The sequence below is a fragment of the Antechinus flavipes genome, chromosome 4 (genome assembly GCF_016432865.1).
Source record: "Antechinus flavipes isolate AdamAnt ecotype Samford, QLD, Australia chromosome 4, AdamAnt_v2, whole genome shotgun sequence".
NCBI classification, from domain to species: Eukaryota; Metazoa; Chordata; class Mammalia; order Dasyuromorphia; family Dasyuridae; genus Antechinus; species Antechinus flavipes.
This window is the reverse complement of record NC_067401.1, coordinates 385,793,699-385,937,877: the sequence shown is the minus strand read 5'-3', so window position 1 is coordinate 385,937,877 and position 144,179 is coordinate 385,793,699. Positions and strand designations below refer to the sequence as shown.

Genomic DNA, 144,179 nt, shown 5'->3' with positions numbered 1-144,179 from the left:
TTATGGAGGAGGCAATAGGAACCTCACTTTTTAGGTCAGAGGGCAGAAATGTGGCTCACAACTATAGGAACTGGAAGCTTAAAACTGTAAGGATGGAGAATCATACACTTTGAGCTGGAAAGAATATCAGAGTCATCTATTCCAACCCTTATTATTATTATTATCATCATTATTTTTTAACAAATGAAGAACCTGAGCCACAAAGTTGATAAACTATTCCCCCCAAGTTCACACAGGAGTAAGCTCCCAATATAATCCATTCTTTATAATTCCATTGAATTCCAATGAATGGATTATAATCCATTCATTTATAATTCCAGGACCTGGAACCCCCTCCCTAGAGCTGAGTTCTGTACCAACAGTGAGAGGAAGAGCCTGGAGGAGGCCACCTTGGGTGGACAAGGTGAGCAGGCTGGTTCACATGTAGGATGAGGGAATGAGCAGTCAGAAAAATCCGAGTTCAAATTCTCCCTCACACAGATGCTCTCTGCCTGATTGTACAAGCCTCTTAATCTCTCTCAGCCTCAGCTTCCCCATCTATAAAATAAAGGGGTTAAAGGTTATGATCTCTGAGATCTCTCCCAGCTCTAAATGTGGGAGCCGTGATTATAGAGAATAATAAATTCTTTATAATAAAATATGATAGTTTGTGTTCCTCACTGGCCCATATGTTGCTGTGATCTTCCAGAGGGATTTAGAGATCCCCTAGTCTAGATTCCTTGACTCTCTCCCCTCACACCATTTTCCAGACCTCTGTCCTCTGCATCTTAATAGCATCAAGTTGTCACTCGGAAGGTTTCTGGCCTTCCAGTCTCCTCACCTCCCAACACATATGGCTTCCCTCTGACCAAAATGAGAGGTGGTGTATCATGGAAAGAAATCCAGATCAGGAATCAGGAGGCCTGGTTCTGAATTTTGTCCTTGCTATTTCTTATCTTTAAATCACTTTTCCTTTCAGGACTTCAGAATCAGCCCTGGTAACTGAGGAAATGGGAACAGACTCCTTCCCTTCCACTTTTAAGCCTATGCAATCTCCCTGCCCATCCCCAGCTTCCAGACTTTGCCTATTTCTCCCCTGCTGTCTTCCTGGTCCCTGAGCAGTCTCTTCTGCTGCTCTCCCTTGGGGGGAACCCCCTATCCCCCTTCTACCCCCCCTCCCTGGACGCAGCTTCTATTTCTGCCTCTTTGACAAGTTGTAACATATTTAAGAGCAGCTGCTGCCTGGATGAAGATGCCTTCGCCTCCCTCCCCCCTCCAAGTCCTCCTGGACCTCCCCCTCCTCACTCTCCACAACCACCCCCCTCCCTGGAATGTGCCCTGGGCCCCTCCCCAAGCTTTCCTCACCCAGGGCAGAGACCAGTTGTGTCTCCTGGGTCACCACCACACGGCTGGCAGCGTGCAGAATAGGATTTTCTATTTCTTTTTCTAATTCTTTTGCCACTAACTGGACTTGAGACAATATACTTGACAGCTTTGAGACTCGGTTTCCTTATCTGTAAATTGGATATGATTATGTTTCTTCCACTTGTTCTACAGAGTTCTTGTGAGCATCCAGTGAAATACTAGGTGGGGAAGCTGCTTGCTTTATAAAACATGAGATTTCATTAATTATTCTTAGTAGAATATTATTCCGATATTCTTATTAGAGGGACCAAGAGCATCTGGGCTGTGGAGTTGCAAGGAGTAGCCAGCAAACCCCAAACCTTCACTTTCTGTGTGAGCCCCTTTTCTCAAATATGTAAGGAAGGTCACACTAGGTAAGACCCCACTTTGGCATAAACCAGATAGGGTTTCTGTCAAGATAGTGCCCCTGGGGAGCTAGTTAAATCCTCCTTTCTAATAAGTTCTGTGCTCTCCCTGCAGGCTTTACTCACCCCACCCACTATCCCCAGCCCTGTCACAGTTAGCTGCCAGGTGTCTCTGGGGATACCATTATTAGGGACAGAGCATTTCTGAGTCTCAGGATCTTCATTTATAAAATGAATGCATTTATAAATCGAGCACATTTATAAAACGAGCATATTTGATTAGAGAATCCCTAAGGTTCTTTTCAACACTAAAAACTTAATATCTATGATCCCAGAGGTGATTTTTTTTCTTCCCCAAGTCTTTACTCAAGCATATTTAGCTCCATTCCTTCCCACCCCACTGCCAGCTGTCTTCTTGTGACCCTCTATTGCCTTTCATATCCAGTTTGATCCCCTAATCCAGGTCTTCCAAGTTCCTCCCCCAACTGTCCCCTTCCCCAAACTGTACTTGTGTCCCATGACTTTCTGGCACACTCACTACTATACCAGCAAATCTCTCTTCACCTCTCTGGGTCTCCCTGCCCTTTACATAACCTACTCCTTCTCTGCCCAGCCCTAACTTTCTTATCCTTGAAAAGTCTTCCTTCTCTGGGAAGTTCTCTGAAATCTATTTGCTTCTGTTCATTCCATTTCCTCCAGGTTAGGGCTTCTTGCTCGTCTACCCTTCTTGTTGTCTTTAAGACCATAATTTAGTGCCATGGTTCCTGTTTCTTCTTACCTTATACCTGTATGTTCATGTCCCCCAATTGGAAGGAGCAAGAATTCTGGAAAACTCTTAAGCAACCCCATTTCCTCCATCAATTCAATTCATTGTAATATCTATTAGTTGTGTCCCTATACTTGAAGTTGTGGAAAATATAAAGATGAATAAATCATATTCTTTGCCCTCAAGAAGATTATATTCTGGAAGGGAGGTAAATCATACTTATTCACAAATAAGTATAACACAAGGCACAGTGTGATGAGTTCCATAAGAGAAATATTAAGAATATGCTATAGTATTAGTAATCAAAAGAAGGAAAATTCATTGCTGGATTGAGGCTTGGTGAGAATTGAAGGAAATTTTACAGAAGAGTTGGCATTTAAGCTGGGCCTTAAAGGAGGATAAGATTTCAACTGGAAGAGCTGGGGAGAGGGGAGGAAGACATTCCCAGCAGAAGGAATGGAGTAAGCAAAGCTGTGGAGGCAAGATAGAATGAGATGTGTTCAGAAAACTGATTATTTATCTGGTTTGTCTGGAGTATAAGCTTAGGGAAGGGACAATATGGGGAAAAACTGGAATTTGATGGTAAAGAGTCTTGAATGTCAGACTAAGGAGTTCAGACTCCATTCCATAAACAATGGTGAGCTCTGAGAGGGCAGGGACTACGTGTCATCTGTCAGACATGGCCTGTCTCAGAGTCATAGAATCTGAGTTGGAAGGGAACTCTGGGACCATCTAGCTGAAAATCCTTCTAAATAAGGATCTCCTTTAAAATTCACCCAGCTTTTCCTCCACTAAGGGGGATCTCACCACTTCTCTTGAGGCAGGCTGTTTCTCTGTTGGATAGCTTTACTCTAGCCTAAATGTATTCTTTGTACTGGCTGCCTGCCATCCTGAGTATGTCCATCTGCTTGTCCCTCAATCTCAATACGAACGTTCCATCTTGGAATTTAAGATAGAGAAAAGTATAGCCAGAATGAATCTAATATTGTACATTTTAGGAAAGCTGTTTTCAAGGGTTCTCTAATGTAGAGGTAGGACCCCATTGATGAAAATTCTACAGGGGAAGTCAGCCAAGGGAGGAACGAGAAGATTTCATGAATGAATAAAATTCTTCTGATGAGAAAGAAAAGGAAGAGTTATCTGAAGCAATGATTCTCAAACTTTTGTTCTCATTGTCTGTATATGATTTAAAAATTATTGATGTCCTAAGAATTTTTGTTTATGTGAGTTATATTTGTAGATATTTACATATTATGAATAATAAAAACTAATTTTGAATTTGTAGGACCTCTGAAAGAATTTCAGAGATCTCCCAGATCTCTTTGAGATCTTTTTGAGATCTCTTTGAGAAATCCACTTTGAGAACCACTGCTCTAAAGAGACTAATATGAATCTGCAAGGATCAGTCAGCTTGAATTTTTAAAAGTCATATTCGCAATAAGGAAACAGGATCAGATAACAGACAGTTGTATGGTCCTGTGAAATATTGTTGGAAGGGCAAATGATCAGAATGAGCTAAAAGTGGTGAAGTAGACTGAGGACAGCAAAGAAAATCTGGGAGAAAAAGGAAGATCCAATAGTGGCTAAGTCTATTGTTCAAGGCAGATAGGATAATGATGACAGAGGACAGAAGAGAAGGTGGAACTGTTCAATTATTATTTTGTTTCTGTTTTACTTGACAAAGAGAATGTAAAGAACAGCACAAAAGATGCCCCAAATAAATGAGGATATTGTAGAACACCTAACTGCAGTTGAAAATGAACCAGAGTCATATGAACAGAAAAAGTTAGCAAAAGTGATGATTGAGGTCTAGTCAATCATCTTTGAAAAAATGGAAGAGATAATCCAGGGCTATAGAATGTTATCTATTTCCCCAATTTAAGGAAGAGGAAAAAACAGAATCTGCGAATCTGGTGAGTGAGTTTGACAGTTTCCAGCAAAACGCTACAAAGTAGGTTGGTTATCTATTACACCTCATTGCCTCTCAGATTCTGTTAGAGTACTAGATCTGGCTGTGTTTGAATGCTTTTTATCAGCATTAGCTGAATAATCATGGGCAAGTCTGAGTTTCCGTTTTCTTATCTGCAAAATGGAGAAAATAATACCTGAAATTCCTACCTCACAAGGATGTGGTGAGGGTCAAATGGGACAATGAATGCAAAATGCTTTGCAAACTATAAGTGTGCAAACTATATATAAATGCTATACAAGTGTCAGTTATTTTTTATTATCTAGAAAAGGAAGTGGTGATCACATAGATCCAACATGTTTTCATAAAGTATAAGTCATGTCAGACTAATCATGTTTTCTCTTTTAATGGGGTAATTATTTAGTACATCAGGGAAATTCTATTGTTTTCTTTACCTGGGATTTTTATTGTAGTTTAATTGTTTGTCATACTGACTCTTCATGACCCCATTTGAGGTTTTCTTGGCAGAGACACTGGAGTGGTATGCCATTTCCTTCTCCAGCCCATTTTACAGATGAGGAAACTGAGGTAAACAGGGTTAAGTGACTTGCCCAGGGTCATATAGCTAGAAAGTGTTTGAGGCTGAATTTGAACTCAGGAAGATTTCTGACTTTCAGGCCTGCCATTCTAACCCCTCTGAAACCTAGTTTCTTCAACTTCAACTTAGATTTTAGCATATATACATATATGTAATCTCCCATGTAATTTTTGTTGCTTTAAAAAGAGAGATACATGAGCTAGGCAACAATACAATTAGGCAAATTTGACACTGATTTAATAGATAATTCATAGTTATTAATGATTTGATGTTGGATGATGTTTAGTTACAGGCCCCAGGGATCTGTGCTTGGCACTTTGCTATTTAACATTTTTATTAATGACTTGGATAAGGTCATAGTTGGCATGCTATCAGATTTACAGATGACACAAAGTTGGGGGAGATTATAAACATGGAATAAGAGTCATTCAACCCAATAAGCTAATATATGAATCCATTTTTTCCTTATTCCTTTTCTAACCTTTCTCTCCCACTAAATATCAAAATGTATATATTATGTTTTCCAATTATATGTAAAGATAGTTTTCAACATTCACTTATTTTTATTTTATTTTATTTTAGCCATTATTATAGCTTTTTATTGACAAAACATATGCATAGGTAATTTTTCAATATTGACCCCTGCAAAAACTTCTTTTCTAACTTTTCCCTTCCTTTCCTCCACCCCCTCTTCTAGATGGCAGGTAGTCCCATACATGTTAAATATATTAAAATATATTCAACATTTATTTTTATAAAATTTTGATTTCTATTTTTCCCCTTCCTCCCCTTCCCCCTTCCCAAGATGGCAAGCAATCTGATATAGATTATACATGTACTATCACAATTTATATTTGTCATGTTGTGAAAGAAGAATCAGGAAAAAAAGGAAAAAATGATGATAAAGAAAAAAAAATATGAGAATGGTATGCTTCAATCTGCATTTAGATTCTACACTTCTTTCTCTGTATTGGATAGCTTCCATCATGAATCTTTTGGAATTATTTTAGATCATTGTATTGCTGAGAAGAGCTAAGTTTTTCAAAAATAATCATCACACAGTCTTTCTGTTACTGTGTACAGTGTTCTCCAGGTTTTGCTCATTTCACTCAGCATCAGTGACTTTAATTTTAGACTTGCATTAGGAGTTATAGTGTTACAACTATATAGATTTTAGTTTGTACGTACTCTGTCATGATCAGATCATAGCCAGTGTTCTGTCTTAACACCACTTTTTAGGAAAAGCATTGGTAATCTGGAGAGAATCTAGAGAGCAATCAGTATGGTAAGAGATCATCAATTTTATGCCTTAGTTTCTCTTAAAGAGACTAGGAAACTTACTGTGGAGAAAAGTAGACTCAGGGGAGATGTACTAATAATGATCAAGTAAAGACAGTTCTCACTTAATATAATCTATATATATTTATATAAATTTTATTGTATTTTTATCATAATATATAGTACACAAATTTATATAAAGAATTCTGTAATTCATATTCCCAAAAAAGCCCAAACCCAACTATGTTAATTTTACTGTACATTATCGTGCTGAGCTCTTCCTGCTCCTGCCCCTTGGCTTGTTTTCCATGGCCTCTCATCTCCCACAAACAAACCAACTAACCAAAAAACAAACCTCAAGCTACTCCTCTAAGTGAGAAGAACAAGGGCCAGAGAGATTGTCATTGCTACAGCCATATTGGGAGCTTGGTTTGAGACTTCCAGGGCAGAAGATGAGACCTTTGTTCAGCTGTGCTCACGTCTATCCTGGCGTGTTTGTCTTTTGCCCCTCTGAGCTTGAATATTGTCTATGTGCCTAACCCTCCGTATGTTTTTGAATTGTGGCATATTTACATTATGTATAAATTGCTTTACAAAGAATTTTTGCCATTTACATATGGCAAGAATTGTCTGTAATTGTTATACAAAAGAGGGATTACACTTGTTCTGCTTGGCTGCAATAGTACAACTTGGCACATGAGTGTAAATTGCAAAGAGGAAGATTTAGGTTTGACATAAGTTTGATGGAGTTTAATTAGGCATTGTAATCTCATGGTCTGGTCATACTATGTGATCTTGCTCAGCACCAAAGCATTTGAGCTTTGGGATAAGGTAGGAATTTTTTATGGAATGCGGAACTTGGAGTGACGAAGATCTAGATTCAAATTTGACCTCAGACCCTTAATAATTATATGACCTTGGGCAAGTCACTTCACCTGTGTCTGTCTCAGTTTCCTCATCTGTAAAACAGGAACAACAATAACGCTTACCTACCAGGGTTACAGGTATAAAATGAGATAATATTTGTAAAGCTCTTTGCAAAGCTTAAAACATATAAATAATAGTTGCTATTATTGTTTTGTTGTTTTTGTGGTTGTTATTAGCCCCCATGGACTTGATCTTTGGGATAATGAAGAAATACTTGTTGAACCATCAATCTCTGGTACTACGGGTGGGGAACTTTTATATCGTCTGAGTAACTCATGCAAAAGGGAATGGATGACCACATGTTGGGTATGTTGTAGAGAAGTACTACTGACTGGTCTAAATATCTTCTGATGTCCTTTTCAAACTCTAACTGTTGTTATTCTGTGAGATTATGTCTCTGTGTTGGCTCCCTGTTATTCAAAACAGGTGGAATTACCTTATTTCCTAAAGCTTCCTCTTTCTTTAACTTCTCTGTTTCTTTTAATGGTACCATCGTTTTCCCATTCAACCAGGTAGGAATGTTGAACATCATTTATAACTCTTCTTCATTCTATTTTTTCCTACCTTTATTTGCAAATATCCTTCCATTCTGTATCTGCAAAATTTCTCAATCTGTTTTCTCTTATTCATTCTGGCTTCAACATTCCTAATCAAAGAACTCATTGCTTATTTCCTGTACAGTTGGAATAAACTGAAACTTCTAGCTTCTGTCCAAAGTCTTACCTCTCCTGCCATTGGAAGATGCAATCTTCCAAACAATATTGATTAAGGAAGGTATTTTTGCACACAGAAATCTTCAATGGTTCCCCAGTGTTAATCAAATAAAATAGTCATTGGCTGGCTTCTACATACTTTTAAAGTCTTATTTCTTATTAAAACCCTTCCTAGATCTAGATTATAGTCATACTGGACCACTTACCATCTCCTATTCTGTCTTGTTTCTATGCCTCTGTTCAAAGTTTTCTCCCATCCTGGAATGGACCTCTCCCTTCTCTGGCTATTAGTTGTTCTTTCTGTCAACACTCAACTCAAATACTCAGATATTATTTTCTTCACCAAGCTTTCCTACTCCTCTCCATCAAATTTTCCATAGGACTTTTTCTTGAAGTCTCTTACACACATCACATTCCTTCTTGTAGTTGTTCAAGTACATGTCTCATTCACCAATCCTCTTCCTACCATCTTCCCACTAGATTGTAGGCTCCTTGAGGCAGGGATTCATTAACATATATTTGTTGAGTTGAGCCTAATTTCATTGTCTCATTCACTTTCAGTAGTGATCCTGTACCTGTCTTTACTAAAGCTTTCTTAATTCAAAAGGGTCCTTTGGGTTCGCTGGTATTCCTTGAAAGATCAATTCAATCTGGGTTTAAACTTACCTGACCTTCTTATAGAACAATGTCACTCTTTTGTATTTACCCACTGAGGGGCAGTGTGTTACATTGTGTCTGGAGGACCTCAGAGACAGGAAGATTCAATGTCACTGTTTTGTATTTACCCATTGAGAAGCAGTGTGTTACATTGTGTCTGGAGGACCTCAGAGACAGGAAGATTCAGTGTCACTGTTTTGTATTTACTCATTGAGAGGCAGTGTGTTACATTGTGTCTGGAGGACCTCAGAGACAGGAAGATTCAGTGTCACCTTTTTATATTTACCCACACATACTCATACTTGAGAAGCAGTGTGTTACATCGTGGCTGGAGGACCTCAGAGGTAGGGAAGATTGGTGTTTCATGTCCCCTACCTTTGAGAAATACTGGCTATATGATTCCAGGCAACTCACAATCTCTCAGTGTATTTAGACAACTCTGTAGAGAAATTAGGCGAATTGCCTAATAAAATATAGAAAAATATAGAATTAGAAGATGCTGACCTGAATTGGTAGAGGGTTTCCTTACACTAAAATTCCTTATGCTAATGAAATCATAAATCTACTTCCTACCAAAATCCTAACTTGTACTTATTCCCTTCTCCAATGCATGCCAAAATTTGGATTTGTGGAGGAGCACCCTGTGCAGCCACATCTCCCTTTTTAGATACTGGTCTCTTTCCCATCTTGTGAGAATCATTAGTGTTTGACTCATTGGAATTATGTTTTTTTTTTAAGTATGGAGTAAATTTCAGATTTCAGGCAATGGGAACTTCTTCTTTTTTTCTGAACTCTTTGATAGTTGTTCTCCCAAACTCTAGGGCACACCTCAGAACATGGGAATGTTCTGTTTCTCCTCTATGACAAATGCCTGAGATGGTTCTCATTTCAACTTGCTTCTCAGATTCATTTCCAGGAAAGTAGTTTTCTTCTGTCTTCCAAAAGTTGAAGCTTCTCAATGAGATGAGGCAAGGCAGGGCAGGGCAGGGCAAATTTTTATCAGCTGCCCAGCTTTTAGGCGTGGGAGCCCTAGCAGGTGTGTGGATAGTTGCAGGCCTTCATCACAGTTGTAGCTTGATTCTGTGCCAGTTCTATCTGTGAACATCATCCATTTCTCCCTTTTGGTCAGGCAGTTTGAAATATGTTCCTGCTACAATACCCCTTCTGTATTCTTTATTTTGATCCTTACCCTACTGTTCTCCACTATGTCTGCTTCCCCTTGTCGCCTTCCTTGACAGGTTAATAAACATTTATTTAGCCCTTACTGTGTGCCCACATCTTGATAAGCACATGGAGACAATGAAAGGTAAAAGTTCATGTATTCTCCATGCAACTGACTGTCTTCACTGCATACATTGCTCCTGTAATCTTAACTGTTTTTTTTGAAAAGATAGATTGTGCAGTGACCAAACCATGTTCTCTCCCCAGACATTGATCTCTAGAAATGAGAGGCACAATTGAGTTGGTTAGATGAGTCCAAAAGCACATGGAGTAGGGATGGGGAGGTAATACCAGACTAACAAAACAATCAACTATTCAATCAAAAAGTATTTATTCAATGCTTATGTGCCAGGCACCATTCTAGGTTGCTGGGGATACAAGCACAAAACCATAATAATTCCTGATCCCCTAAAGGGGTTTCCATTCTCCTAGGGGATACAGCCTGAAAAGTATTGTGGACTAAATGGCCTCTAAGGGTCCCTCCAGTTCAAAACTTTGATTCTGTGGACACACAAAAATAAATATGAAGCAATTTGGGGTAGTGATAATGATCATCTGGGAGAGATCCCTAGGAGGGACATTAAAGCCTACCAAGTACAGCCTCTTTATTTTTCAGCTGGAGAAAATGAGTTACACATATATTTAATTTATTTTTTGTTTTTTTATTTAGTATCTTTTCCCCTCAGTTATTTGTAAAAAAACATTTTCAATATTCTTTTTTAAAACTGAGTTCCAAATTCCCTTCCTCCCTCTCCAACTCTCTCTCTCTCTCTCTCTCTCTCACACACACACACACACACACACACACACACACACACAAATGATTTGCCCAGTGCCACACAATTAATACATATCTAAGACAGACTTTCAACACAGATCTTCCCAAATCCAATTCAAATCTCCTGTATGTAGTAGCAATTGATTTGAGTTTTGAATGAATCAAGGCAAATACCTGGGCAGATTCCCAAATGCACTATGACAGGAAAGGAGAGGCAAGGCAAACAATCACCTCAAATTCTCTACCTACAATCCCTCACTCCTCTCCTCCAAACAAGTGACTTTCTCAAAACCCAGAGTCTACAGTTAGGATTTGAACTCAGACCCCTGATTCCAAACTTAGTGCTTTCCATTTTTCCCCTTCTCTTTCTCCTCCTTCCCTCCTTTTTGTGTGTTCTCTTATTTGCTTAGAATGTAAACTCCATGAGGGCAGGAACTAACTTTCTTTTTCTTGTATTTGTATTCCTAGCACAATGCCTGACAATTACTAAGTGCTTAATAAACACTTATCAACTTACCTTACCTTTTTTTTTTTTTTTTTGCCCTACTCCTGACACATTACTTCTTTCCATTTCTGTATTTAGTAATAGCTAAAATGTCTGTCATACTTTTAGATTTGCAAAGAAGTTACATATTTTATTTGTTTATTCTCATGACAACCTTGGTAGGTAGGTGCTAGTCCCATTTCACAGATGAGGAAACTGAGGTAGAGGTCAAAATGACTGGTTCAGGCTCATACATCTATTAAAAATTTGAAATAGTATTTGAATTCAGATCTTTGTGATTCTTTCCATTGCTCTAACTACCAGGAGCTATCTTACCAAGTATCAGGAATAACTTGTTCATTTTGTTTATTAGCCATACTCTGAAAAGTTGTGTAGAGACTTCTGAGTACATAAGGTCTCTTCCTGGATTATGCGCTCATAGATGTAGAGCTGGAGCATACCCCAGAAGCAATATAGTTCAGTGCCTTCATTCCACATGTGAGGAAGATGAAAGGCCTTGCCTGGGACATTATAAGGAATAATTTATTATTATTGTTGTTGTTGAATTGTTCCAGCTGTGTGTGACTCTTTGTGACCCTGATTGAGTTTTCTTGGCAAAGATACTGAAGTGGTTTGCCATTTCTTTCTCCAGCTCATTATCGATGAGGAATAGGAGTATGGGAGGGAATGTGGTATAGTGGGTAGAGCACTGGATTTGATTCAGAGAGCCTTTGTTCAAATTTTGCCTTTACTAATTATTCTTTTTTATTATTCAAATTCTTAATTTGAATTTAAAATATTAGTTTATTATTATTATCTTTATTTATTATTCAAAGACACAGGCCTTCTGAATCAAATTCAGGGCTATATCTACTATACTACACTGTCACTCACACTGCCTCCTTTTTTTGTTGTTGTTGTAGTGCATTCTTTTTTTTTCCTTTCCAGAAAAAACATGTTTTACATTATCTGTAAACACAACAATATCACATTGTCTCCTTTGAAATACTAGACATCTCCACTTTTTTTTTTCCTACAAGCTACAAGGAATATAATTTTCTGCCATTAGAAATGTGTACCAAAAAAAAAAATCACATGAGAAAGTGTTAAGTGTGCCACTAGAATGTAATGCTCCAGGTGGCAGTCTATTTTGCTTTTCCCTAAGGGTTCTTGGCTGCAGAGAAATCTAAGGTTATACAGGGTCAGGGCATGAGGGTAGAGCAGACTGTATCATGGGAACATGCATGGGAAAGCAGGAAAGTAGACTCTTATTCAGGGTTTTAGGGGACCAGGAAGTACCAGGATCCCAGGACTTTTGATGTGCTGTAAGCATGCTTGAGATAATTAGCAAGGTCTCAGAAGGCATTGTCAAGGACACAGCTGTCACTGACCTTGTGACATAGATACTGTCTTTTCCTCCTTCCTCCTGGATACTCTTGCCTCCCATGGCATCTGTGACCCTGCTCTTTCTTGGTTCTCCTAGACTGCTCTTTCTCAATCTCTTTTGCTGGATCATCCTTCATCCCCTGCCCCCTAACCATGGGGCAGTCTCCCAGTGTTCTGGACCATCTTCTCACTCTATACCCTCTTCCTCATCAGAGAAAGATTTCTTGGTTTCATTTCTATGCAAGTTAACCACAAGTCTATGTAGGGGAGAGAGGAAATAAGGATTAAACGAATCGGGCACTAAGCTCAATGCTTCACAAATGTTTTGTTTGATCTTCACAACCACCTAGGAAACATTTGCTATTATTATCCTTATTTTACAGTTGGGTTGAATGACTTGTCTTAAAGAGGTTAAGTGACTTTTCCATGGAAATAGAGCTTGTAAGTATCTGAGGCCCATTTTGAACTTTGTTCTTTTTGATTGTTTTGTACTCTGTCATACTATTGAGTTGCCCTTAATGTACTAATCTTTCTACTGAAGTCCAGTCCTTTCAATAAATGCCCCCCATCTTAGGGACACACATATACAACATAAGGGAAATCAGCATGCAGGGGAAGTTCCCTGGATAGCCAGACTTCCCAGAGCTGGGTTATTCTGGCAGAAGGCAGCCTCACCAGGTATCACAGAATCATAGGCCAGCCCAACATTAACCCACTGATCCTCTCCCTACTTTTATTTATTGTCTATGGACAAACAGCTAAAATGATGTCAGTACTTTTGTTATTACTTATGAGCAAGACCTGATTCCCACCTTTCTTACTTTGTGAAATTTATTTGTGGATATGTTGCACTTTCCACAAGGTAGAATGTAATTTCCATAAGAACAAGGGCTATATAAACTTGTTCTTGGATCCCCAGCTTACTGTTTTGTGCATTAGGTGCTTGATAAATATTTGATGAATTATACTGGAGAATGGAAGGAAATTTCCTTCCAAGAGCTCAAGATTGAAAGGGGGGGGATCTCTTTAAGAGTAAGGATTGTTTTTTTTTTTTTATCCCCTATGCCTAGTTTAGTGTCTTGTGAATTAGTTGCTTCTTATATATTTATTGAATTGAAGAGTGCAGGGGAATTTCTCCCTAAGGGCTCAAGATGATGGAGGCAGGGAATCTAATTAAGATGACCTAATGTTAGTTGAATTTTGGGGTCCCACGTGATGAATCTTGAGAGGTAAATTATTTTATCTACTTAACTCTAGGAAAAATAGTACTGAATTCATTGCAGACAGATACCTGAGTCTTCCAAAGGGAAATGCCTTATTTTCCAGATTAATGTTCTATGCCTCTTTCTATGATTTTCCCCATGACAAAGGGCTCATGGTTAATGGGGAGGTCAAGGATCAGAAATTTAGCTCTCAAATTCCAATTTCATGGGCCCAGGATCTAGCAAGGATAGCAGGCAAGAGCAGAGCACAGAGAGCAACACATGGGAGGTACCATCTGCTCCTTAGTCTGGGCTGGGGAACAGCCATGTGGCAAGGGGATAGAGAAGGCCAGTCACGACTTTGAAAACACCATGTTGCCAGGACTGTGGGCACTGGTACCAGGTTGGCCCTCACCAGTCGGTGGATATAGATGATGGAGCATTCAGGAACTCAGAGTGGTGGGAGCTTACCCCATGCTCCCCGACTGAGAAGAAAAAGAGCTCCGTACACTTTGTTGCCAATCACACACCCTGAAAAAGAGGGATATAACTGTCCAATGAAATAACTGTTCAAAAGTCGACAGAGGGCTAGCCCCTCCTTTTATTATCCTAGTTTCTTCAATATGATCCTTTTGATTTTCTGAACAGACTAATTTGTGATTCAGAAATAGGAAGGGATTCTCTGGGAGACTCACAGAACCACAGATTCTCTGTAGGCTGGGAATTCAGGAGTCATCTCATTGCATCAATAACTGAACAAGAATACAAACATATTTGAGTAATGGTGACCCAACTTTTGCTTGAAGGTTCTGAGTGCTGGGCAACCCACCACCTCTCAATGTAGTCCATTCTGTTCTTATGAAATTAGTTATTCATAAGTCTTCCTTAACTATTAAAATGCTTTCTGGAGATAGGAATCTCTTCTGTACTGCTTTCCTCTGAATTCTTGAAGATTATTATCATATGCCTCTTATAGCATTTTTTCTCCTAACTAAACATTCATAGTTTCTTCAACCGTATGTGATGCTAAAGGAGAACCAGTCTCTCTGAGGGCTGCTGAGCCCTTTTCAGGACTGCTCATTTACCTTGTCCACCTTCAAACAACTCTTACCTATGGCTCCAAGAATTGTAGCCAGGTGCAGTATTCAATACCCTAGTTTAAACCCCCCCCCCAAAAAAAAAAACTCCATCTCTGCAGACCAAGTTGAAGGCAACTAAATGATTTTAAATCCAACAGGAAGTTAGGGGGTGTCTGCCCCAAGTACATGAAGACTTTCTCAGGCAGAATGGGTAGATAGGTGCTGTGGAATGCCTAAAGCTTGGTCAGACATTGAAAACTAAACTAAGACAGCACCACTAAAATTTTTCCTTACATTTAAATGAATTAATTTCAGCATATAAAAGTATCAGTGCTTTTTTTCTTTTCTTTTCTTTCTTTTTTTAAGTATGAAAGTTGTTTTATTGGATTAGTTACATGGCACAGTGGATAAAGTACCAGTCTTGAAGCCAGGAGGATTTGAGTACAACCTCAGACACAGTTACCTATCCCAATTGTCAATTGTCTCAGAAATTAAAAAAGAAGGTTGCTTTGTATACATTGTCTCTTCAGCGTTTCATTCTGTGAAGTAAGTATTGTAGCTCGTTTTATAAAGAGGAAACTTGTTTCAGAGAGGGGGAAATGAGTGATTTGCCCATGGTCACACATGTGGTACACATCATCAGAAGCAGGGTTTGAAATCAAGTCTCCCTGATTCCAAGTCAAGGAGTTCTAGTCTCAATACCATGCTATTTCCTATCAGAGCTGAGGTGTGAAAGCTGCAGAAGGCAGCCTGCCTCAGGGCCAGGGCCTATGGAGGAGGAAGGCACTTCCTCCCCTGAATGCTGCAATGAAAGTGCAATTCTTTTTTTCAATCGTTCCTTTAAAGATTGCATCAGGATTCTTTGTCCTTTCATTCTCATTAATTTATTCTCTAATATTATCATTACTTATTAGAATTCTATGCACTTGGTCTTCCTCCTCCTCCTTCTTTTTCTTCTTTCCATTATTTTGTAAAGGCCTTTCCAGGTTTCTTTCTATTTCTTATATTCGGCTGTCTTAATGGCTTCATATTCTATTCTTTTAGTGAATCCCAGTTTATTTTACATTGATTTTCTTTTCATTAAAACAAATTCTTTTGTCACTTTTTTTCTGGCTCCCCTACTCTGGTGGAGTTTTCCCTTATAACAAAGAGGTCATATCTGACCTTCATATCCCTATTTGGTGTTTTTCTTGACAGAGATGCTGGAGTAGTTTCCCATTTCCTTCTCCAGATCATTTTGCAGATGAGGAAACGGAGGCAAATAAGGTTAAATGACTTACTCAGGATTACACAGCTAGCAAGTGTCTGAGACAAGATTTGAACTCAGATCCTCCTGACTCTAAGACCAGAACTCTAACCACTGTACAAAAGCTAGCTATTCCAGAATCAGATTAAATGAAATGAAATTGGGAAATATTTACAAAACAAATAAAAAGTGCAATAGAATACGAATAATGTTCCTATGTCTTTTGTATGATTTATTTTTGTTTATTCCTATTTCTGTTTGAGTTTGACACCATCGATCTAGTATAATGCCTTTCATTTTCTAGACAAGGCAAAGTAGAACTGGAAGATCTGAGTTTAAATCCAGCCTCAAACACTTACTAGTTTATGTGACCTTGGGCAAATCACTTTATTTCCAGCCTGCCTCAGTTTCCTTATCTGTAAAATAGAAACAATAATAACACCTCTGCCAGGGGTAGTTATGAGGATTAAAGGAGATATTTATAAAGTTCTTTGAAAAACTTAAAATGCTATATAAATGTTAGTCACCCAAGATCACACAAACACAGATCCTGAAGCTGTCTAGTCCAACCTCATCATTTCACCCATAACGAAATGAGAGCCCAGGGAGGTTGCTAGTTATCCATGTGGTAAACATTAGAGACAAGACTAGAATCTTCTCCTCTGATTTCAGAGCTGATCATCACTTACCATTGGACTACTTCATCTGAATTATGGGATTTAGAATTAGAAGATACTTTATTTGTGTGTGTGTGTGTGTGTGTGTGTGTGTGTGTGTATGTGTGTGTGTGTGTAATAGAATTAGGGCTAAGTGACTTCTCCAGAGTTACATAGCTAAGAAATGTTAAATATCTGAGGTCACATTTGAACTCAGGTCCTCCTGAGTCCAGGGCCCGTGTTCTCTCCATTGTGTCATCTAGCTGTCCCTAGAAGGCACTTTAGATGTCAGGCAGTTTAACCCCCTTGTGTTCTAGGACGAGGGTGAAAGGTGATTAATAAGCAATGAAACTGGGTAGAGGTCAAGGGATTCAGGTGGTCAATCTTGGGCCAAAGGCTAAAGAGACTTAGGAGAGGAATTGAGGGATATGACCTCCCTCTCCCATGACAGGTGAATAGGCCCATGTAAGACTGGCTGTTTAGGAAGCATCCTGAAGGTCCTTGGAGTAGTCTAGGGCTTTAGAGAGGAGCCTTTTTTTCCCCTCCACCTCCTCTCCCCAAAGCTATCTGTTTTCAGAACAAGCCACAAGCTGCTATTGAGCTCTGCACATGTTGGGATCCAGTATTCTAGGAGGGGAATTCAGGCTAACAGAGATGGAAGAGAATTACAGGCAATAAGATACAGGAGCTGGAACATGCTGTTCCTCCCCCCTTTTCCCCCCCAGCCTGCTTGCTATGCCAGGAACGCAGCAGATGCGACTGCCTGGACCATAATGAAACATTTGGTTTAATGTCTCACACCAACTCATTGGAGAGGGACTTTCACCGGAAGCCCAGACACTGGTAAACAAAAGGGAGATTGGGGGGGGGGGAAGAGGAGGAGGAAGAAGCTGGGTATAAGGGAAGGGCCCAAGACTTTCTAAGAGACTTTAAGCAGGTGGTGATAGAGTGAGAGGCTATCAGGCCTGCCAAAAACCTTAGAGGTCACTGGGTCCATTGACCAAAGTTCTAAGGAAAGGAAACTGAAGTTCTAAGAGGAAGTGATGAAATAGGGGAAGAGTTGGGTTGGGGACTCGGGTCTCTTGAATCATTTAACCTTTGTTTGCCTTCATGCACTGGCGAATGAAGTGGCAAACCATTCCAGTACAAATCCCATGGAGTATTGAGGTCCATAAGATCAACGAAGGGTTGGATGTGACTGAATAACAATTTACTTCAAAGGTAGAGCAAAAACAAATATACAAGAGTTTCCCCTAATGTATCTGGGGCATACTCTCCTTTGACAGAGATACTGGAATAGTTGACCATTTCATTTTACAGATGAGGAAACTGAGGCAAATAGAATCATACAGCTAGTAAATATCCAAGATGAGATTTTAACTCAGATCCTCCTGACTCCAAGATCAGAACTCTAACCATTATATCATCAGAATCGGATTAAATCTACAGTAATTGGGAAATATTTACAAAACAAATAAAAATACAACAGAATGCAAATAATGTTCATATGTGATCTCTGAGTCTTGAGGAGTAGGTTGGAAACAGCTCAGTTCCTACATAGCTAATAGTCCCTTCCATCAACTTCTTGTCCAGATGTAGCATTACAACTGAATGAGTCTGTGTACTTCGGGGATAGAGTCCTGAAGTATTTCAGGATCTTTGGATTCCATTGGAGCCTTTGCTGAGATGGCTGCAAAACATGGATTGTGGAATTATGGGATGCAGAAGAAGGTCATCAGTGCTGCATCAATTACAAACTCAGACTGGAACAGCAAATAGGATGCTGAGGAACCCTCTTTACCTTTTTATATTACAAGGTTTTAGATTCTATTCCTTTGCTTGGACACTACGATACCTCCCCCCTCCTTCCCCTCCCCACCCCCCACGCCCAAGAACACTAGGTTAAAGAGATAGGTCTTTGTGAATGTCTCTACAATAAATATCTTTAAAAAAAACTGCTAATGTTAATTAATTTTAACATTTATTTCACAAAATTTTGAGTTTCAAATTCCCTTTCTTCAAATACCCCCCCTCCCCAACTGAGAAGGCAAGCAATATGATCTCAATTATACATGTGAAATCATGTAAAACATGGTTTCATATTAGCCATGCTACAAAGAAGGCAAGAAATAAAGAAAGTGAAAAATTATGCTTCAATTTGTATTCAGTGTTAATCAGTTCTCTCTCTCTGGAGGTGAATGTCATTTTTCATCATGGGTCCTTTGGAATTGTCTTGAGTCGTTGTATTGATTAGAGTAGCTAAATATTTCAGTTAACCATTGTTAAAATGTGGTTATTACTGGGTATGATGTACCACAATCACATCAAAGTCTCTACTATTTAACATGTGCTTAGCCAGATGGAACTGGCTACAGAATGTCTATAAATGCCCCACAGTCTCTCTGACGCACTTTGATTACACGTCCTCATAATTTTACTGGAAGTAGCTCCTTGTCATCCTTTGCATGGAAAGATACCATCTTCTTTTTAACTTCCTCCATGTAGAGATGTCATCTGAGTCACCCTGGACATGAACTGGACCTCGTTGCATGCTAAACTATGTATATATACAGGGGATATGAAAGTAAAATTAAAATCAGTTCCTGTTCTCAAGGTGTTGACATTTTACTAGAGATGAAACATTTACACAGATTAGTAGAGATGACATAATTTGATCAAGAATGGAGTAAGTCCCAATTGCTAAAATTTCAGAAAAGACTTCTGATATGAAGTGGCACCTGAGATGAGCTTTGAAGAAAAAACCCTAGGGATTCTAACTAATAGAAGTAAGGAGAGGATATATTTCAGGCATGTCAGACCTGGAGTCAAGAAGACTCATCTTCCTGAGTTCAAATTTGACTTCAGCTGTGTCACCCTGGGAGAGTCACTTAACTCTGTTTGCCTGAGTTTCCTCATTTGTAAAATGAGCTGGAGAAAAAGGTGGAACCACTTCAGTGTCAAGAAAACCCCAAATGGGGCCATGAAGAGTCAGAAATGACTGAAAACATCTGAATAGCTTTAGCATTCTGTGATTCAGATGAATATATGAAAGGATAAAGAGATGACTATGTAAGCATCTTTTTAATTTAAGGAAGTGATGGATTGGTCACTATTAGAAATATAACTCAGATTGGAGAGTAAGGAGAGTAAGGATGGTGAGAGGGCTGTAAACCATGACAAGGAATGGTGGCTAGAACTGGATAAGAAAACACTAAAGGGGACACAAGATGGCTATTTTCAGGTATTTGAAAAGTTGGCCACATGAGAAAGCGATTAGTTTTATTCTGATTAGATAGACCTAGAAGGCAATAAGAGGAGAAGATTTGGAACTCTTCAAGGGCAGAGACTAGCTTTTGTTTTTCTTTGGATCCCTGGTTCATAGTATAGTGCCCAGTGCATAGTAAACACTGCTTACTGTTTGACTAATAGTAGAAGGCAGTTGTAGTTGCAAATTTGATTTCATTGCTGACAAATTTGACTTCATTGCTCACAGAAGAGTTAAACAAGTTGTTAGCCTCACCCCTTTACATTCAGTCTTGCGGGGTGAAAATTCTGAGTGATTTTTATGGACTTGGGACATGATGGGACCTGAAAGACATTTCTCATTTTAACTCAAAGGATAGACTGAAACCAAACCATGGTAGCTTAGGCAATAAAAAAAAGCAATTTTAAAAAGTAGACTTAATCCTAAGGACTTTTTGGTCTTTAGAGTCATGGGTCTTAATCACAAAGAATAGAAATAGCCCTTGGAGCTATGAGCAGAAAGAGATGAAATACCTTCTCTAGAGAAAGTGGAACACATAACTGCAGTTCAGTGGAGAACTAGCAGGTGGATTTAGTGGGAACCAAGGGGAGAAAGACTTAGCAGTAATACTAAAATCTGGACTAGGAGGTTTGCAAGAAAGACTAACAGTCTGCAACAATAGCTAGGAGTCTGATGGTTAACACCATCAATAATTCTTCTGAGAAGCAAGCAGTGAGCATTAGAGCAAAAGAAAGGATTGAGTAAGAATGCAGTCTTACGAGCATGAATTGTCCTATGTTCATTGGCCACAGGTTCTGATACATGTTCATACACACACATGGATGCACATACAGATTCTTTCCTATGTATGTTGTCATGGGCATATATCTTACCCACATATGTATCCTTTCCATATGACCTTACATATATTTTGTGGCCATGAATGCTTTCTATTATGTTCCCTTTTCCACCAGATATATAGGAATCTATGGGAGAATATGCCTCTGTGATAGGAAGTTTTCCTTGTTTAGTTGCTATACTATTCATTAAATGACTTTTGCTTTCAAACAATGTGTCCCCTGATTGGTCTGGTAAAAAGAAACATCAATAAAGGCTTGTGAGCTGTGTTTTTATTGGAAGTTTACACAACATACATTGAACCGGAGGTAGCTGTCAGGGTGCCTAACAGGGAAATACTTGCTGTGCTGTTTAACTATGGAATGGACTTCCTCAAGAGGTGGAATTCTCTAACACTACCTGTTTTTAAGAGAAATGGGGATGAGCACTTGTCAAGAATTTTTTAGAGTGAAATTCTGTTCATGGATGGACTAAAATCTCTAAAGTCCCTTGTAACTCTGAGATTTTGTAATTTGGAGTTAAGGATAACTCAGATTAATCAATTGAGAAGGGTAAGCCAGGACATATTGTGACCACCCAGGTCACTGGTTGCCAGTCTTACCTTTTCCCAGGTCTTCAGACATCTCTGGCCACTGCCTCGTCGAGCAGTAGTTCATTATTCAACAGAGCGCCTGGACACAGGAGCTTGTGAGCACAAGTCTTTATTGTGCCCGATCACATCCTGCACTACTCTACTTCCTGGTCCCAACTGTTTATATAGGGTCTATGAGGTCACATGCACAGCCAATAAGAGAAGGAGACGTGTCCCATTAATGATGTGTCCTCAATGCAGTCAGAATGTCCACACTCTTGGCAGTTCCTGCTAGTTACAAAAATCACATCTGGGTGCCTCAGACACTAAGGCCTCTTTACTTCCTTGTTGTTCCTCTTTGGACCCTAACAACATATGATTAGAAAACTACTTTGTCTGGATAAGATATTGGACTTGATAACCTTTTTAAGATCTCTCCCAGCCTGGGCATTCTAGGAGTCCACATTAGGATTCTATTCTCTACTCTAGCCACAACCATTGTCAGCTTTTGGCATTAGGTTTCTTATATTTCATGAATCTCATATTTTTGCCTGTTGTGAGTTATAAATAATCCCCAAACCATCTGTTCTGTGAAACCCCAATAGAGAGACAATGAGCAAAGTGTCCCTGAGTTCCAGCCTTATCTCTAGCTATCATCTTCTTCAAATAACCCTTTCTACCCTGTCTCTTTTGGATCCTTTATTTTGGCTCTTATACTATCCTCTTCCATCACTAACCCACCCACAGAACCACCAAAATGGCATGTTTATTCAATCTCCCTACAAATAACAGTGGAACCTGAAGAAATATGTTAGCGTTATGGATCAGTGTCTTGGATTGTCTCAAAATAATTGGTAAGCTTAGATCTCTTCCAAATCAAGTGGACTGAACCATAAGGATTCAAATATCTGAACTCACAATTAACTAGGGGGAAGATGCTATTAAGGAGGAAGGTGTGGCAAGTGGGGAATTCCACTGTTGACTGGTGGGTTAACTCTAAAAAGGAGTTAGGGTCTTAACAGGCATTGGCTATTGCAATGTTTAGAAAGCAAACTAATACCAACAAGAAGATGGGGAAAGGGGGATTATGCCATTGACTGGTGGGCTAAGCCTAAAAGGGATTTAGCACCCTAAAAAAAGTTAGCAAGTGAATTACAGTATAGTGGGTTATTGTATCCAATCAGATGATATTAAACTGAGATTATATTTCTCCTACAAAAGATCTACTTCTTTTTAAAAGGTAGCCCTACTTAGGGCTAGCCATAGTTGTTTACAATCCTCCTCCCCATTAGAAGGTGAACTTTTTGAGGGCAGAAATTGTTCTGTCCTCCCCCCCCCACCCTGGCCCCCTGCCATGTTCAGGTCCATATCATGCCATTTCTTCCCCTCTGATTCCAGACCCTTGAAATCTCTATCTAGTCTGAGAAAGCTCTCCTTTTCATACTAGCTTTTCCAGGTATGACCAAGACTCTCTTGAAAAGACTTTGATTCAAGAAGATTTATAAGTCCTTTTCACACTCAGTTCTAGTTGATTTATTCAATTAAAAATATTGCCTAACAAAAAGATCTGAAATACATTCATTTAATTTCTTCTAAGTGGGAAAAGTCAGTGGAGCATCACCCTTTTATTGTTGTTCAGGCATATCTGACTTTTTATTGACCCCCTTTTGGGGATTTTCTTGGCAGAAATCCTGAAATGGTTTGCCATTTCCTTCTTCAGCCCATTTTACAGATGAAGAAACTGAGGCAAACAGCGTTAACGGATTTGCCCACAGTCACACTACTGGTAAGTGTATGAAGCCAGATATGAACTCATGAAGATTAAGTCTTCCTGTACCAAGTCTGGCCCTCTAACTACTTCCACCCTTACAGGAGTATTTATTTAGGAATAGCTAGGTGTCAATGTAGATAGAACTCACAGCTTGAAGTCAGGAATATCTGACTCATTTGTTGGCTCTGTGACCCTGGAAAGTCACCGTCAGATTCCTCATTTGTAAAATGTGAATAATAATAATAATAATACCTATCTTCCAGGGTTGTTGCTAGTTTCAAATGAGAAAAAATATTTGTAAAGTGCTTTGTAAATCTTAAAATACTATATAAATGTTACCTTTTTGTATCATCTCTGCCCACTTCCCCTGCCATAAACTCTCCTAGGGTAGGGCATGCATTTTGTTTTAGTTTTGTGCTCCTAGTGCCTTATAACACTGTAGCAGGAATTTAGTAAATACCATATTACAACAAATTGACTTTAAATAAGTTTCCTTCCCTGCTTTTTTTTTTTAGCTTCAGTTTCTCATCTGTACAGTGAGAGAGGGAGTTGAGCCAAATGAGTCTATTTGTTAGTTCCTAAAGAATTAATCATTTCATCTTCTTGCCTCTGTGTCTTTGCCAAAGCTGTGTTCCATTTCTGAAATTTTTCTGCCTTACCATTGTCTCTCGAATGCTTTAGCTTTCTTCAAGGCTCAGTACAGGTGCTTTCTTCTATATGATCCCCCAAGTTCTTTTCTATTTATTTTCATATATTTCATACTTATCAATGGATGCATTGTAGACTCCAAGTAGAAAGTAAGGTTCTAAAGGGCAGAGATTGTTTCATTTTTGCCTATGTATCTACAAATCCTAGCATACATTGAATGTAGTATTGTATAAAATTATTGCTTAATTAAATATAATTCATTGGGCTAGATCATTGCTAGAATCTCAGCTCTAATATTTTATATTCTTTTTTCCTTTTTTATTGAAGCTTTTTATTTTCAAAACATATGCAAGTATAATTTTTCACCACTGAACCTTGCAAAACTTTGTGTTCTAATTCTCCTTCTTCCCCCACTCTCTCTCCTAGATGGCAAGTAATCCAAAATATGTTAAACACAACTGTTAGGGACTTTCCTTCTGAGAACTGCCATGTATGCCAGCTGGTAGGTGGACCCAGGAGGTAAAAAAGGGGCTTGGCCTCTGAGGCAGGAGGTTGTGTCTTACAGGTGCTTCTTTGAGATGGTGAGGGATGTGTCCTCTTGCTAGATCTTTTCTTAGGATGCAGCACTAACTCCAGGTGTCTCCCTTTTGTGGACCCACCTATGCAGTGCTGAATGGGCTAGGCACGGAGTAATCCCAGAGGAAAGTAAATATAAATAACCAGCTTTGAGTCCACAGGCAGAAGAAGGATGCGGAGAGAAGTAGAGAGATTCACAGATGCAGAGAAATGCAGAGATGCAGAGAGACACAGAGATGTAGAGAGACACAGAGATATAGAGAGATTCAGAGATGCAAAGAGATTCAGGGATACAGAGAGACGCAGAGATATACACACACCTGCTCTTGCTTCCTGCTACCCCTTGTTGAGATTACCAATAAAGAAAGGCTGTTTGGCACCTTAACACTGGCTCGTCTTCATGTCTATCCGGGGAAGGTTGGTATGTATGGCCCTGGCAATCAGTATCCTCGGAAGTAGAAGGTTACACATAACATTTTATATTCTAAGACTCTTTCCAATTTTGATCTAGGCTGACATAGCTTTTATACCAGAGCTTTCAGCTTCAAATCCTGCTTTGCCATTTACCACCAATATGATTTGGGATAAGTCCTTTTAATTCTGTGAACTTCAGTTCTTTCAGCTATAAAAAGAGGATTTCAAATATTTTTTCCAGCTCCAGATCTATGATTCTTCTCTTTCTTGATTTTCTCCTTTTTTCCCCTTTGATTCCCTACTCTTTTCTTTTGCTGTTTTCCTTCTCCCTCCTGAACATCTCCCCCTCCCCCCATTATACTCCTGATTGCTCTCATTTACTCTGTAGGGTAGCTAGAGTGAAGGTCTGTAAAAGACCAGTCTTAACTCTTGAGCTTCTCCACGGATTCAACCCTAAACTCTCTGCAATGCCCTGGAGGCAGGTGAAGGTGGTAGTGGTGGTAGTGGTGGTGGTGGTAGGGGTTCAGAGAAGTTTCCTCCCTTGCACCTGGCCCTAGATAAAGGAAAGCAGATGGACCAGGCCCAGCCCTGATGCCTGGAGAGAGAGCTCAGATTGAGGGAAACAGGTGGAGACTCCGGACTAGGGTGTGAATGTGTTCAATTCATGAGCCTGTGGGCAGAGTGCCCAGCTTGGGGGGCAGCAACAGCTGGGTGGTATGGGGGAAAGGCACAGGAATGATGGGGAGTGGGCTAGACATGAAGGAAAGAGAGCAGAAGACAGGGAGATAGGGAAAGGAAAGGACTTGGGCTGTGTTCCCTTGAGATTCTCAACCTCTATATAACTTGTTGTGGCAGGAACAATTCAAAGCTTGATCTGTCTGGCCTGGGGCAAAAAATTGGCACAGTAAGAGAGGATTAGCCCAAGGTACCCCTTTTATGCCCCTTCTCTTCTTCATCCACCTGTCCCCTGCCTCTCCTAAATCCAAGATATTTGGGCCATGTCGACAGCTGTGCCAGCCCCTTGGCAGGGGTGGAGGTAGAGAGCAGCTGCCATCTCTCTCCCTAGCTCCCTCTGTAGTGAAGGGACAGGGACACAAGCAGACAGAGACCATAGGGAAAAGTGAAAACAAATGGATTATCAGTAGCCTGATTTGTGCATTAAAATATTCTCTCTGTCAAGGCTTCTTATACTTTTTCCACTCATGATTGATTTTTGCCTAAGAAATTTTTATGTGACCCTGGGTATATAAGTATATAAAATAGGTATACAAATCAAACATTTACTGATAATAAATCATGCTTTTGTGATCCCCACATTTAGTTACAAGACCCCATATGGTGTTAAGAAACTGTGTGATGTAGTTGTGGTAGAAACAGTGAGGTGAGCTTTGAATAGCAGTTTCCTTAAAGCAGAGAGTTCTATCTAAAAATAATCACTATAGACCCTTGCTGGGTTGAGTATCCTCTTGGCTAGAGACAGATGAGCAATTGAAACACCCTCAGTAAGTCTGTGGGCTATGAGAAATATTTCATTGAAATTTCAAAGAAATAACTCGGGACCAATTTCAGTCTTTAATTTTATTCTTGGTTTCATTCCTTTGCTTTGGGTAGAGATTTTTTTAGGGAGCTAACGGCCTACCCTCTTTTCTTGCCTTCCACGTCCTTTCCTTCACTCCTATGATCTAATTTGAGCCCCTCTTCCTCTCTCTGTGGGGAAAACCAGCCATTGGGTAGCTATGCTTTGGAATGGACTTCCCTTTCTCCCATCAAGCCACTAGAGGGACCCCAAACCCTAGGAACTCAGGTCCCTGACCAGGGCAGTCCAGCGATGCTTAGGAAGTCCAAAAGCCAGAGGGCACCATTTTCTTAGATCTGGAGCAGACGTTCACTGCAGCTTTTCAGGAATGGGGAATTGGGAGAAAGGGGGGAGGAGAGGATGGGAATGTGCTTTTGATCTCTGTAGTGCATGCATTATACAATGGAGATGCTGGGGCTAGAGGGAGAAAACTGAAGAGTCAATTACCTGCCTTCCATTCCATCCTACCTGGATTGCAGGGAGAGGGAGACTTCTTCTGAATCATCACCTTTTCCCCACACCATGGTCTGGCAGACTGTAGATACAGAAAGCACGTGGGAGTCAACCAGCCAATAAACATTTATTATTGTGAGTGGACCCAGTGAGGTCCCAGACACTAAGTTAAGTGCTAGGGATACAAAAAAGGCAGCCTCTGCCTTCAAGGAGCTTCCAGTCTAATGGGAGAGACAACATGCAGACAACTAGGTACAAACCAGGGCATAATAATATGGGACATTTTGGATAATAGGATAACATTGGGACAAATAACAGGATAAACTGGTCATGATCAACAAAATGAAGGAACTAGAATTAGGGGTAATCAGTAAAGATTTTCTGTAGAAGATGGAATTTTAGCTGGGATTTGAAGGAGGCCAAGAAGCAGAGATGAGAAGGATACAGTATTGCAGGCATGAGAGACAAGCAGTGAAATTGCCTGGTGTTGGGAGATGTAAAAATTGATGAGTGTGTGTGTGTTTGTGTGCGCATTAAAATGGAAGGAATGGAAAGATATAGGGCTGGAGAAGTTATGAAGAGTTTTGAAGATCAGAAATTCTATTTTTGATCTGTGATAGGAAGCCATTGGAATTTATTAAATAGGGGATATGGTTATACCTGAGATTTAGAAAAATTTCATGGACTTCTGAATGGGTAGGGAAGACCTGAGGCAGGCAGACCCACCAGCAGGCTGTTGAAATGGTCCAGACATAAGATGATAAGGACATGGATCAGGCTGTTTGGAGAGAAGAAAGCATATTCGAAGGCTGTTATGAAGGCAAAATGAATAGCAAATTACTCCACGGGCTCTCTTTTTCAACCTGAAGATCTAGCTTAAGGAAGGGAGAGCCTCACAGAATAGGTGGTAGCTGCTTTAGCCATAAGATGATCTGAAGAAATGGACATGCTGTGGAAGACATTGCCCCATGCTCAGCTGCTACTGTGGATGCTTGGACTGAGTAATCACGTTGTAAATAGGGTGTGTTGATAAATATTGAACAATCAGTTTCCTGAAAAGAAATATAACATATAACCCATATCAAATCACTTGCCTTCTCAGTGAGAGGAAGGAGAGAAGAAAGGAGAAAATTTTGAATTCAAATTTTTTAGGAATGAATATTAAAAATTGTTTTTATATGTAATTGGAAAAATAAAACATTTAAAATAAAAAACTTTTAAGTTTAATCTATGTTATTGATATTTTCTCTATTGCCTTTTTAAGACTAGCTGGTCAAGAAAGGAGACAATAAATCAAGCTCTGGTTTGTAGCTTTTTGAGGTATAAAATATTCAAATTGAAAAATGAACAATCTTTCCCTAGATTAGCTAGTTTGAGTTGGCTGTAATTGCCTTGGGGGACAAACTCCTTGTATGGAAAGGGAAGAAGCTGGGAATTTTCATAGTGGAGGGAAGGAGTAGATTGAGACTCTGTTGGGGTTAAGGGTAGGTGAGACTGTGTTCAAGACAAGTCCCAAGACTGACTAATCCAAGGGAGGGTGGGATGTGATCCATCTTCCTACCCTCTGATGACCAATGGGGGTCAGGCCATGATCAGATTCAGCATGTAGGGTCTCATGACCCCCACTTTGTAAACTACTAGGAAAGATAATAGATGTTTGTCCTTCCTTTTTGAAGGGACCAATGACATCACAATGTTGAGGTCAGGATACAGTGTGTTCAGCTGTGGCTGATCAGTCCAATACGAGTTAGGAAGGCTGTACCAGTGGTTGGGCATATGTAGTCTGTTAGATGGAGGTATAATTGGATTTGTGCCACTCAGGTTTCTTTCATGCTACTGTGATTCTGCTTTGCTCACAGAGCACTGGACCTTCTTTGATATGGACAAGCCATGCTGGCAGTCCTGTGCCATTGTCTCCCATGTCTCACAAGAGATACTAAAGTTCTAAGAGAGACCCTGAAAGTGTCCTTGTACAACTTCTGACTGTTATGTAAGTGCTTGCCTTGTTCAAATTCTCTATAAAATAATCTTCTAGGTAAGTATGCATTTGGCATTCAGGCTATATGGCCCGTCCATTGGACTTTCACTCTAAAATAGAGTTTGAAAACTTGGCAGTTCAGTTTAAGAGAGGACCTTAATATTCACTACCTTATCTTGCCAGATAATATTCAGAATTCTCCTAAGACAATCGAAATGGAAATGATTTCAGTTTCCTGGCATGTTGCTGATACTGTCCAGGTTTTATGGGCATGCATTTACAAGGTCAGCAAACAGCTCTGTAGACCTTCAGTTTGGTAGGCAGCCTAATATCTCTTCTCTCCCACACTTTCTTACAGAGCCTCTCAACTGCTGACCTAGCTCTGGCAATGAGCGCATTAACCTCATCATTTGTATGGATATCCCTGAAAAGTATATGGCAAAGTAAGTGAATTTATCCATAGCATTTATAATTTATCCATTTATTGTGACCATTGGTTCTACTTATGAATGGTACAGTGCTGGCTGATGAAGGATCTCTGTTTTCTTGATATTGATTGTCAGGCCAAAATTAGCACAAGTGGCAGAGAATTGATCCACAATCTGTTTACTCAGCCCCAGAGGCTGCATTGAGTGCACAATTATCTGTGAATAAAAATTTGTGTCCCAACTCTCCTACTTTGGTCTTGGCTTGTAGGCTGGCAAATGAAGGCTGGCTTGCTGAGGTCGGTGCTGGATGCACATTTTTCTAGAGTGACTGCTGTTGTGATAAGGAGTACTGCAAAGCTGACATAGGTTTTGCAGTCAGACCTAATCTGGTCAATAAAATTATATGTCTCTGAGAAGGAGTGAATGACAGGCTCATGGCAACATGACTGGGACTTGCAGGAAAGTGCCATACCATCACCAATACATATGCTCCCACTATGACAATCTCTGATAAAATTAAAAATTCTATGAAGACCTGGAGAGCCCCATCATCAATATGCAGAAAGAGGATAAGCTTGTAATTATAGATGACTTTAATGCCAGAGTAGGCGCACACTATCAGACATGAAAGAAGTCCTTGGGAGGAATGGGGTTGTACACAACAACAGCAAAGATTACTTACTACTGAAGTCTTTGTGTCTCATGATCTTCTCATCATCAACACTTCCAATTACCTAGGTGCAACACAACGTCAAGGATGTAATCTTGCAGCCAGCCCTGTCATTTAATAGATTAGATCACTGTAAGGAGAAGAAGCAGGCAGGATGTGAGAGTGAGAACAGTGTTTGGCGCAGAGTGGGGGACCCATCATAGACACATCTTTTTCAAGCTCAACATTTGCATTCAGCAAAAGTGGTGGCCCGAAGGCAAGACCATGATCAGGATACTCAGTGCCAACAGAATAGAGCACTTCTCTGTGCATGAACAGTTCATTGCTGACTTGGAGGGAACATTATGTCCAATTCTGGGCAACACTGTTTATGATGTGGCCAGGGTCACAGCTAGTGAGTGTCTGAAGCCACATTTGAGCTCAAGTATTCTTGACTTCAGTCCTGGCCTTCACTGTATCACCTAGCTGCCCAATCTTAACAAACAGAACTCTCTAAAAGTTGAATGGACTGTCACCAAGAGAGGGTACACCCTCACTATATGTTGTAGAGGGGGAATTCTTTTCTTAAAATGTGAATTATACTACATTATCCCTAAGGTTCATCTAATGTGTAAATTCTGTATTTGGTTTTATATAATTTTGTTAGGAATTAAAAAAAATCTCAATCCTTCTGCATAGTCTTATCCAACAGCTCCTATTCTGTCCCTTGTTTTTGTTATTGATATGGTTAATTATGTTTATAGTGTTTCTAACATTGAATAAGCCCTACTTTCTAGGTATACATCCATCCTGGTAATAGTGTAAATTCTTGTTTTGGGGACCAAAGAGAAAAAAAAAGACTAATTTTCCACATGACTATCTTTCTAACACTTATGGATAATGACTATATCTCTTCTTGACTCTTGTCCAAGATCACACTGAGACTGAATTTGAACTCAGGTCTTCTTGACTTGACTTTACTAGAGCAAATGACCAATCTATGCCTCAAAACCAAGCCTTTGACTCCAAGTTCTGGGTCTATATTTTGATATCTATCTAGCTATATCATTTGATGCAGAATGGTAACTGAAAGAGAAAGAATGGAACAAGCCATATGCCATTTGGAGCTTATAACACAGTAGACCATTTGAGGGCAAGAATCTTGTTTTATTAAAGATTTATACCTACACATATACCTACCTTATAATACAATGCTCCCTGGAAAAGATAGGTGCTTAATTATTATTTATTAAATAAAATTGGAGCTGTGGTTGAGATGAGGGATAATTTTCTTTTGCTTTGTTTTTCATCCTGTTGGAAACTGGGCTTAAAGCAAGGATTTGGTGCTGGGGTGAGAGGGGCTGGCTAGGATTGAAGCTGGGGTGAAGGTTCTATTTCTAGGGAAAGGAGCAGGGTAGGGCATGGTACGTATTTCAGATTCTTCCATGTGGTGTAGTGAAGAATGGATATTTCCAATGTTATGCTCTGGAACCTAGAAGGGAGTGGTTGGTGGTCAGAAAAAAATCACTGTGATGTTATGACCCTAATGCATTCTTAGAAAGTTTGCTTTACATTCCTGGGTATGAAGGGGTGGTGTGGGAACGTTCCTTAGGCAAGGAGGATTTGTTTCATCCCTTATAGCTACTTACATTTAACCCAAATAAAAACTCACATTTCCAGAAAATTTTCCCTAATTCTATCATTCTATTACTTGGTGTCTACAAAACTCTTAAATTTCCAGTGATTTTTTTTACATCAATGTTTCTTTCTCTAATGTATTTTCAATTTCTGTCCTCTATGCCCTCATAGCCTAAAGTTGCACCCCTTCTAATAAGCATAAGCTCCTAGTCTTGTCTTTCTTTTGTTGCCTCTCCAGAGCGGCAGGGTGACTAGGATTTTTTCCAATGATCCCAAATTATTGTTTAGTTCTTATTGACTAAGGAAGAAGCACAATTGTCCCTTATCCTCACAGTAAACCTTCTGAGAGTGGTGTTACATTCATGTTCTCATGGTGGTAGGTTGTTGTCCTTTGTATTAGAAGATCAAAGTAACATCACTATGTCGGGGTCTGTGTCTGACTGTGGCTGATCAGACCACTATGAGCTCAGAAGGCTTCATCACAGGTTGAGCTCATACTAATTATTTTTACCACTAGCTCTCTTCTAGGTGAAGCATCTTATAAATTAGGCTATTTGGGATGGAGTAATTAAGTGATCAATCTGGCTTAGTTTTTTTTACATGTACAATTATACTAAACATAGTTCCACATTAGTTGTGTTGTGAAAGAAGACTCAAAATGAAAGGAAAAAAAAACAAGAGGAAAAAAAAAACACAAAAAAGGTGAAAATACTCTGCTTAATGTACTTTCACATTCCATAGTTCTTTCTCTGGATGTGGTCAGCGTTTTCCATCATGAGTCCCTTGGAATTGTCTTCATTGCCTTCCCAAGAAACTCTTAAGTCTATCATTGTTGACCATCACAAAATGTTGCTTTTACTGTATATAGTGTTTGTCCTTGTTCTGTTTGCCTCATTCATTATCAGTTCATATAAGTCTTTTCAGGTTTTTCTGAAATCTGCCATAAGATTGGAAATGTGAGTTTTTATCTGAAATCTGAAATCATTTCTTATAGAACAGTAGTATTCCATTACATTAATTTATCACAATTTGTTCAGCTATCAATTGATGGACATCCTCACAATTTCCAATTCTTTGCCACCACAAAAAAGTGTTATAAATATTTTTGCACACATAGGTCATCATTTCTTTTTTATGATCTCATTGGAATACAGACCTAGTTGTGATATTGCTGAAAAATAGCAGTTTTATTAAAAACATGTCAGGACTTTACATTCAGAAAGTGTATAGTTGATAAGAAATGATAAATTCAACATGAAAAATATCTTTTATAAAAGCTATGTTGATATTAAGAGGAAGTTCAAAGAAGGGGTCAAACCACTGCTCCAGATGGATGGGACAATGATAATGAAATACAAAGAAGAAGCAATACTTCTTAAATTTAAGACTAAATTAACAAGACAAATCTTATTTTGTTTTCTGTTAAGGAAAATAGTTTTCATATTGGGAAGGAAGAACAAAAAAATTTTAAAGGCTTGAAACTCAAACTAAATTTAAAGAATGGTGAGATGATCTCATTGTCCTCAATGATTTCAAGTCACTGGGCATAAACTATATTCTGGGAAAGTGAAATATCTATCAGAAGTAATTAATGAGTCACTTTCATTGACCCATGAAAAACTGTGAATAGCTAGAAATAAGCAAATGTCCCAATTTTCAAAAGAAGAAAGTAGATAAATCCTGTAACTAGAGCTGATGAGATGGACTTCATTTTCTGGCAAAATTTTTGAAATAATTATTTAAAACTGCTAAGAACTGTCATAGACTCAACAAAATCACATTGATTACTGCTATTTTCTAAGCAAAGAGATAGAGGGACTATGGTTACAGAATATTATATATACTATCAAACATGATCTCTGTGTTGGTGGATTTTGCTTAACTATTTTCATTTATTTATTTGTTTGTTTGCTGAGGCACTTGGGGTTAAATAACTTGCCCAAAGTCACACAGATAGGAAGTATTAAGTGTCTGAGGCCACATTTGAACTCAGGTTCTCCTGGCTTCAGGGCTGGTGCTCTATCCACTGTGCCTCCTAAATGCCCCACTATTTTTATTTATTACAAAGGAGGGTTCAGATAGTGTATATTGGGAGATAACATTGGTATAAAAAAGGAATAAATAAAGCATTGAAGGAAAAAAAAGAGTAAGTTATGCCATAATAAACTCATTTCACTTTCAGATAGATTAAAGGAATACCATAGACAGAGTATATCTAAATTCTAGTCAGTCATTTGATGATCTTCCAAAACACAGTAATGAAAATATGGAGAACTATGGGCTAGGTAAGAATAGATCAATTCATAATTGGGTAGATGATCGAGACTAAAGAATGTTACTTGGTGGATTAATCAGCCTAATGGGTAATGAAGTACCTCTATCTTTTCCCCTATGCTATTCAAAATTTGAATCAATGACTTGGATGAAGGTGTGAATAGCATGATTTTCAAATTGGTACATGACATGAAATTTTCAGAAATAACCAGATCAAAAGATATCAGCATATTAAAAGGAGGAGAGAAGATAATGTACATATATATATATATCTCCTCCAAAAATCTAAGTTGACTGATAAATTCCTTATGTTTCCATATAAATCTCGTAAGACAAGGAGCTCTTTTTACAAAAATATTCTTTTAAAAATATTTGAGTAACTTCATTTCAGTATGATTGATTTCCTTTGTAGTTTTATGCATTTAAAAACATTAGAGATCCTTAGACCTCACCAGATTGCTCACAGGATCCATGACAAAAACCAGGGTAAGAATCCCCTCAGCAATCTTCCCTCCTCTTCGTCCCTGGATGTTTTATTCTTTATGAGTATCCCATCTCTCTTGGACCTATTTCTTCTGAAGAACTTTGGGATATGAGGGCTTAAATATCCCTTTTCTGAACTCTGGAATCCTTAAATCTTCAGTGGTATCCCCTCAAGCTGCTGTGCTTTTCCTTTCCTTGTCCTAACTTCCAACCTTCTAGGAAGAATTGTCTATACTTGCTAGTTCTGTTTTTTACTATTTACTCTCTCCTTCTTAGCTTCTTGCAATCCAACTTCTACCCCTACAAGTTTAGTGAAGGTACTCTTTCCAAGGTCACCAAGAACTTCCTAATCCCCAACTCCAATGATACTTTTGTAGTTCTGAGTTCTGTTTTCGATCTCTCTATAACAAAGGATCGCAACCATCTTTTCTTCAAACATTCTCTTCCTTTAATTTCCTTCTCTTGATACTGCATTATACTTTTTGATTTGGTTTGAGGTTTTCCTATGTCTCTGACAATGCCTTCTCAATCTCCTTTGATGATCCTTATGCCTCTTTTTGCCTCCTAAAAGTAGACATTCCCCAAAGAATGCTGTTCAAGGTTAGCTTCTTCAGGGAGCCTTCCTAAGTCTATGTGATTCTATTCTATTCTTCCATCCTACCCATCCCAAGATAATGCTCTTCCTCTTTCCCTTCTTACCTCCCTCAAGCTATTGGTGTTTGCCTTTTGGATCTATCTTTGTTCCTATGGGTTCTTTAGCCAGTAAAGGGAAAACTGTGTTTTTTAAACCATTCATCTAAAAAAAATTCTCTCCAAAGAGTACTATTTGTCCTCACCCATATTTCTTCATATTTTCTCTTCTTATTCATCAGCAATCATCCTTACCTTTTTCTGTTCTTTTCCTTCTTTCCTTCCAGAACAAAAGTGCAGGCCAAAACATTCAGATCCAGAATATTGAAGAAAATCAGACAAATGGGCACAAGAAAGTACAGGGGTAGATCTAGTCCCAGGCTGGTGGGCAAAGATCATGTGTTATTCATATAAATAACACATTTCCCCCATTCCTAGCATAGCTACTCCAACAATGTATGCAGAGAGAGTGAATGAATGGGTAAATGAAGTTTACTTATGACTTGCTTCCTTCAGGAAGCTTTCTCAGACTAACCTAATTCAACATTATAATTATCTTCCAACACTGATATACAGCAGTAATTAGTAAGCTGATAGGCAGTTTGTCACAGTGGATATCACAGTGGAACAGGTCTAGTAATCCAGAAGATCTGCGTTAGAGTCTTGATACATACTGGCTAGTTGATCCTGGAGAAGTCACTTAACTTTTAAGTACTCCAGGCAATGCTTTAATATTATTGAATAATGTGCAGTGAAGGTTTGAATCTTCATTAAAAGAGTGTTTCTTACTGAGAGTTTTCTAAAAGAATGAAAATCACAAAGGTAGTTTAAAAATACAGATATACACAAGTATTTATAGAATCACCTAAAATCCCACATAAATTGTGAGAGCTGGAAAGTATGTTGGAGAGGAGTGAATCCAAATTCTTCAATTTATAGAAGAAGAAATGGAGAAAAATGAGATGTGCAATATACATATATGTTTGTATAAGCTTTCCTTATTTCTTAAGGTACCCAGAATATACCCAGAATAGAGTGGTCTGCTTGAGTGCTTGACGGGAAGAGGTCCAGGATACTATCACAGCTCAGCTCAGCCCCCTTCTTGAGATCAGAATCATAACTAGCTAGTCCCCACTTCCTGACCCACCCCCACCCTCAACAGAATAGGGAACAAATCCATCAGACAGTCAATGGTCATGTCAAAGACTATGGTTAGCCACAAAGAAGAACTTCCTGGCTATCATGAGGGTAAACACAGTAGATTAAACAATAAAGAAATACCAGCTACAGGACCCTGGTAAGCTTTAGTCCATCCTAGAATGGGAAAAGACTAAGTCCATTCTGATCTGCCTCTCATTTTCTCATAGTGCTCCTTTCTCTAGAATCTCCCTGCCAATCCCATTGCTCAGAAATGGTGGTGGAAGGCAAAGAATATGGGTTATGGAATAAATGAACCTGATTGTATTCCTGGTTCTGACACTTAATGCCTATGTGATTTTTGGTTAGTTATTTAACTCTTCTGGGTCTCTGACAGAAGATAAGGAAACTGGACTAGATAAGAAAAGAACATTGACCGGAGGTAAAGGACCTGGGTTCAAATTTTGCTTCTGATTTATCTTATTTGTATGACCTGTCTCTATTTCCTTTAGTTGCACAATAAGGAGATTAGACTAATTGGCTTCTAAGTTGGTACAGTATAGTGTGCCATGCCTGAAATAAGGAAGACTCCTGTTCCTGAGGTCAAATCTGGATTAGGTGACCCTGTTCACCTCAGTTTTCTCATCTGTAAAATGAGCTGAAGGAGGAAATGGCAAACCACTCCAGTGGTTTTCTATTTCTTTGCCAAGAAAACCCTAAATAGGGTCACAAAGAGTAGAATTTGAATGAGCAAACAAACTTTAGATTTATAATCCCATTATCTGGTGATCTCCAAGGTTAATGGAGATTTTTAAAAATTCTTTTTTTTAATAAAGTTTTATTGGTGCCTTATTTTTACATCATAGTCATTTCTCGAAATATCTACTTTCTCCCTTGAAAATGAATTTTCATAGCAAAGAAAAACATTTAAGCCAAAGTACAAAATAAATTCTTTCCACTCCTGGAAAGAGTTTTTTCCTATGGGAGGAAAAGCGAATGGAAAATGGGCTGATAAGATCTAAGACCCAAAGACTTCATTAGCTTGAGGATTACAGGGAAAATTTTGAAAGAGACAAAGGGGAAACTGATGTAGCCAAAGGTGTGTGGAAGGGAGGCAGGGCAGGGGGTTTCTTAGGCCATTTTACTTGATTGTTAAATGCATCTTCTGGATTTATGAGAATAGTCAGCTTTCTTTACTTGCATGCCTGCTCATTCATTAAAAAATGTATTCCAATTTTTTTTTGTTTTTTCCTGTATGCAAAACATTGTGCTAGTTATCAAGAGTGACACAAAATTTAGATAAGACGTTTCTGTTTAAACTCTTGGAGCTTTTAGTATGGTAGGAGAAGACATAGAAGATAGTGCATCTATAGCGTGCTAAAAATGTTCCAAGGCCTCAAATAAGCTTCAATTGAGCCAAGAGACAGATGAGAAACCAAAAAAACCTCATAGGTTCTCTCTTTGCAAAGCTGCTGCTGGCTTCAAAGACTGTCAATAGCTTTTCTGCCTCTCTCTGTCCTTTCTCTGAATGATTTCCTTGAGAATCCTTAGTCTGGTCACCAGGCTGGAGTACAGGGAGAAAAATCATTTATTCCCTTGCCCCTCTAACTGAAGAAGCTCGGTCCTACTCTGAGAACCTACTGGGGATGGAGAATCCAGAGGAGCTTTCTTTCAGTAATCCCAGGCTTCAGACACACTGGACACAAAACAGGCAGCTAGGTAGCTCCACAGTGCATTGGCTTGGAGTGGGCAAGATTCATCTTTGTGAGTTCACATCTGGCTTCAGACTCTTAATAGCTGTGTGAGCAAGTCACTTAACCCTGTTTGCCTCAGTTTCCTCATATATAAAATGAGCTGGAGAAGGAAATGGCAACCCATCCATTATTTTGCCAAGAAAATACCAAATGGGGTCACAAAGAATCAAACATTACATACTCACCGTGTCCAGTGAAGTCCAGAAATATTACTGAATTCATAATAAATATTAATTAAGTGCCAACTGTTTGCTACATTGAGAATTCAAAGAGGCAAAAGACAGTATCTGTCTTCAAAGACAATCTAATGGGGGAGATAAAACAAAGCAGAGAAATGTGCTATGTTTAGATAAAAAAGAAATAAGAGGGAAGGCATTAGAAGAAGGGTTGATAAGTTTCCTGTAGAGAGGTTTTAGTTGGGATTTAAAAGAAGTTAGTGAGGAGAGAGATTGTCCCAGGCCTGGAAGACAACCACAGGAAATGCCCAGAGCAGAAGAGATGGAAGTCTTGTTTATAGTTCAATAAGGAGGCCAGTATCACTGAATCAAAGAGGATGTTTAGAGAGGAAGGTGTAAGAAGACCAAAAAGGTGTAGGAGGCTATGACGGGCTTTGAATACCAGAACATTTTGTATGTTTCTTGAGATGATAAGGAGCCACTGGAATTTGTCCTCTGTGTGTGTGTGTGTGTGTGTGTGTGTGTGTGTGTGTGTGTGTATAGGGGAAGATGATATGGTCAGACCCCTATTTTTAGCAAAATCACTTTTTAGTGGCTGAATAGAGAATGGATTGGAATGCAGGGAGACTTGAGGCAAGCTGACAGTATGAGATGGTGAGGGACTGGGATAGATTGGGGTCAGAAGACAGAAGACATGTTGCAAAGGTTCAACATGCCTTGGCAAGTTTGGCTATGGAGGGATGAGGAATAGTGATGAGTCCATGATGACTTCTAGGTTGCCAGAACTGTGAGTATTGCCCTCTATGGTAATAAGACAAAGAGGAGGAGGGTGGGGTTTAGGGGAAAAGATAATGAACTTGATTTTGGACAGGCTGAATTATGATGTTTGCTGCATCCAGTGGAAGGTGTTTGTGGGGAAACAAACAAACCCAGAATAGGACTTTTAGGAGGAAAAAAATAAAAGGAGAACAGGACCAAACTCTGAAAACATTTCATTTCATTTCATTATGGAATTAAACAGGAGACTGAAAGGGAGAGAAAAGGGGCAGGGGAAACGGAAGGAAGAATTGAATTGGAGAATGAAGAGGGCAAGTAAGGAAAAGGAGGATGGAGAGTGGATAGTGAAAAAGAGATGCATAGTAGAGAGAGAGCTCCATAGGCAGGGAACCCTGATGAAAGTGACTCAGTCCTTAGGAAGAGGGTAGGAAAGAAGTTGAGTTTGGATGGGAAACTGGGACAGCTACAAAGTTGTTACACCTACCCCTATCCACTCTCCTGCTGTGCTTTTCACTTACCCAGTTGAAACTCAGATTTTAGGATGTTCTCTTGCCTGAGAAGTGTCTCAGTTTCAAAGGTGTACAGAGAAATCCTTCTGTTGGAATGTTCACCAAATGGAATTTATCCAATTCTTTCTCAGCAGGGCCCGTCCATTCTGACATTGGGTGGCTGGTGATGGCGATGAAGGGGACAGGCAGGAGTTTTAGTCTATTTTAATTAAAAATGGACAACTTGAAAATCACCTGCATGTATCATACGAATTGAAATGGGTGGTTTTTCAGGCAGTGGGTTTGAGTGGAAAGAAAAAGGGAATCTGCTTACTAGAAGAAACTACAACTTATTGTTTCTGGGAAAGTTCTGTTTGCTTGAGTGGGACAAGGGAAATATAATAGAGAAATTATTCAAGAATTTCTATCCATATCCATGGTTTGGGGTTATTAGGGTGATTTGAGCACTCTAGAACCTCAGTAAGTTAGAAAGGGAATAATGGCTAAACCATCCTTTCCTCCCAGTTTGGTCTGGATCTTTGCATGTTATTTCACTAACAAACAAACAAACAAACAAAAAACCCAAATCCATAAACAAACAGACTTGAAGTCTTTGGGAATTGTTTACCCCATTTTTTGGCAGGTAAAAGTAGGTTACAGATTTATACCATATATTTACATTTGGATGGAATCATAGTAGTTTTCTAATTCAACTCCATTCATTTATAGATTAGGAAACTGAGTTCCTAGAGAAGTTTCTTGGAGTTGCTAAAAGTCACAAAGATACCGTGTTGGAAAGTTGGCATTTGAGCCCAAGATTTCTGACTCTAATTCTAGCATTATTTCTAATGCATCCAAGGACTTAAGAGTCACAGGAAGATGGAGAATTCAGAGAAAGATGGAAGGGTTCAAGATGGGACAAACCTTTTTTGGAGGTAGGAAGATAAACTAGATGGACTCTATATTTCTAGGTCACAATCTCCATTCCTTTTCTGAGTTTTTAGGATTCTGTGGCTCTCTTGCCACTGGGAAAAGTAATATCTTGAAATCTCAGAATTACAATGTTGGCAAGGTCCTCAGAGATCATCTAGCTCAAGGTAAACCTAAACAGAATTCCCCTCTACAAATATCTGGATATCCAGCTTCTGCTTGAAGACTTCAAGTGATAGGAAATCTCCTATCTTTCAAGGCAGCTCATTCTATTTTTGGATGGCTCTAATTGTTAGAAAGTTTAGCCTTATTTCAAACCCCAAACTCCCTGTCTAGGACTTCCCCTGAAATTCGTTCCTAATTCTGTTCCTTGGAATCCACAGAAAAAGTTTAAACTCTCTCCCAAAAGGAATTAAAATACTTGAGGACAAAGATCAAGCCTCCTAACTCTTGCCTGAGGTCACATAGCTACAAACTTGCCAAACTAGCACTTGAATCCACACATTTTGATTCTAATAAATGCAGTGTTCTTGCCACTGGAACAATGATGCAGAAAATTATTAGGTAGAGGTTGAACTGAAGAACCGTGTGGTGTTTGGAATTTATGGTAAAAAGCTCCATGAAGACAAGAGCCTTATCTTATTAAAGGTTGTATTTGCCTCAGTGTCTAGAACAATGTTTCTAGAACATACAATAGGCATGTATTATTAATTAATTGTTATTAAAAATAAATAGTTTTTGAATGAAACTGGAGCTGTCCTTCAGATAGGTTTGTTTGTTTTTCTGGTAAATGGTCTTGAAATAAGAATCTAGGACTAAGGGTAAGGAATGAATGGGAAATGATCCTTAAAATGTGCAGAGGGGAAGAGGAAAGTCACAAGATTATTTCCATTGTCTACCATTGGTAGTGTAAGATGTTCTCATCATCCTCTGATCATCTTCTGATCTTTCCCCTCCTTTCAAGGAATATGGTACAATGGAGGGTCACGGCTCAGGGATATCTTGGTATATCCTCAGCTAGCTCCCTGTGCCTTTTCTTGCATTCTCAACTCTACCCAATCCCAATGCCTAAAACAGAGATTTCTGTGATAGATGGAGGTGAGGGTGGTGTAGGGGTCCCCTGCATCCTGGCAATTAGCCTGAAGTTTGCATTGTCCCCAAGCCCAGTATAACTTGGCTCCCTGATTGCCTGAATTGAAATCTAGTAGGGACAAGCAGCCGAAAGACTAAAAGACTGAAAGACTGTAAGACTGTGTGCCTTTGTGCCTGGGAGTCGATTTGGTGGAGTAATGAAAAGGAAGTGTGGTCCTGTGTGTTTGGAGGGTGTCGAGGGAAAGCATTCTACTGAGTTCGTGGAGAACACTCTCAAAATGCCCAGGGCACCGGCATTTGAAAGATATTAGTGTGGTGCCTTATGCCAGATGGCAGAGACGGACATTGGATAGATGCTTATGTGACTGATCCGAATGGGCAGACGATGGGGGGTATGTGTGTGCTGGAATTCTGCAGGCTTCATGCTGTGATGGGGGAGGAGGATGGATCAGGAACCCCACAAGTCCCCTCAGGGCCGAAGGGATCTTTGAGGGCGAGGGGGGAAAGCGGGTATTGGGAAGGCGGAATGGGGTTTCCCATATTGAGTCCGGATGATTGCATTCAGATACCAGACCCTTCTAATAGTCCCCATTTTAAAGCTTTTCTCACCCATATTCATTTCCTTTGTTCAGAAAGCAGGAGGAGGGAGAGCGGGAAAGGACAGGGGAGGTGGAAAAAGCAGTGTGTGTATGTGGGGGGGGGGAGCGGGGAGGAGGAAGAGGGAAGAAAAGCAGAGCCAGGAGGGAGGGGCCCACCAATTTGCAGGTTGGAACTGTCACATTGTTCCCTCCTTCTGGCTGGGTTCCGAAGTGTATCGGAACTCTGGCAGAGACCCGAACCCGGGCACCCGCAGGGCCCTAGCAGGCGGGTACTGTGCCTTCCAGGAGTGCTATTCCCATGGGGAGTAGGGGGCACGAAGGATTCTGAGCTGGGAGGGGGGTACTGAGACCGAGCAGCTCAGGTGCCTGTGTTCGTGGTCCAGCTGATTCCTGCTTGGGTCAGCGTAGGTAAGTTTGTGTCTTGGTTTTCGCTTAGGCTCGTAAACCCTTGCCTTGGAGGTGAGTGTGGGAGTTAGGGACCAGCCCATCCTGGAGGAGTAGGAACCTGTCCCTGTAGAATGGTGCAGGCATGGGCAGGGGTCCTGGCTGTCTGGAGGCAGGGGACTGCCTGGCACCCAAGCGAGGCACTCAGACTGAGGGTGGATCATGCGGACGTGCTGGAGCAGGGGTAGCTCGGTTCTCGGTTCCTCTCTTAGCCATGGGGTCGTCACCCGTGACTCCCACCCCGTTCCAGGTGCAAAAACAGGGGCACTATCTCTTTAAAGCTTCCAGGGCTGCTACCGCACCATGTGATTGCTTGAAAGGCTGAGCGCTGGCGCTGCAGCAGAGGAGTTCGGAGGAGGATGAGCTGCGGCTCGCAGCCGCCCCGTGCCCGCAGCCCAGCCCAGCTTCGGGCTGCCCCTGAGCCCTGGCCGGGACCTGTAGTCCAGGCCCCCCGGGGAGCCACCTCTGGGACCACCTGCTGGCCAGCTGGCAGGATGGTGAGCCCTTTGCCTGCTGGGCACTGGGGGGACAGCAGCTGTGGGTGTTGGGTGGGATCCCTGAGCTGTGTTGCAGGGGGGGGGGCTGGGTGGGTCACACCTGATAAAGGGAGTGGAGGAGTGAAGGGAAATGAGAGAGCTATTTTTAAGTTGCTGAATGGAGTCTGTGGGAATGATAAGGGACAGAGACAGAGATTCGTCCAGGAGAGGGCTGGGATTGCCCTCCCCCCTCTGGGTATGAGGGCACATGGTGTACCAAGGGGCTCCAAGTGGGTCATGCCTCCAGGGGTGCCAAGACAGTTTTCTTGCCTAGGTTCCATTTTTACCTAGCAGGGGTCTTATCCCCTTGGCTCCCATGCCCGCAGGTGCCTGCTGTGTGCCCACCAGTACCTGCTGGCTGATGTTCCTGCTGTGTGCCCACCATGCCACCTTCCATATCGGCCTTCCAGGCCGCTTACATTGGCATCGAGGTGCTCATCGCCCTGGTGTCAGTGCCCGGGAACGTGCTGGTGATCTGGGCAGTGAAGGTGAACCAGGCTCTTCGTGATGCTACCTTCTCCTTCATTGTGTCGCTGGCTGTGGCCGACGTGGCCGTGGGTGCCCTGGTCATCCCTCTCGCCATCCTTATCAACATCGGCCCCCAGACCCACTTCTACACCTGCCTCATGGTGGCCTGCCCTGTGCTCATCCTCACCCAGAGCTCCATCCTGGCCTTGCTTGCTATTGCTGTGGATCGCTACCTCCGAGTCAAGATCCCGCTCAGGTCAGTATGGGACCACCGCAGGTAACTAACCCTCCCCTCACTGCCCTTGGATCCGGGCAGTCCTGGGTGACAGCGGTTGCCACAGGACGTGTGGGATGTTTTATGTCTCTGAGTGCCCCCCACCTTTCCTTCCCAACACATCTGAAGGAACAGAGGAACAAGCGGGATATTTCCCTCAAAAATGTGGAGGTTTCCAGGCTTATTTTGTCTAGGTATCATATCATCTGTCCTTCTGCTCCTCCGTGTCAGAGTGTTGTTGGGTTTGGTGGGTAGGAATTGGATAGGCAAGAAGGGAGGCTCAGACTCAGACTCAGCCCAGCACTGCCTGAAGAGGAAGACTGGTGGGCACAGGAGCATAGGGTCAGTCCTCTCACCAGGGGATGCCAGAGAGGCTGTGATCTCAGCATGGACCAAGAGGCCCAAGGCCAACTTCCATATCTGTTCTAGATGCTGGTCTGAGGAACCAGAGGTATGGGAGCAAAATGGCGAATGTTGAGCCCAGAGTCATGGGAACGATGGAGTCAGAATTGAAATAGGGACAAGAAAGAGTCAGAAGCTGTAGGGTTTTGGTGTTTGGTACCTTTTCCTCAAACTCCAAGGAGTCAGAGGAAGATGGGAGCAGGATTGCTGTGCCCAGGAAAATGGATCTGCCTTTAGGGTTACACTGTGATACTTAAGGGACCTGGGTCCCTCTGTCCCTCTGTCCCTCTGTCCCACGCTGTTTGTTGTGGGCATTAGGGAGGGAACTGTTTATGTTTGGCCTTAATGTTCCTTGTTCTGTTGAAAAAACATTCTCAGTCTTAGTCCATGGATCAGGGTAGGAAGCAGTATTCCCATTGGTGCCCAGCCTTATTCATGTCAGAGCTCAGTGCCCAGGGATGCCAGGACATGATGTAGCTACCCGGGCAATGTTGTGCCACATAGTGCCAGGGCGCAACTTGGACAGATGCCAGGTAGTGACCCATGCCAGGATGTTCTCTTCTCTCATTGTAACAGGTTTCCCTTTCTCTCTGGAAGCCCTACCTCCCACTCTGCCATTCTGGCACTTTGGGGTCCTCTCATTTCTGGGCAGGAGCAGGAAGTGGAGAAGAGTTTGCTGCTTTTTTGCTTCTTTAATTTCAGTCATTCAGCAAGTATTTTATAAGTGCCTCCGGGTGCAAGACACTGGCGTAGATTCAGAGATAACTAGGACATGAATCCGGCCCTCAGGGAACTTCCCATGATCCAGCCTGAAAAAATGCTTTCATGTATATTACCACATTCTGCCTTCACACTAATGCAATGAAGTAGGAAGGGTCTTATTCCTATGTTATAGATGAGAAAACCCAGACTTGGAGGGAATAAAGTGACTTACCCACAGCCACACAGCCAGTTCGTGGCAGAATTGGGGACAAAAACCAGGCTGACTCCTCATCCCCTGATGTCATCTGTCTTCCTTGGAGGTCTGTTACCTGAACACCGGGCAACTTCTGCTCTTTCCTCTGATGAGTTTCCTGAATCGAGAGGCTGTGCCCTTTGCTCTAAAAAGGCAAGGCTTTAAATCCCTTATAAGATAAGCCTTAGTGGGAACTTAAGGCACAGAGATGGTGACTGTGATTAGGAATGACTAGTAGCAGATATTTGTATCGCTCAAATGAATCTGATCTTAGCACATTGCACAGGGGAAGAGCCAAGGACTTGATTATAGGGGAAACACCTCTCAGTGGAGCTACTTTTCCTTTCCAGAAATTCTGACTTTTGAGTGGATTCCAACTGGAAGCACGTGAAAGCCTTGTTGTTGATATTAATAATATCATTAACAATTAGAATATGCTGTTGTCTCCCCAAGGATGGGAAAGAAAGTCTGGTCTCACAGCAAATGATGATCACACCCACTCTTCCAGTTCCTTAGCACTCAGACTCCCTTCTCCCACTAAGGATTTTCCTTCAAGGTGCAGCTGTGGCTTTAGTTGGGGAGAGTGCTGGGTGGAAGTCAGAGGATTTCGATTTGAGTCTCAGTTCAGCAACTAAGTGTGTGGCCTTAGACAAGCCAATGTTTCTTTCTCTATCATATAAAAGGGTTGAATTAGAAGACTTGAAGAGTCCTTTCCTGTTCCAGTTTTTTGATCTGACCCTACTATCTCCAAAACCTTCCTTTTTCTCACCTATTGGCCAATATCCAGCCAGATGTCATTTCCCCCTCCTCAAATTTTCCAAGAACTCTTTGTCTGGATCTTCTCTAGTCCTTTATTGTATTACACCTCATGTCTGCCATCCTTAGTAGTATATATGTGTATCTCCTTTCCTTCCTTTCCCATTCTGAATTCTTCCACCTCCAGCCCTAAACTTTGTAAGCTCCTTGAAGAACAAGGGTATTCCTTTTTTCATCCTTATATGTGTGCCCAGCACCTGTTCTTAGTAGATATTTAATAAATGCTTGCTTGAATGGAATTTGAATGTAATCCATTGTCTTGGCAGGACTGCCCTTATTCTATTCCAATCTTTTCCCACTCTGCTTCCTCCCTCCCTTCCTTTCTTCCTTCCTTCCCTCCTTCCCTCCTTCCTTCCCTCCCTCCTTCCTTCCCTCCTTCCCTCCTTCCTTCCCTCCTTCCCTCCTTCCTTCCTTCCTTCCTTCCTTCCTTCCTTCCCTCCTTCCTTCCCTCCCTCCTTCCCTCCCTCCTTCCCTCCCCTCCTTCCCCCTCCTTCCTTCCTTTCTTCCCTCCTTCCTTCCCTCCTTCCTTCCTTCCCTCCTTCCTTCCCTCCCTCCTTCCCTCCCTCCTTCCTTCCTTCCTTCCTTCCTTCCCTCCTTCCTTCCCTCCTTCCTTCCTTCCTTCCTTCCCTCCTTCCTTCCCTCCTTCCTTCCCTCCTTCCCTCCCTCCTTCCTTCCCTCCTTCCTTCCTTCCTTCCCTCCCTCCCTCCTTCCCTCCCTCCTTCCCTCCTTCCTCCCTCCCTCCCTCCTTCCCTCCCTCCTTCCCTCCCTCCTTCCCCCTCCTTCCTTCCTTCCCTCCTTCCTTCCTTCTTCCTTCCCTCCTTCCTTCTCTCCTTCCTTCCCTCCTTCCTTCCCTCCTTCCCTCCCCTCCTTCCCTCCTTCCTTCCCTCCTTCCTTCCCTCCTTCCTTCCCTCCCTCCTTCCCTCCCTCCTTCCTTCCTTTCTTCCCTCCTTCCTTCCCTCCTTCCTTCCTTCCCTCCTTCCTTCCCTCCCTCCTTCCCTCCCTCCTTCCCTCCTTCCCCCTCCTTCCTTCCCTCCTTCCTTCCCTCCTTCCTTCCTTCCTTCCCTCCTTCCTTCCTTCCTTCCTTCCTTCCCTCCTTCCTTCCCTCCTTCCTTCCATCCTTCCTTCCTTCTCTTCTTCCTTTCTTCCTTCCCTCCTTCCTTCCCTCCTTCCTTCTCTTCTTCCTTTCTTCCTTCCTTCCCTCCTTCCTTCCTTCCTTCTCTTTTCCCCTTTCTCTCTTTGTCTCTCTCTGTCCCTGTCTCTCCATTTCCAAAGAGAGGAGAGAGACAGATGAAACAGTCCCCTTTGGGTATGCATGTTATTTGTGCTGGGGCTGCTCTTATGACAACCTTCTTGATGTCCATTGTCTACCCCTCTTTGTTGCCAAGACTATTCTCAATCTTGTCTTTGTTCTAGCCTTAGTGACAGAAGAGATCAGTTGTTCATCTTAGTTCAAAAATAATCTTTTAGAAACTTGGTGGTGATGACAGAATTCTAGGTTCTGTTCCAGAACTTATCAAAGATTTATCAAAGGTCACACAAAAAGGACCAAAGCTAAGATTGAAATCTGGGTTCTCTGACTCCAAATCCTATTCTCTTTCTTCCATATCACACTTATACTCATGCAGGGAACTGGCAAGATTCTAGAGGGACTCTTAAGAGATTCACATTCTATCCAGCTGGATAGGAGACTGGACTGATAGGAATAAAATTACTTTGAGCAAATCACTCTGACTTCATTCCTTTGCCCTCAGTTTCCTCATCTTTTAAAATAGGAGGTTAGATAATTCCAGCAGTAAAACTTAGTGATTCTTTCCTTTAACAGCTAGCAATTGCCCCAAGGCTAACTGAGTCTATGTGTTGTTTTGGGTGATTGGACATTGGTGTAAGTCTGGAATGAACAAGAAACTAGAGGGTTTAGAATGGATTTTTCTAGGACTTGTATGGCTAGTGTTGATTTTGCATTTTTGTATCTTTGCCAGATGGTATGATTTGCCACCCAGTCTTGCAACTGCCTCTTATTCCTATCCCTCCAAGTCAGGGTCACCTCTACCCTAGTGGGCAGCAGTGTCTGTACCAATTCTGCTTCTGCTCATTGCTGGAAGCTTGCTTTACCCAATTTGTGAAGAAAAAGCTATGTGGGGAAGGGTCGAAACTTTGGTTAGATTAGATTCTGACAGAAAGAAATGTTAAAAACTGAATTCTGGGTAGATTAGGAATTACTTAGCTTTTTCACCACCTGCTGCCCTGGATTGACCTTGGCTTCATTTGACCAGGAAAGGGGTGAGAACAGTTATTTAATACTTCTGCCCCATACATCAGTGGGGGTGAACAGAGGAGAGTGTTTGGCTTTTTATATCCTGGAAATATTTGCAAATCTAAATCTAGAAATTTGCGGAAGAGGAGAAAGTGAATTGTTTCCGAACCTTCTCTACAAAGGCAGATGGCTTGGAAAGGGGAAACTAGTATAGTCACTTAAAATAAAAATCTTTTCTGAAACATGAGACAACCTTCAGGTTATTTTCCTCCTGTGTCTAGGCTGAGTCCTCATTACTTCTCTTAGTCTCTTGCAATTGACTTCTAATTGGCTTTTCCTTTCTGTTTCTCCTTTCTGTGTAATCTATTAATCTTCCTGTGGTTCTTTTCCTATGGAAACTTGTAGATGTACCTCTAACATTAGAGAGAAAACTCTGTGATACAGTGAATAGAATACAGGGTCAAGATTACAGGGGTCCTCAAACTATGGCCCGCGGGCCAGATGCAGCAGCTGAGGACGTTTATTCCCCTCACCCAGGGCCATGAAGTTTCTTTATTTAAAGGCCCAAAAAACAAAGTTTTTGTTTTTACTATAGTCCGGCCCTCCAGCAGTCTGAGGGACAGTGAACTGACCCCCTGTTTAAAAAGTTTGAGGACTCCTGGAAGAAGACCCGAGTTCAAATCCAGATGCAGATACTTACTGATTGTATTACCTTGGGCATGTCACATAAATTCTGTTTGCCTCAGTTTCTTCAATTTTTGACAATGCTTACCTCCCAGGACTGTTGTGAAGATCAAAGGAGATTACATTTGTAAAGCTCTTAGCATAGTGCCTGGTACTTAACAGATGCTTGTTTTCTTCCTTTCTTTGACACTACTCTTTTCTGGTTGTATTTCTGGTCAAAAATCTTCAATGATTCCTAATCGTCTATTTTAAAACGTCAAAATCCCTTAGCTTGGCATTTAAAGTCCTCTGGGAGCTGATCTCAATCTACCTGTCTAAATTTATCTCCCATTTCTTCCCCACATAAATTCTATGCTGCTACCAAAGTGGACGACTTCCCATTCTCAGATAAGCTTTTCCACTTAGGCATCTCTGCTCCTGATATTCCCCTGCCTGGGAGACCCATTAGTGCCATCTCCCCTCACTAAAATCCTCTTGGATCTTAAGGATTAGAGGACCTGGAGCTGAGAGGGGTTATAGAGTCTGTCTAATACAAAGCCCTTCTCCATTTGACAAATGAGGGAACTGTTGACCAGGAAGGGTAAGTTATTTGGCCAAGGAGATACAGGGAGGAAGTGTCAGGGGAGGTTTTTGAATCCATGTCCTTCTGTACTATGCTCCCAATTTGGGATGACGAGGTAGTGTAGTGGAAAGAATTTCTGTGACTTCAAATTTGGCCTCTGACACTTACTGTGTGACTTGGACAAGTTACTTCACCCTGTCTGCCTCAGTTTCTTCATCTGTAAAATGAACTGGAGAAGGAAATGGCAAACCATTCCAGCATCTTTAAGAAAACTCGCAGTGGAGTCACAAAGAGTCAGATAGGAGTGAAGTGACTGAACAACAAAATGTTCTCTACCATAAGGCTGATCTCCAAGGGCACTTACTTAAAGCCTCCTATCCTTTATGTATGTGATTTCTTTTTCTTAGGACTTTGTATCTTTCATACAGTATTTGCTAGATGTTACCTTGTATGATTTGTGAATGTGACTCTTCCCTCCTATTATTGTAGATTGCAAGTTCTTGATATTACCCATCTCTGTATTTCTCCCCCTTCACATTTGGCATAGTTCCTTGCACACAGTAGATACTTAATAAATGTTTGGATGATAGTGAGAGCAGAGTCAGTAGGTAACACTTTCAGCAAAAGAGATCTAAGCTAGATGCAAAGATGAACTCTTCCTGACAGCCATGCCTTAGGGAGAGGTAGAGATCTTTTAAGGATTGAATAAGGCATAGCCCTCATTGGGTGGCAAAGTATGGGTGATAGATGACTCCTGACTCCTGGAAGGAAGGTTTATTCAATCCCACAGCACCTTAGAGCAGGAAGGAATTTAGAGATCATCCAGTAATCCTAGTCTTTTTTTATTTAAGTAGATGAGGAAACTGAGACCCAGAGAGATTCCATGACCACAAAATATGAGAGAAGAGCCAGGATTGAAACCCCATGTCCTTTTATCATGTTGCTTTCTATTTATGACAGTTCTTGTGTCTGCTATGTCCCCATGCCCTTAATCACAGATACTAAATTGTGTATCTGGTATTTTCCAACCTATCTACCCCAGTTGGAAAAAGAAGGAGGAGAACAAGTGTCTATTCTTTAGGCATCTTCCTCATTTCTGGTGTAGAGAGATTCTGCTTATCTAGGGCTGAAGATCCAGAGGGCAAGGACCATAGGATGTGTTCCTTTGCGGGGGGAAGAGATGAAGTAGAGTAAGTAGCAGACATGAGTAATGAAGAGAATGGTTGGGAAATATACAACTCTCTTGTGGCTCATCATTACTCCCTGGTCACAGTCTCATTAAGTAAGACAAATGAGATGGAGGCAGCTGTTGCCAAGGAGCAAAAAACGAGGTGGTGGTGATGGTGGTGAGATAGTGTCTTCTCTGCTAGAGTGCCAGGAAGGGAGAGTAGGTAAGCAGAATCTGAACCTGGGCACAGAGCAGCAAAGGAAAGCTATGCTCATCTTCCATTGCATTGGAAGGGTAGTTTGACATGGAGGAGAAATTTGTAGAGGCGCCTCCAACACTAATGGACAGAATGAGGCTTGAACTACATGAAAAGTAGCTGGCAAGGGGATTCTGGCAATGGGGTAGAGGAATTCTTGCTCTGAATATCTCAAGCTTCTTTTAGATTAAGACTTGACTATAATACAGTCAACAGGCAGTTGACTGAAGGAGGAACCCACAATATAAAAAACATATTTTTCCTACTCAAACATCTGCTCTTCTGCCTACATAATGAATCGTTTCCCTGACTATCCTCCCATATCCATCCAACCAGTATAAAATTGGGTTAGGCAATCAGGGAAAATGGCGGGCTGGACTTCACCCTAGCCATGCTATGTTTTAGTCAAAATTCCACCTTGGCCCTACCCCCCACCTTGGACTAAGAATGGTGTCCTTATCCTTGACTGTGCAGGAGCAAAGGGGCAGGGCTAAAGACATCTGGACTGGTATGTGTAGGAGGCTTCTATCTGCCTTTGTTAGAGGTGATTGTGGAGGAGAGCTCAGCAGCCCCTTTCCCAGGCTTCAGTTTTCTTTCCTCGTGGATACCTCTGGCATAGCCACACACATGGGAGGAATAATTCACATACCAGGCCCTGGCTGGGAATTCAGGGTGAGTCTGGGAATGAGAGATAGGAATGAATTTCTAGAGGTCAAGGATGTGGCAAATAGACTACCCAAATCCATAAAATAGCACCCAAGGATTAGGGCAGCTGATTTTTCATTGGTTCAGAGCAGAGAGCTCCCTCAGAGATACACTTCTTGTTTTCTAGCATCTAAGTAACAAGGAGAAAATTGTCACTCGAAAGTTTGGGGGCATGGTACTTCCTCTTTCGATTCATGCTTCTCTAACATTTGAGGGATCAGAATTTAAGAATATCCTAAAGGACCATGGCACATTTATTTTTTTTAATCCATAAGACAAAGAAAATAGAGATAGTAGGATGAAAATGTTTATTGCAAAGTAAAATAATATTTCTGAACAGTTCTGGTTCATCTACAGGCAAAATCCTCGGGCTCATAGGCTGTTAGGATCTATTGGTGGTTATCTGAGCCACCCTCTTGCCTCCATGTAGCTGAGGCAGATCAGAGTCCTTCTCGCTTTGGTCAAGCTTTAGGAACCTTACCAGCAAACCCCAGCATCCAGAGGCTTTCCAGCTCCCTGCATTTTTTTCCTTTTGCTCCTCATCTTCCTTTCAGGAGGCTGTTCTCTCCATTTAGCTGCAGGCACCTTAGAGAGGTGTGATTTCTTAAGCCACCACTTTCCTTTCCCATCTGCCTTCAACATCTAGACCCATGTGCTAGAAAGAAATTACTTGTGGATTTGAACTAAAAGTCTCTACAGCCTCTTCTAGCTCTGAGGTTCCATGAGCCAAGAGATACTAACCTATTGTTGGAAGCCAGATGGGTTTCAGGCAAATTGATTGTGGGATTGTATCAATTTTTTTTCAGGAGGAAAGAAAAGCAGCAATTCAGCTGTTGATGTCACCTGTCTTTACCCAGGAATGACATTAAAGAAGACATAACTAATCCCTGTACACCCAGGGTGTCCTCTATTCCTGCTGGGTAGAGGATGCTTACCTTGCCAGGTAGAGTTTTTTTCCCCTCCATCCATCCTATCCTCCACCTCAAACAGAAAAAAGGAATATCATCTCGAATGGCTCCAGATTGCTGAGATGCCTATCACATTAAGGATGAAGGCTTTTTACCTAATGCAGCAGAAACTTTAAGCCACCAACAAGCATTTGCAGAGTGCCCACATTATGTCTGTTGCTGCTGGGCAAGATGGATAGGTCAGGAGATCTGAGTGGATGCTGTGTATGTAGCAATAAGAGTGTGTGTCGTGAAAGGCTAATTTGGAACTGTTGCCAACAGCCCTTGACACAGAATTAGCCTTCTTTGGCTAGACTTTTCTGCACTGGTCACTTCCTTGCAGAAGGTTCATGGGGTCACAGGATCATAGATTTAGAGCCTTGGAAACTGCTCAGTTCAACCTCCTCATTTTATGGATGAGGGAAGAGAGGTCCAGGGCTGTTAAGGGAATTTTCAAAACCACATGGGTGGTATAAAAGGCAGGTTTTGAATTCAGATCCATTTTTTTCAAAGCTAATGCTTTTTCCATTGTAGCCCCTGTACCACCCTCCTTGATGTAATGGAGAGAATCCAGAAATTTGAATAACAGTATTGGCTCTACTAAAAATAAGTTGTCATTTCACTTGCTAAGGCCTTTTGCTCTTTATCTATAAAACAAAGATGTTGGAAGAGAATGGACTAGAAAACTTTTATGGTTCCTAAAATTCTGTAATTGAGACAAGTCTTTTTTTTTATATTATAGCTTTTTATTTACAAAATATATGCATGGGTAATTTTTCAGCATTGACCCTTGCAAAATCTTCTGTTCCAACTTTTCCCCTCCTTCCCCCCACCCCCTCCCCTAGATGGCAGGTAGACCAATACATATTAAATATGTTAAAGTATATGTTAAATATAATATGTGTATACATATTTATACAGTTATCTTGTTGCAAAGGAAAAATCGGATCTAGAAAGAAAGAAAAAATAACTTGATAAGGAAAACAAAAATGCAAGCAGACAAAACCAGAAGGAGTGGAAATGCTATGTTGTGATTCACACTCATTTCTCATAGTTCTTTCACTGGTTGTAGCTGGTTCTCTTCATTATTGAACAAATGGAACTGATTTGTTTCATCTCATTGCTGAGGATGGCCAGGTCCATCAGAATTGATCATCATATAGTATTGTTGTTGAAGTATATAATGATCTCCTGGTTCTGAATTGAGCCAAGTCTTGAAGGAAATAAGAAATTTCTAAGAGGTGGAGAGAGGAAGGGAGCATATTCCATGTAAGAAGACAAAGTGGCTTTTCCACTCAGTAAAGTCCAGTGGCTTCCTTTGGCTTTTAGGACAAAGTAAAGTTTCTTTGACACTTTTCTAACCTAATCTGTGTCTAACCTAATTTTCATAATCTATCTCTAACTTTACAGACTTGTTATGCATTTCAGTGGTCCAACAAAAGTTTCCTTTTTTGCAGTTCAAAAAATAACCCTTCAGAAGAAAGACATAGAGAGAGGGGATTTGGGAGATGGAATGTTGTGTATGAGGAATAGATCTGGAATTGGACCAGAAGATCTGGACTCGAATTTCTGAACTGCTGCTTGTTAGTTGCATGATCTAGAGCTAGCTATTTAATTTATCTGAGCCTCAGTCTCCTCATTTGTAAAAAGGGGGGTTTAAGACTTTTTATGTCTCTAAATCCTATAATTTCCCTTCTCCATAGTGATGTGATTGGGAGAAAGAAAGTTAGACTTAAAAATATATTTTAGACCCATTGCCTGTAACCCTCAGAGTGGAGAAGCCTCTGGGAAATAGTTGAAAATTATTTTATTCTTAAATTAACTCCTCTGAAATAGGTGAGGCAAAATACATTGTCAGCTCTGCCCCACAGAGGAGGAAACAGGTTCAGTCCAAGATGGCTTATCTGGATGGTGCTAGAAATGGGGTCTTGAGTTTCAGTGGGAAATACTTCATAAATGTTTGTTGATAGGATGTAGGAAATTAGTAGAAGAAAAAGTAAAGGACCAGTGAATGGATGCTGGTCAAGTAGTCCCCTTGTTTTCCCCAGAGCATTGATCACCCCTCCCCTTTAGCGTGAGGAAGCTGAAGCTAATCACTCCCCCAGGAGGCTTACTATTGTGCCTCAGCTAAAAATCACCTCTCCAGGGAGAAAAGCTTTTCCAGTATTTTAGGAGTATGTTTATCTGGGCTCACCTGCAGTGCCCAATTACGGCATAACATAAATATAACCATATTACCCCTGTGAGGAAAGGATCATTTTATGGGCTCCCACGGGCTGTTCTTGAGAGCATGATTAGAAGCAGCAGATTACAAAGGCCTGGAGGGTAATGCAGACAAACACACAGGAAGATTTTGTGAAGTCCCAGGGGACCAATAAGGAGGGAGACTAGGGACTGGGTGGTGTTTAAACAAGGTCTGGAAGGACGGAAATTATATGCCTCAATCATAGATTTAGAACTGCAAGAGTCGTGAGCAGATTCAGCTTTCCATCATTTTACAGAGAAGGAAACTAAGACCTAAAGTGTTGAAATAGCTTGAATAAACCCCCAAAGTCCTTTGTGGCAGGGATCCAGACCTCCTATTCTAGGATTTGAGTCACAGAACTTCCCCAGTCACAGTGATTAAGGAGTTTGGGGTTAGTGTAAAGACTAAAGCTCTGGTCATTTAGATGAAAAAGAATCATATTCAAATCCTATTTCCTGAGTGACCTTGAATAAGTAACTTAATTTCTCATTTATAAAAGGAGAGGATTGGATTTGTTGATCTCCAAAGTCCCTTTTACTCTAAAAGTAATTCTTCCCTATCCCTTTCTCTACCACTTCAGCTCTACCTGGACCTTTGTCTCACATATTTCTCAGAATCCTTTTGAAGCCAGAAGGCATCTCAGATATCCCTAGCTGGTTTGACTTTCTCAATTTACAAAAGTGGTCCAGAGCAGGAATTTTGCAGTTGGTAAGTGGGGAGAGTGAGGAACTGAATTCTGGGTTTTTGGAGGACCTGGATTCAAGAGTCACCTCTGATGCCTGCTGTCATTCACCTCCCTGAGCCTCAGTTTTCTCATTTGTAAAGTAGGGGTGTCAGACTTAGATCTGTGATCCTGCAACTCTCAAATTCAATGTCCTTTCCATTGCTTCCTACTCTGGTCAAAAAGATCAAATTTGGAGTCTCTGGCTCATTCCTGTCTTGTGAAGGAGCAAGGTCTTCTCCCAACCTGGACTAAACTTCTCTCTCCCCCCCTCTTTCTTTATCGTGTGTTTTTTAACTTCTTGTCCAAAATCATATGATAAATGTGGAAATATGTTTAGGAGAATTACACATGTTTAACCTGTATTGGATTATTTGCTGTCTAGGGGAGGGGGGAGAGAGAGAAGAAGGGAGAAAAATATTTGGAACACAAGGTTTTGCAAGGGTGAATGTTGAAAACTATCTGCATGAATTTTGAAAAATAGAAAGCTATTATTATAAAAAAAAGAAAGCAAATGAAACAAACAAGTAAAAGAAAAGTTATCTCTTGAAAAAAAGATCACCTTCTTAGGCAGAGGTGCTAAGTGTTGTGCAGACAACTGTGTCCTGCTTTGCAGAGATTTTTGTTGTGGTTCAGTCATTTCAGTCATCTACTTTTTGTGACCGGGTTTTCTTGGCAATCACTGGAGTGATTTTGCCATTTTCTTCCCCAGTTCATTTTACAGACGAGGAAACTGAGATGAACAGGGTGAAGTGAATTGTCCAGTTGGTTGGTATTTGAGGCCAGATTAAAACTCAGGAAAATGACAGACATTTCTTGTCTTAACTTTCTCCTTGGCCTTTTCTTTCATAGAACCAATGTTCATATTGTGTAATACTCTTCCCTACTTGCTTGAATTCCTCTTTGTGTGCTTTCTGGGTTTTTGCCAGTCTGTGCTCTGCCCCTTTCACCAGGCTGTGAACTCACAGCTAAACAGGAATTTCTTTGGAAGCTCTCCACAAGGACAAGGGTAAAGATTTTGTATGAGATCAACTGATGGAGCTCATTGACTGACTGTCAGTGAATGAGAGATAAGGGAAGAAACTGTTGGGAAAGGAGGAGAAGAAGCAGGAAGGGGGAGGGTGACTCATAAGGGGCAAAGGTACTAAATTTGCTTCTGGAGCTTTTAAAAAAATATTTTTATTGATTTTTTTTGTTTTATATCACTTTGATTTCTCGGTATGTTGTTGTCTCCCAGGAAAGCCATCCCTTTCAAAAATGAAAAAAAGATTAATAAAACTAACTAAATTCGACATTTTATACAATGTTCCAAATCTGGTCCCTAAGGAAGGAAGACCCATTTTCATAGCTCTTTTGGGGGCCATGCTTGGTCACTATAATTTTCCACTATTTAGTTTCTCTTATTCTTTCTATTTACATTGTTGCAATAATCCTTTTGAATCAAAGTGGATAGAGTGCTAGGCATAAAGTCAGAAAGACTTAAATTCCTGAGTTCAAATCCAGCTTCAGACACTTACTGGCTGTGTAACCCTGGGCAATTTGCATCACCCTGTTTGCCTTAGTTTTCTCATCTACAAAATGAGCTGGAAAAGAAAATGACAAATCATATCAATATCAATGGAATGTTGTTTTGTTGGTCCTGATTATTTCACTTTGCATCTGTGTGTATAAGCCTTCTGTCCTTCTTTGTATTCCTTATCTTCATTGTTTTATATTCTGTTACATTCACACAGGACAATTTGTTTAGCCATTTTCCAATTTGAGGAAATCTACTTGGTTTCTAGATTTTTGCTATTATACAAACTACTACTACTTTTTTGAGGAATTTGTAGGATCTTTCTTTTTAATTATTGAACTCCTCAGAGTATATTCCAAGCATGGAATCCCATGCTTGGAATTTCTGAGTCAAAGGATATAAACATTTTAGTGACTTAGCCGACTTACATTTCTACTAGCAATAGATTAGTGTTACTGCCTTTCTGAAGCTGTCATTTTTTAAAAAGAAAAATAACATAAACCTGATAAGTATTAACACATCTGAACTTTTCTATATGCAAAGAACAGAATAAAATTGTGAATGAAACCAAGAATCTATATTAAAGGTTTTTAAAAGTCTATGTTAAATTTAACATGTAGCCAACATTGCCATTCATCCTCTTCTAAATTTTTATTTCATTTCTGCATATTTTAAAATCTTTCATTCATGCTTTTTGGGAGTTGGGTATTACATTTATTCTATTCTGTCTCTTAAACTTTACTCCCCCAAACATAAAAGCCCTGCCTTGTTATTAAAAATACATATAATCAAGACATGAACAAAGAACTTTTTTTAAAAGAGAGAAATCCTCATCCTTAAATAGTAAACTTAATGATTACAAAAATGCAGGTAAAATGCATGCCCTTACATAATCTTTGCTTTGACCCTTTGAAGTCTTGAAGAAGGATAGTATCTCATTTTAATGGAAAATTGAAGCTTGGTGGAATGATGTGATTCACCCCTAGATTACATAGCAATTAAGTAACAGTGGCAACTGAGGCAGGTCTGAGATAGGGCCCTGCTCACGGTACCGTGCATAGTAGAGTGGAGAGAGCTGTGGTTTGAAATCAGAAAGCCTAATTTCAAATTCTGACTTTGGTACTTGCTAGCAATATGACCTTGGGGCAAGTAAGTTACAGAATCAAAAGATCTCAGACATGGAAGGGACTTCAGGGACTCATAAATTTATTTTTTAGCCCAACCCATGCAGGAACAGCCAATCTTAGTCCCTCTTTCTCCAATGAGGAAACTGGCAAAACCCCAAGATCTTTTTTTAGAAGCTTTCCAGCCATGCTTGTCCCATATTGTACTTGAGAAGTTAATCTATAAGCCCACATGTAAGACTTAATAAGTATTAAAGTTTGTGTTATTAGATTCTAACTTAACTTTTGGGAATTCTAACCCACAGATATTTTTAAAGATTCTGTCATTCAGTCTATTGGCTATCCTTGCCAGCTTTGTGTGGTTTGTAAATGAGATGAGTGTGATAACTATACCTTTATCTAAGTCTCTAATAAAAATGGTAGACAGCATAGGACCAAGGACAGATCCCTGGGGAACTCAATTAGAAGGCTTCTGGCAAATTTAATTCAACCAACATTTGTAAAGTACCTGCTAGATATATGGATTTGTATTGGGCATAAAGAAAAAAAAATAATGAAACAGTTCCTGCCTTCGAGGAACTTACATTCTACAGCAGGGCCAGTATTTTTATATTCTCTCTCTCTCTCTCTCTCTCTCTTCTCTCTCTCTCTCTCTCTCTCTCTCTCTCTCTCTCTCTCTCTCTCTCTCTCTCTCTCTCACACACACACACACACACACACACACAATGTCTGAGATGAGAAAGATGATTAACACCTTGGGGGAATCAGGAGTGGTATCGGAGCTGAATGGGGGAGGAATGTAGAGTGTTTCAGAGATTGAAATAAGGAGAGAGGGAATACCAAGCATGGAAAAATCATTTATTTCAACCCACAGGAATAAGAGCTAGAGAGCCAAGCTTGTCTAATAGACCAGCCTGAGATCTCAAAATGCACCTGTATTGTTTCCTATCATCTCCTTCTTGTCAAATCCTTTCTTTTGTCCTTGACATCGTCCTCTCCATGAGCTTGTTCTTTGATTTGTCTCTTCTCCTCTTCTCTTTCCCTCTTCCCTCTTTCTTCCGATTTTAGTTATTTGTTGTTCCTTCTGTCACAAAATTGCTTAAGTCTTGCCTAAATAACCCTTGCTTAAAATAATCCTTTCATCTCCTAAAACCATTATACTATATCATTTTATATCTTTTCTACAACCAAATATTAATCATTTAATTAACTTAACATACAAAGACATATGAAACAGAACCTGTCTTCAAGGAACTTCTGTTCAGTGGTTGTATATGTAATACATAAAAATATGCACAAAATATGTACAAGGAAACATTTTAAGGAGTGGAGGACATTCTACCTACTGGAATGATTTGCAAAGGCCTCAAATAAGAGGTAGCATCTGAGCTAAGCTTTGAAGGAAGGTAATGATTCTATGAAATGAAAATGAAAAGGGAATGAATTCCAGGCATGGAGACCTGTGCAAAAGCACATAGTAGATGGAATGTGGTAAGTGAGGACCAAAAAAATTCAGTTTGGCTGGATTGCATGTAGTAGGTATGGGGAACCTTTTTTGCCGAGAGTTATTTGAATATTTATAGCATCATTTGCAGACCAGACAAAATTATTGGCTTATAGAACTCAAGTGGTGGGAGATTGTTGTATCTAGCTTTCAACTCATCATTGCCTGCAATTACCTCAGCAAATGATTTTGTGGGCCTTATGGACTGGACTTTCCCCATCATTGGCATATGGGTATGATGAAGGAGTGTAATATATAATAATCCTAGAAAGGTAAGTTGAATTCATATTGTTAAAGAAATCAGCTCCTCATCACACTAACCATTTTCTATGGAAATATTTTCTACCCTCATTCCCTTTCCACCCCCACAACATATGTATCAGTTTTAATTAAGAAATGTACAAATTGGGAAGGTTTTGGGGGGTGTTTTGGTATTTCATGTGTGAAGAACAGCAAAAAAAAATAAGTTTGGCTGAACTGTAGAGTATGTAAAGAGAAATGTTATATTAGTAAGTCTTAAAAATAAGTCTAGAAATGTAGGTTACAGTCATTTTGTAAATGCCAAATAAAAAGACTATTTTATTCTATAAATAATAGGGAGCTACTGGAATTTATTGAGTAGGTAGGTATCATGCTGGGAAGAAATATCACTTTGGTAGCTCTGTGAAAGATGAATTGGAGAAAGGAGAGATTTGAGGCAAGAGACCAATGAAAAGGCTATGGCAAGTCTTGTCAAAGGTGATGATAAAGGAAAATAATAGGAGTGAGAGATGGGAATGGATGCAAGAGATGGTAGGAAAGTAGAACTGACAAGATTTGGCAGGTGATTGGTCATGTCAGAAGTAGAGGATGATTCTGATGTTGTACACCTTTGGAACAGGAAGGATTATGGTGCCCTTGACACAAGTTTGGAAAAGTGGAGTTTTGGGGGAAAGATACTGAATTTTCCTTTGTACGTGTTGCATTTGAGATGCCTCCAGAATATCCAAATGGAAATGTCTGATATTTAGGACCAGATCTTAGGAGAGAGACTATACACAATCCTCTTTTATTACCTCCACTTTCTTACCTCCTTATCAATTCTCCAACCTTGCAGTCTTGCTTAAGACTTTACTATTCAACTTAAACTACTGTTTCCAAGGTTAGCAATGAGCTCTTAATTATTCAGCATGTTGCTCTTTCTCTAAGTGTTCATTCTGCTGGATGATCCTACAGCTTTTCAGTGTCAAACAACCCTTATTTATGTATCTTCTCTGTGACTTTCGTGATACTGTTCTCTCCTAGTTCTTCTGCATTGCTAACTGCTTTTTCCAGGAGGGTGTTTTCTCCAGTATCATCTCACAAAGTATGAGTATCTTGGCTCTGGTTCTGCCATTTTATTTTCTCTCTAGACTCCTTTTATCCACAACTTCTTCAGTTCCCATGGCTTCATTGATCTATGCAAACAACATATATATATATATATATATATATCAGCTTTAATTTTTCTTCTTTATTCTAGTTCAGTATTATCAGCTCTCTGCTGGACATCTCCATTGACATCCCCAAAAGGGAATTAACTCATCATCTTTCCTACCAAACTGATTTTCCTTTCAAATCTCTTTGTATATGCTAAGCTCACCACCATCCATGCTTGCCACCTTGTTAATTCCTTAAGAACAAGGATCATTTTGTTTATGTCTTTGTATTCTCAACACTTAGCACAGTGCTGGAACATGGGAAATATTTAACCAATGTTTGTCAATTGACTTTTCCCTCTTCTAATTTGTCCATATCTAAGCAATTGCCAAGTCTTATAGATTCTTCCATATGAACTTTTTTATTTATCCTCTTCTCTTTAAGCTCTCATCATCTCTCATATGAACTCCTGCAGTAGTCTCCTAGTTTTTTTCTTCTCTCCAATACATCACAGCTTCCAAATTAATATTGCTATGATATAATTCTGAACATGTCACTCTCCTGCTTAAAAATATCCAGTGGTTCCCTGTTGCCTTTAGAATAAAATATGAGCACTCTACTGAACTATTTTCAAAGCTACCTAATTGTACTAGTTTTGACTTTAGAAATTCTCCTAATCCCCCCATGTTAAAAATGTGGAAACTGATGCCCAGTAAGGCAAACTTCTCTCCATCTCTGTTTCTTCAAAATTTTGAGACAATAATGCTTATAAATTACAGCTTCAAGATTTACCAAGTACTATACACACACACACACACATACACACATCACACACATATATGTTACATCTATTTTGATATGTGTTCTATCTAATTTACTGGACTGTTGTGAACAAAGTACTTTATTAACCTTAAGCTGATGAAGATATGTGAGTTGTTACTCTTTGTTGAACATTTGGCACAATGGCTTGAACATAGTTGGAAGCTGAAGGTTGGGTAGCATCTTTGGTAACATTTCTTTTTACACTAAAAGGACAAATTCAGGCTTTAGGAAGAGGATGAGATGTAAAATTCAAGAAGAAAAGAGTTACAATAAAAGCAAGAATTTTTAAAAATTTTGATGGTGAGGAATATATTGCTTGTGAGGAGGGGACTTTATCCATTCTTTTTGATGACTCCTAGGGGCCAAGGCACATATGCAGAAGATGATAGTATCACAGGATTTTTAAATGAAAGGTACTTTGAAGAGCATGTTACCAATTTTATGGATGAAGAAACAAAGATGGAAAAAAAGAGAAATTACTAATTCAAGGTTACATAGGTATTAATAATAATTAATGTTCCTGGGTCACTTTTAAGTTTGCAAAGCCATTGCCTTACAACAACTCTGCAAGATGTTAGCTTAAATATTATTACCCCTTTGTAACAGATAAGAAAACTGAGGCTCTGAGAGGTTGTGACTTATCCTGTGGTTTGTATCTAATCATATAAGTAGTAAGGAGCACAATCAAAATTTGAACACAATTCCTATGATTCTAAATTAGCAGAGGCTGAAGATCAGACCATTCCTTCCTCCTCATTCCCTCACATTATCCAAATACAGGTTCAGCCTCTCTCTGGCTCTCACCAATAAAGGACATGGCTTTAAAGGAATTCGATTCTCTAACAAGAGTCTAAGTAAAAATGTGCAAGAGAAAAATCCATCCTAACAAGTAGGAGAGAGAGATTTGGAGGCATGGGGAAGAGGGCAAACCAAATCTAGTGGGCATAATGGAAATACATTAGATTGGGAGTCAGGAAAACTGGCACCTCATCCTACATCTGTTGTCTACTAGCTTGACGTGAAAAAAATCATTTGACTTCCTTGGACTTTGACTCCTCAATTGTCAGAGGAGGTAATATTACTTTTCCTGTTTTCTGTAAAGGTTTGTTGTGAGAACTGGATGAGGTAATGTATTCAAAAGCACTTTGTAAGGCATTGCAAGCTGTCAGTGATTATTAGCATCATTATTAAAACCCAGCTGGACCATCACATCATTTGGGCTTCCCACAGAGCTTGTAACTCCAGAGTGGGGACAGAGGAGTGTGTGTGTGTGTGTGTGTGTGTGTGTGTGTGTGTGTGTAAGGCACTTTGTCCAGGATTTCCGGAATAAGGTTCCTCTACCTTCTTTACTGGGGGACAAGAAGTAAAAATACTTGTGTGTCCTGCTATTGTGAGTTTGACTAGTCTCTCTCTCTCTCTCTCTCTCTCTCTCTCTCTCTCTCTCTCTCTCTCTCTCTCTCTCTCTCTCTCTCTCTCTCTCTCTCTCTCTCTCTCTCTTTTAACCAATATTTGACCAGGTGGCAAATGGATGCAGGTGCAGACAGAAGAGGGAGGATGTTTTATATGCATGGGATGGCTGAGTAGAGACTGTGGATAGACAGATGGTCTAGGTTTGACCCAGTAGATCCTGGGAAGGTCACAAATGTGTTAGTAATTTTTTTTAAAGTTGGAGTATATTTCCATTAGGGTAATAGATGGGAAAGTTTTTGAAGAATGAAATTGTTTGCAATTATAAGTGGTATATCATCATCATCAACATCACATCATCATCATCACCATTGCTCCATCATTAACAGTAATAATGGTGTTATTGTTAATATTCCATGGTCTTATTGTTTAGTCTTTTTTAGTTGTGTCTAATTCTTTGTGATCTCATTTGGGTTTTTTTGGGAGAAATACTGGAGTGGTCTCTAGTTCATTTTACATATGAGGAAACTGAGGCAACCAGAGTGAAGTGACTTATCCAGAATCACATAGGTAACAAGTGCCTGAGGCTGGATTTGAACTCAAGACTTCTTGACTTCAAGCCCAGCATTATTCTTCTGTTTCTAAAAATGTCATTTCCCTCCTCCTTCAGCACCTCCTCTGTGAGAGATGCTAACCTAGGGGAAGGAATGAGTGAGTCAAATTTTCAGAAGTCAAGAAATACTTCCTGACTTTAACAAGCTCATAATCTTATGGGAGAGAGATGAATGCTATTGTTGGGGAGCTCTGAATCTAATTTTATAAAAAGGTATATTTTGACACTGTACACCCTTGAACTAAAAGTCATTCCCCAATCCAAAATGTAATGGAGTGTTAAAGAAATGAATTGTAGTCATTTAAAACAAGAGTGATCGCCAGGGACCACCATGGATGGGCTAATGCCAGAATAAAGCAATAGAGGAATAAATAACCTGATTCATTTCTTTGGCATGGTTGCTTACTAGCCTGACAAATCAGGGAAATGATGGGTACATAGTCCCTCTGGATTCAAGGGAGACATTTGATGCCTCCTAATGATGTCTTTGTGGACAAGAAAGCACTGATATTTAGAACTGAGTAACTGGAGTGAGAGCAGTTAGGTGGTTCAGTTGATAGAGTGCCTGAGCTAGAATTAGGAAGGTTCATTTCCCTGAGTAGACATCCAGCCTGAGATGCTTACTAGATATCTGGATTAGTCACTTAATCCTGTGTGCCTCAGTTTCCTCTTCTATAAAATGAGCTGGAGAAGAATATAGCAAATCACTCCAGTATCTCTGCCAAGAAAATCCTGAATGAGGTCATGAAGAGTCAGACACAACTGAAAATGACTGAACAATAAACTGGAATTAGCATGGTGCCTGAGATTAGACCTAGAAAATCATCAGAAAACCTCAGAATTAGGTGAGACCTCAGAGGTCGTCTTATCTAACACGTACCTGAGTAGAAATCACCTCTGTAAAATCTTTGACCTGAGGAAACTCATCCTGCTTTTGGACGTGTCTATTGAGTTTAAATACCAGCTCTGTTGCATACTTCCTCTGTGACTATGGACAAATAATTTAACCTCTCTTAATCTCTCAAATGAAGAAATTGAACAGATGACCTTGGAGCCCATTCAGCTCTTGGGCTTTCAACTCTGAACCCAAACAGCTAGAAAGCTTTCCCTAACATTGAGCTCAGATTAGCCTCTCTGAAGCATATATCTCTTGTTTCCTGCCCTGCTCTCTGGGGTCAAGAAAAATAAAATTCTTTCCAAAGTGATGGCCTTTCAGACAATTTGTCTATCACGTGGTTTTAAGCTTTCTCTTCTCTAAAGGAAACATCCTTAGTTTCTTTAATCAATCTTCATATGGCATGAGTCCCATCATTTTCCTGATCATCCTCCTCTGGATGTGATCCAGGGTGTCAATATTCCTTTTGAAATATGTTTCCTAAAAATAAACATGTAGAGATATATGTATGTATATACAGACAGAGAAATAGCTATAGATGGGAGGGCAGGTAAATGGCACAGTGGATAGAGAGCCAGATCTTGAGTTAAAAATTCAGCTTCAGACACTAAATACCTATATGACCCTGGGCAAGTCAATTAACCATGTTTGCCTCCTTATCTGTAAAAAGAACTGGAAAAGGAAATGGTAAAATATTTCAGTATCTTTGCTAAGAAAACCCCAAATGAATATTTAGACATCACTGAAACAACTGAAAAGTAACAAATATATATGTGCATATATGCATACATATATTTGTATATATACACACACATTTGTGCATGTATAGTCTGAATACAGGAGAATGCAGTATAACCATCACCTTTAGTGTTGCAAACACTATACTTCTCAACACAACCTATAATTGAATAAGGTTTTCTGGGGGACTCCCATTTCATATTGTTGAGTTTGTAATTCATTAAGATCTTCAGTTCTTTTTTACATGGATTGTTCTTTAGCCACATTTCCCTTATCATGTATTTATAAAGCCATTTTTAAATGCAAACTTAAGCCTTTATATTTATGCCTATTAAATTTTATTTTGTTATATTCAGCACAATATTATATTCTGTGAGGATATACTGCTCATTGGCTGAGGTGATACCTGATGAGAGAGAGGAGGTTGCATAGCTCAACTCTTATTTTACTTCTGTTTCCTTTACCATGGAGGATGATCTTTGGAATAGAAAAGAGGGAACAAGTATGGGCTGGATGATTGACTTAGAGGACTTTAGAAGGAACCTTGCAGACCATCTGGTCCAACTGTCTCATTTCACAAAGAAGGAAACCGAGGTCAAGAGAGATGACCCAGTTATTTTCAGCCACATCTGATTCTTTGTGACCCCATTTGTTTTTTTTTTTTTTTTTTTTTTGTGAAGATATTGGAATGATTTGCCATTTCTTTCTCCAACCCAATTTACAGATAAGGAAACTGAGGCAATGTTGAAAAATTATCCATGTATATCCTTTTGAAAATAAAAAGCAATTAAAAAAAAGGAAAATAAAAAGCTTTAATTAAAAAAAGAGAGAAATGACCCATGTAGTGATGAAGGTGGGATTTGGGTTTAGGTCTCTGTGCTCTTCCCATTGGACCATTCTTACAAGTTAATAATGGAAACTTGGTACTCAAAATGCTCAAGGAGATAGTAGATCGTTCAAGAGCATGTAACTACCCTTTTTGAGTCCAAGTCATAAAACCAGATAAATAACATGCTAAAATAATGAAAGAAATGGAAAATGTTATTGCTGAACCAACATTAGTGACTTTTGAAAAATGATAAGAATGGAAGAGGTGATTTAGGATGGAAGAAGGGCAGATATCCCAATTTTCAAAAAAAAAGGTGGGGGAAGAGGGAAAAGAATGACTTGGATAAATGTGTTAGTCCTATGTTCATCAAATCTATCATTGATGAATAGTTGGAAATAGCTAACACATTAGATAACAAAGCCAGGATTTAAAAGCACTGGATGGGATAGAACTGTGTTTTTTTTTTTTTTTTTCAATTTTGACCTCAATTTATTTGAGAAATTCTCTTTCCATTTTGTCAAACTGCCTCATTGACTTCTCTTACTAGTCATTACTTTATTTTTTTTTTCATTTTTCATTTTTTTAAAATTATAGCTTTTTATTTACAAGATATATGCATAGGTAATTTTTCAGCATTGATAATTGCAAGACCTTTTGTTCCAACTTTTTCCCTATTTCCCCCCACCCTCTCCCCCAGATGGCAAGTTGACCAATACATGTTAAATATATTAAAGTACAAGTGAAATACAATATATGTATACATGTCCAAACAGTTTATTTGCTGTATAAAAAGAGTCAGACTTTGAAATAGTGTACAATTAGGCTGTGAAGGAAATAAAAAATGCAGATGGAAAAAAATAGAGGGATTGGGAATTCTATGTAGTGGTTCATAGTCATATCCCAGAGTTCTTTCCCTGGATGCAGCTGGTTTAGTTCATTGCTGCTCTATTGGAACTGATTTGGTTCATCTTCATTGTTGAAGAGGGCCACGTCCATCAGAATTGATCCTCATATAGTATTGTTGTTGAAGTATATAATGATCTCCTGGTTTTGCTCATTTCACTCAGCATCAGTTCATGTAAGTCTCTCCAGGCCTCTCTGTATTCATCCTGCTGGTCATTTCTTACCAAACAATAATATTCCATAATATTTATATGCCACAATTTATTCAGCCATTCTCCAATTGATGGGCATCCATTCATTTTCCAGTTTCTAGTTGCGCTGCCACATTTCGGCACATACAGGTCCCTTTCCCTTCTTTAGTATCTCTTTGGGGTATAAGCCCAGTATCTTTGATCTGCTGGATCAAAGGGTATGCAAAGTTTGATAACTTTTTGAGCATAGTTCCAGATTGCTCTCCAGAATGGCTGGATGCATTCACAATTCCACCAACAATGTATTAGTGTCCCTGTTTTCCCACATCCCCTCCAACATTCTGCATTATCTTTCCCTGTCATTCTAGCCAATCTGACAGGTGTGTAGTGGTATCTCAGGGTTGTCTTAATTTGTATTTCTCTGATTAATAATGACTTGGAGCATCTTTTCATATGGCTAGAAATAGTTATAATTTCTTCGTCTGAGAATTGTCTGTTCATATCCTTTGACCATTTATCAATTGGAGAATGGCATGATTTCTTATAAATTAGAGTCTTTATATATTTTGGAGATGAGGCCTTTATCAGAACCTTTGACTAGAACCATTGTTTTGATTGTATAAGAGGAAGCAAGATGTTTCTTAAGCTGAAATTTATTAGAGATAAATGTAAAGTTTTACACTTAGGTTCAAAAAAATTCCAACTTAGTAAATAAATAGGAATATTAAATAACCATTTCAATTAAAGAGATAATTGAAGTTTTATTGACCCGTAAATGCAATATGTCAACATCATGATATAGCAATGAAAACAAAAAATGAAAAAAAATTTTTTTTCAGTGAGGAAGGACAGATTTTTGACAGGGTAGTGATTTCCTGGAGTACAAACTTTCTCAACACAGATCAGCAATTCTTTTTTATCTGAAGTCTTAGAAAGAAGGGAGGGAAAGGAAAGAAATAAACATTTATGTAGCATGTATTATATGCTAAGCATTTAACAAATATCTCATTTGATTCTCATAACAATCCTGGGAGGTAGGTGCAATTATGCCCATCTTACAGTTGAGGAAAAAAAGGCAAGTAGAAGTGATATGACTTGCCTGGAGTCACACAGCTAATTAAGTGTCTGAAGTCAAATTTAGAAAGCCCCCATGCCAGGGACTATTTAGAAGCCTTGCCTATGGCCCCTAGGTTGGGGGGCAGAGAGGGTGGCTAGGAGGCTAGTGGATAGAATGCTGAACTTGAAGTCAGGAATACTCATTTTCTTGAGTTCAAATTTGACCTCAGACACTGACCTGAACAAGGCATTTAACCCTATTTGCCTCAGTTTCTTCATCTGTAAAATGGATTGCAGAAGGAAATGGCAAACTATTCAAAGTATCTCTGCTAAGAAAACCCAGAATGGGGACATGAAAAAATTTTACATGGCTGAAACAATTCAATACCCACAGCTTCACAGCTAGTTTGCTTCAGAGATAGAACTTCAGTCTAGGTTTCTCTGACTTCCTTTTGCCTGTTACTCTGAATTGCTTCTCAGTGTCTAATAGAGAAAAAGTTCATAGAACAAAGAAAAAATATATTTTTATTGTCTTCTGTGCTGGTTGGACGGCATCTGGTGATCCTGGGACTTTGAGACTTTTGTGATCTTGGAGATGGCCAACAACCCCTTAATCACCACCCTGAGTTCTGATATCACTATTTAGGACATTGAAAACCTGGAGTTTGGCTAGAGGAGAGTTACTGGGGGGATGATTCTGGGCCACGTAGAAGTCCAGCTGGGTCAGAATATAGAATGTGGAGTCAGAGCGAGCAGAGTTTAAATCCTCAAGTTGTGTGACCTTTATGGCTCAGTTTCCTTATCTCTGAAATGGGGATAATGGCATTTCATGGGTTATGAGGATCAAGTGAGTTTACATATGTAAAATGCTCTGCAAACTTTAAAGTATTACATAAGTGATCATTTTTGTTGTTGTTTGTATTATTGTTATTATTAAAAGAGTGACAGATACTTATCCTAGAGAAAACTCAGGAGATCTGATTACTTCTTTAAATATTAAAGGATTGTTAATAGAAGAGAGATTAGAATTGTTCTGCATGACCCCAAAGAGCAGAGAAATAGAATAGTGAGTAGAAGTCACTGGAAGGTAGATTTAGATGAAGAAAAATAATTTCTGGCAATTAGGACTTCTAAAAAAAAATAAAGTTGTGAATACCCTGCTGTTATTTTCAGTCACATCTGATTCTTTGTGATCCCATTTGGGTTTGTTTTTCTTTTTTGGCAAAGATATTGCAATGATTTGTCATTTCTTTCTCCAGCTCATTTTACAGATAAGGAAACTGAGGCAAAGAAGGATAAGAACCTTGTCCAGGGTCACACAACTAGTAAGTTTCTATGGCTGGATTTGAACTTGGGTCTTCCTGCTTCCAAACTCAGTGCTCTTGATGATTATATTACTAGAGATTTTAAAGTCTTGGAATGTCTGCTTCTGGGTGGGGGACATATTAAAAGCCTTCCTGAAAATAGCTAATTTTGAACTAGATGCCTCCCAAGGACCTACCTTTCTTTAGGTTTCTTCCATTTTGTGATGTGTAGGAAAAGTCCTTGCTTTGAGGAAATTCCTCTTCTAATGGATAAGACATGGCATGGTACTTAGTACATAGTAGGTGCTTAATAAATACTTGTTGACTGAGCAGAACGGTTACCATCCCCTGATAGAAAATAAGAACCTCGTGGGTAGGGACTGCTTTAGCACCTGAAGTAGTGGCTGGCACACAGTAGGTATTAATGTCTTGACTGATTAAGGGGTATTTTAGGAAGAGCGGGGCTTAGCTATCGTGGTCCAGCCCTTCCCTCCCCTTTCTCTCACCTGGTTTCCTGTAGGCATCAGAGCCCATGGCCAAGACTCATCTGCGTGACTGCCTCCATCACATGGGCCAAGGAAGCTAAATTGGGAGGTGTTGCCAGCACCATGACAACAGAAATAATACCAGTCAGGCCCATGAGGGTGAGAACAGTGGGCCGAGGAGACGAGGAGAGCCGGCTCAACCAGGGCTGAGGAGCCACCTGTGAAGCGGGGTGGAGTGGGATCTTGGGCTGCCTTCTGGGCTGGGGACCAAGGGCACGGGCAGGGCGTAAGAGGGAAGGCATCCTGACGGAGCCCGGCTATTTCGGGGACTCTGGGCCTGATTCCAAGAGTTAGGGTTCTGGGGTTCAGTTGGCGGTTGATCTTTGACCTTGCTCTACCATTTCCCTTTCTGTACCTCAGTTTCCTTCCTTTCCCAACAGGCTTGAAGATATATTTAATTTTGATTTCCTTTATGTCTCCTGGGTACCCAGTGCTGTTCTTGGTACAGGTAAACCTCAGCCAGAAGGAGGCATTGTCACTGAATCTAGGGGAGCGAGAAGGATAGGCACAAAGTCAGGAATATCAGAGTTCAAATCTTACCCCAGACACTTATTGGGTATGATTCTGAGCAAATCACTGAACTTTGGTTGCCTATGTTTCCTCAGCTGTAAAATAAGGATAATAATAACATCAACCTCTCAGCATTGTAAAAATCAAATGAGATTTTTTTAAAAATAACTTTTTATTGACAGAACCCATGCCAGGGTAATTTTTTACAGCATTATCCCTTGCACTCACTTCTGTTCCGACTTTTTCCTTTCCTCCCTCCACCCCCTCCCCCAGATGGCAAGCAGTCCTTTATACGTTAAATATGTCACAGTATATCCTAGACACAATATATGTGTGCAGAACCGAACAGTTTTCTTGTTGCACAGGGAAAATTAGATTCAGAAGGTAAAAATAACCCGGGAAGAAAAACAAAAATGCAAACAGTTCACACTCATTTCCCAGTGTTCTTTCTTTGGGTGTACCTGCTTCTTTACATCATTGATCAATTGGAACTGAGTTAGCTCTTCTCTTTGTCAAAGAAATCCACTTCCATCGGAATACATTCTCAAACAGTATCATTGTTGAAGTATATAATGATCTCCTGGTTCTGCTCATTTCACTTAGCATCAGTTCATGTCAGTCTGAGATAATATTTTTAAAAGCCTATAGCACTGTGCCTGATGTTACATATATCTATACACACACACAGACAGGTACACATAGTACATGCTACATAAAATCTAGCTATTATTATTATTATTATTATATTGTCCTCTAGAAACAATTCCCTGGCCATTTTAACTAGTACCATGAACATGGCTTAATTTGCAGTCACAGGGCCAAGATTAGAATTTTGGCTTTGCCATCAACTAGCTCCGTGACCATAAGCATTAAACTTCCTTTCCCTGAACCTCAAATTAATCATTGGTAAAACTAAGGGTTTGGGCTGGATAATCTCTTATGTTCCTCTTAGCTTTAAATCCCATGATCTTATGAATTGGGGACTAAGATGATTGTGTGTGCAATCAAGTGTGAAACTATGTGATACAAGCTGGGAAGCTGTAGAAAGTCAGAGGAGAGGCTCCTGCGAGCTGAGGTAGTCAGGGAAGGTTGTACAGAAAAGAAAAAGATGGGACTTGAATTGGGAGGTTTGGAGCTGGCCCCTTGTTTACTTATTGAGGGCCTGGAAAAGGGCTTGGCGGTGGGGGTGTATTCAATGGGATTCAATAGAAACACCAAAATTCTCTAAAAACAATATCTTCTGGGGCCATGTCCCACCGGATTGCTCGTTGCTCTTGGGAAATTTAGAGCTCTCACTGCCTAGGAGTGCAATTCCAGATCCTAACTGATCAGAGGATTGCAGACTCAAGTCCCTTATTGATTGGAATTCATTGTTTTGAGTCCTATTGGGGAGGGGCTGGGAATCCTAAGCTTTAGAACAGGAAGAGTTCTTTGAGACCTCTAATACCAACTCTTTCATTTTCTAGATGAGAAAAAAAGGGGATCCATGCAGGGTTAGTGACCTGTCTTAAGTTTACACAGTATTAAATGTTGGAGGTGGAATCCAAACAAGGTCTTCCCCTAAATGCAGCATTCTGTCCACACTGCCTCTTGTTCAGAGCCCCACTGATAGAGAGGCAGTTCTGAGTTGTTGCTGATACATGAGCTGACATCTCTGTCCATCAGCAGCACCACCAACATCCCAAAGTGCTCCATGGTCCCTAGACATTAGTGCGGCTCATTGTTTATTTTCATGCAAGGTGGCTCTGATGCACGCTTGGCTGATTTCTCAGCTGGCTCTATCCCCCTCCAGAGCCCTTAATGCTGGCTGGCTTCATTTCTTTTTTCCAGATCAGGGCTCTGTCCTTTGAAGTTTTCGTGAATGGTGGATGGAAAAAGGAGTTTTGATTAAATAAACTCTTCTACCCATTCCCTCCTCCCTCATGATCTTTTCCCAGGGTCAGGCCAGATGCTAGGGATTTAGACAGGCTTTGCCCAAGTAAGAGAAAGCAGTTGGAGTTGAGTTTATTGATCATCTCTGGGAGAAAATGCCTTCCCAGCTCTGGCACAGAGATCCTACCAGCTGTCATAAGCTATTCTGTTTTTCACAGCCCCGAAGAAAAGGGCCAGGGCCAGGGCCAGCTTCCCTACTGCAGGAGATGGGGACCAGCTGTTCACCATCTCCAAGGAGCTCCCGGCATGAGGAAATGGGCTAGCATCACAGCAAGAGGAATTGAGGATAGATATCTGAAATAATAGCCCACCCTGCTTATGAGACATTGGGGCTGGCTGATCTAAGAATCCATATCTGAAGGATTCTGTGACAGGTTCTTTAAGGAAGAGATCTTAGAGAGAGAAAAAGTTTGTCTTGCAATTCTTGAAATCAGCTGGGATTGTTTTAATAGAAAGAGCATTGGTATTAGACCTGAGTTCTAGTCCTGACTCTTATCCATAATCACTGTGTCCCCCTGTGCAAGTTAATCAAGACCCCTGAACTTCTGTAGTTTGACCTGAAAATTGGAGAGAATACTTTTCCCAAGACATTTGTGAGGGAAATTCTTTACTTAAATTTTGTTCCATAAATGTGAGATAGAATTGTTATTGTTCCATGAATATAATGGTTCTTTCTCACTCAGCTGCTGTGCTGGTTGCTTCCTCTCTCCTTCAACCTTTGCCCCTAGGTTTTACTTGGATGCCCTTTTTCTTCAACTAGTGTATCCCAGGCACAGGCAGAGGTTGGATTTTCCAGAAAAGACTTTTATTCTTCCCCAGCATTAAAGAGAAAGAGCCCAGAATTGTTGGGTTAGCCCATGAGAATCTTGTTCAATTCTACTATTATCACCACTATCATCCCTATTCCTATCCCCACATCCCCTCCCCTGCACTGCCACTTACCCTTTACTTCCTTCACTTTCTGTTCCCTCCCTCTCTCATCTCCATCATCATTACCACCTCCATCACTAATTCCTACTTCCATAGCACCAACTATAGCTCCTGTTGATTACTTAACCCCATTCCCATATCAGGACCTGGATTTATCACAGAATGATGTAGTATGTCCATCTGGAATCAAAAGTCTTGGGTTCCAATCCTGACCTCTGCTTTTTTACTAATGGGATATGGGACAAATTGCTTAATCTCTGTGGGTCTCACTTTACTCCTCTGTAAAGACTTGGGATTGCACCGAATGGTTTCTGAGGTCCCTTTCTATTCTGATGGGCTATGATCCTGTGAGTGGCTCCTACTGGAGAAATCCTACACATGTGTCGCAGCAGTTATGCCTATATGAGAGTTTCTTTCTGTTTTTCAGCTGGTACTTCTAAGAACTTCTGGGTTTGGTGCTTAAAGGCACTGTGAATTCAAATTAGCAAGGTTCAACCCACCAGCATTAAGAAAAGAATTGTTTGATTGTAGGGGAGTATCACATGTGTTGGCTGAGGGGAATTCTGCTGGAATGCAGGAAATGGACAAGATGACCTGAGTTTTTTAGGTTGCCTCTTTGTTTTTCCTTTGAAATGCCAGTCAAGAAAATAGAAGCCATCCTAGATGAAGTGTTGAGTTGAAAGTCCCATGAAGTAACTCTCTTTCTCTCTTTCTTCTTCTTCTTCTTCTTTTCTTCTTCTTCTTCTTCTTTTCTTCTTCTTCTTCTTTTTCTTCTTCTTCTTCTTCTTCTTCTTCTTCTTCTTCTTCTTCTTCTTCTTCTTCTTCTTCTTCTTCTTTTCTTCTTCTTTTTCTTCTTTTCTTCTTCTTCTTCTTCCAACAAAAAACATTGATTTTAGAATGAAAGAACCTGGGTTTCACACTCTGCCACCTCTGTGACTCTGGGCCTCAGTTCCTTTCTCTGTAAGATAACAAGTATAGACTATCCCTAGAGGAGAGGGCAAGGGATCTTTAAGATGCCTTCCAGTTTTGAAATGTCTTGTCCCACTTCTCAATTTCTCTCCAGAGCAGAGGATCACGGGGGTTTACAGGTTCTTCTTCGGCTGGCACACCATCTGGGGACTTCGTGCTGGGGCTGGCATGCTGAAGGAAATTGGCACCTGGATAGGGCTTGGCAGCTGCCTTATTCTAAATGCTGCATTTCAGCATGGGGCCGTGAGAAAATCGAATGAGTAACGACTGAGGTGCAGAATTGAAAAACAAGATCAACGTGGGACTGTGAGGAAGGACAGGGGAATTATAACGGTGATGGTATTGTTATTGATGACAGTAGGTATGTCCCAGATACAAGAAGGGAGCCTTCTGGAAGAGAGAGGAAAGAGAAAAAGGAAGGAAGCTAGTCTTGATTTCTTGTCGACTGCCCTGTTTTGACCTTTTCAGCCTCAGCTTCATCCTCATATCCCCAGAGGCTGGATTTGAACTCAGATCTTCCTGACTCCAGACCCACCACTCTATCCCCTGCATTACCTGCTGCCCATATATACATGAAAGTATGTGTAAAAAGACAGGAACTCAGAACATCAGAATTATAAGGATTCTCAGTGGAATTCTTTTTCTGAAAGATCTATGGTGTAGCAGAATCTACTCCCTTCTCAGGCAGGCAGCCCATTCCATTTAGGGCTGGTTCTCCTTATTATGGAAAATAACTTTTTTTTTTTTTTAACAGTTTCAACCTGCCTAGGGATCCTAGAATTTAGAATTGAAAAGAACCTGAGAGGTTAGGTAGAATGAGCCGTCCATATCACTGGCTAGTGAAAAAAAGGAGATGAAGTTAGACTAGCCAGCATACTCAATATAGAGATAGATAAAAGCAGGGAGTTAATGAATCTTATATGCCCATTGAATCATGGACCCCAAGACTATTAGATATTGGAGCTAGAAACAGCCATATTAGATGAACTAACCCCCTCATTTTATATGCATATACATACATATGTGTGTGTGTGTATAATATAGATCTGATCTACTTTTTTTTGAAGGAATTGAGAAAAATCTAAGGTCACAGAGGTAGTGAATAGACTAAAATCCAGGTTTCCTGACCTAAGCCCAATATTCTTTATCATTAATCCATCTGCCTTTCTAGTAAGTAGAATAAACAAAGGGTACCATGCTTCTCCCACTTGGTATTGCTTCCCTGAAATATAGACAAGTAAAAGGATGCTAGTAGGCTTAGCCTAATATATGGTTTTTTTTCATGGTTAATATTTACTACTCTTATTAGAGAAAGTTAGGTGACACAGTAATTAAAGCACTGTATCTGATGTTAGAAAGAGCTGAGGTCAAATTTGCCTTAGGTACTAGCTGTATGACCATGGCAAGCCCCTTAATTGATACCTGATTCAGTTTCTTCATCTATAAAATGAGGAGTATAATAGCACCTTTCTCTGAATGTTCTTGTGAGGATAAAATGAAATATTTATAAAGTGCTTTGCAATTCTTAAAATGTTAGTAGCTGTCACAATAATCACAGTAGTTTACATTTATTTAACATTTTCCAGTACAGTTAGTTTATGTACATTATCTCATAGCAATTCCGTGAGGATTTTTGGGTCAAGTATTATCCTGATTTTACTGAGAAGGAAACTGGGACTCAAAGAATTTGTATGATCGATCTTGAATATCACAGATAGTAAAATATGGTAGGACTTATCTCAGGTCTTCTTAATCTGAATCCAGTGATCTTTTTAAATCTGACTTTCTTTATCCTCAGTGTGTACCTGGTTTATTTATGTCCATTGTTATAGTGAATTCAGGGAATGAAAATCTGTATTGAGGTATTTACTATCTACATAAAATATATATGTACATGTGGGTTAGGTACATTTGGTTCACAGGAGGCTGAAGAGATATGATTTGATGTCGAAACTAATCCTTCCTAAGAAAGACTTTAATTGTCTTTAAGGGGAACAGGAGTAGGAACCAAGATTACAAAGTCATTGTAAGACAAGGTACAAAACATAGTGAGTATGTGTGTATATGAGAGAAGGAGGGAGGAAGGGAGGGAAGGAAAAAGGAAGAGGGAGGAGAGAGGAGGGGGAAGGAGAGGGGGGAGAAAGAAACAATTACTAACTAGAAGAGGGCAGAATTTCAAAGTTGGTAAAAGATGTAGACACCATCTAGTTCAAACTGCATATGAAGAATTCTTTCTACAACTTCCCCAGCAAGTGATCAACAGCTTTCATTTGAAAACTTTCAATGGTTCAGGAGAAAGGATGCTATTTGGAGTCAGAGTTTTGCTCATCATTTTGGTCATATCAAACTCTTTGTGATCCCCATTTGGGGGTTTTCTTGGCATAGATACTGGAGTATTTTGCAGTTTCCTTTTCCAGCTCATTTTACAGATGAGAAAACTGAGACAAACAGTATTAAATGACTTGCCAGGATCACACAGCTATAAAGTGTTTAAGGCCATTTGAACCCATCTTCCTGACATCAGACCTGGCATTCTATCCAACATTAAAGAACTCTCTTCTGGGTTGTTCTATACTGTTCTGGGTGACAGGATAAGGGGATTCACAGACTTTGCCATTCTCTGCATTGGAGGCAACTCAGGTCCCCCATTATTCTGATTTTCTTATGAACATGGCTTGTGAGAATACCCAATAAATTCCAGAGGCCCGTGGAGAGCTGAGCAATTCAAATAATTATCCCTTCCTTTGGGCCCCCGGACTTTTTGTAGAAGGATTGTTTTATTTCAAGGAATCTTCTTGCCTCTTTTCACTTATGTCTTAGTTGACACATCTGAGTTATGGGGACAGATACAGGTCATCAAATACCCTGGCCGAACAGACTGGGTTTTTTCCATCTAGTCCAGCTGAATCAGAAATAGCTACCAGAAACAGCAGGTGGGGGCCAACACTTCTGATTCAATTCTCTACTTCCTTCCTTCCCTGTTAAGGTAAGAGAAAATCCAATCCTCACATTTTACAAGGGTGAGTCTGAGTTGTGGCCTGGATTCCCTGATTCCTTTAGCTCTGTTTCTCAACACTTCTTATGATTTGTATCCCCAGTTTGAGTGATTGGGGAGCTCTGGGAGAGCATGAACATGTTGAGAGTCCCCCATACTCAGGCACTCATGGTGAATCCCTCATGAAATTGGAACTTTGGTCACTAATGGCAAGGAATATGTCACTCCCATCAATCATATCAAGCATTTTTTAAGTGCCTAATGTGTGCACTGTGGGAATATAGCCCTGCTTTCAAGTTCATTCTCTCCTGTGATAGGGAGTGGGAGGAGGTTGGCAAAGTGCTCACAGACAAATAAATACAGGAGGTATTTAAAATTGTTACAAAGTGATAGGAGAGGGAAGGTGGCCATTGAACAGCCTGCCTCCAGATAGCTAAGGGTCCAGTCTGTCCAAACATTTAATTGGTCTGGGAGCTCTCTGATGGAAGAGACTTTCTTCTTCAAAAACGTGGGAGCTCAGAACTGGGCTTCTTTCTAATCTCTCAAGGTTGTGTGCAAGGCTGTGAATCTAGAGTGTAAACTCAGGATTAGCTCTGACTAAAATAATCCAAGTCTACTAGCTGGGATCCTTGACAAGTAGTTGGTAACCATTTTCAAGGCCAGATGAACACAATTGTTTTTAATTGATCCAATCTTTTCTTCTGAAGAACACAAAAGTATCAGCTCCCCTTCCCTCCTACATTCCTTCTAATTCAGCCTAGTGAAGAGGAAAGAGGAGGATCCAGGATGATACTCCATCTTCAAGTTGGTGGAGACTGAGGCACAGAGAGGCTGTTGGACACTCTAAATAAAGCTCATACAGCAAGAAAGCAGGGGAAGCTGAATCCCCACTTTATGCTCTTTGCACTCAGCCCCTTAAGGCAATGTTCTGATTAAAGCCTTGTATGTGTACCCTGGAGCATTCGGCCTGGTTAAATTGTATCTGATTTCCTGTTCCCCTTAGGCCCACGGGAAGGAAGAGTTTCTGTGTAATAAGTGGCTTAATAATCTTATAATGATGTAAGCCTCACTTCCTTTGGTGGCAGATGGGATCATGTGGTCACTAAGGCAAGACTGGAGAGTTTGGAGTTTACAGTTAAAAAAAAAGTCCCAAAAGTGCATTATTACCATTATTACAGGTTTTCTGTAAATGGAAGATCTTTTCCTCCCTCCTAAAGCATTAAGAAGTATCTTCCTCTCCCCCTCCCCATGAATATATGCTTGCCAGATCCCTATTAAATCCCCCTTTTCCTTCAGAGAAGACATAGATGAATGCTACCAAAAGATTGATCATTTGCAAGTGGCAATGCATGAACTTCCCTCTTTTTCTGGTGTCTTTTAATCACCTTTATGTGCCATTATCAATCTTTGCTAAATTCCCTCCCTTGCCAAGAACAACAAGCTCACCACTTGTGCAGCCCAGGTAGCAGGCAGGATGGGGCATGAAGGGGCATGAATAGCAAGAACAACCCCCAGTGGAAGTGTAAAATAAGGGTCCAAGAGAATGAAGGAGGTATCTATATCCTTAATATCCTTAATAGTTTGAGTTTTTAGTACCAGAGAAACTGAGGCAAGCAAGAGATTGGTTTTTAATTTTTAATGTGGAGTTTAAGCTAGCTGACCAGATGGGACTCTTGTCCAAAGCATTTGGCTCAGATAAACGGAGGCAGGGAACTTGTATAGGGTTTTAACTAACTAGGGTTTGCAAACAGAATATATAACCTGAATATACAATCTTGTAGAGTAAACAAAGGCAGATAAGGGAAGCAAGGACACTGGGAAGATGGACAAGCCATAATTCCAGGAAAGGAACATAACTTAATCGTGACAGGATAGAGGTCAAGATAGCAAGGTCAAGAGCAGGAGACAGCCAGGTGAGGGGCTATACTCAAAAGGAGGGGGAATTATCCTGACAAGGTAATAATGTGTTTGGAGTTTATGACACAATGGTATGTAAAGGTGGTCATAGTGTCAAGGTTTTTCCTGGGCTCTTTTTTAAAAACTCAGTTTTCAGTTCTAATGGCAAGGAATGAGGAGTGGCTATGATTTTTTATTCAGGGCTCAACAAGTTTGGGTTAGATTTCTTGTTTGTTCTATTGAAACTGTGTTCCAATGCCATGGAAGGATTCCAGATTAATCCACTATACTCCTGCACAAATCAGTTAATCTTTATTTGTCTCAATTTCTTCATCTGTAAAATGAATTGTTTGGACTCAGGACCTTTTCTTACAAACATGTCTCCATAAATTGAAAAATCTGTGGAAAGATTTTTAGTGGAAAGAACAACAAAAAGTTCTAGATTTGAATCCCAGTTTTGATATTCATAAATTTTATGGTTTTTTAGCAAGTAACATCTTTCTGTGCCTCAGTTTTATCCTCTATAAAAAGAAGGGATTGAATTAGCTCAGGATGTTTTAAACTTTTTCAACTCATGACCCTTTTTCACCTGAGAAATTATTATGTGACCTCGGGTATTTAAGTATATAAAACAGGTATCGAGATGAAACATTTACTGATAATAAATCCTAAAGAGATTTATTTTAAAATGTTCATTGGTATACATACATATAATTTTATATTAAGTAATACTGAATGATGACTTATAATAAGTGATAAAATTATATCACTTATTAATGATGAAAGCAAATTTGCATACTAATGAGATAGATGTATTTGCTTATTTTTACATAAAGAATTAAATCTTGATGGAATACCTGAAATTGCAGGATATAGAACATTCAGAAAGCTTTTATTATTGTCAAATTTTCACAATCCCCACATTGAGTTAAGCAACCCATATTGGATTATGATCCACAGTTTAAGAAACTTTGGATTAGATCATCTAAAATCTCAGGTCTAAATTTATGATCATATAAATTTATGACTGTTATGTGTGATTGAGTAACCTCTGGAGCATGAAGGGGAAGGCAAGAAATGAGCTAGACCTAAGAAGGACTTTTCCTTTTCTGAAACTGGAGGGGAGTGCATGGGAATTTAGCAGATTTTTTACTCTTGGGTCCCTGAATTTGGTTTTTAATATTTTTACAACTATATTCTAATATAATTTTTATAATTCTATGTATTTTGTTTTATGCATTAAAAATGTTCTGAAAAGGACCCACAAGTTTCATAAATTTGCCTAAGGGATTGGTCCATGACACAATTAAGAACCTATATCATAGAAACTTAGAGGCATAGGATGTTATAAGTCTAAACACCACTTCTTTTGATAGATGAGAAAACTAAGTAGAAAGATGGAGTGATTTGCAAGTGAATGGCAGATCCAGGGAAATAAATCAGGGTTCCTGATTCTGAGGCGAGTTTTCTCTCTATTGCCTTGTGTTTCCTTCAAAATGACTCAAGAGTCAAAACTATGTGAAGGAATAAACTTCTATCTCCTCATTCTAGCAAAGCAGAGTGTCAGAAGAGTGTGGAGGGAATGTAGAAGGAGAAAACCAGAACCAAAGTCTCAAATAATCCTATCTTAGCCTCTGCAGAGTTGGGTCATTTTGTCCATTCTCCTACCTCTAAGTAGGACAGATCTTAATTGAACCTAGACTTGTGAGAGTGAGGGGCTCTTCTTTTCTAAGTTAAAAAAAATCTCCTTTATTCTCTTGGTCACCTATCTTGAACCTCCGGTAAGGAATTCTTGATGCATACATCTTGTCCTTCCTACTTCAATTGTAGTTTCTCATGGTTAGTATGATATTGCCCATATGAAGAACTGCTAGGCTTCCTTATCTCACTATGATCTAGTTCTACCAGACTAGAAATAATCCAATTGTTTTTCAGTTCAAAAATCTCCATTGTTCCCTAACAATCTCTTTTCCCAACTAAGGAGCCCTACTTCTTTCAGTCTCTTATTTTGTTCTTATTATCTGCACTGCTTGTTGGCATTATCTTTCAGAATGACTAAATTTTAGAATTAAGAAGGACCTCAGTGGCCATTGCGTCCAACCCCTTTCTGAAGAGAAACCCATTTTGGCTATGATTTCTGGGAATTTTGCTTCTGAAACTTCCACCCATTGATTTTATTTTTAAAAATTAAATTATTTATTTAATTCAAAAAATACACATAGCTTTATGAATCATGTTGGGAGAGAAAAATCAGAACAAAAGGGAAAACCATAAGAGAAAAAAACAAACAGAAAAAAGTGAACCTAGATGTGTTGATTTACATTCGATCTCCACAGTTCTTTTTCTGGATGCAGATGGCATTTTTCTAGCCAAAGTTTATTGGGATTGTCTTGGATCACTGAACCACTGAGAAGAAACAAGTTTTTCATAGTTAATCATCGCATATTCTTGATGTTACTGTGCACAATGTATTCCTGGTTCTGCTTGATTCACTCAGTATCAGTTTATGCAAATCTTTCCAGGCCTTTGTAAAATCAGCTTGTGAATCAATTTTTAAAAATAATATTCCATGATCTTCACATACCACAACTTGTTCAGCCATTCCCCAATTAATGGACATCTATTCATTTCCTACTTTGCTAACACAAAAAGAGCTGGGACAAACATTTTTGCGCATGTGGGTCCTTTTTCCTCCTTTATGATTTCCTTGGGATACAGACCCAGTAAAGGCACTTCTGGGTCAAAGTTACTCATTGATTTTAAGATGACCCTCTGAGGCCAAACAGATTGCCTCATCCTTGTTCCACATGATTTTGGGCCTTTCAAGTACAACACAAACACCAGGTCAGGAAGTATTGTCCTCTGGTTTAGAGCCAGCATCTATCTATACCTGAGGAATAACTATCTCCAGACAGCAGCAGCTGCACCATCTTATAATGTGATCTGGAGGCTGAAGGCCCTTCTCTTTATCACCAGAAAACAGCCAGCCTGCAATACAATCGATGAAAAATGAACTTGTTAACATTTGAGGAAAATCTATTGACGTGAAGGGATCCATGGAGCGTAGAGAAAAGGTCGATCAATTGGAAGCCGTGACTGGAGAATAATCCTTACCCTGCCATCCACTTGTGAGTTATGTGATTTTAGCCAAGTTCCTTCTCCTTTCTAGGTCTATGTTTTTCCCTCTCCCATTTAAAAGGGTGGACCTGGACTGCATTACAGTTGGGATCCTCTCCAGCTCTAATATCCCCTCAATCAAAGGATCATTATATTTTAGAGCTGGAGAGGAATCTCAGCCATCATCTGCACCAAAGCTATTTAAATTATGGATCCAAATGTGGGGGTTGTGAAATTATGATTTATTATCAGTAAATGTTTTATTTGTATACATGTTTTATATACCTATATACCAAGGGTTGCATAAAAAATTCTTTCTTTTTTCTTTTTTCTTGCTGAAGCAATTGGGATTAAGTGGCTTGTCCAGGGTCACACAGCTAGGAAGTATTAAGTGTCTGAGACCAGATTTGAACTGGGGTCCTTCTGACTTCAGGACTGGTATTCCATCTACTGCGCCACTTAGCTTCCCCATAAAAATTTCTTAGGTGTGAAGTGGGATCACAAGTGGAAAAAGTTTTAAAAGCCCTGATCTACATCTCCCACATTTTACAGGTTAGATTGTGAACTCCTTGAGATCAAGAATAGGCCTTACTGCCTGTGCTTGACATGATATCTGGCATACATAGTAGATGCTAAATTAATATTTGTTGACTTATTAACTACAATTGAAAAAAATGAAGACAAAAAGGATGCATAAAGTATTGGCGTGAAGTCAGGATTTGAACTCTTTTAGACTCCAAAGTCCATCATGATTTTCATTGGACCACCCTGTCTTGGAATTATTTTGAAGGAGTCAAACAGAAGGGTGAGTATTCTTTTGGAACCTAGAGAAGTGGATTGACATATCTGAATGATGTGCCTTCAGCACTGTCAAAGAGTTATTTAAATAAATTTAGTGGCTCCTCATTGCCTCCAAGTTCAGATGTAAAATCCTTTTTCGACTTTGTCAGTCTTACCCCGAACTCCTATCTATTCACTCTGTGATCCAGCAGTACCGGAATTGTTGCGGTTCCTTGAACATGACACTTGATCTCTTTCACTTCATGGCTTTCCATCGGCTGTGTTCGATGTCTGAAATGCTTTCCCTCCTCTCTTCTGCTTCCTGTTTTTCTTAGACTGAAATCTCATTTTCTCCAGAGGCCTTTTCTAGTTTCTCCTCTCATCACCCATCACTCCTGACTACTAGTGTCTTTGCTCTGAAATTATCTTCATTTTCACACACAAACATATCACCCACATTACTATATTATATATGAATGCATATGTGTATATTTTGGCCTTATTTCTTTTCCCAGTGTCTATGTTTTACATAGTGCCTGGCACATAGTAGGTTCTTAATAAATACTTGTGTGTGTATGGACACACACACACATCCATATACATCTATATACACATGTTATGTATATATAAAGAAATATGTGTATGCATATATGCATATTTTGCCTTTATTTCTTTTCCTGGTGTTTAACATAGTATCTGGCACATAGTAGGTACTTAATAAATACTTGTGTGTGTGTGTGTGTGTGTATACACATGTATGTGTGTGTATATATATATAATATGTTTATGTGTATATAAAGAAATATGTGATTACATATGTGTATTTATCTATCCTGTATGTACATGGTTTTGACATCAAAATGTGAGTTCACAAGGCTGGGGACCTCGGCTTACTTTTCTTCTGCACCCAAAACTTAGTGCAGTACCTGGCACATAATAAGCTCATTATCACGAGCTTAAATAGTTCACTGATTGATTGTTACCATTGTTACATTTTTTTTTTTTTTGTATTTTAGATAGCACACAATGTCCCAAAAATCTTAATGCAATTTCAATCCCTTAAAGCTTAAAGTTGCACTGAAACTTTTGGTACTTTGGGTACTTCCTGTACTAAACACTGAAATTGTTACCATAGATTGATAGATACATACTTAAAGAATATTTGATTCTTGTTACTCTAATTTTATGCTCACCCAGCAACTTGGTAATAATATATCTAGTGCTTTGGAGTAGCCCCACCCACGAGAAAAGAGTACCCAATAGTGACCATTGGTGAGTGTTACAGAACTATATGTTGCCAGAGCTGGAAGGAAACTCAGATTACTGAGACCAATTAAGTTATTCTACAGATGAGGAAACTGAGGCTCGGACAGGGGATGGGACTTGTCTGAGCTAACAAATGGTGGAGCAGAGATTCCGACCCAGTTCTCCTGGCTAAAGGGCTGCGCTTTTTCCGTTCTACCACACTGTATCTACTTGACAATGAGTGCATTTCCCCATCCCTATGCCCACTCCCTATCCCCCACCCCCGCCTGATCACTGAAGAAATCAAGTTTCTGAACCTTTAGAGTTTAGGAACCTCTGTAGTCCTTTCCCCTCCTCCCCACCGCCAAGGTACAGCTAACCCCAGGAGGCCCAGCCAGAAATAGCTGACTGGTCTTTTTCCACATTCTTTTGTTTAAGCCTCTGTTCAGTTTGGTGCCCAACTCCCCAAAAAGCCAAAAGGATTGGCAAAGTCCCAGAGATAAGAACCCTGAATGACTAGTGGTCTTTGACAGGCTCAAGGAGTGGAGAATGGAGTTGAGGAAGGAAGGAGGGACTCAATCCCAGCCTTCAAATCTCTAATGGGCTTGCATGATGAATGATTGCTCTTTTGGACTCTGTAGACAAGGCAGGGATAAGGGAATAATTTTTTAATCAAACGGGAAAGATTCATTTATGATAGAAAGAAAAACTTCCTGTGGTGAGATCTGTGATTTCACTAGGGAATGGAACTCATGAGGACATTCCCTCTATCATGTAGATGGACATCTGCTTTGAAATTGTCTCTGAGAAAATAGAGCAGTGGGAGATGGTGACTTATCCATTGCTTGCCAGAGTCTGGATTTGAATTCAGATCTTTCTGTCTCTGAGGTCAGCTCTCTATTCATTATACCACACTGTCCTTGTGAGACACATAATCATAATCTCATAATCATTGAGCTCAATATAATATAAAGAACTCAGCTCATGCCTATTGAAATCCTTCTCTTCCTTTTAAGATCCAGTGTCCAATACTATCTTCTCCATGAAGACTTTCTTGATTGCCTCAACTGGAAGTGATCTCTACCTCCTTAAATCTCTTAAGGAAAAAGGTTACATGACAAGCATGAATGCTTATGAATTGATTCAACGATGGGCTTGCAGAAAAGGCTGAGTTAGGAGTCTGAAGATGTGAATTCTCTAGCTGAGCTCTGGCACCGGCTTCCTCTTGGCCATGGAGGAATTGCCTATTTCAGCATCTTGATGCACAGCTCTGTAACCCCTGCCAATTCTTGTGGATGGTACAATCAAGCTGTGGGCAGACATTCATTAATCACCTACTGTGTTCCAGTCACTGTGCTAGGAGTATACAGAAAAAAAGTGAAAATTCTACTAAGGAACAGAGGACTGGATCCCTGCCCTAAGGAGCTTCTAGCATCTTCCTTACTGGGGAAGAAGGATACTTACTTGAGAAGTGGATAACAAACTAGCAGTCAGTGGATTCATAACTTGCTAGTTATGTAGCCAAGAGCAAATCAGTTTCTAAACAATATCCTTACTTGTGAAATAGGGATGACAAGATTATACTCTTTAACATCTCTCCCCCTAAAGTTCTTGTCCATCTTGTAAACTGTGACATGATATATAATTTTGGGACTTATCATTAACATGTGTGAAGTGAGTCAGGGAAGCCTTCTCAGAATTGAGTTATTCTTAAGTCTTATTTAAAGACCTGTTTATTCTTAGTCCCATAATGGCTACCTATAGAGCTCAAAGGAAGCTCTGATATCAAATCTAGATCTAATAAGTCTCTCAGATCATATTTGAACTCAGATCTTTCTGACTCCAGACCCAGAGTTCTATCCACTGAACCACTGAGCTGCCCACGAGTCCTACTACATATTACTAGCAAATGGCAGAATTAGTATTTAACCCTAGCCTTCTGACTATTAGGTCTACTATATTATATTTCTAGCAAGACAACATAACAATTAGTAAATATCCAGGGAACAGATTAAAACTGGTTATCACTATATGCAACCCAAAGCGGACTGCTGTTCTAAGAAAGGAGAACCACAGAGAATCATAAGCTGAAAGGGACTAGGAGTTGAGACACTTTCCTTAGTCCAGGAAGACTTCCTGGAGAAGGTGTCATTTTTAGTAGTCTTTCTACTAAATGCCCCTTCCCCACTTTATTTTTTTTTTCAATCCTCTCATCTCTGAGCCTTCTTTCCCATTGTAATTTATGTCTGGAATGCCTCACTCATCCAGCTTAATAAAATTCTTCTTTCTCTCTATCCATTCAGCTCTTCAGGGCCCATATTCCCTAGGAAGCCTTCCCAGATTGACTAGAGGGAACACTGAGTGTTTTTCTTGCTTTTCCCTCTATGGATAAAGACTCCTTCCCTTGCAGTCACCCTGGTGTATTATTAGGAAGTAAATACCTTCTTGCCCATGTGTGGCTCTTCCTAGGCCAAATTAGGGAGTAGATTAAGTTTGTCTTTGGTGTCCCACCTTTTCCCATTTAGGTACTTCCCAATCATCCTTCAGGCTCTAAATAAAGCATCTCATCAATTCATTTATTCTAAGGGCCTAGTGACTTTGTTAACAAGAGAAATTCCTATTCTTTAAGGGAATAGATGTTTAGTGGTGATATAACAAACATCAGTTGGGGAGATACAGTTGTGCTTTTCTCCTTGTGTTCATGTGGACGTGGCCTTTTCATCAAGTCTCGGGGGAGGAGGAAGTTTGGGGAAGGGGATGCTGAAGGGTGGAAAGAAAAGGTCTTTGTGGAGCTGTGGGGCCAGAATGCCCCACTCCTCCCTTCTGTTCAGAACAATTTCTAAGCTTGCTCCTATTTCCCACGAGTAGAGAGAGGTGTGTCTCCACCTCCTTCCCATGAGAACCTGTCCTACCCTGACCAGGGGTCTTGTGTCATTTGGGCCTTTTCCCACACAGGGAAAAAATAGCAAGAAAAACAGATCAGAGTTGATACTCTAATCACCTGAATCATGGGTCAGCTTGCCCAAGCTCCAGGCTCAGTCCCTGGAGAGAGAGCCTTCCCCTAAACAGGCCCTAGGCAGAGGCACTGGTGGGAGGAAGGTGAAGAGGCAGGGTAATGTTCCCATTTCTCTCTGCCCTCAGTCTTTGTGCTGATAGTAAAGGGCTGTCTTCCAGAAACTCTCCTTTGACAGTAAGCTAACATTTTTCAGGTCTAGGGTTCTGCATATAACAGAATCTCTAGATCTGTAAAGGTCTGGATTTTCTATTCCTTTCACCCACTTACGGAAGAGAATATTTGGAAAGGGTTTTGAGATCCTCAGAAAGAAGTACCAAGACACATTTTTCAGCTTCAGTTTCATCATTTAGTTGCATCTGATGAATGCTTTTAGGGTGTTTGGTAGTCAATGGGAGTTATAAGCAGAAGAAGACCAGGTTGAGGCTTATAAAATACTAAAATAAAAAAAAAACTGTATAGTTAATACCCTGAAAGAGTAATTTAATTTCTTTTGCAGTATATACTTAAATGGAAACAAGACACATAGCTAGTTATACTTTACCTTAAAGGAAGAGGATAGTGTGGATGATCTAAGAAGGCTTTTTCTAACCTTGGGTAACAAGGAGTCTATTCTAATAAATAAAATATGAGGAATTTATAGATTTTTCCTCAGTTTTCCCCATCTATAAAGTGGAGAGTTGGATGAAATGATTTCTTTAGTTCTCTTCTGTCTTCTACATTCTGTGTTACAAATGAAGACACTTGTTTTTTCTCTTATTCCTGCCCTACCAAGAAAGAAAGACTTCAAAAAGGAGAAATGTTATTCTGGAGAAAAAGGATGGAGTTTGGGAGAAACAGAGGCATATAGGATCATAAGACTTAGCACTGGAAGGAACCATAGGATTCATCCAGCTCTGCTCTATCATTTTATGTTGTTGCTTAGTCATTTTTGAGTCATGTCTGACTCTTTATAACCTGATTTGGAGTTGTCCTGGCAGAGTTACTAGAGTGATTTGCCATTTCCTTTTCTAGCTCATTTTAAAGATGGGGAAACTGAGACAAACAAGGGTGAGTGACTTGCCCAGTATCACACAGAAATAAGACTTAGAGGTGAGGTGACATGTTCAAGGCCAGGAGTAGCAGAGGAGGATTCAAATGTAGGTCTCCTGACATCTAAACTGTATCTCTTCCCACACTGCCTCTTTTTAGAGGTAATCTTGTTTATGTTTTTAAAGCAAGAAAGAAGATTGCAGAGAGGGCAGGATGAAATGGGCTTGCTCAGTTGGACTCCCATTTCTTCCATGCCTTCCATGCCTAGAGCTCTGTGGCTACAGTCCAGGGAGATCTCACCATCCATCTCTGGTGCTGCATTGGAAAAACACAACCAGGCAGAGTGCAAAGACAGCCTGCCTCAGCAGTCTCTCTGGAAGAGGTGGGGGGACATGTGGGAGGAATGCCCTGGCAATTGGCACTGTCCCTTGTTGTATATGTGGAGGACGGGCTGGTGCCCAAGTGGTCGATCTGAAAGGAGGCCGTGTGTGCATAAAACACTTCCCACACCAAGGTGTATGCCTTGGGACTTGAAATTCCATTATTGGTGATTCATTTTTCAGTAGGTTCATCTATTTCCACCCCCTTGTTTTATGAAGGAGAAAACAAGAGTTCTTCAGAGGGACTGTGCCTTGCCTGGAGCCAATTCTTAGATACTTCAACAAATTGATGTCTCCTAAATTAGCAAATGGGTGCTTCTTTCCGTGGCTCAGATTACAGTTTATCTATACTTCTGGGATTCTTGTCCATGTTCTCCTGCGATCTGTCAAATCTTTTTTCCCCCCTGTCATAACATATCCTTCATCACTGACATCCTTTATGTTCCTTTTCTATTACAATTCCACCTTTGTAATATATTGTAGTGTGTTCATGAATATCACATGCCTATATATTTGCCATTTAGATAATCCTCAACTTGAATGAGTATTTTTTCTTAATTAAGGAAACATTTAAGACTGGGTTTCCAATCACCCTGGCATGCGTTCTATCAATAAAAAATTATTAAAAAAAAAAGACTGGGTTTCCTGTCTTGCCCAGGCTAAAAGTGTAGGGGTTACTTATAGCCTAAATTCAGTAGTGCTAAGAGCTTTGATCTGTTTCACTTCCAACTTCTTTGGCAATCTCCATCATCTGCCACTCCTTTCCATCTCCCAGAGAAGTACCATATCGATGCCAAATTTAATGTGGACACCTGATTTACATAGCCCTCTGCAGCTCAGAACTCCCGAGCTCAAGAGATCCTCTTGTCTCAGTCCCCTTGTCTTTGGAATTCCAAGCACATGCCTTCATGCCCAACCTCAACTTCAATTCTTCAGGTTCTGTAGTATTCTAAGAATTGCAGCCATACAGCATCACTGGAAAAATGTCCATGTTAATAAAGACAGGCCTTTGATTTAGGGAGAATCTTGAGATAATTAAAATAACTATCTAGTTCTCTGAAGGCAATCCAATCCTGTCTCCTCCTCCTGTTCAGTTCTGAGCCCAACTTTTTGTCCAACTGAAATGTATCTGTACTGATGGATTAGATCTTTGAGTTGTCCCTCCAACTACCATATCATAGACCTTCTTGATCTGGTTGGTTTTTCCTATGTGCATAGTTGAACTGAACTCATATAATTATGGAATCCATTTAGGAGATTCTACAATATTTGGGGTCTCGATGCAATTTGCACAATTACATCACCAAACAGGAGCATTTGGAATTCTTCACCATCTATAAGGAATCCACCTTCAATATGGACTCATTAGACATCCTTTACGACAGTGGAAAAACAACTTTGGTGAGCATGGGTCTTGCTATTTTATACCTTGCTCGATATGACTAATCAAGGGATATTGCTGTTCTCGCTGTTGTTATGTCTTTCAGGGAATCTTGTGAGATGTTGACACATGTGTGGGATATAGCATGTTGGAGCATTTTAATCTACTACTAGCATAATTAATCTAATTAAATGCTTTTTTATAATCAACCAACAGTGAGCACAATGGGATCTTATGATCTCATAGTTTTTAGAAGTTGTGTGTCTATAAAGATATGGTCTTTATTGTTAATGAATATTTTTTCCTATCATCAAAGGTATTCTCAGTGTAAGAATACATAGTATAAGTATAGATTGTCCTTATAACAATTTTGTAGAAATAAACATATCAGCTGATTAATATTCTCTTCATTGATTTCTTTTGATAATAGTATATATCTTGAGAATGAAATCCTTAGTCCCTTTAAGATTGGATCACTTACAGCATTGACCTTCTGTAGTTTTTATTGTTGTTCACTCATTTCAGTCTTTTCTAACTCTTCATGAAAACATTTGGGATTTTCTTGGCAAAGATACAGTCATTTGTCATTTCCTTCTCCAGATCATGTTACAGATGAGGAAACTGAGACAAACTAGACTAAGTGATTTCATTATGGTCATACAACTAGTAAGTGTCTGAGGCCAGATTTGAACTTAGGAAGATAATTCTTTCTGACTCCACGCCTAGCACTCCATATACCGTGCCACCTAGCTGCCCCTTCTCTAGGTAAACTATGTCCAAATCAGCTGCTCTTCATGTTTTTGTCTTTGTAAGCACCATTTTTATTTTTTCACATAGTACAGATGAGACTGTATTGTTAAGAATCCAAATGTAGCTTTACTGTCTTGAATGATGGAAAGACTTTGTTATAAAAATCTATCCAGATCTTTTTCATTTTTCATCTATTCATTGTCCCTCTTTCAGTTTCATCTTTAAAACCTTGAGACATTACCAAGTTGTCTCTCTGGACAAGCTTTTTTGTAAACTTGTTTCTTCCTACACTGCCTTCTCACTTTTCTCTGTAAGACTTTTGGGAAATGCTTATATTCTAAACCACTTTCCTTGGCTGCTGAACTTCTCTGAATGGCTCAGAGATCTCAGATGTGTGCTAGCTCTTTTAGTCTCTTACTTATGGCAATTGACTTACATTGGTTAAACTTTCTCAGGAAATTGTTATAATCTGTATTGATGCCAATTTCTTCACCCTGTAATCATTTTTTTGTTATCCAGAGCTCATTTAAGTAGATTACATTGGAGTTACTTTAATTGTCTGCCATATAATTTTTTCCAATTTTTAATCTTTTAGAGTTGTTTTGATCTTTTCTCTGAGTCAGTATTCTGACTGTACATAGTCAGCTGATTCAGGAATGATTCCCACACCAGTAATGAATCAGGTAAAATATGACCAACTTAGTGTTTTTTGATGGGTGTTTGCTATCCAGCAAATCTGCAATCTTTTCTTAAAGAATGTATTCATGATAATTAGGCATGAATCTTCTGTGTAGCCTACAAGCCATCAGCCTTTCTTGTATTTTATTCCTAAACCACAATTTTTGGAGATCTTTCCCTTTGGTCACCTTTCCATTAGAGTCATCAATTGTATGGTGATTTAATTTAGAGAATTTTCTCCAGGTCTTATCATATTTCTATTTCCTCATTTTCTGCAACAGAAACTAGTCTTCATAATGACATTTTTGTAAATACTTTTATAAACATTTCAAGAAGAAATGACCAAAGTGTTGGGAAATGATGCTTCTTATCACCTCTTAGTGAATGATAAAAATCTGCTCTGTCAACTTTTTTATTCGTCAAAGGCGAGCCCATGAGCCATCTTTCTATCTAGTAGCAACTTCCTTTTATCTTCTGGTTTCATTTATATTGAGAATATGAAGATGAATATCATTCAGTTTCTTTAGCAGTATGACCATTTATCCATCATTGGTCAAGGATCTCACATTTAGAGTGGGTAAGTTCATGTTTAGAGATGGTCTAAAAGTTGCCCTCCCTCTAGCATAAACTGAAAGGGGTCTGAACAGGACTAACGGCCATCTTTTATTTTTCTTTGTTTCATGGGTGATTCCCTCCTTGCTTGGCTAGGCTGCCAAAAGTATACACAATATTTTTTGAAGTTTTTCTAATATGATAGGAACTTTCAAAATGTATGATCCATTGGGATGGCCTTTGAGAACCCAGGGCCACCTCTACACCATGATAGGTATTGGAGTAGGTCCTTTTAGAGTAGGTCCCAAAAACACCGATTACAAATGGCTCTCTGAATTCAAATTTAAGTCTTCCAAGAAGCAGATCTACATGACAAAAGGCAGGAACATTAAAGTTAAATGTTACCAGTAGCATCATTTTGAGGAAGGTCTGATCTCTTTGGTGGGAAGATTTCCTCAGGATACCAAGGCTAGGATAGAAAGGACCCACAGAAGAGCTTTGGGATTTGAGTCAGCTACTCAAGTTGAGGTTTGATTAATTGCTTAACTACCAACAACTTGCCAGGGATGGGAGGAATGGAAGAAAGCCCAATGTTTAACAGCTCCCCTTTAATCTAGAGGAGTGTTGGACTGGTCCTTAAGAGCTTTGAGATCCTTCCTGGAAGGAGATACTCCCCTAATTAATTTTCCATAGCTATAGTCTTTGCATGGAGCGAGGAACTGCTAAGAGGAATGGAGCATGGACAGGGAACTATTCTGGTCATTTTCTGATAAAATCTGCCCACAAGACTAAGAAGATTAAAAAAAAAAAAAACTGTATGTTGGTTCAATCAGTATAGACATGGCTCACTCAAACCCTAGTTTTTTGTTTTAAAATCTCAACCTAGTTTCTCAATTTCATATCAGCTCTAGAAACACAAAGAAGCTAATCTAGTTAGGGGTGAACTAGACAACTTTTTAGATTCGTTCCAACTTAAGATTTGTTGCCCGTGGTGTGAATGGGCTGAGGTCTGCTGAGAATGTGCAAATCAGCACACTTCATACTGCAAGGCAGGGAATGGAAGGGAGGGGGAGTTCTTTTTAGGTCCCTTGGAGAATTTCGGGGAAGCTGGGGCTGGGATTTGCCCTGGAGGGGAGGGGAACTTCACAATTCTGTCTTCCTTGCTCTCAGGTACAAGATGGTGGTGACCCCGAGGAGGGCGTCAGTGGCCATTGCAGGCTGCTGGCTGCTCTCCTTCCTTGTAGGTCTGACACCCATGTTTGGCTGGAATAACCTGGAAAAACTGAAAAAGGAGGCCAATGGTAGCCTGAATGATTTGGTGATTAAGTGTGAATTTGAGAAGGTCATCAGTATGGAATACATGGTATACTTCAACTTTTTTGTCTGGGTGCTCCCGCCTCTGCTGCTCATGGTCCTCATCTACTTGGAGGTCTTCTACCTGATCCGTAAGCAGCTCAACAAGAAGGTGTCGGGCTCTTCAGGAGACCCCCAGAAGTACTATGGGAAGGAGCTGAAGATTGCCAAGTCCCTGGCCCTCATCCTCTTCCTCTTTGCCCTCAGCTGGCTGCCTCTACACATACTCAACTGCATCACCCTTTTCTGTCCAGACTGCCAAAAACCCAGCATCCTTACCTACATTGCCATCTTCCTCACTCACGGTAACTCAGCCATGAACCCCATCGTCTACGCCTTCCGCATCCAGAAATTTCGGACCACCTTCCTGCAGATCTGGAACCAGCATTTCCGATGCCGGGCAATGCCCCCATCTGATGACGACGATCCCCCCGAGGAGAAGCTGGATAATTAGACCCTGAACCTTCTTGTACCTCAACTTTCCTACTCCCATCCGCACCCCTCTCCATTGGGGTACCACAGTGTGTCCTCTACTCCCCTCTGCAAATCCCAGTCCTTGTCTGCCCATAGTTTCCTTGGCAGTGCTGTGGGATATGAGTAGAGGGCCCTGAAGTGAAATCCAGAGCCTTAGACCATCTTCTTGTTATCTCCATATGATCTGGGTGGTCATGGGATGAATTTTCCTTCCTTTTTACATGTGCTTGGGGAGAAAAAAGGGGGATGCCTGTGGAAGTGAATGGGATTGGGTTTATTATGGAGAAGGAAGGAGGCAAGATGAGAGTCCCTTTTTCTTCCAGTCAATATCAGTGCCCCATGTATAATAAATTGAGGCAATATGAGAGCCCTCCCCCCCCCCCCAGATGGAAACACTAGAAGATCTGGATCAGGGAGATATAGAGCCCCTCAGACTTTAGTGTTGTGGCTTGGAGGAGGATAGAATAGAATTTCTGAGTAGATGTGGGATAGTTGACAAGAAGGAGAGAGACCTTTCCTTCCTTCCTTCCTCCCTTCCTAACCGTGAAGGATAAAAAGGTGGTTAGAGAGAGCAAAGGAGACCAATACCTCTCATCCGGGTATGTTTTACTCTATAGGCAGTGCTGAGTACCTACTCTAACTGCCCCAGCAGTATAATCCTACAGATGGAGATGATGTAGAAAGTACTAACTCCCAGGATACTGCCAAGAGCTCGGGGCCAGGTGGTTTCCAGAAGTAGTGTTTTGTGGACCATGGGGATGCAGGGCAGAGATGGTGCCCCTGAGTGGTGCTGGAACACTCCACCAGGAGGTAGCATTGGTTCCCCCATCTAGCCCCCAAATTCTCTAATCTTCCTACAAGAAACCAGAGACCCTAAAGAGGAGCTAAGATACACAGACACATTGGAGATGAGACCACTCCAGAATTCTGAGCTTTTCCGTTTATCTGAGGAGGCCAGCTGGAACTCCGTTACCCCAATTTAGGAAGAAATAATTTCTTTCAGAAAGACTGGAATTCTGAAGCTAGGGCTGGAGCCCATAGGAGGGGTGAACAGGGCACAGGTGCCAAGACATCCTTGGTACCATCCTGGGAGCTATATGAGGAGGAAGAGTTATACTAATAAATGGAGCTCATCTGCCAGCATGAGGTGGAAGTGAATGTAGGAAACACAGCCCCTGCTGTGAATGTGCCCAGTGCTCACCCACTTGGGAAGTTACCCTGCTCAGTCTCAAAAGCTGAGTGAGAAGTATTTAATACCATTTAAGTGGGAAGAGAAAGGCCTTTAAAAAAAGGTGAACTGATGAGCCTAGCTGTTCTATTTTGGTTTTGTACTATACCCCAAAGGCATCCTGGGATGAAAAAGTGACAAGGTAGGAGCTGATAGAGGGGAAGTCAGGCTGAGTTTGAATCCTGGGTTCTAGGTCAGATCCCCATCAGTTTGCCTCAGCTTTCCTCAGTGTGGAATGGGGGATTGGAAGGCATTGGCTCCCAGACTGGGGAAGAAGACTGACCAATAAAGGATCATGAAAACAACAAGATAGAATTATAGTCCTAGTTGACTCAGGGTGGTGGGAACAAGGGAGCTCAGGTTAAGAGAGCTGGAGGGATGTGGGATGGTGGTGGTGGAGGGTGCTTTGGAGGCATGACAGTGGCAAGAGTAGGTAGCTCCTTGTGCGTCAGATCAGCTGATGGAGTTTGGAATTAATAAGAGGTGGGTTACTGAATGATCTGCCCATACACTAAATGGGATCTAAAACTTACATGACATACTCAAGCGAACCGTCTTCCTGTAACATATTCAGAATAATCCCTGCCCCCATCATGGCATGATACACCTGGAGCATCCTCCAAGGCACCCCAAACTCCACAGTGACCAATCTACAAACCTTCAGTGCGTATGGTATGTGTGGTGGTGGTCATGGTAAGAGCTCCTGGTGATACATCTAAACAGACCTCTCAGAAAACCATAATCTAGAATAAAGTAACCCCTTTCACCAGCACAAACACCCTTTCAAAATAATCCCTCTGGAGTGACACCATACACGTGTCTTTATTCAAGGACCCTGCTTTTCAAAGCTGGTCTTTGAAGCTCTGGATAGCCAGCTCATTCTCCCTGGTGGTCCACTGAGACCAGCTCTCCTGCCTCCAGTTTTGAGAGGAGAAAGGAGCTGAGCTACCAGCCATTGGGTATGCAGATAAAGGGTCTTCTGGCCAAAGATCCTGACTTGCCCCAATGGAAGCTCCAGCAGCATCTAGAAGAGATAAAGACTCCTCAGTCCATGAGATGCGGAGCTCCTCCTCCAAAGGAAGGGAGAAAAGCCCATGGTATCTCCACTCCCTTCTTATATCAAGTTTTCCTCTCCCAAATTCCCGCTCCCAATCGTTAACTTATCTCTACCTCTCTTCCTGTCCCTCAAATCTAGGCAGCATTTCTTTCTCCATAGAATACCACATAAGGATTGCCATTTAAAAGACCTTTTAAAAGGCACGAAACCAAGGTCCAGAAAAAAAAAATGGTGACTTGTCAAATGTGAATTAAGAGGTAGGGCGGGGGAGTGGCAAAGAACAATTGAATGAGGACCTGAATTCACATATTGACTCACTTTTTTCTACATGGCTTTAAATAGGCTTACAAAAGTCCAGCTGAGTGATTCAGTGATGGGCCTGGAATCTGGAAGACTCATCTCCCTGAGTTCAAATATGGACTCAGACACTAACTGTGTGACCCTGGACAGGTCATTCAACTCTGTTGATCTCAGTTTCCTCATCTGTAAAACTGAGCTAGAGAAGGGAATGGCCAACCACTCCAGTATCTTTGCCAAGAAAACCCAAAATGATGTTATGAAGAGTCGTACATGACTGAAAAACAACTCCAAAGTAACAAAAAGTCTCTACTCAAAAATGGGAGGAAGGGAGAATGGATTAGAATGCTCCCCAAGTTCCTCCTTTGGGCAAAATAATATTGAAAGTTTGTGCTAGAGATGAAACTAGATTCCTTTAGCCACCAGTATCATAGTCTTTCCATTTAATCATACTACCTATTGGAATCACCACCCCCTGATCCCCAAGGCCACATTAGGTAGCATTTATATAGATTTTCAAGATTTGCAAAGCATTTTACCAATATTTGATCCTCCCAACAATTTGAAAGGTAGGCACTATTAAGATTCCTATTTTACAAATGGGCAAGTAAAGGGACTTGCCTAGGGACACACAGTGTGTCTGAAGCTAGATTTGAACTCAGGTTTCCCCCATGCCAAATCCAACACTCTCCCCAGTGCCTATAACTCTTCCTAGAGCAATTTCAGCCAGTCCTCCCCGCAGCCTCAGTCCAGCCCCACTTTCCTTCCCCTCAACCCTTTCCTGTTGATCTCGGGATTTCTCTGTCCCACAGGAAGTTCCCCGATCATCACCTTACTAAAAGCTCCTAGGTTTTAACTTACCTTTTTAGTGAGAAACTTCCGGTCTTCTTCAATGTGTGGCAGAAGCTGTAAGAGATTCCCCTAGTCAGAAACCTGTAGCATGTGGGTCTGGGGGGAAAGGGGAGAAGCCCCCTGGGGAGGTGTCAGTATCCCTGAGCTTCTGGAAGCCAGAAGAGGGCATTCCCTCCTCCCTCTGGGCTTGTCCAACTTCTCCAGGGTGGAAGGGGCCGCTACCTCTCACTGAACCTCACCCCCACATCTCATACTTCCTGCCGGGATACCAATTCCTTTCTAAGATCTGATTGGGTCCTCCTGCTGCCCTCCCTTCTTGACTTAGTTTTTGGATGTTCTTAGCTTGATTCGGCTCCAGGGTGATAGAGTAAGACTCCCCACCCCAAAATAGACCTGTCCCAGCTTTAACATCTGCGGGAGGGGGCTGCTCCCACTCCCCCACCCCCACCCCTGTTTTCCCACTGAATCCTTCACCTTTCACGTCCAGCCGACAATCCACGGATGCCTCGCCCAGGGCGTTGATGGCCTTGCAGGTGTACACACCTGCGTCAAACGGGCTGGGCTTGCGGATCTCCAGGGAGCAGATGCCTTGCTCGCTGAGAGCCCGGTATTTGGGGTTACCCTGTATGTCCATCTTGTTTTTCATCCAGATGATCTTGGGCTGGAAGAGTAGGAGTACATAGGGATATGGGGAGGGGGGAGAGAAACTGGGGAGCCCCCTGCTGGCAAGTCCCAGCTAGAATCTTGTGTCTTCCCCTCCTCACTACCCCGTTCCCTTCCCATCTGAGCACCTCACCTTGGGGGAGGCTCGAACGGAGCAGAACAGCTGCGTGCTGTAACCAGGAGTGGTCGTGTGGTCCGCCAGGGGGTGGGTAAACTTGGGGGCTTCCGAGAAGTCTCTCTCTTGGATGCCTTCTTTCTTGCTAACAGTATCTGATGAGGGGAGATAGGAATGGAATGAAAAAAAGGTTCAAAATCCCAGGAAGCTGGAGCTCTTGGACAGAGCCCTGGTTGCTCCTTCCACTCCCTTGGAATAGCAGCAATCCCAACACAGATTCTGTAATAAGGAAGGCACTTTCACATGTATGATCTCATTCCCTTACAGTGATATTGCTGACAATAAGTAAGATTTTTAAAAAAGGTAAATTTTAAATAGGTAAAGTAAGGATTATTATCCCTACACACACATGGATATATTATCCCTATATTGCAGATGGGGGAGTTGAGAGCTGGAGAATTTCAACTAAGTGATTTGTTTGGTGAGTTTTGATGTTAGGGGCTAGGCAGCCCCAGGTTAGAATTCTCCTGGAATTGGGGGCAAAAGGGAGGAGGAGCAAAGGAAAGGAAGGGGTCAGAGAGTCAGAAGTCATACATCCAACCTCTCTATCCCTTACTCTGTTTCCTTAGAGCTCTGAGACCAGACCCCCATCCTGGGATCTTTGAAAGGGAGGGTGTGAGCAATTTGCAGGAAGCTAGAGATAGGGAGAGAGGTAAAGGAAATCAGACACCAAAGATAAGAGAAATAAAATCAGATAGTGATCTATTTTGTATAGTACATGAGCTACTGTCATTCTGGATGATCTGAGAGAGCACAGATTTTTTTTGTTGTTCTAAAAATATAGTCAGTTTCAGAGTAGCTAGATGGTGTAGTAGATAGAGCACCAGCCCTGAAGTCAGGAGGACCTGAGTTCAGATTCAAATTCAGACACTTAATACTTCCTAGCTGTGTGACCCTGGATAAGTCACTTAACCCCAATTGCCTCAGGGGAAAAAAAAAGACAGTCACTTTCCTTATATTCTGTTCTGCTCAAGCTGCTGCTGCGGCTAGCTAACCTGCCTTCCTTGAGCTTCCACCTTCTGCCATATAGGGCAGAGGGCAGCCATTCTGGGATCAGGCAAATTAATGAAAACCAGAACTAAATGAATACAGCTGATGTTGTGGGCAGGAGAGCTTGGGCAGGTGTCTGTGTCTCCTAAGCCCTCAGTTTCCTTGTCAGTACTGATGCCTTTGCATTCAATGATTCCCAAGATTGCCTTTAGCTCTGGCTTTCTGTCATTCTGAGCAATCCCCTATACGACTTAGTTTTGTGACCTTGAGCCAGTTAATTCTCTGCCTTGAGCCTCATTCATCTGCAAAATTAGGAGTGTTGATAACATGATCCCTGACGTCCCCTCCAACTGCAAATCCTAAAATTCTGTGAAGGTGACACACTCCAATCAGGAGAACGCCTCCCCCATTAGAAACTGCTTTCAGAACCTCAGGTCTCAGCACACTTTGGACCCCAAGCCAACTGGGCTCTGAATGATGTTTAACAATCTTCAGAAATCTATCTTAAATGTTCAGTGACCTTAGTGGCCACCATTAAGGTCATTTTTAAAAATATTGCCACAGTCACTGCGGATCAATGAAGAGACCCCAATGTACTTAGAGCTGCACATCTCTGAAATGACTATTTGGCCTCCCAAGGGGACAATGCTTCTTTGGACAGAGAATTAAATTCAACAAACTTTTGTGAAGTACCCACAACATGCACATGCTGCACTATAAATGACATATACAAAGATATGACTTAGGTCTGACCCTCAAGGAACATAAAATCCAATGGATATGGAAAGACCAGTACGCAAATAACTGTTAAAAAAAATAGATTCCATCAGATAAGTGCAAAGGAGAGAGATGTCAGCAGAATGCTATTATAAACCTGAGTAGGACCAGATCACTTTCACTGGGGGGGGGGGGGGTAGGAAGGGAAGGGAAAGTTTCACTCAGGAGATGGCATCTGCATTTGACCTTGAAATGTGGGAAGAACTTCACTTGATAGAGATAGGGGTAGGGGTTGTGAGTAGGAGAGAAGGAATTCATTCTATACATATAGAATGATTTTAAACAAAGCCATGAAGACGAGAGTCGGCGGAATAAGAACACTAAATGAGAGCCAGGGACAGAGAAAGTGCAGTGGCTGGACTAGTAAACATGGAACATAAAATTATTGTAGACATGAAGCGGGGAGGCCAGGTGGTGCAGTGGAGAGAGTACTGAATTTGACTCCGAAAGATCCACATTCATATTCTGCCTCAGACACTCACTGGCTGTGTGATCCTGGGGAAGACATTTCACCTTGGTTTGTCTCAGCTAGTACCTACTTCCCAGGATTGTTAGGAGAATCAAAAGAGATGAGCAGGAAAGTTTTTTTTTTTTTTTTGGTAAGCCTCAAAGGGCTTTATAAATTCTAGCTATTATTAGGGGTAGTAACAGTATGAAATGAGGTTGGGCAGGTGGGTTGAGGTCAGATTGTGGAGAGCCAGTCAGGAATTTATCCTTTATTTTTAGGCAGCGGAAAGTTCTTAAATGTTATTAAGTAGGAGAACAACTGGTCTCAGTATTTTAAGTCAAAATGCTTGCATCCGTGCATGTGTGTGTGTATGTGATAGGAAAGGGCTGGGGGGAGAGAGGGAGACAGAGAGAGAGAGACAGACAGACAGACAGAGACAGAGACAGAGAGACAGAGACAGAGAGAGACATAGAGAGAGACAGAGAGAAAGACAGAGACAGAGACACAGAGAGACAGAGAGAGAGACAGAGACAGAGAGAGAAAGACAGAGAGAGAGAGAGACAAAGAGAGAAAGACAGAGAGAGAGAGAGAGACAGAGAGAGAGACAGAGAGAGAAAGAGACAGAGACAGAGAGAGAGAGACAGAGAGAGACAGAGACAGAGACAGAGAGGCAGAGAGAAGAAAGAGAGAGAGAAGAGAGAGAGAGAGAGAGAGAGAGAGAGAGAGAGAGAGAGAGAGAGAGAGAAAGAGTGAGGAGAGAGACAGGAAAGAGAGAGAGGAGAGAGAGGAAAGAGAAAGAGACAGAGAGGCAGAGAGAAGAAAGAGAGAGAGAGAGGAAAGGGGGAGAGAGAGAGAGAAGAGAGAGAGAGAGATAGAGAGAGAAAGAGGAGAGAGAGAGACAGAGAGACAGAGACAGAGAGACAGAGAGAGAGGAGAGAGAGACAGAGAGATAGAGAGAGAGGAAAGAGAGAGAGAGAGAGACAGACAGACAGACAAAGGAAGAAAGAAGAAATGGGGGAGAGAGAAGGAAAGGGAGAAAGAGACAGGGACAGAGAGAGAAGGCTAGATGGGTCCCCAGACACAGACTCACCTGCCTTCTGGATGTGGGCAAGCTCAGCAGTGACAGGGGCTGTGGCGCTCAGACCACACTGGTTTTCTGAGAAGACCCGGAAGGAGTAAGAATTGCCGATGATGAGGTCAGACACTGTACAGCTTGTCCGGTGGCAGCGCTCGAAGACCGTGAACCATTGCTGCAAGGACCCCAGGCCCTGTCACCCAGATCCCCTCTCCTCCCCTCCTCTGCTCACAGACCCCAGCCCATCCATCCCATAGTAGTCTTAGAGATGTTGCATAGGAGGGAGAGATCACAGAGAGTGGGAGGGAAATGGGCATCGGTAACAGAAGTCACAGACTTCTCCTCCCCGCCCTAGACTTCCATACTTGACCAGGTAGGGATGCCCTCAAATCAGTCCCTCCTCCCCCACTCCAGAGACTAGTCTAAGATAATAACCATTTGCATTTACATAGTGCCTTAAGGTTTCTAACCAGCTTCCTCATATTAACTCTAGAAATTGGATAGTGCCAGAAATAATATTCCCAATTTACAAACAAGGAAACTGAAACAGATGTCCATTGCCTTGCCCATGGTCATGTAACTAGTGAATAAAGGTATCACCTGGGATTCATCCCCAAGTCTTTCCACATTTTATGTCCAACTGTCTTCCCATTACGCCATGCTATCATCCTCCCCACTCTGGTCCTCTGAAGGGAGCCCCCAAGACCCCTCCCACCTGCTGTCAACCTCACTCACCCCTGTCTTCCGATCTGCTTTTTGCACCGTGTAGCCCAGTAACTCTGTGTTGCCAGTGTCCTCCGGGGGTGTCCACTCCAGAGCAGCATTGAAGCCCCACACGTCCAACAACTTGATGCTTTTGGGGGGCCCAGGTCTCTCTGAAAGGCCAGGTGGTGTTTGGGACCACACCCCTCCCCATGGCTGCTCATCCCTACCATGGCACCCATCTCCTTGGCTCCCAAACCCAGAGACACGAAGATCACATCTCCCTGCCTGCTGCTTCCCCCATGATCAGTCTGACTCCAGTCTGGACCGGGGATGCTGCAGTCCCCAACTAGTGACTTTTGTTTATCCATACCGATCACCAAGATGTCAATCTCTGCTTTGGCTTCCAGGTCATCAAGTCGAACGCTGAGCTCATAGTGTCCTGAATCGTTTCTCTGAGCTGAGCGGATGAAGAGGATGGAATCTTGCTCCCCATTCCGCACATTCACACGTTGGGTGTCCAGGGCATGGCCATTATGGGTCCAGGTGACCTGAGGCTTGGGTTTACCCTGGGTGGGGGTAGAGGAAAGGGAAAAGAAGCAGAAATGAGCACAATGATGATGATGGTAATTTCTATTCATATTTCTACTACTTAAGGTTGATAAAATACATTTTTCCTAGTGATCCCATGAAACACGTAACCTTTTTTGCTCCTCATTTTCCTGGTGGGGAAGCAATGTCTGTGATCATGCATACATTTAATGAGACCTGGAGGCTCCCTCTTGTGCTTTCAACAATCCTGAAGAGAGAGAGCTAGTCAGAGGGCAATAGGTTTGAATATCGAGTCTTCCTGGTTAGCAAATGAGCAAGAGTGGTAGGCTAGAAAGAAGACTGTGGCCTAGAATCTGGCTTTAGGAGATTCCGCTGAGGGAAAGGAGTCGTCCTCTCTGGGGACAAGGAACTGGATTATAGGATCATGGATCCAGAGCTGATGGGGAACTCAGAGACCATTTTACAGATGGGGAAACTGAGACTTAAGGTATAAAGGGACAGGATTCACCCCCACCCACCTATCTAGGGGAAAGACATACTCACTTGGAAAGGGATCTGGAGGTTAATGACTTCTCCAACCTTGCGGAGGTACGTCTGGCGCAAGTAGCGGGGTACCCGGATCTTGGGGGCCTCTGAGTCAGAAAGAGAACAATGGACCCAGTAATCATGAGTGAGCAGGTGGTGAAGGGGGAAACATTGGGCAAAGAATCCTATCTGACTTTCCCTGGTGTTCTCTCTCTCTCTCTCTCTCTCTCTCTCTCTCTCTCTCTCTCTCTCTCTCTCTCTCTCTCTCTCTCTCTCTTTCTCCCTCTGTCTCTGTCTCTCTATCTATGTCTGCTTGTTTATTTGCCTCTCTGTATTTCTTTGTTTCTGTGTCTGTGTATCTGCCTGCCTGTGTCTGTGTCTCTTTCTCCCTCTCTGTCTCTTTGTGTCTCTCTGTGTCTTTCCCTCTCTCTTTCTCTTTCTGTCTGTCTGTCTCAACTTCTGGGGTCTCATCTACCTTCTCGGGATCCTAGGATGGCCCATCTTTGAGTGGGCAATGTCTTTTATCCTAGGGTGTGCTTGGAGATCTCAGTGGAGAGCCTGGCCAGGGGAAGTTCCCAGGGGAGGCACAATGACTGACAGGACTTCAGGCTCTCCTGGGGGAACCCCTGCACATGCTGCTTGAGAATGTGAAGTGTTAAATAAACATCTATGGCACTCTCCTGGCAACTTCAGACTGGGATTTGCCCTGGGCTCCAATTCCTCCCCTGGCCTCGCCCTGGTGAAAAACAGGCACTGCACCTGTTCACTTGATGGCCCCAGATTTTCTGAGGAAGGGAGGAAATAAATCTTTCTACCTCCTCACTCCAGAACCCTCTTTCCCCTTTGGGAGGTTCATATGCCCCCATCGGAGATCATTTTGCTTTAGGCTAGACTGTCCCTAATGTAACTGACATTGATTGGGAGTCTATTCTCTCTTAAGGGTGGCCAGGGAGGAAGATGGCCATCCTCTTTCTGTCTATTAACTTCCTGGTCAGGGAATCATTTCTAAAATCTCACTTTAATCTCTCCAAATGGAGTCACAAACCTTTTGGCTCCCTTATGGATTCTTTGTGGGATGGGAGTCAGTCCCCCTTGGCAGGGGACACACTCTTGGGGGAATATACGTGGCTGGAGAAACCTCATGGCAAGACATGAAACCAACTTCCCCACTGGCATAGGAGTCAAGATTGGACACGAGGAAAAACTGTTTCCCCAGGTCCCTTAGGGTGTAAAAGTCTTATTTGAAGGCATCCAGAACATCGAGAGAGCTGCGATCACAACTACACCTGATTCCCCCAGTCATGGACACTGCTAGGCTCCTGGATCACTTTTCTTAGAGTCTATAAGCTTTTAGAACTGCCTGTATCACTGTTTCGGGGGCAATCTCTAAGGACATGGAAGTAGTAGCAATGAGAGGTCATCTCTGGAGGAGTCTTTAGACATCAACCAATATGACAATCGATTTCAAGCTGCAGGAAACCTTAAAGGCCATTTAGTCTACTTCCTCCCCGCTTTCCCCCTCTCCCCCCCCTCCCCTGTTATACAGATGAGCTGAGTCGCAGAGAAACCAAGTGAATTTCAAAGATCCCACAGATTTTAACTCAGTTCCTCAAACTCCTAAATCTGAAGTTCTTTCTATTATACCAAGCTTCTTCCAACCTCATTTTATAGATGAGAAAACAGATGGAGAAAGATGAAATGACTCATTTTTAGGCAGAAGTTATGGGCATTTAGGTGGCTCAGTGCTCCGAGTGCTGGGCTTGGATTCAAGAACTTTAAATTTTGCCTTAAATTTTTGCTGTGACCATGGGCAAGTAACAATCTTTCTTGACCTTGGTTTTCTTATCTGCAAAATAATAATAGCACTCACGTACCAAGCTGTTGTATATGTATGTACGTATACATACATATATATATATACATTATATATATATATTATGTGTATTATATATATATAGAGAGAGAGAGAGAGAAAGAGAGAGAGAGAGAATGAGAGAGAGAGAAAGAAAGAAAAAGAGTGTCAGATAGAGGAGAGAAAGAGGAGAGACAGAGAGAAGAGAAAGAGAAAAGAGAGAGAGAAAGAGAAAAGAGAGAGGAAGAGGCAGAGAGAAAGAGAGAGAGAGAGAGAGAGAGAGAGAGAAGGAGAGAGAGAGAGAGAGAGAGAGAGAGAGAGAGAGAAGGAGAGAGAGAGAGAGAGAGAGAGAGAGAGAGAGAGAGAGAAGGAGAGAGAGAGAGAGAGAGAAAGAGAGAGAGAGAGAGAGAGAGAGAAGGAGGGAGAGGAGGAGTTCACTCTAAAGGCGCAGTATAGTTGTGGTAGTAGTAATTGTGGCTGTGTAGTGGTGGTGGTGGTTGTAGTAGCAGTTTTGTGATAGTATTAGAAGCTGCAACAGCAGTAGTTGTGTGGCAGTAGTGGTGGTGGGGATGGCAGGAGGAGGAGGAGGAGGAACAGTATTGGACTCCAGGCTCTCTGACTCTAACCCCAGTGATCTTGCCTTGGAGAAGATCTTTGAGACTAGCTAATCAGAGGGTCATTGGGTGATAGATCCACACGCTCAGTGCCATCGGGGATGGGGCTGAGAGGAGGGGCCTGGTGGAAAGTGTCTGGGGACAGGAAGGAGGGGTAGGAACACTCTGTCTCTCCTGGGATTAGGCAGCAGGCATCTGCCTGTCCAGGATGCCATTCCTTTTTGGAGCGGAGGAATGATATTGGAGCAGCTGAAGGGGGGAGAGGTATGCTTGGCAGGCCCAGGTGGCAGTAGGGAAGGACAGCTGAGCAGTTAAGGTCCTTGGGCCCCTCCCTCTGCTCCTCTGGGAGGGACTTGGTTATTCATACTTTCTCCCTGCCCCCATCCTTCCCCTTTTCTCTCCAGGAAATTCCTTCCTCCTTTTACCCCGGAGGAATTTTAATGAAGTGAAGTGTAAGCGATGTCTGGCTTCTTTGATGGTGTTATGCATCCTCTTCCACAAAGGGCCGGGGCTCTCAGTAGGGGCTGCCTCAGCTTAGCACCTAGTCCAGGGAAGAGGGACTCCTGCCTGCCCTTGTCAGGTGATGGGGCACGGGGATAGAGCTCTGCTTTAGAGTCATGGGGCACTCTTGGGGTCCTAGACTAACAGAAACTTTGATATTTTCTTATTTTCTAAAATCCAGTTACATTGTACCCAGAGGGTCATATTCTCTCAAAAACTATCAACTCTCCCTGAATGGTGAGACTATTGGGTTCTCCAGGCTTGAAAAGCTGTGGAAATCATTTCCTCCATACTTTGCCTTTGGGAAGGGCCATATCTTTCCCCGGAACCTAAATGATGGGAATTTTCAGGGGTTTCAGAAAACCCAAGGAAAGAAAACTTGAAAGAAAGACTGAACAGGAGAGAGAGTCAAACCTTGCCTGTGTGACATGGGGCAAATCATTTAACCTTTTTGTCTGAGCTTCCACGCCCTCACTTGTCAATAAGGAGATTGAAGCAAACTGTCTCTAAGGTCTTTTATCAGGATAAGATTCTATTCTCCTGAGCAATTTAAACCACTTTTTCTGGACTCTCTGAAACCTAGTCCAGCCTATCCCGAAAAGATTTTGGTTTGGCTCCCAGCTTTGGATCCCACTTCTTTGTGAATGGGTCATGTCACTTCATCAAGCAGCATGGCACAGCGAGTCTTGGAGCCAGGAGGAAACGAGTTCAAATTTGGCCCTAGCTACATGTCTCTGGGCAAATCACTTAATTTTTCTGTGCCTCAGTTTCCTTATCTGTAAAATTCATCTGTTGAAGAGGATGGTCTCTTCCATTTCTATATCCTATCATCTTGAACCTCAGATTCTTAATCTATAGAAGGAGACTGGGCTGAATGGCTTTCCAACTTTAAATTCCAGTAGCCCAAGCTCCCCCCTTTTTTGCCATGGAGGCCCCTTTTTTTTCTTAGAGGGCTCATTTACACTCATGGCTTTGCCCTGGATTGTCTCAAAGACCTGAGGGAATCCCAACTTTCCTGCTCATTGTTATGGATCAGGAGAAGAGAAATGACCAGGATGGCAAGGGAAAGAAGGAAGAAGACACCTGCTTCTTCATGTCATTCTCCACCCTAGGGCTACAAATGATCCCCAGGGAGCATATCAGACCAAGTGACTCATTGCCATTAAGATACCGAAACATGATCAGCCCTTCCAAGGCAGTAACTAATAGGAATGAGGCTAATGCACCCTGCAAATAGAAATATTAGTAACAGGGGCAGGATAGTTGAGTTCCAGGTCCTCAGCCTGCCTCTTTCTTTCTCCAGATCTGTTTTCCCTAGAATCCTAGGATTTAAAAAGTAAAAGTTCACAGAGAAGTAAGCTTATTCAACGCCCTCATTTACAGATAAGGAAACTAAGGCCCAATTAGCTGGACTGATTTGGCCAAGCTCACACTAGTAAAAAGGAATATCCATCTAATTCTGAATCCAGCGCTCTTACCTATACTTCCCAATATCTTATCCCCATCTCTTTAATTCCTCTTCCCCATTATGGATCACATGGCCAGACTATACCCTGATTTGGAGACCCTCTTAGCACCTTCTCCAAATAGTTCTCCTCACTCCACTCCATCCTCCTCTTAGACACTAAAAAGATTTTCTAAAAGCACAGGTCTGACCATATCACCCTACCTCCTCAACAATCTCCAGGGGCTCTCTGCTACCTTCTCTGCTCTGTTTGGCACTCAAAACTCTTCTTAACCTGCCCCCTCCTGCCTGTCCAATCTTCTTATACTTTACTCCCTAACAGTTTTCCATCCAGTGCCAGTAGCCTCCAGGCTGCTCTGGGTATTTTATCTGATTGTGCCCCAAACCTACAATATCCTCCTTTCTCATCTTCACCTCAGGTTTCCCTTAAGTCCAACTAAAATCCCATCTCCCCTAGGAAGACTTTCCCAATCTCTCCTAATTCTGGTGCCTTCTCTCTATTAGTATTTCCCTTTTTATCTTGTCTGTAGCTTATTTATACTTATCTGCTCACTTATTGTCTCTGCCATTTGTGAGACTATCTTTTGCCTCTCTGTATCCCCTGCACTTAACAGAATGCCTGCCACAGAGTAAGTGCTTATCGACAGGTTGGCTGACTGAATTCCAGCCTTTTAGAAGAAAATGGAAGAGATCAGTGAGCCTTGGGAGGGCAAGAGGCCTGTTTCTATGGCAGTAACAGAGATTGAGATGAGACGTGCCATGGGTTTGTATTTTGAGGAGATCCTGAGGCTAGCATTTAGGAAGTAGATGATATCCTAGAAAGAATCATAAATCTGAAATCAGAGACTATAGGTTCACACTTCAGTTCTGCTGCTTACTCCCTGTATGACCTCAGGAAAATAATTTAATATATTTGACCACAGTTCCCTCCTGTGTAAAATAAAGTCTTTTGATAAAATGACCTCTAAGGTTGTTTCTGGTTCTAATTCTAATGATCTCTATTTTCCTTCCCTAAAAGACATTTTTTTGGCATCCTGTCCTCCAGAGAGGGCAAGGGTCCAGATTGAGAAGGTCCATGCTGCTGAAAGGGTCCTGGCTGGCCAGGGCTTCATCCCAAGTCTCTCTTCCCCTCTGGAGGCCTTATGGTCCCTGTGCCTCATGGATAGCTCTAGGAGGAGTGGCTGGAAGATGAAGGTGAGAGAATGACACTTTACCAATTAACTCCTTGATGTGGACAGGTTGGTCTAAGACAGCAGCAGGGCCAGCACCGGCTGGGCTCACAGCAGATACTCGAACAAAGAGCTTGTTTCCTATAGCCAGATTTCGCAGGGTATGCTGGGTGACCATCATGGGCTGTGCATTATTCACAGGTACCCATTCTGAGGCTGAGGAACAATGGGAAATGTCAAATGAGAATTTTGAGTCCCCGCAGATGATCACTTTGCTGTGTGATTAGGGGGGAAGTCCTTCCTTCCTGAGCCTCAATTACTCCTTCCCATTGCCCAAGATACCCTGTATCTCAAGTCCTTTCTAGTCCCGTCCCCCCCCCCCCCCCACTTCTTTCTGGGATCTTAATCAGAGACAAGGCTGCTGGAAACCAGAGGGGGCATGCAATCTGTGCAAAGTTACCCTGCAGGAAAAACCTCATAAATTCTATGGGAAAGAAGGGAGGGATGTCAAAAAGCACAGCTAGAATCATTCCCTTTATTTTTCATTTTAGATTCTTAAGAGAATCTTGGAGGGGTTGGGGAGATGGGAAACCTTTTCCATAGTCATCTCATTGATTTCTCTGCCTTTAATCTAATTCATCAGACTTTTTATTCAGCTTTTAATATATGTCAGGTGCTCTGATAAGTACTAAAAATTACTAGATGACAAATAGCACAGGCCCTGCATCAAGGAGCTTATAAATCTATTCTGGGTACTGAGCACTACCGCTTCTCAGACAAATACGTGGAATGGGGAGAGGTAATAGGGGACATCTGAAGAAGGTCCTCTCCTATTCTGGAAGTCCTTCAGAAACAGAGATATTCTTGATTTCCCTTGGCTTTCCCTGCTGGAACCAAGCCAGATATAACCTAAAATCCTTTGCTAGCTGAAGAGTTTGATAATCTTGTGCTTTAGTCATCCTCCTCTGTCTCCCGGTTCTTGGCTACTCACCTCCCTCTAGATGATATTCCAGCACGTAACCCTTTATCCCCAGCCGTCCCAGGCTTTCTGGAGGTTCCCAACTCACAGTCACTGAGCTGTCACTCACATCCTCCACAGTCAGCAGCAATGGGCAGCTGGGGAGATCTGTAGGGAGAAGTCCTACAATTAGTGGGGTCAGTGCCCAATTGCCCCTCCCTTCCTTTACCGTAATAATGATGATGGTGATGATAATTTTGGGTTTTGCACAAGACTTGTGATTTTATCAGGGGAGAATCTTCCCCTATTAATGCAGATGGACACTGGCTCTGTAACTTAGAGACTAAAAAATAATGATAATAATATCATTTATATAGTACTTTGAGGTTTGCAATAACCCTGGGAAGCAGATCCTATTATGATCCCCATTTTACAGATGAGGAAACTGAAGCAGACGACCATTAAATGACTTGTCCAGGATCATATAGCAACATTTAAACTCAAGGGTTAGTGGTTTTTAAGTCCAGCACTCTATCTTCCTAACTGCTTAGGGAGTTGCTTGGATGACTTAAATGTTATGTGATTTGTCCAGGGTCACAAAACCAGGATATCTCATGCTGATTACAGTGGAAGAGGACATTACATATACTACTCCGCAACAAATACACAACAAAACTGTGAGGTACAGATTATAGAAATGATTGTGCCCAGTTTATAAGGGAGAAAAATGAAGCTCAGGGTAATTAAAGTTTTGTCACACACATTGAAGGAAGGATTTAACCCTAGTTTTCTCAGTCCAAATCCAGTAAGGTTTTTTGCTACTGCATCTCAATGACCATAATAACTCACATTTGGATAATATTAACAAAGTGTTTTTCCCTCTTAGAATTTCTGCCTCCCACCTCCACCAGTCACTTTTCTCATTCCCTTCTCACTTCACCTTCACTTGCAGGTGGGGGCTTGGAGACTGCAGGGGGTACTGGGCTAGGCTTTTCTGAAGCTGGTTCTCTGAGTTCTGTGGCTTTCTCTTCTGCGGGTTTTGGAACTGCTTCTGCCCCACTGGGTTCTGGGGTGGGCTCCTTGGCGGGTTCTGAAGCCTGTTTCTCTGGAACTGCTTCTGCCCCACTGGGTTCTGGGGTGGGCTCCTTGGCGGGTTCTGACACCTGTTCCTCCGGCTTGCAGGCTGGGATCTCAGCCTCTGCTTCTCCAGGCATCCTTGGGTGGGTAGTGGGCTCTGAGCTGGGGCTGAGCTACGCAGGTAGGTGGTGGAGGTCTTGAGAGCTCCTGGGTGACACGATGCCGAAGTGAGGGCTTATATAGTCAGTAGCCACCCCGCCTCCCAACCAAACTATTCCCAGCTGTGGGGTCAGGTCAAGCTCGGGGAATGAAGGGGGGGGAGAAAGTAGGGAGAAGGCCAAGGCAGTTGTAGCCAGGAATAGCTCCAGGGGGAGGGGCCTTGATAGCCCCCTGAGGAGTTAGCTCCTCTGTCTCCCCTGGGAAGCTCGGAAGATCTTTTAGCACCCTCGTGCTCCAGCTCGGGGGATACCCAGAAGGTAAGGAGGGCACCTGTTGAGACAGAGGGGGTCAAGGGACAGGAAGGGAGGGAGAATCTTTCACCTGGAAAATGATTAGATCAGATTTCAATTGGTCATGTTCCATATGCTCCCTGGGGACTGCGCTAACTGATCAGTCAGGTGCCCAAATGTTCTGATAATGTACGACTAACTTTCCTCCACGGAATATTTCCCTTCAGCATCCCATGCCAAAGCCTCACTTCTTGGCTACTGTCTTCCTGGCTTTCTCATTTTGCATTTATGACCCCTGATTTTCCTTCCCTCTCACCCCTGAGAAAATCTTTGTTAGTGTTTGGCCAAGTGGAGCTAGAGCGTGAGGGCTATGGCGAGGCAGGGAGGGACTAGCAGACACCTAAGGTAGGAGAGAGATCATCTGACAGAAAGCCGTTAATCAATCAGACCAAATGGCAATTGATCCTCAAAGGGTCTAGGATTCCATGTTTTTGTTGAACTGAAGTGGCAAGATTTTTGGTTTCTCCGGATTCACTTTTTGTGCCTCAGTTTCCCCATATTCAGCAGAAGAAGTATTTGGTCATGAAGTCATCAACAACTGCTTGTTCCATGGGACAGGGAATGGGCTAAGGATGGGAGGAGGAACTTTGAGACATTCTGAATGAGGATTACCACCTCTTGAATCTCTAAATCACCTTGGGTTTCAAGTATCACTCTTATTGGGATAGGAGATGTAGCCAAATTCCCTTTTTATCCTATGCCTCTCTTTTTTTCTTTCTCCAAAGGGTGAGTTCTGGAGGACATTTGGTCTGGGAGAATGGTCTCTCATATGTCTACCTTGCAGTGTGTGTGTGTGTGTGTGTGTGTGTGTGTGTGTGTGTGTAAGAGTGGAGGGGAAGGTGGAAAAAGAGAGGAAATTGTGTCTGAGACTGACATAATATTTTGGACAGTGGTGGGGAATATTGGGTAGTGCTAGGGTACCTGGGACTCTTCCTTCCCCATTAATGCTTGCTTTCTCTGCCAGGTGACTCACTATCCTGCAGGACAGGGGGTGGACCTTGGAGACCCAATCCTTGACCTTGGATTCTGACTCTGTGGCTATAAGTGACTGTGAGTAAGCCCACAGCACCCTGAGTCAGCCCCTGGAGAGCATAGTATCAAGCTGGGCATGGGGGGTGGGGAAGGAGGAGAAAACAATCTATGATTCCCAGTAATCCTGGGAATAAAGGGGAAAGTCCCAAAAGTCACCTCAATGAAAAATCAAAGCTTTTTTCTAGTTACCTTAGATTCACAGACAAGTTTTTATATGCTTTGCCCTTAGGCAAGAATTCTGCCCTTGAGATCAGATATTCCAACTGGCTTCAGATTTCTGAACAGTTAATGGGTATCTCCTTCCCTGCACCTGGAACTAGCTTTGCAAATAATTAAGTCAACTTGATCATTTGTCCCCATGGAGAGAAGTTATCCTAAAACAGCAGATGATTCCAGAATCATTTCCCTTTGGTTTTAGGCACTCTTTACACTTATATTTGAAGATAATTGTGTGAGAGATATCCCTTTCATCAGAAGAAATGGGTCAGCCTCCTCATCCTGTATCCTGGGACTATATTCACTAATTCTGAGAAAAGATAGTATTACCTCTTAGACTAGGCTGAGCATATTTAGATCAGAGCTGCCTTCAAATATATAAAAGACTATTATATGAAAGAAGGATTAGATATGGGATATTATACATATAACATGTATAAAAATAACAGCTAATACTTATGTAGTGTTTACTACGTGCCAGATACTGTGCTAAGGGCTTTACAGTTATTTTCTTATTTCATCCTCACAGCAACATTGAAAGGGGCTATTATTATTATACCTCTTTTGCAGATGAGGAAACTGAGGCAGACAGAATAAGTAATTTGTTCAGCGTCACACAGCTCCCCTGAGACTACATTTGAACTCAGTTCTTCCTGATTCCAGATACAACCTCTGTCCACTGTGCTTCCTAGCTCTACTAACATTTGTGTGGGATCAGGAAAGGAAGAATAGCAAGGAAGCCTGTTTGTCTAGAACACAGGTTGGCAAGGGGAAGCAAATGTGAATTACATCTGGAAAGAGCTTGGAGACTAATTATGGAAAATTTGAAATGCCAAAGGAGTTTCTATTTTATTCTTAAGTATCTTGAGTAGCAGCAATACAAGCCAAAATGATTCCCATAGACTTGGAATGGAAAATGCCTTCCACATCTAGAGAAAGAACTGTGGAGTCTGAATACAGATCGAAGTATATATTTTCATCTTTTTGTTTGTTTTTTCTTTCTCATGGTTTTCCCCTTTTGTTCTGATTTTTCTTTCACAACATGACTAATATGGAAATATGTTTAAATGATTGTACATGCATGACACACATCAGATTGCTTTCTGTTTTAGAGAGAGAGAAGAGAAGGAAGGGAGAAAAAAATTGGAATCCAAAATCTTACTAAAATGAATGCTGAAAACTATCTTTACATGTAATTGGAAAAATAAAATACTATTAAGGAATAATAGGTGACACATTCAGCTCCTAGCTTGAGGAGTATCTATTTGTCAGCAGCTTGGAGGATGCATTAAAAGAAGAGGCACGTACTCTGACACGTAAACAATATTTTAGGTGAGAGGCAATGAGGACGAGATTTTGGGTGCTACGTGAGTGAAAATGTGGTGCTGAAGTGAAAGAAGAAATAGATAAGATTTTTCAGATTGTTAGATATGAGAGTTAAGGATGACATTGTGACTGGAAGGATGATGATATCTTTAATAGAAATAGGGGAATTTGGAGTAAGAGAAACTTGAGAATGGGGATTCATGAACTTGGTGAGAAAAAATTGCATTTTATTTTTTATTAATTTCTACATGAAAATTAACATTTTCTTCATTATGAATTTTAAAAATCCAAACTATTCTGAGAAGGGGTCCATAGACTTCATCAGACTTTCAAGGATGTTCATTATATACCAAAAAATGTTAAGAACCTATGGTTTAGCAGGAAAGATGATATGTTCTGTTTTAACCATGTTGACTTTGAAATGCTTTAGGGCCATCAACTAGCAAGCATTTACTATTAGTGATAGTTATTATTTATATAACACCTTAATTTTATAAAGTGCTTTACAAATATTATCTCATTTAAAGGCCTCATTTCTCACATATAGAAAGAGCTGAATAAAACTTGTAAGAAAACAAGTCATCCCCTAATTGATAGTCAAAGGATATGAATTTTCAGATGAAGAAATTAAAGCCATCTATAATTACAAGAAAAAATGCTCTAAATCACTACTGATTAGAAAAATTCAAATTAAAACAACTCTGAGGTACTGCCTCACAACTCTCATATTGACTAAGGCATCAGGAAAAGACAATGATAAATGTTGAAGGGAATGTAGAAAAACTGAGACACTAATACATTGTTGGTGAAGTTGTGAAACGATCTAATCTTTCTGGGGAACAATTTCAAACTATGCCCAAAGGGCTATAAAATTGTACATACCCTCTGACCTGGCAGTTTCATTACTGTGTCTGTGTCCCAGAGAAATCATAAAAGAAGGAAAAGGATCTACATGTGCAAAAATGTTTGTAGCAACTCTTTTTGTGGTAGCAAAGAATTGGAAAATGAGTAGATGAAGAAATTGAGATAGACAAAGGTTAAACTACTTGCTTGGGGTCATATAGCTAGTATAAGTCTGAGGCTAGATTTGAATTCAGGTCTTCTGAACTCCAGATTTTTATCCACTTGGACTCTGAAATTGGGCCACATGTCAAGTGATACAAAGATAAAATATTCAATGCCCTCAAAAAGTTTACATTTTCTTGAGGAAACCATGTAACTACTTTCCAAATATATACATAAACAGGTATTGGATAAGGGGAGATCCTAACAGTTAGCTGGGTCTTCGTTGACCATTGACTCAGAGCTGAAAGAAATTTTAGAGAAGGCTGGAATAGAAGATTAGATTCTAGGGAGCTAATTCTGTCACTGATAGCAGAAGGAACCAAGGATTTGGGGGAACAATGAGATTTGATATAGTGGAGAACAGGCCTAAATTCAAATTTGGTTATTCTCTATGTGAATCTGGTTAAGTTACTTAATCCCTGTTATAAATGGCAACAGATTATTGAAATAAGATTTGTAATGTATCATTGAAATAATCAATGATAATAGATAAGATGAGATCATATTCACTTGACAGTGCCTGGTATACAATAGGCACTGTATAAATGCTTGTTCCTTTCCCTTCCCTCTGTCTGCCTCAATTTCTTCAACTAATGATAGCATCTAATTCCCCAGAACTATAGTGAGACTCGAATGAGATAATATTTTTAAAGTACCAAATATAATGCCTGGCATACAGTCAACACTCAATTAATGCTTGTATCCTTTCCATCTTCCTACTTTAGAGATGAGTAAACTGACATATAGAGATTTATTTACTTGGCCAAGATGATTCAAGTAGACAGTGACAAAAGTAAGGATTGAACTCAGGTCTTCTGCCTACCACAACACAAAAGAAAAGGTCTCAAAAAGAAAATAGCACGTGTACCAACCTTTGAAGGAATCTAGAGAGTCTAAGAAGTGGAGGTGAGGAGAGAGTACATTCCAGGCACAGGGGACAGCCTGACTAAAGGCATGGAAGTGGGAAATGGGATGTTTCCATCCAGAAAACAGGAAGCAGGCCAGGTTGGTTGGGATGTACTGTGTGAAGGGGAATAATGTTTAATAAATCTGGAATGATAGGAGGAGCTAGGCTCTGAAGGGGTTTGAATGCCAAACAGAAGACTATGTATTTTATCCTAAGGACAACAGGGAACCACTGAAACTTCTTACTTCATTCTTTGACATTTTATCTTCAGTGCCAGCACAGTGTACTTAAAATACTTTTGATTAATTGACTGAGCAAGGAAGTGACAAAGTCAGCTTGGTGTTTTATAATATCACACTAGCAGTGGATATATATCACACTATGTGGAATACAGGTTAGGGAAGGGACAAACTAAAGGTTTTTGTCCAGTTGTTGTTCAGTTGTGTCTTTCTCTTCATGACCCCCTTTGTGTTTTTTGGGGCAGTTGTGTCTTTCTCTTCATGACCCTATTTGTGTTTTTGTCATTTTCTTCCTCAGTTCATTTGACAAATGAGGAAACTGAGGCAAACAGGATGAAGTGACTTGGTCAAGGTCACACATCTAGCAAGTGTCTGAAGCCAGATTTGCACTCAGGAAAATGAGTCTTTCGGGCTCCAGGCCTACTGTGCCATCCACTGTGCCATCTAACACATAAAGATAGGAAGCCCAATTAGGAGACTTTTGCAATATTCCTCCTCCTCTTCTTCTTCTCCTTCCTCTCCTCCTCCTCTTCCTCCTACTTCTTTTTCTTCTATCTCTTTCTCTGTCTCTGTCTGTCTGTCTGTCTCTCTCTTTTTCCCTTCCTTTTTTCCTTCTATACTAATGGAGAATAGGGTGCACATAACCAAACAAGGCTACACTCCTTCCTCCCATGTCCCTACCTCTTTATTCTAATCCAGGGATTGGTCCAGAACTCCTACAAGGGATACCAAAGACTAGATCTGGTCTGACCCTAGTTAGGCTATAAAACGACCCATAAAAGATCCAAAAAGAGCTACATTCCCCACAATATTTCCTTAGCTTGTAATTTCAAATATCATTTGTTGTGGGCTGTGGCTGATGGTTTTATTTCTTTAGTTTAAGGTTTTAACCTCTTTCTAATCTTTAATAACAGAGAGACAAGTAAAAAAAAAAAACAGGGATTGTAAATGATACAGCCTGTGAGAGAGAGTTAACTAGAAAGGAGAGATCTTGTGGCTATTGGTTTTGTGGGGGCAGGACAGGAGAGATCAGGAAGGATTTCTCAGGAAGAAAAAAAAAGACAGAAAGTGGGTAAAGTGTATATGTGTGGGGGATGCAAGGGGAGGTATAGAAGATAAAATTTGTCCCTTCACAATTTTGCCCCCCAAAAAGTCTTTTGAGACTCTAGGGCACTTCAAGGAGAGCTGGAGAATGGACATGAATACTCTACAACCTGGAGTAATCCTTACAACTATGGAAACTCCAGAGCCAGGTTTGGGCATGAGGGAAATGGGGCCCTGAAGAATGGAGGGGAACAGAGACTACAGGGATAGGATGTAAAAAGGATTATGAGACTGGAACCTAGGAAAATCAGAGGAATGTGGTTTCCTCTGTACTCCATGTTGGAGCCCTGGAATAATTGGAATCATAGGATCTGAGTTCAAATCTTAACTCCTACTAGTTGTTCATCTTGGGCAAGTCACCTAAGTGCTGGAACTTGGATTCCTCATATAAAATGAGGAAACTGGCTTAGGAAGGGGATCTATGATGGCGCAGAATCATAGGACCTGAGAGTTGGAAGGGATCTCTTTCCTCAGTAGTTATCTACTAGAACCACATGTGAAAGGACTGACCACTATGATATACCTAACAGTGCTTTACTTAGGGAAATGTCCCAGAAGGAGAAACCCACCCATCACTTTCAGGGTAGCCCATTCCAATTCTCAGTAGCTCTGAACTCCAGCTTTAACATTCTATGATGCTATGAAGCCCAGTACCCAGCCTCTATGGTTCTATCCAGCAGTTGATATTATTTCTCTTTGGACCAAAAACTGAAATGTGAGTGGAGGAGAGAGGGAGGGAGGAGGGCTTTGGAGAGGATGTGCAAAGTGGCAGGCACCACTAAGGGGACAGAGATGGACTCAGGACCAAGCAGACTTTTGAATTGTTCCCTTTATTATTCAAATAAACAGTAAAGAAAATAGAAAGGAAAATCCTTCAGGGTTAAAGCCAAACCTCTTCTCTAAGGAAAACAAGCAAGACTATGCGGCGGCCCATCCTAGTGCAGGGCCCTGGAATGAGAAGAAGGATTGCCATTCTAGGTTATGGAGTGAGTATCCATCGATGATGGGGGTTTGAAGGTTAGGGGGCTTAGGTATCAGCCCATGGACAGTTCCAGGACCTGGAAGCCCATTCAAGCCACCATCAAGTTTTCAATGAGGGTCAACTGTGTGGCCAGACTTGGTCCTGGTCTTCAGTCCTCACTGCCTGTCTCTCCCTATTCTCCCAACCTCCCAAAGTGGCCCCTGAAGCAGAGAATAAAAGTGAGGAATACATTTGATCTTTAACAGACATTCTTATGACCAGGGCAGTTTCTTACCATAGGACACATTTCCCATACTCAGCTCTTACTCCTAGCCCCCCAGATGGGGTTAAAGCTCTGGCCCCAGAGCAGAAGCAGAAAGAATGGGAAGCAAGACAGATGGTATGCTGTGATCTAAGTAGAGGAGAGGGCAAGCTTGATGGCCCCTGTCAGGGGGAAAGGCTTCTGATTGCAGAAGGTACCCTGGAAGTCATCCAAGTCAAGGGCCCACACCATGGCTCCTGCCAGTTGCCTAGTCTTCAAGTATTGGACCTATCAGAGTAGATGAAGCAATGAACAAGATTAGATTTCCCAGAAGACAATAGAGCACACACACACACCCCCTCACAAATACACAAGTTGAATCTTTGGAGACTCAGCCCCATGTTCTCCCACCCTGGCATGTTTTTCCTTCCTTCCCCTCCATCCTGAGACTACCAAAGGAGCTCATACCTTGGCTGTGACACTTTCCTGATCCTCATATCCTACCCACTGGTTGCCTTTTGTGGCATAGGGCACCTGTTGTTCCAAAATCCTCTTAACAGTGGCCCCAGGGAGGAATCCACAGACCTAAAAGGGGGAAAAAGGAAAGAAGAGGCCCTGGTTGAGATTTTTCCCAATTAGAGAGGCCCCATATCGATAATCCCTCACTTTTCTGGTCCCCACTTCTGCACGAAGCAGAAACACCCAAACTTGGTTGACATGAAGAGATTCAAATTGACTTTTATGCAAAATGAAATGTCTGAGGGGAGAGTTCTGAGCTGGCTCTTCTCTGCTTGGAAAAGGGAAAGGGAGGAAACAGGTGATACTTGTCAATCAATCAACAAGCATGTTTTAAGCAACTACTATGTGCCAGGAACTGTGTGAGGTAAGGGAGATATAAAGACAAAAATAAAAATCTCTTCCTACAAGGAGCTTATATGAAGACCACATGGCCACATAATTAGGGGTTCAGTATAATAAGAAAGGTAGATTGGGGCCAGGTGAGGAAAGGCTTTATCCCTCCCTTCATCACCAACTCTCATCTATGAGATTTTCTACTCTCATTCCCATCTCCTATAAGATATACCAGGTCTAGTGAAAAAGGTAAAAATTGGGAAAGGTTAGCAGGAAGTGGTAGGGAAGGAGACTTCTTCCTCCTGATATCACTACTCCTTCCTTTTCATTACCTCATAATAGGCCAGGATCCCTTGCTCCCCTGTGTAGAGTCCTGCAGTCCCAGGTCCCAGGATCGGTGCTCCAACTTCAGATTCTGCGGAGGCTAAGGTGAATGTATTCGCAAAGGTTGCGATACCCATGACCACTTTGCTGGCTGGGGCTCCCTTCATCAGCATATAGTTCACAGCATATCTCTGGGGAGGAAAGGAAAGAAAAGGATATCATTAACATTTTTTATGCAAAAGCATCCTCAGGGGCTTTCACCCAGGGCTTGTGATTCCAACTGCACTGCTTTCTCTACTATACAATGTTGCCCATCCTGTGGACTAGCCCCTTGGTTCTCAAAGTGTAGTCTAGAAAATTCTGATCTCTGAAACCCTTTCAGAAAGCTCACAGATTCAAAATTTTATTTATGACATGGTCAATATCTGTAAATATAACCCACATAAACAAAAATTCCTTGCAAAGATACTCAATAATTTTTAAAAATATAAAGATACTGAGAACAAAAGTTTGAGAACCAGTGGACTAGTCTATTGACCAACAGGGGGATTCTTCAGTACTTCAAATTCGGCCTTACATACTGCAAATATAGTTTAACAAAAACATTAGATTGTGAGTCTAAATTTAGGAGTTTAAATCTCCTTGTATGCCTGAGAAGGTTACGAGAACTGCCAACTCTTGAACCCATGCTTAAAACCCATGGCTTCCTTACTTTTAAAGGACTTACTTCCACGTTTTCAATGATCCTCTTTTTTCCAACCTTCAAGGATACTTACAACATTGCTGTAACTATCATCCTTCCTTCCTCTGTATAGGGGGCTGTGGTGTCCTACGGTCTTTTGCCAGGGTCCATGGAAGTTGTAACTCATGAGATTGATAAAATCTAAATATCTGTAGCAAGAATGACAGTGGATTGGATTGGGTTGGAGGAGAGGGAACCAAATATAACCAAAAATTTCAGTGCCATCATCATCACTGGGCCTTAAAAAACCCCAAACTCTACTATGTGAGGTAAGATGGGACAAAAATGTGACCCAGACAAGTCCCTGACCCTTGGAACCATGGATCAAGGCAGACAACCACATCACCATATATTCAGATAAGAATAATCCTTCATTCCCTCAGGATCTCATGGATACTCCTATAATGCAGGTCAAAATTTTTCTATAACTTGGAAGTGAATTTTTGGGAATCCTTATGGTCAACAAATTCATCATCCTATAGTCAACCTTATGATGAGCTTCTCTGATTTTTTATTCAATTCAAAAACATTGATTAAGTTCCTACTATATGCTAGGTGCAGAAGATCAACTAATCAGTCAATAAACACATAAGATTCTACTATATGTTAGATGCTGAAGATCAATCAGTTAATCAACAAATAATCATTAAATGCTAATTATATGCTAAGTGCTTGAATTTTAAAGAAAAGGCAATAAAATAGTTCCTGTATTCAAGTGGATTTTGTTTTTATTGGGGTAAAATTGTACATACTCAGTTAAGCAAATACGAAATATATAGTATCCAGCTGTAGCTAGTATTTCCATGGTAAATTAAGGTTTGTAAAGCCTAGACATAGGTTATATCATTAGGGGAAGAGGCCACCATTACTGCCTAGGGGGATCAGAAAAGGTCTCACATTGCAGCAGTTGGACCTGACTAGTTTTTGACTGCAGATATATAACCATTTTCCATGCCTTTATCCCTGAAGCTTTACAAGGATGGTGGTTGTTATTATTTGTCCTTCTCGAAAAGGACCATGATATTAGGGGTGCCATGACACACAATTGAGCTGGATTTAAGTGAGGGAGGGCTGTGCAAAGTCACCAGCCTTTCTCCTCTGGAGCTATCTGGGTACAGGGACAAGATAGAGGTCAGGATGACTGGACAAGGATGGTTGAATCTGCCAGATTTTAAATTCTTTTTGGCTTAGAGTTGGGGAAACCCAACATCACCACTAACTCAAGGTGCATTGTTTGTGTAGGATGTTAGTGGAGATTCAGAGAGGGGAAGAGAACGCCTGCTTAACTAATGCAACCCATTTCCAGTTACCCGTTTGTGCTTCGCCTGATGTATGGATTTCTGGTCCACTTCTTCAACCCTTTGGTGAGTGGATGCTTAAGGAATGGCAAATTTGTTTTAGTATATGAGCCTGAGGGTTGCAAGCTTCTTCTGTAGGAATAGGGATCCCAGCATTGAAGCTATAGGGCTGTGCTCTCTTCCAAGAGCATGGATAAAAAAGGGTTAACTTGCATGAATGGTCACTCACAAGGTGGCAGGGAAAAAGGTGAAAAGAAGTGATTAAATTTTCATATGTATAATCATTGATACTCATATAGCACATTAAAGTCCTCAAAGCACTTTACATAGATTTTCTAATTTAATTTGCTATGATAAAGTCCCTACACCTAAGACATAAAATTAATTGAATCCAACAACCATTTAACTGCCTATAAACTCTATCCATTCTTTTGATTCAGTTTGGAGTTCAAAGCCCTTCATAAACTCTCACCTTTCCAGTCTTACATCTGACCCCTGTTCCATATTCTGATCCAATGACACTTGTCTCCTGGTAGTTTTTGGTACAAGAAACTCCTACTCCTGACTAGGAATTTCCTTGGGATATTTCTCCATGTCTTGGATTTCCTTCATCTGTATCTCAACTTCCTGGCTTTCCTGGCTTCGCGTCCTAGCTAAAATCCCATTTTACAAGAAGTCTTTGCCAATTCTCCTTAACGCTAATGTCTTCCCTCTATGATTATGTCCAATTTAGTTTGTAGAAATCTCATTTGTATATAATTGTTTACATGTTGTTTTCTCCATTAGATTGTGAACTGTCTCAGAGCAGGGATTATCTCTTGCCTTTCTTTGTCTCTCCAGCTCTTATACAACAGCGCTGAATAAATATTTATTTATTATAACTGACGCACTAACATTTGCAAGGGGTAATGGTGTCAATAGACTGAACATTGAATGCTTCAATGTGAAAAGATAAATGTACTGTTGAGGTCTGCTTATCACTTCTTGGCACTTCTTCCCTGAATTATTATCTATAATATTTCATCTATATGATTATACATCTTTTAAAAGATTTTAATTGATATTTTAGCTTTCAGTCTCTTTTGTCTCCTATCCAATCTCCATTCAGTGCTGTCAAAATAATCCTCCTAAGAAAAGTTCTGACCAAATCATTTCCTTGCTCAAAAGCCTTGGATAGTTCCTGATTGCCTCTAGGTTAAAACACAAACATCTCAGCCTGACATTTAAGGTCTTACACAATCTGACTCCAGTCTTTTTTTTCCAACCTTATCTCAAATTACCTCCCTTCATGGACTCAGTATTATAGCCAAACTGGACCTAGAGCTTTACCCCAAATTCAACTTTCCTTCTTCCATCTTCCATTTTTGCATAATCACACAAGTCTCTCTCCATGATAGAAAGATTTTCCCTCTTCAACTTTACCACCCAATATTAAAGGCAGCCCCTTTGAGAATCCTCCCAGTGATGAAGAATGGCAGAGGCAATGGCTTCAAGGCAGAGAAGGAGATGCACATTTAGGGGCACCTATAGAGAGATTTTACTTTTGCTTTTGTTTTATAATGCATGTTTGTTACAAAGATTTCATGTTATTTATTTATTTTTCAGTGGGACAGAGGAGCTGGGAGGAAAAATTAATGCTTGATAATTTAAAAAAGTAGAATTTAATTTTAAAAATCCCAATCACAATTCACCTAAAAAAAGAGGAGTAAATTCTTTAATGATTACATCAATATAAACAGAAAGAAAAAACACCACAGAACAACTGAAGATGATTGTTGGGAAATTATGAAGAACAAAGAAGAGATGAGAAACCATACCTCAGCCCACTCTGCTTTGTAGAGATGTGGGGGTGGGGGGAGGAGAATGGCAAAGAAACATACACACACACACACACACACATATAATCAGATTATTTTTTCTGTGTATTTATTGTCTTGGCTGATTCTTCACTCCCCTTCCTCTTTGTCTTTCTTTAAAAAATATTCTTTATAATGAAAGATGACTCCTAAGAAGGGAGACAGGGAGAGATACAGGGGGGAAATTTGGACCATGTAAAAATAAGATACTAATAAAATGATTTTTAAGAGAATATGCTGAAAGCAGGGACCATGTTTTTGCCTTTCTTTGTATTCTCAGTTCTTTGCATAGTGCTTGGCACATAGTAAGCATTTAATAAAATCTTGTTAATTGACTGACTAATCTCTCCAGTAGTTAATGCTTTCATTCTCTCTCCTCAAATTACCTTGTTTTATTTTCTGTGTTCATGTTGTATCTATCCACTCTGAAGAACTAAGCTCTTTAAGACAGAGTTTTTCATCTGTGTATGCCCAACACCTAGTGTGTGCAGTGCCTTGCACACAGTAGGCACTTAATAAGTGTCCACTTAACTGATTGATAAAAATGGGGAAAACATTCATGTCCTTGAAGACCAGTTTTCTTTCTCTTATCTCAATCTCCCCTGAAGAGAAGAAATATATGAAAGGCCTCAATGAACTATGAAGCTGACACAAAGGTAAGATATTGTCATTATTCTTCAGCTATAGCACCATGCTACTCCCATCATTGTTGGGGTTATCATTATTTTTGTAGAATTTGATTCTTTGTCTCATCTGATCCCCACAATAGTCCTATCAGTAATTGTCTAATTTTTCATCTTCTTCCTCTCAAGAGTTAGCACAAACTATTCCCCATGGCTATAATCTAACCTGTGAGCAAGGGACAGCTTAGTTGGGGATACATGATCATAGTTGGGATTACAAAGGTAGCAAGGAGATAAGGTCATATGCAACTAGTAGCAGATCTGATTCTAAAAGCCCATTCTCCTGCTTCCTGGTTCTCTGCTCTGTCCATTCAGTAGCCACATTGGTCAGTGTCAGGCAGGGAAAGCAGAGGAACAAAGATTTGAGAAGGGTGGTTGGGGAAAATGAAATGAGGGATCGAAGAGGGAAGACTCACTCAGAGATCTTGCGGATGTCATAGCCTGCATCAAGTGTGACCCTCCCAGCAGGCAATGCTGCACTGAGCAGAAGTCTCTCCTTTCCAGTCCTCTTAGCTTCTTTGGAGAATTCATCTGCCATTTCCTAAAAAGAGATACACTCCATACTCATATCCTGCTGGGAGTTTCCAATCCAATTTGCCTTCCTCACTCTTCCCATGACCAATGCTAGTCAACCCTGATGGAGCTAGTCAAGCCTGATGAAGAGTTTCCTCCTTTCATCCTACCCACTCTTTTTAATTTATGAGGCTATTTACATCCATTCATGCATGCCAGATCTGAATTATCTACTCAGCTAGAATTAAACAGTGACATGGAAAAACCAGGACAAGGAAAATAATCTTAAACTCCATCCTATGTAATGATCAAAAATCTAGAGCTCCATGAGACCTCAGAAGCTTTCTAGTCCAAACCCTCATTTTACCAAAAGAACTTGAAGCCCCAGGATGATTTGTTTAAGATGATCATCAGAGAAAATTTTGAACCCAAGTTCTCTGACTCTAAGGCCAGGGCTCTTTACACTGCATTTACTCCCGTTTTTATGTTTTCTTGGGAAGCAGCTCTTCCCACCTGGTTCTGCTTTGCTCAAACTAATAAAATGAGACTTTGCTTCCCTAGCACACACATAGCATAAAATGAAGAGAAATTAGAATGAATTCTGTGTTCAGGTTTTTTTTTCTTAAAGGAATTTCCCCTGGATCCTAGTTGTAAATGGAGACATTTAGGTTGTCCCTAAACCAGAGCTGGTCCTCACTGACTCAGATGTTTGCAAGGTAGTAGGCAGCTTGGGATAAAATACATGTCAAGAAAGGAAGGGAGGAAGGAAGGAAGGGAGGGAGGAAGAGATGAAAGGAAGAAGGGAAGGAGGGAGGGAGGAAGGAAGGAAAAAAGAGAGGGAAGGAGGAAGGAAGGAATGGAGGGAGGGAAGGAAGAAGAGAAAAAAAGGAAGGAAGAAAAGAAGGAAGGAAAGAAAGAAAGGCAAGAGGGAAGGAAGAAAGGAAAGCATTTATTAAGCACCTACTATCTGCCAGGCCCTGTCCTAAGCACATTAAAATATTATCTCATTTGTTCCTCATACAATAGCTCTAGACGTTATGTACTAAACTTGGGAATTAGGTGAGTTAAATTCAATAACTGAGAGATAGCAGGATGTCTGATCATCTCCTGTCATCTCAAAGCAGGGAGAGAAAGAGCACCCTAGGTAGTGGGCCATAGATAGTGGGGGAACTCTGGGTAAGGTATAGGACCCTTCAGTCCAGAGGGAACTTGCTGACAATGTCTGATTTGGCTCCCCACCTCCCTTTGGTGTTCTCACCTTTTCCTGAGAAGTCAAGGAAGGCGTGACCACCTATGTTCTACATGAAGCAAGAGATACTTACAGGATGCTTATAGTTACACCTACTCAGTGTGATTGATGATCTAATGGTTTTCTGATTCACAAATGCTCAGTGTGCTGTAGTGAAGTAATTGAACTAGGGTATTTAAGGTCTGAGAGGACTGGAGGGAGGAGAGAGAGTGAGACAGAGGAGAGTGCAGAGGAGAGTAAGAGAGTATGAGTGTGAGAGTGTGAGACTGTAAAAGTGAGAGTATGAGAGTGAGTGAGTGAGTTCGATCTCAGACTCACAGACTCCAGACTCCAGAATAAAGACTTGAGACTCCAGAATAAAGACTCCATACTCTATCCCTGACCATCCTCATGGTGACTCTCCTGCTAAAATCAAGGCCCATCCAGAGACCCTCGAGAAAGCTAGCCTGGACATCACAGTACCCCACAGTCTTTTCATGATATCTATAGACTCGGAACAGGTATTTCCCTAGCCTCTAGGTACCTCATGGCCGACAAACAGATCTGTTCTATAATATCCATAAAACAAGAATCTCTATTTGTGTCTTCCCTCCATTAGTGCCCCTCTTCTCTCTGTTAATTATTTCTTATTTATCCTATATATAGCTTGTTTGTAATTATTTGTTTGCACATGTTTGTCACTTCCATTAGATTATAAGCTTCTTAAGGGCAGGGATGGTTCTTACTCTGTACCTCCAGAACCTCCCACAATGCCTGGAATGAAGCAGATGATTAATAAATGCCTATTAAGTGACCAACAACCTTTTGTTCCTATTCTAGAGCCACTCAGCCTATGAAGTCAGGAAGACATTCTCAGTGTTCACCTCGATACCATCTGCTACAGTTGAAGCTTGTTTCCTTTGTTCTGTCCTCAGCAGGAGAGAATGGCTGCAGACAGTTACAAGACACATGCCCTGACCTCTGCCCAACTCCTCCTAACCTTCTTCTTCACCCCTTCTTTCCACCTCCCACCCCGGGTTTCCATACCTGAAGCAATAAGGTATAATTTTCTTTCTCTCTCCGTCCTGGATAGAGCCAGGCTAGGTCCAATCCGTTAAAGTTGTACGTCCTCAGGAATGTCGTGACCGAATTGATGAAGGTCCTTCGGCTCTCAGTTTGGGACGCCAGGTCAGAGAACCTAGAACCCGACCCCCCCGATTTGTAAGTTCATGCTGAAAGACTCAGGAATTCCAGGATGGCAAATGAGAAAAAAGTTCTGAACTGGGATTTAAGACACTCGGTTCTAGACCTGGCTCACGCTATGACTCACTCATTATGTAACTATTTACCAGTCAATTCCCGCTATCAGCCTCCATATCCTGTGCTATAAAAAGAAGGGGCAGTCTCTCAAATTTCTTCCAGTTCTAGGTTCTTAGCGCTAAGGCTGAGATTGATCTTGGACTATGTCTAGCTCAATCCCCTCATTTCCTGAGGCCTGGAGAATTTAAATAATGTATCTAAGAGATTTTAAGAAATATACCTAAATTCACAAGGTAATAACAAAGGGGTTTTAATAACAAATATTATGTATATAACAAAATAACAAATAAAACAAACAAAGTAACACTTAATATCAAAAAAATTTAATAATAAAGGATTTAAACCCAGGCCCTCTAGCTCTAATCTCAGACTATGTTTCACCATACCATACTGCCTCCCCTTCTTTTTCAGGACTATTTTAGTCTAAGTATTGATATTCTGATGGGAGGCAGCAGTAGAGGCGATGTACTTAGCACTGAAAAGTCTGTCCAATATTGTGATTCAGGGCTGCTCCAACCAAAAGCCCCTGTAATTTCTCATAGCTTGTATCTATTTTGTCCCTTCATGATCGGAGAATATTTCTTGCTATCTTGCTAGTCACACCTTTGGATCTTCCACAAATCATACCCACTTCCCGGAATTCCATCAAACCTTTCCTCTTCCAGATCTTGTCCTTCTTCCAATCTCTACTCCCACCTCCTCCTCCAGAAAACCTTCCCTCACTAGCCATACTTGGCTCAGTTCATGCTGGTTGTGCCCCACAGAACTGATGACAGTGAATGTGTAACTATATAGTTTATAACCACTCCCTTGACCCTACATCCTAGGTCTGTGTTTTTCACACATAATACTCCATCTTCCAGCTTCAAGCATTTACTTCCCCATTCTTTACCCTGGTCTCCTGACTTCCTTGGCTTCCTTCAATTCTCAGCTAAGATCCCTGAGTTTCTGAAAGAAAACCTATCTCCAACCTCTTTAATCTTTCTCATTGATGCTCTTCTGTTAATTATCTTAAATCAAGCTGTAAATAGCATGTTTATATATGTAATTATTTGCCATTGTAGATGCCGTTAAATTGTGACCAGAGAGTATGGGCCATATTTTTTGCCTTTCTTTGTAACTTCTGCTCTTAGCACAATACATGGGATACAGTAAGTATTTACTAAATGCTTGCTGATGGACTGAGTATCTATTCTGCACTACCTAGAGAAAGAGCAGTAATGAGTGCCCTGTGGCTGGGAAGTCTTTGTGCAGACAGTAGATGACCAATTGTCTTAGTTCATATGAATGATATTCCTTCTGAGATATCAATTAGGCCAGATGACTTTTGAAGACCATCCCAATTCTGACACATTGTGATCCTGTCCTATAAGAACCTCTTCTACTCTCATCCAGACAAGTGTTCAGCCATCAAACTTCTAGTTGAAGTCCTCCAGTGATGGGGAACTAACCACTTCTTGAATCAACCTATTGTCTTTTGGACAGCACCAATAATTAAGAATGTTTCCTTCCAAGTCTAAATCTCTCAATTCTGTCCAATGGATCTGAGCAGAATAGTTTTAATTCTTGTTCATCAGTCAGGAATTCAAATATCTTAAGATAGCAATCATCCACCCTATAATTTTTCTTCTTGAGACAAAAAATTCCCAATTCTTCCCAATCACTCTTTGAATAGCATGGTTTCCAGTGCCCTCTTCATTTAGATCACCCTCTTCCAGTTAGTCAACGTCTTGGAATTGACACACTACTCCAGATGTGATCTTACCAAGATGTTCTAGAGCAGGACTATCTGAAACCTTAACTTCCCGCCTTCCTTCCTGTTTCACTCATGGAACGAGAGGTTAGTGGGCAAATGAGTTTGTCTAGGAAGGGTAAAATCTTACCTCTTGGTACCCATTCTCCATCCACCCACAGACAAGAGTGTCTTCAGTTTGGGGTTCCTGTGAGGCAAGAAAGAAGAAGAGGATAGCCGAAGCTTTCAGACAGATGCTGGATAGCCATCTCCCAAGGATGCTCTAGCAGGAATTCTTGGTCTTTGGGAGATTGGATTAGAAGACACCTACTTTCCTTCCAAATTAAAGATCCTGTTCTTCTAGAGGATCCTTTTATCCCTTCTCACTGTTAACAGGTTCATCAAAAATTATTAGGTTATTTTATTTAACATACAGGAAAATAATGTGTAGAAATAATATATAGAAATATATAGAATTTAATATAGATCTAATATATAGAATTAATATATTAATATACAATAGATAAAAGGCATTAGAAAGTGCCTTATCTAAATCTTTTTTATAGATGAAAAGTCTTAAGTTCTTAGAGAAGCAAAGTAATAAGAAGGCTCATAGAATTATAGATCTAAAACTGGAGGGACCTCAGAGGCTATCTAATCCAACCTTGTCATTTTACAGAAGAAAAAAGATGAAGAAATGAAGAATAAATGAATTGACCAAGTCACACAAGTTGTCATTTATCAGAGGTAGAATTTGAACCCAGGTCCTCTGGCTGCAGAGCTGGTGCTCTTCTCACCATGTCATACTGCTTCCTAAAATGGCTTAGACTTAATAATATATGCCAAGGGAAAGGAACAACTGAAGCTCACTGGGGTTTATAGGAGTTAGAGCTGACAGGAACTTGGATGTCATTATTCATTTGACAAAGAAAAAAGCTCTTAAATGGCTTGTCTAACTTCATACACTTAGTAAGTAGCAGAATCTGGGTTTAACTGTATGTATTCTGATTCTTTTTTAAGGCAGCTTCACCTATTGCTTTCTGTTGTATCCTAGCAGGGAAACTTTAAGATGGATGCAGTGGAATCATGGCACCTGGAACCATAGACCATCCAATCAGTCCTCTGCCTTCATGAACATCTGTTATTGGCTGATGGCTATTGATTTTACAAAACTGGGAATTTGCATACACCCCGGGGAGGAACATCTAGTTAGGAAAGAATGCTTTTAAGATGTTTAAGGCCTGGTGAGCCAAAACTCCAGCTTCATCCCACTTTGACTGTGAATTCGGTGTGGCAGAAAGAGCATTAGGTTTCCAGGCATAAGACCTTTGCTTGAATTCTAGCTCTACTATCTACCAAATATGAAACCAAGCTATCTGTCTTTAGGTCTTGATTTGCTGAATTATAAAATGGTGAATTTAGAAAGTTGATTGTTAAAGTTTCCTTGAATTCTAAATTCTCTACTCTTGTGACTCCCAGGACAGTGTGGCAAGCTTCTCAAACTGTCCCAGATGATCTCTCTGCCTCCAGAGGACTCCTGAGTCCAAGCTTAGAGCCCTTGAAATATCGGTCATGAAAATCTACTTCAGGTATCCAGGATTATGTGCATTTCTTTGTCCAGTTGGCAAAACATTGTCCCACCCTGGTTACTCTCTTTTGTTCCTGCCCTTTGTCTGTTCTCAGACAGGAGGAAGAAAGGGAGAGGGGCCCGGGTGGCTCACCTTTGTTTGAGCTCATTCAGAGTTTCATAGAGCGTCACATCATTCCATTCCCAGGTGTCAATCTGATTATTGCTTATGTTGGCAAAGCTGTAGATGACGTGGGTGCACAGGTTGGCATCAATATTATCCGGAAGGCATGCGGCATCTCCATGCCGGTACTGGGACCAGTTGGTATAGTAGCAGACCAGCTTGTAAGCATAGCCTAAGAGGGGCAGAGAACAGGTGCTTGGGCAGGGCCCCATGAGTCACTATTTTTAAGGGGAGGGTAGATGGATACATAGCTAGAGAGAGAGGGATTTGGTCCCTGGGCTTGGGAAGCTCCTAGACTGGTAGGGAAATTATAATTCCCATCCTCAGGGAGATGCCAACTTAATAAGGGAGGTGTAATTGAATTCTTACTCTCAAGAACTACAATGATATTAACTGCCCAAATAAAATTGACTGTTAATGATATTGTTGTTATTGTTGTTCAGTCATTCAATCTTGTCCATGAGATTTTCTTGGTGAAAATACTGGAGTAGTTTTTGTCATTTATTTTCCATTATGTTCCCATTTTACAGATGTGAAACTGAGGTAAATAGGAATTAAGTAACTTGCCCAGAGTCCTACAGCTAACAAATGTCTGAGATTGGATTTGAACTCATCTTCCTGACTGTACCACCTGTTAATGATATTATTATCTCCCAAAAAGGCTATGGAGAAGACAATCAGTTACTGATCAATACCAGTTTAATTTTCACAATCACATATCTGAGTGAATAGCACAAAGAATATAGGATCCTAAATTACTCATTTGTTTGTTGCTTACCGTAAAGCATTTGACTCGGTAAAGCAAAACTCAGCATACAATCCTTCCCTCAGTAAAGTATCTCACATGCCAAAAGCATTCAAAAGTTTTTGACAGATATAATAATGATGGCTTTGTTCATCTCTGATTGTAAGGAGTTAAATAGGAAGAAAATCATATTACTATAGTTCAAGGTACCAAGGAACTATGGACCAAGTATGGAACACAGAGGGTTTGGGCATCTATGAGTTCACTTAAGGAAGACTTCTGGGAGGTAGTAAGTTTTGAATTGAGTTTTGAAAGAGAGGACACATATTGATTGAGAAAGGGATTTGACAAAATAGGAATGCCGGAAGACAGCATCCATTCAGCAAGCATTTATTAAATGCTTGTTTCCTATCAGGAGCTATGCTAAATGCTGGGGACATGAAGCTAAAATAAAAATAATCCCTGTTCCCAAGAAGCTCATATTTAATTGGTCAGAAACAACCTGTTCCCCAGATTAGGAACTGCAAAATATCAAAATGGGAGGGAAACATTAGCATCTGGAAATAATAAGAAAGGTTTTGTTTGGTAGAGGGCATCTGAGCTGAGCCAGAAAGGAAGCTGGGGAGGGCAAGAGATGGGGTTCCAGGCATCATGGCTCCACCATATGCAAAGGCAGGGAAATCATATAAAACATACTGTATAAGGGGTCAATATGCAGGCAGTTTGATTGGAATGTAGCATGCATGAAGGAAAGTAGTGTTCCATAAGCTTGGAAAGAGACAAATTGAGAAAGACTTTAAAAGCCAAAGGAAGCAGTTAGAATTTTAATGAATCAACAAATCATGAATACCTACTATGTGCCAGGTATTATACTCAGATGATAAAAAACTTCTGCCATTTCTTGAGTGGGGATGCTGTGGTTGGAGCTATGCCTTAGGAATGAAACATCAATTTAACAGCTGTGTAGAGGATGAATTGTAGGAGCAAGAGACTTAAGGTGAATTAGGAGGATATTGAAATCACTCAAATGAAAGGCTTTGAACCTAGGGGGATGGCCACATGAGTGGAAATAAGGGGTGCATAACTGAGCCGTCATGAAGACAGAATCAACCAAACTTGGCAACTAATTAGCCCTAAGGAGTGAGGGAGCTGAGAAAAATTAAGCATGCCTCTGACCTTGCAAACCTCAGTGATTAGAAGGATGGTAGTGTTCTCAACAAAAATAAACAAAAAAATTCAGGAAGAGGGGAGGATTTGAGAGGAAAAATAAGTCTTGTCTTGAGCATGTTGAATTTGAGGTAGTTTTGAGGTAGTCTGATGAGTAAAAGTGCTGGTCTTGGAATCAGGAATCCTTCCTTAGACACTTATTAGGCAAGTTAATAAAGCTTTTTCAGCCCCGGTTTCCTCATCTAAAAAATAATATAATAACTGCATCTACCCCCCCCCAGAGTTGTTATGAGGGCAAAGTGAGATAATTCTGGTAAAGCACTTTGCAAACTTCCAAATGCTAGTTATTATTGTTATAATTTGAGATAACTAGAGGACATCCAGTTGGAAATGTCCAGTAAGCAGTTGGTGATGCAGAGCAATAGTTCAAGAGAAAGACTGAGGCTGCCTTTATAGATCTTTGAGTCATCTTCATAGAGGTAATAGTTGAATCCATGGGAACTAAAAAGATCATGAAAAGAAAGTACAAAGAGAGATGTGGAAAGGGCACAGGATAGAGCCATGGATATACCCTTATACATTGGAGATAGGACAAAGATGATCTTGCAAAGGAGGATTATCCAAACAAGAAGGAGGAACCAAAGGAATGAATGTCCAGGGAAGAGAGGGTGTCTTGGAGGAAGATATGGTCAATTGCCAAATGCTCAGTCCATAATCTTTATCATTTGGGTAGTTGAGACCGGTGGCTTACTTAAGCTTGAGAATTCTGAGCTTCTGCAAGCTGAGTCAATAAGATATCTGTACTACATCTGGCACCAGTATGGTGAGCCTCTGGGAATAAGGAACTAAACCTGAGCAAGTTAGAAACAGGAGCTAGCCAAGCTCTCAAGTCAATCAACGTTATTATTGGTGGTATTGGATCATGAATGGCTGCTGTACCTTCAGTTTGAGAGACAGGGAGACCCAGTCTCAAAAAACAAAACAAAATAATTGCTTCAGAGAGAGCAAGAAGGATAAGGAATAAGAAAAGACCGTTGAATTTGATAATTAAGAGATCATTGTTAACCTTAAAGATAGTAGTTTAAGTTGAATGATGAAAACCAGATTGCAAGTGATTTAGAAACGTAAAACTGTGAACAAGAGATAGCTCATGGTAAAGGAGCTCTATTTTCTCAGTAAACTATGAGGCAAAGCCCTTTGTTGATATGAGGAATAAGGGGATGGTATATAAAGGGAGAGAAGAGAGAAGAGGAGAAAGAAGAGAAGGAGAAGAGGGAGGGAGAGGAAAAAAAGGAGAAAGGGGAGGAGAGAAGAGAGGGGAGAGGAGAGGAAACAGAATCTTCCTTTAGATACTTACTGGACAAATTAATAAAGCTTTATCAGCCTCAGTTTCCTCATCTTTAAAAATAAGTATAGCATCCCTGCAGAGGGTGTCTTAGAGGAGGATATGTTGCAGAGAGGGCCATGTTGTGCACATGTAATATCTATCACGTGGGACGTTGAGGTTGGTGAAGATGAGAGAAGAGAAGAGGAATGGAGAAGAAAAGAGAAGAGAGGAGAGGAGAGGGGAGGAGAGATGAGGGGAGAAGAAGAAAGGACAGGGAAGGAAAGGAAAGGAGGAAAGAAGGATGGAGAAAAGAGGAGAGGAGAGGAGAGGGAAAGGGAGAGGAGAAGAGAAGAAAGAAGAAGAAAAGGGAGGAAAGGAGGGGGCAGGAAGTCATTATAGTGTATTTGATCAGCATTCTTGAAGCTACAGTAAACTTCTCTCCCATATGACAGGTATTATTATCTTTTGTAAACTTCTCTTTACTGTATATGAGCTAAAAGGCCCCCCTTTCCAATCCTCAGCCTCTAGATAAGCTTGTATCCCAGGGAATGTAAGTTCCTTGAGTGCAGAGAATGTTGTCTTTTTCTCTCTTTCCCTAGTGCTGAGCATAGTGCCTCTCACATAGTAGGCACTCTATTTGTAAACATGCAGAACTGAAGTGAATTCAAAGTCCTTCACTGGGCCTGAGCTACTACCCAGAAGCACAAGAAGGAGAAATTCCCAAGGATTGAATCCCACTCTCCCACACATACATTTCCACTTTTTCTTCCTCCCCCATTCTCCCATGATACTTACTGTATTGGAACAGCACCAAGAGGCTGAAACCTGGAAGGAAATAAACCTACTGTCAGAAAAGGAGTTATTTATCTTGGTTCCACCAGGTCATTTCCTAGCCCCTCACCTCCTCACCCAGTCAGGCTGTATGTTATCCATTGTCCCTGGGGCTTTTCTAGAGCCCAGCCTTCCAACTTCTTCCCAGAAATAAACCTGGACTGGAGTCAACCTTCTGTTTTCCCCTCCCAGCCCAATACCAGTCATGGGTATCCTTGGACAAATAGGTGGCAGGCTGGGCTCCCAGAGATGGGCTCATGGCAGAGGGAGCCACGTACAGCAACTTCCCCCCCTGAAAATTCAGGTTTCCCAACTCCCCTTGACTGACTCTTTACAAACCTATCTCAGCTCCTTTCAGACCCATCTCGGCTGGGCTGCAGAATGCCCAAAAGCTGTGCTTGCTGTCTGTGTCAGCTGTCCACTGCCCGTAGCTTTACTGCCAGTCCTTGTGTCTGCTTCCCTGCTGCCTGTATGGTCTCCCCCAGCTCCTGGCTTCCTTTTATCTAACTCCACTCGACTCCTTTTCACCCTAAGCCCATCCTAGTTTACAGGAATCAAGCAATTCATAAATAAAGGAACTAAAGACTTAGTGGTGGTGGAGTGCTTTGGGCAAAGAAAAAAATGAGTTGTGAAATACTGAGAATTTCATAATCCCCAGGATTAGTATATTTTTTGAGTTCTGCAAAGGGTAAAGTCCAATCTAATGGGTCCTGTCATTTGCCCTGGCCTCTGATAATGATCATTATCTCCCTTCCCAAATCTCACACTTCATCGGTCTACCTCCCCAGACGACAGACCTCAATGCCCCTTTACCAGAGTGAGCCTCATTTCCTGACACCTGGCTTTGTTTTTTCCACTCTCGGGCCCCCTCCTTGCCCCAGCCAGGGGTTTCTTTCTCAAATAGCTTCCCGGATTAAATTGCTGGAATCCTTCATCTATGCAAACTTCTTTCAAGTCCCTCAGCTTCTTGGTCTTTAGCATTAATAGAAACCAGCCCAGGGAAATTATGCAATTTGTAGATTCCCTTAACAAGGCCCCTGTTTTCACTCTGGCGAACCAAGACTCGGTGCCCTAAACTCCCCAACCTACTGTACAACATTGTTGACACAGGTTGCTGGAAAAGAAACTGGCTTAGGATTCTAAGAGACGGGAAACCATGGGCAGGGACGGATGGAAACTACATTGCTCTCTTGTTTTGGCAGGTTTAGTCAAAGAGAGTGGATATTTCAAAATAGTACAGGACTCATGTCTATTCGGTTTGGCAGTCTGCACGATGTGCTTTGTAGGGCAGGTCCCAAAGGCTGTCACATGATTCTGGAAGCCTTGCTATTCCCTAGGTTTTGGGGTGCTATCTTGTGCCAGCAGCTTTTCAACCTCTTATTTGAGCCCCTACCCAGAGGGGTAGAGCAAACCAGTTTGACAGGTAAAGTGATTAGTATTAGTATAAGGTATTTCACAAAATAGAGGAGCAAAATATATCAAAGGTTTTGAATTAAATAGGATACTTCCCCTGCCATGTGTCCTTGTGGAAGTGCTAGGCTCAGCTTCTTGTGGACCACTCTGCTTTCACAACACAGCAGGAGAAGCAGACCTCAAGGTACACACAGCAAGGGCTCACAGCAGAACTAAGGGTGGTTAGTTTCTCATTAAAGGAACTATTGTAGAGAACTGTTATTTCTCCTGGGTACGGAATCAGGTGATTCTTGAAGATCAGAACACAGTTTCCATTTTCTTCTCTTCTCTACCTAGTGAACCCCCTACCTTCTCCAACCCTGATTTTCCTCAATATCTTTGAAAACTCATCGTCTCCTGGGAGAATGTAATTCTCAGAGTAAGCATAGTTTCGGTGTTTATGGACATATTCCTTCCATCATATTTTTCTAACATTCTTGTAATTTGACACACTTCACATTAAAGTCCTCAACATCCTGTGAAGGTCTGATCCAGAAGGAACTATAAAGCGGAACCCAATATACCATCCCCCTGCCCTAATACTTTCTATTCCCCATTGCACATTGGAGATAGGTAGTTCTGCTATCCATTAAAAGTCTGCAAAACATTTAGTTTGAGTAGCCACTGTTCATTAAGCTTTATGTTCTTCCAGTTCTCAACTTTCCTTAGATGGACATATAGAGGACTGTTAAGTTTTTGCATATTCCTTTCTAGATCCTGGTGGGCCAAGGGATTGCACTAGGGAATTAATGTAAGCAAATTAATGTAATGGGAAGGAATAAAAGAGGGAGAGAAGGAAGGAAGGAAAGAAGGGAGGGAGAAAACAAGGATTTATTAAGCACTTAGTGCCAGGTCTGTGCCAAATGCTTTACAAATAAAATCTAATTTGAACCTCACAATTCTGAGAGTTAAGTGCTTTATCAATCCCCATTTTATAGGTAAGGAAACTGAGGCAAACAGAGATTAAATTACTTGTCCAGAATCAGGGGGCTGGAATTGAATTCAAGTCTTCCTGACTGCAGGCTTGGAGGTACCATGGAGAAATGTTCATAAATTTCAAAAGAGGATTTAGGTTCCACCTTGGATACATATTGGTTATGTGACATCTAGACTTCAGATAACGCTGGATGATTATATGTTATAGAGTAGTTGTTGACCTGCCCTGGTAGATACAGGTGAAATTATAAGTCTAGTTAACCGAACCAAACAAACTGATTGAACAAATAAATAACTAGCTAGATAGCAAGAAAAGAAGGAAAGAAAGAAGGGAGGGAGGGAGGAAAAGAAGAAGGAAGGGAGGGAGGGGGGAAGGAGGAAGGAAGAGAGGGAGCGAAGGAAGAAGGAAGATTAGAAAGAAAAATAGATAGATAGCTCTCCCCTAGTGATTGAGCATTGATTGTTTTAATTCTAGCTGGTTGATCCCTCCTTAGCTGACCTCCTTCTCTTCTACCCCAGGACATAGAAATCACATCCTGAAAAATATTTAAGGACACTGATGAGAAGGCTGCTATATGATTATACCGAGATGGGTGGCTATTGGGGCGTCTTGTCTGTGTATGGGGTGGCAGATGGAATTCAGGGAGAAAAACAAGGGTAGAAATACCAGCGGCTAAATCTCTCTTGGGCTGTCAGATCAGCACCCGGACAATTCCCTACCTGATATCTGGCCTGTTTTAACTTGTTAAATTAACGAGGGGCAGTTCTGTTAATTCCTCACAAAAGCTTCCTGTCTTCAAAAAGCTGAGCTGTTCCCCATTCCCTAAACTCTCAGCTTGTTTGTTCCCATATTCATCTGAAAATACCCTCTCCATCCCTCCCAAATGAATCCAAGTCTCTCCTTTTCCAAATCCAGCTCAGATTTCACCTTGTCTAGGAAGCTTCCCCTGATTAACCCCACTTAAGGCTGAATGCTATTTACTTATTGTTTGCAGGCTTGCTCTCTCCAAGTATTTATATCTTGGTGTACATCTGCTTTTTCACTACTCCTCTGTGTGTATCTGTGTCATATGTGTGAAGGTGAGAGAGACTGACATATAGGCAGAGATACAGAGAGAGACAATGAGAGAGACAGAGATAAAAGTGGATGATGGCTTCCTCATCTTTCCCAGAACTCCTAGTAGCTAAGACCCTATTTTCCTCATCATCTTGGGAACTCTGATTGCAGAAAAGAAGAAAGAACTCTTCCAGATAACACATAATAGGATAAAAAGGATAAAAGTGGCAGATTCCCGAGCAAAAAAAGGTCAATAGACAGTATATTGGCCTTGAAATTTATAATGCTGGAGTATAAAGGACTTAGCTAGTTAGTTTTAGGAGTTTGTAGGGACTTGGAGTAAAGTTCTGCAGGGCATCTAGAAAGGAAAAAAGTGCACTCACCAGAGGGATATCCATAGCCATTCATTTTCTAAGTAGCCTGACACATTTTCTTTCTTCACATGTTTTAAAATAAAACTGTTCTATATTTAAATGTTTATTATTAGCCCAAAGATCTGCAGGGGACCTGAAGAACTCTAGTGGAAAGCTAGAAATAAACTGAATGTAGATATTCTTAGGGTCCAAGCCCTGGGTACAGGCTGAGCCATTATCAAACAATTATTGGAAACTCTTCAAGTATGAATCTGAACTATGTGAATAGAAATTCAGATTTTAAGCCAAAGGATAAATTTGATACTCTGCTTTACAATATAGTTTTAGTTTTAGTATAGTTAGTATAGTACTTCCACCTTTCTTTGCATTTTTTTCATTAATTACCTTGATATTCTTGAACTTTTGTTCTTCCAGATGAATTTTGTTATTATTTTTTTCTAGTTCTATAAAGTAATTTTTCGATAGTTTGATCGGTATGGCATTGAATATATAGATTAACTTAGATAGAATTATCATTTTATTATATTAGCTTAACCTACCCATGAGCAGTTGATATTTTTCCAATTGTTTAGATCTGACTTTATTTGTGTAAAAAGTGTTTTGTAACTGTGTCCCTATAGTTCTTGGGTTGTCTACACATGACATTCTGTAATTTCCTGGCAGGTTCTTCTGAGAAACAATAAAAATTGCCCTTAGTATTCTTGGGGATCATTGGCAGCCCATGTGTGTGGGTTCTTTGAACACAAGTCCCAGATCATCAGTTGCCTATTTTTATGTTTCAGACTGAATGACCTGGAGATACCTGAAACTCAACTTGTGCAAACTGAAGTAATTCTCTTTCCCCATTCTTCCTCCCCAATTTTCCCCTCTTCTAGATTTCTCTGCTTCTGTTGAAGGTACCTTCATCTTTAGGCTTCTTTAGTTTATAACCTCAGAATTATTCTGGATTCTTCACTCTCTTTTTAAAAATTTTAATATTTTTATTTTCTCCAGTTACATGTAAAATAATTTTTTTCCATTTGTTTTCAAAACTCTGAGTTTTGTATCCCCATGATTTAAAATAGTGCCTGGCACACTGAAGTGCACTATAAATACTCACTTAATTTGATTGGGGTAAAAGGGAAAGCGAGAGAGAGAGAGAGAGAGAGAGAGAGAGAGAGAGAGAGAGAGAGAGAGAGAGAGAGAGAGAGAGAGAGAGAGAGAGAGAGAGAGAGAGAGACAGAGAGAGAGAGAGAGAGAGAGAGAGAGAGAGAGAGAGAGAGAGAGAGAGAGAAAGAGAGAGAGAGACAGAGACAGAGAGAGAGACAGAGAGAGAGAGAGAGAGAGAGAGAGAGAGAGAGAGAGAGAGAGAAAGAGAGAGAGAGACAGAGACAGAGAGAGAGACAGAGAGAGAGAGAGACAGAGAGAGAGAGAGAGAGAGAGAGAGAGAGAGAGAGAGAGAAAGAGAGAGAGACAGAGACAGAGAGAGAGAGAGAGAGAGAGAGAGAGAGAGAGAGAGAGAGAGAGAGAGAGACAGAGAGAGAGACAGAGAGAGAGAGAGAGAGAGAGAGAGAGAGAGAGAGAGAGAGAGAGAGAGAGAAAGAGAGAGAGAAAGAGAGAGAGAGAGCATAGGGAGTGAAGGAGAGATAAAGAGAGAGAAAGAGATAGGAAGAGAGAGACACATACAGAGAGACACAGAGGGAGACAGAGATAGAGAGACAGAGAGAAAAACAGTGATATTAATTCTCCTCTAAAATTAAGGGACTGAAGATCAGTTCAATAAGCACTTATTAAGCACCTAGTATATACATGCCAACACTATTATATACATGCCAATCAAGTTGTTGCTTGATCATTCAGTTGTATCCAACTCTTAATGACCCCATGGACCATAGCATTCCAATAGAATAAGTCTATGGGGGTTTTCTGGTAAAGATAGTGGAGTAGCTTGCCTTTTCTTTCTCTAATGGATGAAGCAAACATGGTTAAGTGACTTGCCCAGGATCACACAGCTGAGGTCAGGTTTGAATTCAAGTCTTTCTGACTCCAGGTCCAATGCTCTATCCCCAGCCACCTAGCTGCCTCCACTCTACAAGAATACAAAAATTAAGCAATACCTGCCCTTCAGAAATTTGTAGTCTACTAATTTCTTCTAGCTCTAAATCTGATGGGAATCAGTGCCTTTTATGTAAAGTGAGAGGAGTGAGTTCATGATTTGTAAAGTCTCATCTTGCTCCAACTCTATGATCTGATCATCTTTAGTCTGCATACAGGTAGACACAAAATGGGGTAATTTGAGTTGGGAGAGACCTTAGTATCTTGTGGGGGTGTTTCCTATAGAAAGTTCCACTCTAGTTGAGCTTTGAAGCATTCCTAGAGGGAGAAAAGAGGAGAAAGTGCATTCTGGCATGGAAGGCAGCCAGCCAACACAGAGGCGAGAGATAGAAATTGGAGGAGTCTAAATGACATACAGTGAAGAGACCACTTTGGTTGGGTGGTAGGATATGTGAAGATGACTAATATTTAACAAGGTTCAGAAACTGAGTTGAGAGCCCAATTGTAGAGGGTAATTAATGTTTGCCAAAATGAAGTTAATTAAAACTCTTTCTCCACCTGGGCTAGTTCACCCACCTGGCTGCAGACATTCTGCTCTTCCATAAGCAGAAGGAGGTAGGAGTTGCTTCTTTCTTTTTCTGACATATCCTCATGCTTCAAATTTCAGTTGGAAAAAAAGCCCTAAGCTACCAATATTGCCTTGTTTGCCAAGTAAAATTCAGGGCTTTGGAGAAAGCCTGAGACATTGGCATTTTGTCCGTGTTTAAGATTCAATCTGTACTCCAAGAAAAAAGAAAAGATCATTGAACAAAAGCAACTCTTCCCTCACAATCTGTGCTAGTGTTGATCTAACTTCATATGTCTTTGTCTTCTTCCCAAAATATTGAACAAGCTGCAAGAATTTCTTGGGTTCTACGATCTTCTAACCTGACACACATCAGGCACTTAATAAATACTTACATAACAAACAGGCATTTATTAAGTGCCTTTTGATTGATCCAAGTTTTTGATTTGTGATTTTGTTAAATGTCCTTCTTCCTTTTCCTACTCCCCCAATTCAGGACAATGTTAAGCAAAGCTGAGTACCCAAGTCTCCTCATTAGGAAGGACTGGGTTTAGATGATGGGAAGAACTGTCTTTAGAGGTTTTGGACATTAAACTCTGTGTAACATAGAGGGCTGGAGAAACTGGCTTCTTTGGGCACTTTTAAGGATATGATAGACACACTTTGGTCTGATGGCTTGGAGGTAATTCTATCCATATTTAAGAGGTTCTCTACTTATGCTTTTTAAATCTTATGTTACTGAACTGTGTGGACAAAGTAAACTTTCTCAAATCTCTCCATTTGCAATAAAAACATTAATAATAATATTACTTGTTATGAGCTCAAAGGCAGAAGTGAAAGGAGGTGAGATAAATTTCAGTGCTTTTCAAATTTGATAGAACCCTTCACTTTAAACAGATCATTGGTGGAACATTACATTAAAATAGTTATTAAATGCTTTTTTAAAAAAATGCCTGCCAATAATGAGAGTCATTATAGTGCAATGGAAAGATTGTGAGATCTGCAATCAAAAGTTCTGTGTTTCAGTCTCGGTTTTAGTAGTCATATTTCCTTGAGAAGTGGTGAGTATTCTGGTTTCTCATCATTAAGTCCTCAACCACAAAATGAAGGAACTGGATTGGGTTATTTGCAAGGTCATTTCAAGCTCAAAATCTAATATCTAGTATCATCTCTCCAATATATTCTGCTATTTTTCATTGCTACACTAGCATGTGTCCTTAAGACTGTGATTGAGAATTAGGTTAGGAAATAGAATGGGGTGGGGACAACAAGAAACTCACCTGGGATACAGTCACCAAGTGGGGAAGTGAACAGAAAAATCCATAGTGTAGGAGCTTTCTATTTTAACTAATTGTTCTTGCTAACTAGGTACTAAATTCAGTTATTTCTGCACTACCAAAGAAAATAATTATGTCAGGATCCTATAAATATTGATTTCCATACCCTATAGTTCTGATTAGACTTGAAGGAGTTGTTGGAGAGCTATTATAAAGGGTCCTTCTTGTTAGATGATGTAATTAAATAAGGAAGCAAATGTATATTTTATAAATTGAATAATGTCTCACATATATTGTTCAAATGTATGTAGATGACATTATGCTTAATAAAATACTAATTAAGTGCTACTGTGTTCACAATAATTTACTAATTTATTTAAATGTTAAATGTTCAGAGTAGCATTAAATCATTAGTCCAATCTCCTCCATCATCTAGTCCATTCTCCGGTGAGGCAATTAGGCAGTCAATAAGCATTTATTGAGCTTCCATTATGTACTAGGCACTGTGCTAAATGTTGGGGGATACAAAGAAAGGCAAAGAAAGTCTCTTAAAGGGACTCACAATACTTAAGGATTAATGGCACTCAAAATCTAGCAGAGGAGACAAGGTAACAAATTTGTACAAACGAGCAATGTACAAAATAAATTGGAAATAATCAACAAAGAATTAAGAGGGATTGGGAAAAATTTCTTCTGGAAGATGGGGTTTTAGCTGAGACTTGAAAATAACTGGGGAAGCTAGAGCCTGAGAGAAGGAGGGAGAGCATTTCAGTCGTGAAAATGTCTTGAGCTAAGAGATGGAGTGTTTTATTCAAGGAACACTGAAGAAGCCAGCATCACTGAATCAGAGTCTATGTTTTGGGTGGGTGGAAAGACTTGGAAAAGTATATGGGGAAGAGAGGCATAGGGAACCACTGAAATTTATTGAATAGGTTGGTGACCTACATTTTAATAAAATCACTTCAGTGACTAAATGAAGGACGGATTGAAGTTGGGAAGAGCCTTGAATCAGGCAGACCTATCAGCAGGCTGTTACAATAGTCTTGGCATGAGGGGAAGAGGGTCTGTCCCAGAGTGGTAGCTGTGCCAGAAAAGAGTTGTCATGAAGATGAAATGGAAAGGTCATGTTAACAGCACATGTTGACTTGAAGATGTCTTCTGGACATCCAATTGGAGATGTCTAAAATGTGAGCCTGGAAGTCAGCAGAGGGTTAGAGCTGGATATTTGGAGCTGAGAATCATCAACAAAGAGATAATAATTGAACCCAGGAGAGCTGATAAGATAACGAAGTGAAACTGTATACAGGAACTGTTTGACCAATTTTCAGCTATCAACTGACCCTTCTAAAGCGCAGACTTGACAATGATATCCCTTACCATATTCAATAAACACTAATGACTTTTTTTACTTTCAAAATGAAATATAAAATCTTCTGAATTTAAAAGGCTTTATAAC

General features: G+C 40.8%; 3 protein-coding genes and 1 long non-coding RNA gene across 7 annotated transcripts; 1 reads left to right on the top strand and 3 right to left on the bottom strand.

Annotated features, from left to right (window-relative positions):
• Positions 1-18,610: 18,610 nt before the first annotated feature.
• On the bottom strand, positions 18,611-21,461 carry LOC127562704 (uncharacterized). The gene is made up of 2 exons (XR_007953793.1): positions 21,352-21,461; positions 18,611-19,205 (listed from the first exon to the last, which is right to left on the bottom strand). It is a non-coding gene; the product is annotated as an uncharacterized LOC127562704 (long non-coding RNA).
• A 20,671-nt stretch (positions 21,462-42,132) lies between these two features.
• Positions 42,133-95,604, top strand: ADORA1 (adenosine A1 receptor). Of its 3 annotated transcripts, none has more exons than XM_051998612.1 (3): positions 42,133-42,200; positions 43,099-43,496; positions 93,405-95,604. In XM_051998612.1, the coding sequence occupies exons 2-3, from the start codon at positions 43,156-43,158 to the stop codon at positions 94,039-94,041; spliced, it is 978 nt and encodes a 325-aa protein (XP_051854572.1). In that variant the 5' UTR covers positions 42,133-42,200; positions 43,099-43,155; the 3' UTR covers positions 94,042-95,604. The 3 variants fall into 3 exon arrangements, with proteins under 3 accessions (XP_051854572.1, XP_051854571.1, XP_051854573.1); XM_051998611.1 differs by lacking the exon at positions 42,133-42,200 and adding an exon at positions 42,573-42,733; XM_051998613.1 differs by lacking the exons at positions 42,133-42,200; positions 43,099-43,496 and adding an exon at positions 90,203-90,274.
• A 488-nt stretch (positions 95,605-96,092) lies between these two features.
• MYBPH (myosin binding protein H) lies at positions 96,093-111,265 on the bottom strand. Of its 2 annotated transcripts, XM_051998605.1 has the most exons (12): positions 111,125-111,265; positions 110,902-111,058; positions 109,995-110,129; positions 109,049-109,219; positions 103,421-103,509; positions 102,699-102,894; positions 102,359-102,498; positions 101,639-101,798; positions 98,292-98,428; positions 97,970-98,156; positions 97,505-97,549; positions 96,093-96,313 (listed from the first exon to the last, which is right to left on the bottom strand). In XM_051998605.1, exons 1-11 carry the CDS (start codon positions 111,173-111,175, stop codon positions 97,533-97,535), a joined length of 1,440 nt encoding a protein of 479 aa, XP_051854565.1. In that variant the 5' UTR covers positions 111,176-111,265; the 3' UTR covers positions 96,093-96,313; positions 97,505-97,532. The 2 variants fall into 2 exon arrangements, with proteins under 2 accessions (XP_051854565.1, XP_051854564.1); XM_051998604.1 differs by having other exon boundaries at positions 110,902-111,265.
• Positions 111,266-118,247: 6,982 nt separating this feature from the next.
• CHI3L1 (chitinase 3 like 1) lies at positions 118,248-135,552 on the bottom strand. Its single transcript, XM_051998608.1, has 10 exons — positions 135,368-135,552; positions 134,993-135,022; positions 130,929-131,130; positions 129,359-129,415; positions 127,203-127,353; positions 124,831-124,955; positions 120,612-120,726; positions 119,844-120,026; positions 119,128-119,244; positions 118,248-118,947 (listed from the first exon to the last, which is right to left on the bottom strand). The coding sequence occupies exons 1-10, from the start codon at positions 135,390-135,392 to the stop codon at positions 118,810-118,812; spliced, it is 1,143 nt and encodes a 380-aa protein (XP_051854568.1). The 5' UTR covers positions 135,393-135,552; the 3' UTR covers positions 118,248-118,809.
• Positions 135,553-144,179: the final 8,627 nt, after the last annotated feature.

Excerpts from the sequence above, each read along its gene's own strand:
- ADORA1 (XM_051998612.1), top strand. The coding sequence starts at position 43,156 with ATGCCACCTTCCATATCGGCCTTCCAGGCCGCTTACATTGGCATCGAG. Across the intron at positions 43,497-93,404 it reads CGAGTCAAGATCCCGCTCAG|GTACAAGATGGTGGTGACCC; the intron begins GTCAGTATGGGA and ends CCTTGCTCTCAG.
- MYBPH (XM_051998604.1), bottom strand. The coding sequence starts at position 111,175 with ATGCCTGGAGAAGCAGAGGCTGAGATCCCAGCCTGCAAGCCGGAGGAA. Across the intron at positions 109,220-109,994 it reads GGAATATCATCTAGAGGGAG|CCTCAGAATGGGTACCTGTG; the intron begins GTGAGTAGCCAA and ends ATTGTTCCTCAG. Across the intron at positions 98,429-101,638 it reads TGCCCACATCCAGAAGGCAG|ATACTGTTAGCAAGAAAGAA; the intron begins GTGAGTCTGTGT and ends TCCCCTCATCAG.
- CHI3L1 (XM_051998608.1), bottom strand. The coding sequence starts at position 135,392 with ATGGGTCTGAAAGGAGCTGAGATAG. Across the intron at positions 124,956-127,202 it reads ATTATACCTTATTGCTTCAG|GAAATGGCAGATGAATTCTC; the intron begins GTATGGAAACCC and ends ATCTCTTTTTAG. Across the intron at positions 120,027-120,611 it reads ATGATAGTTACAGCAATGTT|AGATATGCTGTGAACTATAT; the intron begins GTAAGTATCCTT and ends TTTCCTCCCCAG.